Consider the following 121896-nt stretch of genomic DNA (forward strand, 5'->3'; position numbering starts at 1 on the left):
TTTGACTTAGATTTATTAAACTTATCGTAATATCTATTCAAGTCAATATCGCCTAGTTGATCCTAGATCAAATGATCTTAATCCTGTTATGATTAGGCTCAATCTCAAGAGGCTATTCGTGTTCTTTGATTTGTTAGTTAAGCCTACTTTTGGGTCAGGGTGATACGTACATTTTGGGAACACGGTAGTGCAATTGAGTGGGAGCGCTAACATAAATATGGAATCTATAGCTTCTATCTGGCGAATAGTAAGTAAAGGATGATCTCCTTCGAGCTTGACCAAACAAAAATAAATAGTGGAGTACTCATTTCACAAAAGCTGAAATATCATTTATACGGGGTTAAGTGTTTTAAGGATAAAATACATTGTAGGGTGTAACGGTAATCTAATCCCTTTACAGTGTAGATCATTCATATAGAGGATCATTGATCAAATTAGGATTATAACAATGGATAACTAATGATGTGTCTATATGGTGGAACATATAGAGTTTTCTATATACTGAGAGTGCAATTCTAAGTTCTATGCGTGGATTCAACGAAGAATTAATAAGTCAGTGAATTTAGGTTATAAATTCTTGATCTGCTTATTGGAAGCTCGGTTATATAGACCCATGGTCCCCCCACTAGTTGAGATAATATTGCTTGTAAGACTCATTTAATTGGTTTTGATTAATCAATTATAATTCTCAAATTAGACTATGTCTATTTGTGAATTTTTCACTAAGTAAGGGCGAAATTGTAAAGAAAGAGTTTTAGGGGCATATTTGTTAATTATGATACTTTGTATGGTTCAATTAATAAATATGATAAATGACAATATTATTTAATAATTATTTATAGTTATTAAATAATTAGAATTGGCATTTAAATGGTTGAATTTGAAAATTGGTGTTTTGAGAAAATGAGATGCATAAATGATAAAACTGCAAAATCGCAAAAAGTGAGGCCCAAATCCACATTGCCTAGGGCCGGCCACTTTTATAGGGTTTTTCATCTGATATTTTCATTATTTTAATGTCAAATAATTCAAACCTAACCCTAGTGGAATGCTATAAATAGATAGTGAAGGCTTCAGGAAATTTACACTTAACTTTCTACTTTTTCTTTCAGAGAAAAACCTGAGCCTTCTCTCTCTATACCTAGCCTCCACCTTCTTCTCTTTCTTCTTCCTTAAAATTTCGAATCACTTAGTGATTAGAGTAGTGCCCACACACAGCAAGTGATACCTCAATCATAGTGAGGAAGATCGTGAAGAAAGACATTCAACAAGAAGGAGTTTCAGCACTAAAGAAGGAGAGAAAGAGATCCAGGTTCAGATCTTGATAATACTCTGCGACAGAAAGGATACAAGGGTTAGAGATCTGAACGGAAGGAGATATTTAATTCCGCTGCACCCAATGTAAGGTTTCTCATACTTTATATGTGTTTATTTATCGTTTTAGAAAGTTCATATTTAGGGTGTTAAACAACATACTTGTGAGTAGATCTAAGATCATGGTAAAATAAATTTCCAACAGTTCGGCCATGGACCAGAAAAGGAAGGCATCCACTACAACCAGTGGCTCGGGTCAGAATAAGAGGTTCAGAGGGAACCAGGGTCGGGGAAATCGCTAGAGTGGCACCGAAGCCCGATACACTTACCCAGAGTGCCCCAGTTGTAAAAAGCATCATCTAGGGAGTGTAAAGGGCAAGGATGCTTTCAGTGTGGCATGCCAGGGCATTACAAAAGAGATTGTCCCCAGCTCAGAACTGAGGCACCGAAGATTGCAGCAAAACCCACTCCAGCCAGGGTGTTTGCGATAACTCAGGCTGATGCAGAAGCCAGCCCCTCTGTGGTAACAGGTCAGCTCTCGGTCAACAACTCTTATTTCTCTGTGTTGTTTGACTCTGGAGCCACTCATTCTTATGTGGCGGCTAGAGTTTTTGGTAAATTGGGTAGACCGCATGATAGTTATGAATCAGGGTTCGGAACCCTACTGCCTGGCGGGGAGTTAGTTATCTCCAAAAGGTGGATTAGGTCTATGCCAATCAGAATAGAGGATAGAGAGTTGAGCGCTGATTTGATAGAGATGAATTTAGTGGATTTTGATATCATACTGGGAATGGATTTCTTATCCAAATATTCAGCCAGTATTGATTGTAAGAGGAAGATGGTAATCTTCCAACCTGAAGGCGAAGAACCGTTTGTTTTTGTTGGTTCGGTTCAGCGATCTCAGATCCCGGTGATTTCGGCCTTATCAGCTAAAGAATTGTTGTGTGATGGATGTTTAGGGTTTCTGGCCGTGGTAGTAGATACCACTCAGCCAGTTACTGTTCGGCCAGAAGACATCAAGGTAGTTCGAGAATTTTTAGATGTTTTTCCTGAAGAACTACCGGGTTTACCACCTCAGCGGGAAATTGATTTCATAATTGATCTGGAACCTGGAGCAGAACCGGTCTCTAAAGCTCCTTACAGAATGGCTCCAGCAGAACTTAAAGAATTAAAAATTCAACTTCAGGGGTTGCTTGACATAGGGTTTACCCGACCTAGTGTGTCACCCTGGGGAGCTCCGGTACTGTTTGTTAAGAAGAAAGATGGATCTTTATGGATGTGCATTGACTACCGGGAACTGAATAAACTAACAATCAAGAATAAATATCCTTTACCTAGGATCGACGATCTTTTTGATCAACTTCATGGGAAAACTGTCTTTTCAAAGATTAATCTCCGATCAGGCTATCATCAGTTGAGAATCCGAGAGGAGGATATCCCAAAGACAGCTTTCCGCACTAGGTATGGACATTATGAATTTCTGGTTATGTCTTTTGGACTGACCAATGCTCCTGCAGCTTTTATGGACTTGATGAATAGGGTATTTAAGGATTTTCTCGATATTTGCGTTATTGTATTTATCGACAACATCCTTGTGTACTCTCAGTCAGAAGAGGAGCATGAGCAACATCTCCGAATGGTTCTACAGCGACTCCGGGAACATAAGCTTTATGCCAAATGCAAGAAGTGTGAATTTTGGCTGTCTTAGGTGTCCTTTCTTGGACACATTGTTAGCAAGGATGGCATCAAGGTGGATCCGGGAAAGATAGAATCCGTCAGGGATTGGCGAAGACCAAAAACAGTGACAGAAGTTAGAAGTTTCTTGGGTCTGGTGGGCTACTATCGTCGGTTCGTTGAAGGGTTTTCTAAAATTTCAACACCCTTAACCGAGCTCACCAAAAAGAATCAGCGTTTTGTATGGACGGATAAGTGTGAATCAAGCTTTCAGGAGTTAAAACAGAGGTTAATTACAGCTCCAGTATTAGCTCTGCCTTCTAATAAGAGAAATTTGTGGTTTATTGTGATGCATCCAGACAGGGTCTGGGGTGTGTTCTAATGCAAACCGATCGGGTTATTGCCTATGCCTCCCGTCAGTTGAAAGATTATGAACAGCGATACCCGACTCTTGACCTAGAACTTGCCACAGTAGTGTTTGCTTTAAAGATTTGGCGGCATTATCTCTATGGAGAGAGATGTGAAATCTATACCGACCATAAAAGTCTCAAATATTTCTTCACTCAGAAGGATTTGAACATGAGACAGAGGCATTGGTTGGAGTTAGTCAAGGATTACGATTGTGAGATCCTTTATCATCCGGGGAAGGCCAATGTAGTGGCCGATGCCCTGAGCAGGAAGGTGTTGGGTTTTATGCCCTAAATAAAACTCATTACAATCTGATTAGTTATCAATTTATAATTTTGAAGTGATTTATGTTTACATGTATTTTACATGCTTATGGTTTTATATACATATTTAATATATGCACAAAATCAGTTAAGTCCAAAACATATATTCATTCACAATTACAGTATTGTCAATACAGTGGAATGTGATTGTGATTATATGATTCAAAAGACTAAGTCCCTGTTCATCAGTGTTTTGGATTTACACTGATGTGATAATCAGCGATGAAGTATACTTACACTTGGAGTAAGTGTTATGTTCTTTCCAGGACATTAGTAAAGTGTACTGGTTTCGAATGTATGGAGTATACATTGGACTGGACCGATATTGAACTTGGTCAAAGATATCATAAACTTACCGTTGTATCTTTCCAAGTCAATATCAGAAGTTGATCTTAGATTAAAAGAATCTAAATCCTGATATGCTTAGGCTCAATCTCAGGAGTGCTATTCATGTTCTTTGATTTATTAGTTAAGCCTACTTTTGGATCAGGGTGATACGTATATTTTTGGAACATGATAGTATGATTGAGTCGGAGCGCTAAACATAAATATGGAATCTATAGCTTCTACTGGTGTATAGAAGTCAAGTGATGATTCCCTTCGAGCTTAGTTAAATAGAAGTAAATGGATGAGCTCTTGTTTCAGTGACTATATATTAGATCACTAAAACATCATTTACAGGTAACTAAGTGTTTTAAGGGGCCAAATACACTGAGGGGTGGAAACGGTAAATTTATCCCATCTCGATGTAAATCATCTATATAGAGGATCTTTGATCACATTAAGATTATAACAATGGTTAAATGAGATAGCATATCTGTATCGTGAAACATATAATTCGGTTAGGGATTTAATAAGTTCTAAGAGTGGATTCAACAAGGAATTAATAAGTTAGGGATTTACTTGGTAAATTCGGTTCAACTTATTGGAAGCTCATCAATATAGATCCATGGTCCCCATTCTAGTTGAGACCATACTGTTTGTAAGACTCTATAATTGATTTATGATTAATCAATTATAATTCTAAAAGTTAGACTATGTCTAATTTGAGAATTCTCACTAAGTAAGGATAAAATCTTAAAAAAAGGGTTTCTAGGTTTAATTATTAATTAAGAGATTTTTTATGTCTAATTAATAATTATATTAAATGACAATATTATTTAATAGTCTATTTTAGTTATTAAATAATTAGTTTTGGCATTTAAATGGTTAGAATTGGAAAAATGGCATTTTTGGGAAAATAGAAATAAAATTGTGGAAACTGCAAAACCCTAGTGAGGCCCAAGTCACACCTATGGCCGGCCACTATAGTGTGTTTCCCATTATTATTTTCAATTTTTTAATTGCCAACCTAAACCTAGCAGCTATTTATAAATGGGAAGTGGTGGATCACACCAAATAAGGCAGTTAATCAATTACACAGTAATTAAGGAAACTGTTTGATTTGGAAATTTCAGCTCTCCTTTTCCCTATATATAGCAGCCCTTGTTCTCTTCTATTGAATGCATCATACATACACGAAATCAAGGGAGAAAATAGAGAGCATTTTCGAAATTCTTTGTGAGAGAGAAGTGCCCACACACAGCAAACAGTACCTCAATCATAGATTGGAAGACTGTGAAGGATCACATCCATCTGAAGGACATTCGGGCTCAGATCTTGATTATACTCTGCGACAGACAGGAATCAAGGGTTAGAGATCTGAGTGGAAGGAGACACATTATTCCACTGCCATCACTGTAAGGTTTCTTAACTTTTTATGTGTTTTATTTATCGTTTTAGAAGTTCATATTTAGGTTGTTAAATCAACATACTTGTGAGTAGATCTAAGATCCTGGTAAAATTAATTCCAACAGAAGGGTCCCGGGCAAGTAGCTAGTATGGTTCAAATTTCACCTCGGTTGGCTGAAGATATGGTCAGATCAAGCATCGAGTTTGTTGTAGGAAAACTTCATAACTTGACGTTACAGTCTGATCTGTTAGAATTAAAACTGCTCAGTTAACTGATCCCGAGTTAGTTAAAGTCAGAGAGGAAGTTACGGCTGGCCAAGCCAAAGACTTTACAGTCTCAGATAGTGGAATGTTGTTATTTAAGACCAATGTCTGTGTTCCTAATAGTATGGAACTCAGAATGAAATTCTCGAAGAGGCTCATACCACTCCCTATTCTCTGCATCCCGGCACCACCAAGATGTATCAAGATTTGAAACCCTACTTTTTACCAGTTAAAACAACCTTTTCAGTGGATCAATACGCAGATTTGTATGTCAAGGAAAAAGTGAGGTTGCACGGTGTGCCAAAATCCATAGTTTCAGATAGAGATCTGAAGTTCACTTCGAAGTTTTGGCAAAGTTTACAACGGGTTATGGGTACCAAACTGAAGTTCAGTACAACTTTCCATCCTCAGACAGATGGACAATCCGAAAGGACAATCCAGATACTGGAAGATATGTTACGAGCCTGTGTTATGAATTTTGAAGGCTCTTGGAGTAAATACCTACCATTGATAGAATTTTCATACAATAACAGTTACCAAAGTACAATAGGGATGGCTCCCTATGAACTGTTGTATGGCCGAAAGTGTAGACCTCCCATCCATTGGGATGAGACAGGGGAGAGGAAATACTTAGGTCCGAATTCAGTGCAACAGACCAATGAAACAATTGAGAAGATTAAAGCCAGAATGCTTGCTTCTCAAAGTAGACAGAAGAGTTATGCAGATCCAAAACATAGAGATGTGGAATTTCAAGTAGGGGATCATGTGTTCCTACAAGTGTCTCCTATGAAGGGAATCAAGCATTTCGGGAAAAGAGGCAAGTTATGCCCTAGGTTTACCAGACCTTTCGAGATTCTCGAGAAGGTTGGACAAGTGGCATATCGTTTAGCTTTGCCTCCAGCTCTTTCAGAAGTTCACAACGTATTCCATGTCTCGATGTTGAGAAAATACGTTTCAGACCCAGCTCATGTACTTAGTTATGAGAATCTTGAGCTACAACCAGATATGTCCTATGAAGAACAACCAATTCAGATCCTTGACAGAAAGGATAAAGTTCTTCGGAATAAGACCATAGCTTTGGTCAAAGTACTCTGGAGAAACAGCAAGGTGGAGGAAGCCACCTGAGAGTTAGAATCAGATATGAAAGCTCAATATCCAGAGTTGTTCAGGTTAGATTTCGAGGACGAAATCCTTTTAAGGGGGGATAATTGTAAAGACCGCTTAGCTTTAATTTGGAAATTATTAGATAATTAGAGATTTATTATGAAAGTTAATTTTTAATATTGAATTAATTATTTATGATGTTTTATTTGAATTCAGAATGCATTTTTATGTCACATATAGAAATTTCATAATTTTCCATATTTTGGTGCCCGGCAACATTGGAACGCGGTGTATGGCTTTTAGAATCACATCTTAGTATTTTTTTAGTATAGCGGGACAATAGTTAGACATTTGGAATGTCGGGAATAGACGGGATTTTAGAGTTTCCCAAAATACCCCTAAGTACCCCTTTTATGATTTTTAGTGTGGGAGGGGCAAAATGGTCATTTTGTCCCATTTGGCATTTTGTCTTTTGTGAAATTATTAAATTAATTAAATCAGTTTTTTTTTAAGTTATTTTGGCTGAATGTAGTGTAGTAAAATCAAGGTTTTCCTCATTTATTCAAAAAAATAAAAAATTGAAAAGTTTGGAAAATTCTCTCTCTTTCAATCTCTCTCTCTCTCACGAAATCCCTAAGCAGCTAGGGTTCTGGTTTTTTTGTCTTCAATCTTGCCATTTTACAGCAGTTCTTAGTGATTCAATCTAGGGTAAGCTTCTTGACAATTTCCCTTTAGTGTTCTTGAGAGTCAAAGTTATGAATTTTGCATGTTTTGAGAGTTTGAGTTCTTTACTTGCTGTTGATGTTTAAATTAAGTTTCTGCAGTTAAGTTATGTTAAAATATGTTAATTTAAGCATGAATTGTTAGTTGTTTGAAGCTTTAGACAAGCTTTGAGTTTTGGAACTCAAGCTTGAAGCTTTAATGGTGAATTTTGATTCTAAGCTTTGATTGTTGTTTTGTTGCTTGGAAAATGTTTATTGGGGGTATAATATGCAGGTCTGGAAAGTTTGGTTGAGTTTGGAAACGTTTTGGTTGGGGGTTTGATTGTTGTTGGTTTTCTGGGTAAAACCGGCTAACCGGCTTTACACTGCATGTAAAACCGGTTACCCGAATTTTGCAGCAGGGGGTGAAAACTAGTTTTTTTCAGCTGGTCGTTTTGTGTTAATTTCAAGTTTTCAGGCAGTTTATATACCCTGCTAGTTTTGGATATTTTTGTATTAAGTTGCAGTAGGTTAAGTTTTGGTTTTAAACATTTGTCCCGGTTGTGATTTAGTGGATCACTTATATGTTTTGGAATCGATATGATTTAGGAGTCTATAATTCACCGATCGGTTGTTCCACTCAGGTTGACCGGCACACCTGAATTCAGAATTAAGGTAAGATTAGTATAATATCATGCATATGTTATTACATGTTTAGCATACATGTGTTATTGTCTGTTAGATTACATTGGTAGCAATAATAGTATACATAGAGTTGTACTGATTATTGATAAATGTATGTTGGCTAGAATACCGATCGATGTTGTCACATCAATATGGCTAGAGTATGACTAGCATATTAAGTATAGGCTGACATTATGGTCGATAGTATTGTCTTATGAACGTTCTAGACTCAGTACCGTGTGGGACACGGGGATTAGGGTTATGATCGGGTGTATGGTCGCCAGATTATAACCCGGGTTATTTGTATGTTTATATTATGCTTTTCTTACTGAGTCTGTCGACTCACAGTGCTATGTTTATGTGTAGGTAAGGGCAAAGCCAAAGCTGAGGAATCGTGAGAACGAGCAGATGGAGGTTGTACATGTCGGGGAGGTTAGGCCTGAAGCGTACGATCATCGGGACATCAGGGCTTTCGTTGATTAGTCGCTGGGTGACAAACTTTTAATTATATGTATAGCAAACTTTTATAACTGTATTTGGTAAATGGGATCCCGGTATTCTATTAATGTAATATGTTATGTTTTAATTAAAAAGCAAAATTTTAATTATTCACGTTTTTCAATAACCTCGTTGATTAGCAATGAGCTGCACAGTAAGTTTAAAATCACGTTAACACGCCTATGCTAGTTAGGGTGTTACAATATCCAAATCTGTCACAAAATATAAGAAAAGAAAAGAAAAATCAGTCACAGTTAAGAAGAAGAAGAAGAAGAAGAAGGAGAAGAAGAAGAAGAAGATGAAGAAGAAGAAGAAGATGATGATGATGATGATGATGATGATGATGAAGAAGAATAAGAAGAATAAGAAGAAGATAGGATGAATTTATAATATGTACAATTTATAATATGTGTACATATTATATACTAGTTCTGCTACGTTTCATACACTATACATAACAAGTACCATTAATCACAAAAATACTTCAAATTAATAATTAAATATTCATATTTAGATAAAAAAAAATTGACAGAAATAAAAGTTTAAAAGAAAAAGTGAGAAGCCCAATTGCAGGTCTGTGGTGCCGGCAGGGCCGGCCCAAGCATTGGGCAGCTTAGGCCATTGCACAAGGCCCCCATTTTTCTAAGGCCCAATTTATTATTTTTTTTTTTAAAAAAACGCCTATTTTTTTTTCTTTTTTTTTCCTATTATTTATACATAAATAAAAAAAAATTAATTGAAAATTTATGAAGCAATTTAAAAAAACTAATAGAATTGTAGTTTTAATGTACATGACTTTTTTTTTTGTTTTTTTTTTCTAAAGGGCCCAATTTTAAAATTTCGGACAAGGCCCCCAAAATGCTTGGGCCGGCCCTGGGTGCCGGTAAAATCGATAGAGAAGACGCAATATGACAATAACTGTGACTGTACCGATTCCTACTAATGAAATAATCTTCCACAGGCTAAGTGAGAATGAGCTGATTTTCAGAGTTTAGAATCAGTAAATATGGTGATCCAAAAACATGATGAGGTTATAATATATTTGTTTGCAACTAACAATCCAGTAGAAAAATTAACACACAATATAACCCTTCATATAACATTCAACATGAAATCACACAACATACATCGATAGATTCAATAGGAATAAGAAGTCTTACATGCTTTAATACAATTTCTCAACACATATAAATTATATATAATATATACCTATACAGGACACAATTATTACTAGATAAGGACTAGAGTTAAAGTCCTTGACAAATTTAAAAGTATCTAGTGCAACCGAAACCACAAAGGTCACAACGGGAAATATAAAAAGATTAGGGTCATGCCATAGAAAAATATCAATGATACCATAAAATGCTCCTAAAATAAGAGAATGACCAATATTCCGAATTATCAAAAGAGGATAAGGTAATGGGAGGCCCCCAAGAACAATCGCAATCCAAAGAGCTGCGAAAGCAATGGCTATAAACAAACAAAGATGTTTTATCTTTTTCATGTCATATATTTCAGGATGACTAAAGTGTAACATCATAAGACAAATCAAAAGTGTAACAGCAATGCCTAACATAAACTTAGGTAACTCTTGATTTAAAAATGTTAACCTAGCTTATTCTTCTTCTTCTTCCTCCTTCTTTCTATTTCCATCTGAATTTTTTACCATTCATTTCACAATAACATGTCTGTGGTGCCGGCAGGGCCGACCCAAGCATAGGGCAGCTTGGGCCATTGCACAAGGCCTCCATTTTTCTAAGGGCCATTTTTTTTTAAAAAAAAAAAGGCCTATTTTTTTTTCTTCTTTTCCTATTATTTATACATAATAATAGAATTGTAGTTTTAATGTACATGGTTTTTTTTTTTGTTTGTTTTTTTTCTAAAAGGCCTAATTTTAAAATTTTGCACAAGGCTCTTAAAATGCATGGGCCGGCCCTGAATTCGAATAACATGGCTAGTGCAAGAATCCATCCAGCACCGACGAATGAGATTGCCAACAACAATAATGTACAAGTTTAGTTTGGGACAATATGGTCTGGAGTGACAGTCACTTTGAAGATGCGAGTAATATTAACTGCATCTACTCTTGTCTATAATAGGACAATACAAACTAATATTTACTTTATAATTTTAGAATCATTATACTAATCTTTTTAGAAATATTTATGAATATACTGATTATGAGGTATATAATTGAATATATTATTGAGTGTGTGATGCATTTATTATATAGTGTCGACTAAAGGGTGAGGCAGCAAGGGCCACTGCTCTAGGCCCCCCAACCCAAAGAGGCCCAATTAGGCCCTAGAGGCTCGATTAGGCCCAAATCAAATGTATCTTAACAAAATAATCTAATTTAATACTTTTTGTTTCTTATTTATTTTAATAAATATTTATATTTGCCTATTATATATGTATAAATAATTAATTGTATAAATTATTTTTTTAGGCTCCACTTAAAAATTTTATCGTAGGCCCAGCCGGAAGTGTGCTCCATTTACTCTGGCGCTAGCCATTGGGTTAGTTTTGAGCGCATGACAAATAATTGTCAGGACACACAGAATGAGAGTTAGTAGCACCAAAAGTACCACCAAAACGATCAGAACGACATTCACGAAATCCTTCTTCAGAGGGTTCTCACGAACCCATGAAGTGTTAGTGTTGTCCATTTTGAAATCGTGTTAGTGTTGTCTATTTTGAAATCTAAAGAAGAAAAAGAAGAAGAAGAAGAAGAAGAAGAAGAAGATCCCCAAAAAAACATAATGACAAGTATGATTAATTTATATATATATGACCAATTTTGTTGGTGAAATATTTCTTAAATCAAATGTCTCTTTCAACTGAGAGATTAGCCTATAATTGTATCTGTTCAATAATTTTTATAGCAAAAATTCTCCCAGTCGTTATTAAACTGAATCAATGGCCATGATCATAGGCTATAATTATTTATAATAAAAAGTATTTAGATGTAAATTCTCCATTTCTTGAGGCTGCATCCCTTTAGATGGGTTGATTATCTTCATTGGCGATTTCTTCAACAGGTGCAGGGTGTACTCTAGCGCTAGCCATTGGGTTAGTTCTGTGCGCATGGCAAATAATTGTCACGACACACAGAATGAGAGTTAGTAGCACCAAAAGTACCACCAAAACAATCAGAACGACATTCACGGAATCCTTCTTCAAAGATTCTCATGAACCCATGAAGTGTTAGTGTTGTCCATTTTAAAATCTGTCACAATATTAAATTAAAATTAGAACAAGTAAAGAAGAAATAGACGAAGAAGCAATCTTTCTTGTCTATAATAGGACAATACAAACTAATATTTACTTTATAATTTTAGAATCATTATACTAATCTTTTTAGAAATATTTATGAATATACTGATTATGAGGTATATAATTGAATATATTATTGAGTGTGTGATGCATTTATTATACAGTGTCGACTAAAGGGTGAGGCAGCAAGGGCCACTGCTCTAGGCCCCCCAACCCAAAGAGACCCAATTAGGCCCTAGAGGCTCGATTAGGCCCAAATCAAATGTATCTTAAAAAAATAATCCAATTTAATACTTTTTTTTTCTTATTTATTTTAATAAATATTTATATTTGCCTATTATATATGTATATATAATTAATTGTATAAATTATTTTTTTAGGCTCCACTTAAAAATTTTATCGTAGGCCCAGCCGGAAGTGTGCTCCATTTACTCTAGCGCTAGCCATTGGGTTAGTTCTGAGCGCATGACAAATAATTGTCACGACACACAGAATGAGAGTTAGTAGCACCAAAAGTACCACCAAAACGATCAGAACGACATTCACGGAATCCTTCTTCAGAGGGTTCTCACGAACCCATGAAGTGTTAGTGTTGTCCATTTTGAAATCGTGTTAGTGTTGTCCATTTTGAAATCTGAAGAAGAAGAAGAAGAAGATCCCCAAATAAAAAAAAATAATGACAAGTATGATTAATTTATATATATGACCAATTTTGTTGGTGAAATATTTCTTAAATCAAATGTCTCTTTCAACTGAGAGATTAGCCTATAATTGTATCAGTTCAATAATTTTTATAGCAAAAATCCTCCCAGTCGTTATTAAACTGAATCAATGGCCGTGATCATAGGCTATAATTATTTATAATAAAAAGTATTTAGATGTAAATTCTCCATTTCTTGAGGCTGCATCCCTTTAGATGGGTTGATTATCTTCATTGGCGATTTCTTCAACAGGTGCAGGGTGTACTCTAGCGCTAGCCATTGGGTTAGTTCTGTGCGCGTGGCAAATAATTTTCACGACACACAGAATGAGAGTTAGTAGCACCAAAAGTACCACCAAAACAATCAGAACGACATTCACGGAATCCTTCTTCAGAGATTCTCACGAACCCATGAAGTGTTAGTGTTGTCCATTTTGAAATCCGTCACAATATTAAATTAAAATTAGAACAAGTAAAGAAGAAATAGAAGAAGAAGCAATCTTCTCTTGTCTATAATAGGACAATACAAACTAATATTTACTTTATAATTTTAGAATCATTATACTAATCTTTTTAGAAATATTTATGAATATACTGATTATGAGGTATATAATTGAATATATTATTGAGTGTGTGATGCATTTATTATACAATGTCGACTAAAGGGTGAGGCAGCAAGGGCCACTGCTCTAGGCCCCCCAACCCAAAGAGGCCCAATTAGGCCCTAGAGGCTCGATTAGGCCCAAATCAAATGTATCTTAAAAAAATAATCCAATTTAATACTTTTTCTTTCTTATTTATTTTAATAAATATTTATATTTGCCTATTATATATGTATATATAATTAATTGTATAAATTATTTTTTTAGGCTCCACTTAAAAATTTTATCGTAGGCCCAGCCGGAAGTGTGCTCCATTTACTCTAGCGCTAGCCATTGGGTTAGTTCTGAGCGCATGACAAATAATTGTCACGACACACAGAATGAGAGTTAGTAGCACCAAAAGTACCACCAAAACGATCAGAACGACATTTACGGAATCCTTCTTCAGAGGGTTCTCACGAACCCATGAAGTGTTAGTGTTGTCCATTTTGAAATCGTGTTAGTGTTGTCCATTTTGAAATCTGAAGAAGAAGAAGAAGAAGATCCCCAAATAAAAAAAAATAATGACAAGTATGATTAATTTATATATATGACCAATTTTGTTGGTGAAATATTTCTTAAATCAAATGTCTCTTTCAACTGAGAGATTAGCCTATAATTGTATCAGTTCAATAATTTTTATAGCAAAAATCCTCCCAGTCGTTATTAAACTGAATCAATGGCCATAATCATAGGCTATAATTATTTATAATAAAAAGTATTTAGATGTAAATTCTCCATTTCTTGAGGCTGCATCCCTTTAGATGGGTTGATTATCTTCATTGGCGATTTCTTCAACAGGTGCAGAGTGTACTCTAGCGCTAGCCATTGGGTTAGTTCTGTGCGCGTGGCAAATAATTTTCACGACACACAGAATGAGAGTTAGTAGCACCAAAAGAACCACCAAAACAATCAGAACGACATTCACGGAATCCTTCTTCAGAGATTCTCACGAACCCATGAAGTGTTAGTGTTTTCCATTTTGAAATCCGTCACAATATTAAATTAAAATTAGAACAAGTAAAGAAGAAATAGAAGAAGAAGCAATCTTCTCTTGTCTATAATAGGACAATACAAACTAATATTTACTTTATAATTTTAGAATCATTATACTAATCTTTTTAGAAATATTTATGAATATACTGATTATGAGGTATATAATTGAATATATTATTGAGTGTGTGATGCATTTATTATACAGTGTCGACTAAAGGGTGAGGCAGCAAGGGCCACTGCTCTAGGCCCCCCAACCCAAAGAGGCCCAATTAGGCCCTAGAGGCTCGATTAGGCCCAAATCAAATGTATCTTAAAAAAATAATCCAATTTAATACGTTTTTTTTTTATTTATTTTAATAAATATTTATATTTGCCTATTATATATGTATAAATAATTAATTGTATAAATTATTTTTTTAGGCTACACTTAAAAATTTTATCGTAGGCCCAGCCGGAAGTGTGCTCCATTTACTCTGGCGCTAGCCATTGGGTTAGTTCTGAGCGCATGACAAATAATTGTCACGACACACAGAATGAGAGTTAGTAGCACCAAAAGTACCACCAAAACGATCAGAACGACATTCACGGAATCCTTCTTCAGAGGGTTCTCACGAACCCATGAAGTGTTAGTGTTGTCCATTTTGAAATCGTGTTAGTGTTGTCCATTTTGAAATCTGAAGAAGAAGAAGAAAAAGATCCCCAAATAAAAAAAAAAATAATGACAAGTATGATTAATTTATATATATGACCAATTTTGTTGGTGAAATATTTCTTAAATCAAATGTCTCTTTCAACTGAGAGATTAGCCTATAATTGTATCAGTTCAATAATTTTTATAGCAAAAATCCTCCCAGTCGTTATTAAACTGAATCAATGGCCATGATCATAGGCTATAATTATTTATAATAAAAAGTATTTAGATGTAAATTCTCCATTTCTTGAGGCTGCATCCCTTTAGATGGGTTGATTATCTTCATTGGCGATTTCTTCAACAGGTGCAGGGTGTACTCTAGTGCTAGCCATTGGGTTAGTTCTGTGCGCGTGGCAAATAATTTTCACGACACACAGAATGAGAGTTAGTAGCACCAAAAGTACCACCAAAACAATCAGAACGACATTCACGGAATCCTTCTTCAGAGATTCTCACGAACCCATGAAGTGTTAGTGTTGTCCATTTTGAAATCCGTCACAATATTAAATTAAAATTAGAACAAGTAAAGAAGAAATAGAAGAAGAAGCAATCTTCTCTTGTCTATAATAGGACAATACAAACTAATATTTACTTTATAATTTTAGAATCATTATACTAATCTTTTTAGAAATATTTATGAATATACTGATTATGAGGTATATAATTGAATATATTATTGAGTGTGTGATGCATTTATTATACAGTGTCGACTAAAGGGTGAGGCAGCAAGGGCCACTGCTCTAGGCCCCCCAACCCAAAGAGGCCCAATTAGGCCCTAGAGGCTCGATTAGGCCCAAATCAAATGTATCTTAAAAAAATAATCCAATTTAATACGTTTTTTTTATTTATTTTAATAAATATTTATATTTGCCTATTATATATGTATAAATAATTAATTGTATAAATTATTTTTTTAGGCTACACTTAAAAATTTTATCGTAGGCCCAGCCGGAAGTGTGCTCCATTTACTCTGGCGCTAGCCATTGGGTTAGTTCTGAGCGCATGACAAATAATTGTCACGACACACAGAATGAGAGTTAGTAGCACCAAAAGTACCACCAAAACGATTAGAACGACATTCACGGAATCCTTCTTCAGAGGGTTCTCACGAACCCATGAAGTGTTAGTGTTGTCCATTTTGAAATCGTGTTAGTGTTGTCCATTTTGAAATCTGAAGAAGAAGAAGAAGAAGAAGAAGAAGAAGAAGAAGAAGAAAAAGAAGAAGAAGAAGAAGAAGAAGAAGAAGAAGAAGAAGAAGAAGAAGATCCCAAAAAAAAAAATAATGACAAGTATGATTAATTTATATATATATGACCAATTTTGTTGGTGAAATATTTCTTAAATCAAATGTCTCTTTCAACTGAGAGATTAGCCTATAATTGTATCAGTTCAATAATTTTTATAGCAAAAATCCTCCCAGTCGTTATTATACTGAATCAATGGCCATGATCATAGGCTATAATTATTTATAATAAAAAGTATTTAGATGTAAATTCTCCATTTCTTGAGGCTGCATCCCTTTAGATGGGTTGATTATCTTCATTGGCGATTTCTTCAACAGGTGCAGGGTGTACTCTAGCGCTAGCCATTGGGTTAGTTCTGTGCGCGTGGCAAATAATTGTCACGACACACAGAATGAGAGTTAGTAGCACCAAAAGTACCACCAAAACAATCAGAACGACATTCACGGAATCCTTCTTCAAAGATTCTCACGAACCCATGAAGTGTTAGTGTTGTCCATTTTGAAATCTGTCACAATATTAAATTAAAATTAGAACAAGTAAAGAAGAAATAGAAGAAGAAGCAATCTTCTCTTGTCTATAATAGGACAATACAAACTAATATTTACTTTATAATTTTAGAATCATTATACTAATCTTTTTAGAAATATTTATGAATATACTGATTATGAGGTATATAATTAAATATATTATTGAGTGTGTGATGCATTTATTATACAGTGTCGACTAAAGGGTGAGGCAGCAAGGGCCACTGCTCTAGGCCCCCCAACCCAAAGAGGCCCAATTAGGCCCTAGAGGCTCGATTAGGCCCAAATCAAATGTATCTTAAAAAGATAATCCAATTTAATACTTTTTTTTTCTTATTTATTTTAATAAATATTTATATTTGCCTATTATATATGTATAAATAATTAATTGTATAAATTATTTTTTTAGGCTCCACTTAAAAATTTTATCGTAGGTCCAGCCGGAAGTGTGCTCCATTTACTCTGGCGCTAGCCATTGGCTTAGTTCTGAGCGCATGACAAATAATTGTCACGACACACAGAATGAGAGTTAGTAGCACCAAAAGTACCACCAAAACGATCAGAACGACATTCACGGAATCCTTCTTCAGAGGGTTCTCACGAACCCATGAAGTGTTAGTGTTGTCCATTTTGAAATCGTGTTAGTGTTGTCCATTTTGAAATCTGAAGAAGAAGAAGAAGATCCCCAAAAAAAAAATATTGACAAGTATGATTAATTTATATATATATATATATGACCAATTTTGTTGGTGAAATATTTCTTAAATCAAATGTCTCTTTCTACGTGAAAGATTAGCCTATAATTGTATCAGTTCAATAATTTTTATAGCAAAAATCCTCCCAGTCGTTATTAAACTGAATCAATGGCCATGATCATAGCCTATAATTATTTATAATAAAAAGTATTTAGATGTAAATTCTCCATTTCTTGAGGCTGCATCCATTTAGATTGGTTGATTATCTTCATTGGCGATTTCTTCAACAAGTGCAGGGTGTACTCTAGCGCTAGCCATTGGGTTAGTTCTGTGTGCGTGGCAAATAATTGTCACGACACACAGAATGAGAGTTAGTAGCACCAAAAGTACCACCAAAACAATTAGAACAACATTCATGGAATCCTTCTTCAGAGATTCTCACGAACCCATGAAGTGTTAGTGTTGTCCATTTTGAAATCTGTCACAATATTAAATTAAAATTAGAACAAGTAAAGAAGAAATAGAAGAAGAAGCAATCTTCTCTTGTCTATAATAGGACAATACAAACTAATATTTACTTTATAATTTTAGAATCATTATATTAATTTTTTTAGAAATATTTATGAATATACTGATTATGAGGTATATAATTGAATATATTATTGAGTGTGTGATGCATTTATTATACAGTGTCGACTAAACGGTGGGGCAGCAAGGGCCACTGCCCTAGGCCCCCCAACCCAAAGAGGCCCAATTAGGCCCTAGAGACTCGATTAGGCCCAAATCAAATGTAGCTTAAGAAAATAATTCAATTTAATACTTTTTTTCTCATTTATTTTAATAAATATTTATATTTGCCTATTATATATGTATATATAATTAATTGTATAGAGTATTTTTTTAGGCTCCATTTACAAATTTTGTTGTAGGCTCCCTCAATGATTGAGACGACCCTCATTATGCTTACTTCTTAGTCAACAATGAAAAAAATATTAATGGGATTCAAATGCACCTTGTTGATATAGAGAGTACCAATCAATCAATTTAAGCTCTCTTCAACTGTGTAGTACCAATCAATCCATTTAAGCTCTCTTCAACTATGTAGTCCCATACTTACTTGGAGAATAATGGGATTCGAATAAATGTTCATGTGGGCACTGCTTTAATTGATATGTACTGCAAATGTGGTAGCATGGAGAATGCTCGTCTGGTTTTCGATAGTATTCAAGACAAGGATGTTGTGGCTTGGAATTCAATGATTGTTGGGTATGAAATGCATGGTTTTAGCCAAGATGCACTAGAATTGTTCAATGAAATGCTTGAAATCGAATACTACCCTGGCGACATAAGCTTCATCGGTGTATTGAGTGCCTGTGCTTATGCTGGTATTATCGAATTTAATTATATAATATTGGTGCAAGTTGTTATAAATTTGAATATTTTGTCATCGATCCACTTTTAGTGATATCTTTAAGGATTGTAAACAACTTTTGTTTTTTATTAATGATGTCTCTTTACGTTTTGTCAAATAATCTGTCAATTGGATTGTTCACTTTATGGTTAAATCGTCTCGTTTATATGCTGATCTTATTTATTCAGAGTATGATATCTCTTTTGATATTGATGACATTGTTGAGGCCAAATTGGTCTAATTGAATAAAAACTTTTAGTTAAAAAAAAACACATACAACTAAAAGAAAAAGTCATCCCTTTAAAAAGAAAAAAAAAACAAAAAAGATTATAAAAGTTGTGGTCTTACCTAACAAACTTAACTCTTATAAACCTTGACAAATATTAAAACTCTATTCATGGTCTTATTTTATTTGTCCAATAGACTATGCTTGTTAGAAGTTTTTATTTTAATTTTTGTCTTTAGTTATTTTTAAATAAAATAAAATCAGAAAGTATCATATATTTTATATGTATATGACATTGTAGATGAATTATTATTGTCTTACTTGGACCAATTCAATTTATTTTGATATAAATTAGAAAAGAGAAATGCTAAAGGCATCTTAAGGTGCCAAAATGTCATAGTACTTTTAATATCGAAAAAACTACTAACTAATTATAAAGTGTCAAGACTGTAGTGTGAAAGTCCATAGCTTAGCTCTAACAAATCTTCAAGGAAAACCAATTTGAAAGAAAGGTGATGGCTGAGTTTATTCTTACTCCAATTGCTCGATTAATCATTGATCGTTTGGAATCTGCAGCTGTGAAACAAATCTCATCGATTTGGGGTGTGAAAGATGAGGTTGAGCAACTCAAACTAACCATTTCAACAATCCAAGCTGTGCTTATGGATGCAGAGACACAACAATGAAGTTCAACATTGGCTCCAAAGGCTCAGTGGTTCTGTTCATGATGCAGACAACTTAATGGACGAGATCAACACTAGAGCTTTGCAACAACGAATCATGTCTCCAAATGTTTGTTCATTGTTCAAAAAAAATAAACACAAACAGTCAGATAACAATATAGCGACCTCAGCTCCTTACAACAATTACATTTCATTGATAAAATTTAGAGTTGTTGAGTCTTTTTGGAACACCTGTGCCGACAAACTAGGAGGCTCTAAACTTTAATCAATCGATCAATACTATCTATTATCATAGTGTTTTTCTCAAAAATACATAAGTTTTTTTTGTTTATCAAAATACTATAAACCAACTAGACACCCTCTGAAATTGAATGATGAGTCTAGAGAAAATACAATCAAACTATGAACGATGACTATGAACGGCCTGTCAAACTATGAAACAATGCTTAGGAGCCGAAAGTTTGCAACACCATGTTTCCAAGTTAGAGAATAATATCGTTCCCACACCTTCTTAGACAAATCTTAATGGGGTGTTTCTGTCGTTTGATTTCATTATTATCTACAGATAAAGACTTTTTTTTCTGGCTCCAATGCACTTGCTTATCGATTTAAGATGAGTAATAGGATAAAGGACATCAAGAAGAAACTAGCCAAAATCTGTGATGATAGAAAGTTTCATTTGGAAGAAAAACATGAAGAGACACAGATTATTCGAAGAGCAAGAGCTGATACGCACTCGTATGTGCGTCAAGAAGAAGTTATTGGGAGGGAGGAAGATATATCAGCTATTATAAGTATGCTTTTATCGGATCGTTGTGAAGAGAATGTATCAATGATTTTCGTTTGTGGCATAGGAGGATTAGGAAAAACTACACTTGCTAAGAGCGTTTTTAATGAGGAGCGAATCCAGAATCATTTTGAGTTAACAATGTGGGTATGTGTGGCTGATAATTTTGACTTAAAACTAATTTTGAAAAGTATCATTAAGGTTGAGGGAGACATGAGAATGGAAGAACTGCAAAAGAAGCTTCGAGAAGTGCTTGGTGGTAAGCGGTATTTTCTTGTACTAGATGATGTATGGGAGGAAAATCGTGCTAAGTGGTTGGAATTGGAAGAGTTGATAAGAAATGGTGCAAAAGGAAGTAGAGTTTTGGTAACAACTCGGAGTAAAAAGATTGCTAATTTCACATCTAGCAAAGGTCAATTGCATAAATTGGGGATACTTAACCAAGATCAATCTTGGACTTTGTTTAAAAGGATGGCTTTTAAAAATGGACAAGAGCCACAAAACTCTAATATTGTGAAGATTGGAAAGGAGATTGTTGAAAGGTGCAAAGGGGTTCCACTAGCTATAAGAACAACAGGAAATTTGTTGTACAATGAAAATTTAGAATCAAAGTGGTCATCTTTGAATAAAGAATTTTCAAAAATACCTCAAGCAAGTGAAGAGGATATTATGCCTACCCTTAGATTGAACTATGATCATCTACCTTCTCATTTGAGACTTTGTCTTGCCTACTGTAGTCTATTTCCTAAAGACTATAAAATTAAGGTGGGAACATTAGTTAAGCTTTGGATGGCACAAGGATTTCTTAACTTATTGAATACAGTTGAAGATCAATGTTTGGAGGAGGTGGGATATGAATGTTTTATGAATTTAGTGGAAGGATCATTTTTCCAAGATGTTGAAGTAGATGAATGGGGCATTATAACATGTTGCAAGATGCATGATCTCATGCGTGATCTCATGCATGATCTTGCAATACTTGTGTCTGGTGCAAAATGTGCTACTTTTCCTTCAAATTGTCAAGGAAACTTCATCAATGAAAATACTCACCATTTGTCCTTTGAACACCATGTTCACTCTGTAAGTAAAACTTTTCTGGTTCAAGCAAGTAAGGCGCGAACAATTCTTTTGCTCGATGAATGTTGTTTCAAAGGCGAGCTAGATGCAGTGGTATTGCATTTCAAGTTGATACGCGCTTTGAGTTTGAAATGGTTATTTGACGATTCGTTGGATTCAATTTGTAAATTGAAACATTTGAGATATTTGCATATTTTACGAGTAACTATAAAGCTACTTCCAGATTCATTTACTAATTTGGTGAATTTGCAAACACTTAAATTCAGTAATTGCCCAATGCTCAGAGAATTGCCTAGAGACATTGAGAAACTTATCAATCTTAGGCATCTTGAAATTTTTCATTGTATTGATTTGGAGTATATGCCATGTGGAATAGGCCAGCTGACTAATCTTCAGACTTTATCAACGTACGTATTGAGGAACAAGAACAAGAACAAGATACATGTCCCGAAATATGTTGGCGAACTAAAAGATTTGTTGAGATTGAATAATTTGAGAGGTAAATTGGAAGGTTTAAATGTGAGCCATGCCATAGAAGAATATGGGAGTTCGAGCTTAAAGAATAAACAATACCTTAAATCATTGAGTTTGGAGTGGGAAAATACAAATGTTGAAATTGGTGAAATGTCAATGGATGTCCTTCAACCACACCCAAATCTTCAGGAATTGGAGTTAACATGTTATAAGGGTGTCAAGTTGTCAAGTTGGCTCTCATCACTTACAAACTTAGTCAACTTAACAGTATCCTATTGTCAAAAATGTGAGTATCTAGTTCCATTGAATCAATTACACAGTCTCAAATTTTTGAAACTTAAGAGCTTGATGTCTTTAGATTACATATCCAACAATGATTTGAATCAAGACTTACTTGGTTCAACTTCAACAACAACAACAACATTACTTCCATCTCTGCAGAGACTTGAGTTAGATAATTTGCCTAATCTAAAAGGATGGTGGAAAGAAGTTGATCATTTTTCTTGTACTGCAAATGAAGACAAACACATCTCCTTGCCTTATTTCCCTTGTCTTTTTTCTTTATATATAAAAGATTGTCCTAAGCTGAGTTGCATGCCACTTTACCCACATTTGGAAAAAGAGTTGTATCTATCCCATACTAGCTGGAAGCCTTTGGAAGACACATTAAAAATGGTTATATTCCCTACAACATCTTCTTTTTCTCCTCTCTCCAAATTAAAAAGACTAAGTTTATATGGCATTGAGGATTTAAAATGTCTTCCAGTGGAGTTTAAGAGCCTTACAACTCTCAATGAATTGACTTATTTTAGTTGCAGCAAGTTTAAGGATCTGTGTCCTGGTATTCTACATCTCTCATCACTTAGAGATTTGACAGTGTCAATAAGTGGAAATGGTGATAATGATGGTGATGATGATGATGATGATGGTGACCAAATTATGTGGAAAGCCTTAACTGAAAGAATCCACAAATTAGCACTATGGTCATTTTCGAATCTTCCTAAGGGTATCCAACATCTTAAAAGTCTACAACGACTTTATATTAGGTATTGTGATAGTTTGACAACAATTCCAGAATGGATTGGCAACCTCAAATCACTTAAGGAACTTGAGTTAAGAGGATGTCCTAATCTGACATCATTCCCTGAAGGAATTCAAGGCCTCACCTCTTTGAAATACTTGGAGATTGCAAAATGTCCCAATTTGACATCATTTCCGGAAGGAATTCGAATCGAAGCCTCACCTCTTTGAACCATGTTAGGATTAGTGATAGTCCTGTGTTATTGAAGAGATGCAAAAAGGAAGTAGGTGAAGATTGGGATAAGATTTCTCATATACAACTCTTGAACTTATTTCCAGATCCAAACAAAGAAGATTTCGAGGTACAAACATTAATTAAATATCTATTGTTATTTTTTGACTAAATTAAAACAGAATGTGTATCATTTTATTATTTGATATTGCAGCTGTGCATAAAGTGGATGACATAAAGGCATGCATTTTTGTAACATGCCGCTTCAAGTCTTCATTGGGACTTTACAATGACGGAATGATGACTCTTATACAAGAGGGTCACCCATCCTGAAATTAGTTCAGGTCAAACACGCTTAACCGTGAAGTTTTTTCGTGATAGGATACTGAAATTAATCTCATACCTACACAGTCTCAGAATCATCACACTTGACTTTCTTTAAGCGATGTGGAATAGTACAGCTTACTTGGTATTTTTTCTTACAGATCACGGGACTACTGACTGTCACAATCTTCATCAACAAGTTTTGGCTATGCAGTGTTACAAGAAAGAAAGATAGATATGTATTTAACACATTTATAGATTCAAATCAATGGTATGTTAAAGTTAACTTTCATTTCTAGGAGATTTGATATTAATTGCTGCATTGCTTGGATAAATAAATATTTTGAGGCTGATTATTTTACTTCTTGAATGTGGTATTAATTACTACTCAACTTTAATCTAAACACAGTAATATTGTGTGCAGATTGAATTGTCTTTTACCAAACAATCAACTTTTACCAGTTTATTGAAACCAGAATTTACAAAGGGAATCACGAAGACCCGCGTTAATTAATTAACTCGATTTTTCGATTAGAAGCATTTAATTAAGAAGGATTAGCTGCAATAATACTGTATGTATGTGTCATTTACTGGATGTGTAGTGCAGCTTCAATTAGGGGTTTATCAATCATTTTTTATAGATTTTAATGAAGAACATATCTATTTCATAGTACCACATTAGTTGAATAAGTTTTCTCTAATACCAACCTAGCTATAAAGCAAATAGTTTTATATAGTAATAGTATCTATATTATGTGAAAAATAAAATGAAAACAAAATATGTGAATACACTCTCAATCATATTAGAGTACATTATCCAACACGTTCACTTAGTAATGGTGATATAAAAAGTCTGGAAAGAAGACTCTACTTGCCAAACACTGTCTAATAAATATAATGACGGTTTTTTCTAAGGGTATCAAACATCTTACAAGTCTACCTTAAATTTATAGTTAGCAATTGAAATCTTACATACGCGTGTAGGACACGAACAATAGGCAAGATCCTAGATCTTTGATTAGAGTGAAAGCAATAAAACAAGTGAGTAAATTACGGAATATAAACCAGGAGCTCAAAGAGGTATTCAAAGATTACTAATTGCCATATTTTATTGAATCCAATAGTGGAAATTTAACATAACTACACACTATTAACAAAATAATTATAAAAATCTAATGTAAAATATAAATATACTCTAATTATATATACTATTTATAATTATACCTAATTTTCAAAATTGAAGCTTAGAACAAAATAAACACTCATGAAGTTACACACCACATGTCTACAAAAAGCAACTTATATCACTGGCATTTTGAAAGTTAATAAACATATTACCCATGTGAAAGAAACTGAATTGGTTAGTTTTTATTTAGTTAAGAAAACAGAAGACCAAAAATTCCTAGATAAATCTAAATTCAGAGAACATACAAAAGTGTCTGCTCTACTGTTATTCAGATTAAGTTCTCTTTTATATTTACAAATTATGAAACTAAACAATTTAAAGGAATTTTTTTAACTACCCAAAAAGATAGAATAATTATATTTTTAGGAAATTGAAGTTGGCCATCTCCTTATAATGATAGCCAAATGATTATGTTATGACAAACCTTGCTGCTAATTTGTACTGTACTATACCCAGATGTTGAAACAAGGTGTTGAACCGAATTGCTTTACGTTCTCAGCTCTTTTGAAAGATTGCCCACTTGGGCATGGAAAATTGCTTCATGGTCAAGCGATTAAATTTGGGTTTGATTTTGATTTGTATGTTAGGACTGGACTCATTGATGTTTATGCTAGAGCTGGTGATGTTTGTTCTGCACAACAACTGTTTGTTACAATGCCTAAGAGGAGTTTGGTTTCTTTGACTGCCATGATGACTTGTTATGCTAAGCATGGGAAGCTTGATGAAGCTCGGATGTTGTTTGATGAAATGAGGGACAGAGATTTGGTGTGTTGGAATGTGATGATTGATGGGTATACTCAACATGGGATGCCTAATCAAGCTTTGTTGTTATTTAGGATGATGTTGAGAGAGAGAATAAAGCCTAATGAAGTCACTGTGCTTTCTTTGCTATCTGCTTGTGGTCAGCTTGGAGCTTTGGAGTCTGGTAAGTGGCTTCATACTTACATGGAGAGTAATGGGATTCGAATAAATGTTCATGTGGGCACTGCTTTAATTGATATGTACTGCAAATGTGGTAGTGTGGAGAATGCTCGTCTGGTTTTCGATAGTATTCAAGACAAGGATGTTGAGGCTTGGAATTCAATGATTGTTGGGTATGCAATGCATGGTTTTAGCCAAGATGCACTAGAGTTGTTCAATGAAATGCTTGAAATCGGATACTACCCTAGCGACATTAGCTTCATCGGTGTCTTGAGTGCCTGCGCTTATGCTGGTTTGGTCGAAGATTGAGCATTATGGATGTATGGTAAATCTTCTTAGCCGTGCAGGGCATCTAGAGGAAGCTTATGAACTCATCAAGAACATGAAAATCGATCCTGATCCGGTCTTGTGGGGGACTTTACTTGGTGCATGTAGACTCCACAACAATGCTAAGTATCTTGTAAGACATGATCTTGCAAACTCAGGGACATATATTCTTCTTTCAAACATATATTATGCTGCAGTTGGAAATTGGGAAGGGGTTGCAAAAGAGAGTGGGATTCAAAAGGAGCCCGGTTGTAGCTCAATTGAAGTGAATAATAAGGTACATGAATTTCTTGCAGGGGATAAGAAACACCCAAAAAGCAAAGAAATATACAAGATGTTGGAAGAGATGAATGGTTGGCTTAAGGCTCAAGGCTACACCCTACATACAGATATTGTATTACATGATTTGGGTGAGAGACAAATGGAACAATCTCTCCAAGTTCACAGTGATTACTGGTGATTTTGCTATACTTATTTTGTGTATGCTAATGTAAAAAAAAAAAAAAAATCATCTAAATTATAAATGTAACACTAGAAATATGCATTATTGTAACACTAGATCGTGAATATTTCCAGTGTTACAATAATACTATATTTTATTTTTACAAATTTATATTTTAAAATCCGTAAAAATTTGGAAAATTAAAAAATTGGAATATATATATATATATATAAAATAATACTATATTATATAATTTATAAATAAAAGTAGACAACTAATATAATGATATTTAACCTCTCCAAAACATTGATCCCACTACCATAACATTACTTCAAGAGAAAGCAATTTATCAGTTAGGTTTACATGATTTGTTTTGTTAATTTATTTATTTATAAAATTTAGTGATTATTTCTATAATACCATTATCATTATTGTCTAGATTCTATTGTTTTTATAATAATAATAATCATATGAGACAACAACACGTATAGACCCTAAAAAATATTACACATTAGCATCACATGGCCATTCTATGCATTTTTATGAATAAAATAAAAGAAAGAAAAAATAAATATTTCTTTTTCAATAGCCTTATTGCAAAAGCTCAAAAGACTATAAAACAAAAAAAGAAATAAGTATAAAGATAAGGTTCTCACCACAAAAGGGACTTGAATTGAGATAATGTGTTTGATGTTATGGTGTTATTGGGTGAAAGTGTTATTCATAAAAGTAATGGCTCAACAAAAAATTGGTTTTAATTTATACTTAAATAATTATACAATTAAGATAAAAAATTAAAAGTAAAATATTTTTTAAGTTCTAGTAAATTAAGCATCATTTTCTTACACAGTCTAATTACATGTAAAAATAATTTTAATTATTTAATTAAAACAAAAAAAAAAAAAAAAAACATGTCCACTAGCAATTGCAAAAATAATGAAGCACATAATAAAATAATTAAATTAGAGAAAAGAAATGGTAAAATTGGCCCAAATTATGAGTAAACACTTTTATATTCCCATCTTTGAGACAAAATTGATTATTCTAATTATTTTATTAATATTAAAAGAAAAATAAAATAAGAGAAAACATAACATTAAGATAAGGAACGTTTTGATCGGAGAAACGTTGTCTTGTTGGCGAGGAGAATTGGTAGGCCCGTCCTTGGGCATAGGCGGGCTTGGCCTGTGCCTAGTGCCCATCTAACCCAAAGTTCAAATTTTTTTTCTCTAGTTTAAAATTATACATTTTTTTTTTTACTAATTTTAAAAAATACTACATTTTTTTTTAAATAAGGACTTAAAAATATTTTTTGTCTTATGATCTACTAAATTTTAAGGCTGGCCCTAAGAATTAGAAACGCATGGAGGATCGGCAGAGAAGAACCAATACCAAAAAAGAATCAAAGAAAATCCTAAATAACATTTATTTAATTACTAAAATCCTTAACTTACCTATAATAAATCTTTGCCAAGTCCCAAATAGATAGAAATGTATGGACTTCAGCCACTAAAATTAACTTAGTGGTGAAGCTCAAGACCTTTAAGCTATTAATTGATGGTAAAATACTATTATATATATCCTACACTCAAAAAAAAATATTATGAAATTTTAAACAAAAAAAAAAAAACTAAGAATAACCTTTAAAAATTTTAAACTAGAATTAAGTATTAACGCAATACTATTTCCATTACATTCATAATGATTACACTATAAATATTAGTTCTTGGGTTTCATTTATGGGGTCCAAACTTTGGTGCATCAATGCTTGGTTTCAACTCTGAGAGTTTAGGTTTTGTCCCGGGGATAAAATTTCACCTCAATTTTTTTTATATTTTTAAATCATTGAATCTAAAATTTAAAAAATATATCACACATTCTCTTTTGTTTTTTAATTTATAAACATTAAATAGCATTACAAACAATTCTTAAAAATATCTTTTACTTTCAAAATTTAAATTTTAATTTCTAAATCACTAATTAAAAAAATAAAAAAAAAAACACATAATTTTTTAATCACAAACCAATTAACCCTTAACCGACGATATCCTCTCTTCTCACTCTCCCTTTCACCCATTGTTTTCTTCCACTTCCAGCTCTCACATCCTCTCATTTCCTACTTTTTTTTAAGCGTTTATATATTACATTGCATAATTTGGGACTTGAACCCAGGACCTCGAACACACACGCACCCTCCTATGACCACTTGAGCTAGCCTCAAGTGGTTCTCTCATCTCCTACTCAATCTCATAGTTTCTTTCCTTGTTTTTTTTTAAAGGAATATGTCTTATTTTGTGCAAATCATTAATAAACAAATTAATAAAAAAGACTCATTATATATGTATATATTAGAGCGGGTATAGGACGGTGTATAATACCCGCTCTATACCCATATATATATATGTGGTGCGATTATTTTCTGTTCCAATTATTTTTCCCATTTGAACAATTTTTTCCTTCATCATTCAAATTAAATAACTATGAGTATCCGTAAGCATTCATTATATTATTATTATTATTATATATAATACATTTAATTTACTAAAGTCCAATTAATTTTGGCAAACTATGATGACCTAATTGTTTCAATATAAAAGAAAATTTAGACAAACCAAAAAAGTTTTGACAAATTTGATTCATCAATGCTTTGTAGTTTTAAACCGATCTCTAAATCAACCATAAACACCAATGTATACACTTTTCATAGTAATATATTATTGCCCTTTGATTTTGTGTGTTGAATGTTCTTTTTATAAGTATTTTTTATTTTTTATTTTTGAATATAAGATCTTATTTGTGAAAGACCATATCACAAAATTAATATTCTTTATAGTGATATTATTCAATATTATTTTTTTTCTAAAAAAACCATAAACTTATGAACTACCAATTAAGCTCATGTGTTTTGTCCTAATATTGTATTTTACAAAAATCAAATCAAAAAATATATGATTTGTTTTGTGAGTACATATCCCAAATTATTATTATTTTTTTTTCTATAAATATTTATGAAACATATTTTTTTTCTCTTTTCATTGAATTGGGAGTCTTTTATTAAGGAAATAGAAAGATTAAAACACAACTACCATGTTTGCCCCAATGGTAACACAATCAACAAAAAGGTTATAATTTGGCTAAAAAACAATTAATGAGCTAAAATGTTAGCCTCCTAAAACAAAACCTAAGAAATTATTATTATGGCTATGAATCATGTTTTTAATGCCCTAGACAATATCATCAATATCTCCCCAATAGCTATTAAATATTGAAGAAATAATTTTTGTACAAACTCATTCAATATAGAAATTATCAAACTTTTAGATTTTTTTTTTCTTTTCAAAAATCCCCCCTTAATATTTATGCTATGATTATTGGTATGATTTTATATGGAGTAAATGTAATTTCTTTTGTAAGAGGATAAATGAAAATTAAAATATGTAAAAAACAAAACCTACTAACAACCACATGTCCAAGTAAAATATGTACCAAATATTTTAAGATGTGACATATTATTATTAGTATAATTTAATATTAGGTAAATTTAAATTAAAATATGTGAAACTTGATAATTATTAAAGCCAAAATAAATTAATTATTTTTTTTTTTGAAAAAATGTAAACACAAAATACTTTTTAATTGTAATCATATAGTATCTATCAATAGGAGTATAATATATATTTCTTTTTTAGAGAAATCACTAGAATAATATTGACATTAACAAATTTAAACTTCTTTTGAAAAAAAAAATCAACTATTTTTTTAAGGAGATTGTGGTTTAAACTAATACCATAAAAATTTGCTCATAATCTCTACAAACACAGCAATAATAATAATTTATATAATTTATTACACATTTACATAGCACAATATTGGCATTAACAAATTTCAACCTTTATTTAAAAAAAAAAAAAAAACAATTCTTTTTTAAGGAGATTGTGGTTTAAAACTCATACCATAAAAATTTGCACATAATATCCACACAATAACAATAATAGTAATAATAATCTATATAATTTATTACACATTTACATAGCATAATATTGACATTAACAAATCTCAACCAAAAAAATCAATTATTTTTTAAGAAGGTTGTGATTTAAACTCATACCATAAAAATTTTCCCATAATCTCCACAAAACATCAACAACAATAATAATTTATATAATTTATTACACATTCATACCCCCTACTCACACAAAAAGGAAACAATATACAATTTATGATTTTTTTTTTATTTATTTATTATTTAAAAATAAAAAAAAAATTACTTCATATACTATTTTTTAATTTTTTTTTAAATTTATAATTTAAGTTACTTCCGTGATTTCTATGTGGGTTAATATATATATATTTTTTTTTTTTTACATTTTTACGTAAATCTACATAGCAACCTAAATCGCAATCAAATTTCACATAGAAATTACAAGAGTAACCTAAATCATAAAAATAAATTTTAAAAGACACCAGTAGTGCCTAGCAAACTCATACGTATTAATATTGCTATTGATTCAACTAAGTTTGGGTTTTATATATTTATGTAATAACTTTTAGAGAGAATCGTTAGCTAATTGCAAGATGACACATTTAGAAGGTGCTCAACCGTAAATTTAAAAAAAAATTAAAAAAAAATAATATATGGAATTATTAAAAAAATTAATTAAATAAGACAAAAAAAAATATATATATTTTAAGGGTGAAAATTGAAAAATAAGACAAAAAATTAAATAAAAGGTAAAAAAAAAAAAATTAGGCAAAGCCGGCAAGAACAAAGATTTTGTAACGATATAAAACGGCTCCCTGGTTCTCTCTCTTCACCTTCACAACAACTTTCTCTCTCTATAAATATACATATACATATATATATGCACCAGCTTCTCTGTATCTGCTTAACCAAGCTTCTCCAATGGCGGGTCTGCATTCATCGACCAGACCTTCCTCATCATCATCATCATCTTCTTCTTCTTTTTCTTCATTTTCATCTTCTTCCCAATCATTCGCTTCTCGTATTCTCTTGCTCTTAACTGTTCTTCCCTTCACTCTCGCTTGCTTCGCCTTTGTCCTCCAATGGCGTGGAGGCCTCAACGATCCGGTCACCCGATGGTCTCCTGACCAACTCCAGTTTCCCGGTATGGAATCGTCGGAATCAGTGTCTAGGAATTCGCATTCTTCAGGCTCTAATTGTGTTGATCCTTTGAGGCCGAAAGATTCTCCCTCGTTTCCGTACTATAAGGATTGGAAATTCGATTATGGCTCGGATCTGAGGCCTAAGGTTAGTCTTTTTATTTTATTTTATTTTTTCTCCTGTGCTATTGGATTATTGATCGTTTTGATTTGAATTGGGTTTCAGTTTGGGAATTTGGGATCTTGCTGTGTTATTTGTGCTTGTTTGATTGGGATTTATATGAGAATTATCGTCTGAGGAGAAATTTTGCTCAGTTAATCAATTTTGTTTTTTTTTTCGAATTTTGACCAATGAGCCATGTATTGATCTTATCTGCATTGGAGAAGATGATATATTTAATTATGTATCGTCTGTTATTTTACTAAATTGATTATTTGATATCAAACAAGAAAAGAAGTAGATTACCAATAAGTTTAATATCAAATAATCAATTAGTAAAACAATAACAACCAAGAAAAAAGAAGAAACTAGATCATATTATAACATTAAGGATGGTCAAATTAGAGTACTATGACTTGTTAAATTAGAGTTTGGATTTATTGGTGTGATATGCCACACCTTTTTCTTCTTTGAACTTGATAGAATGGTCAAATCTATAAGCCATGCTATGATCTTAATATATGGATGAAGAGCTGTTTAGAAGTTAATGCTATTATGGAGACAATAGTAGAAGATGTTTGTTGTGGATAAATAGAAATGGTAGAACCAATCAAGACTTAAGTAATCTTATTATGAGAGTAAGGTTGAACTTCTATGCCTCTTTGTTTCAAGTAAAGCATTATGAAGTTTTAGCTGGTATATTGGTTTTGAGTGCTTATTTTTTATGTTTTGAAATTGAATCATAGTGTTATCGTTGAAAATAGTTAATGATCTTTTTTCGATGTTTTTTCGTATTTCAGATATGTATTACAACAAGTACATCCGCTGGTTTACAGCAGATATTGCCCTGGATTTTTTATCATAAAGTACTTGGAGTTTCGAATTTTTTACTCTTTGTGGAAGGGAAGGCTGCCTCTCCTAAAGTAACTAAAGTGTTAGAAAGCATTCCGGTGAGTCTACGTATCCAATTTTCTAGAATGTTAATAGCTTTTAGTTTTCATTTTATAAGACGAAGTCTTTTTTAATTAGTTGAAATCGGATCATCCATTTCTTTGCATGGACTAATATCAGGGTGTGAAAGTTATATACAGAACAAGGGAATTAGAGGAGCAGCAAGCGAAAAGGTAGGTTCGATCCCCTTTTAATTTTATGGATTATTTGATGATTTATTTATTGTATTTGTTATCTGAATCGATCTTTGTGTTATTAGTCGGATATGGAATGAGACTTGGCTGGCAAGCTTCTTCTATAAGCCATGTAATTATGAGTTGTTTGTGAAGCAATCACTAAACATGGAGATGGCTATTGTCATGGCAAGGGTATGGACTTAACATTTTATGTATTCTTTCAATAATTTTATTAAAAAGAAAATGTAATATTCTTGTTTACACTTTTAGGAAGCTGGAATGGATTGGATATTCCATCTAGATACTGATGAGCTGATACACCCAGCTGGAACTCGGGAGTACTCATTGAGACAACTGCTGTCTGATGTGCCTGGAAATGTTGATATGGTTATTTTTCCAAATTATGTAAGTGCCCAAACCCTCCAATGGTCTCTTTGCATTTTATCTTTGTTATCGATAATTTATGTTCGAATTAGCTAAAATTGTGATGGGGGTATTGTTTATTGTAGGAGAGTAGTGTGGAGCATGATGATATCAAGGAACCTTTCAGTGAGGTATAATGTTTTTAATTTACACTTTCCGTGTATTTTGTGAAAAATGTATTGTGAATATCTTGGTTTCTGATGGACTTGTGTTAGAAAACAAGAGAAAGAACATTTTAAAATGCTTAAACAAATTTAAAGTCTTCTTATTCTCTTTACTTTCATCTACTTAATTTGAAATCTTCTTAGTCTACTCTACTAATTCAATTTAAAAATCATCATAGGTCATGAAGGGACCAAATATGATACAATTGAAATGTCATGACCAAACTCTCAAACTTAAATATTCAGTTAATGATATTTGCTAAAACTATCAGCAACCAATTCATCAAAACTTAAATAGTCAAAGGACTAAATGTTCTATTTACCCTAAATTTATGATTAACCAATTCTGTTTTATCTGTTTTGCAATAGGTCTCAATGTTCAAGAAGAACTATGACCATCTTCCGAAAGATGTATATTTTGGAAATTATAAAGAAGCAACTCGCGGTAATCCAAACTATTTTTTGACCTATGGAAATGGGAAGTCAGCTGCTCGAATTCAAGATCATCTCCGCCCCAATGGTGCACACAGATGGCACAACTATATGAAGACACCCCAGTATGATAATTTCATCTCTCTCATATTTTTCATTCTTTTCAATTTTAGGCTCATTATTATTGTACAGCCCCTAATAGACAATGCCCATGCTAAATATGAGATACAGCTACCATCTCAAGGCTGATTTGCTGAGTTGAAGTTTCTAATACATGAATTAATCTGTCTTAACTTTCAATAGTGAAATCAAATTGGAAGAGGCTGCTATTTTGCATTATACGTATACCAAATTCTCTGATTTGACTTCTAGACGTGATCGATGTGGCTGCAAGCCTACAAAGGATGATGTCAAAAGATGCTTCATGTTGGAATTTGACAGATCTGTGAGTTCTGCTTTATCTCTTATTTTCAACAAGTTTTCTTCTTGAAGTTGTGTTGTGGCCTTTATTATCAAGTTTACATGATTTCCCCGCTTAGTGTACCTTATTTTCCATCCATTTAGGACTGGTATTACATCTTAAAACCCACATCTATTTGTCATCTACAATATTGTCAAGCTGGATATGTTTGTCATCCTTGATAGCTTTGTCTTGAATATAATCCATTTCACAATCGCTTTTCGATTTTGGTTTGATGTAGAAACTCCAGCTGGGTTTTAATCTCTCTTACATGTGTTTATATTTCTCTGCAGGCATTTATAATTGCTTCTACTGCAACAGATGACGAAATGCTTCGCTGGTAAACATCTTGTAAACTGTACCTTTTTTTTGAAATCCAATATTACACATGCTAATCTAATTGGATGAAAATATTCAATATCGACGAGGTTATTGTTTGTTTCTAACTTTTAACCTTCTAGGTACCGAGAACGCATTGTATGGACCGATAAGGAACTAAACATTAAACTTACAAGGAAAGGAATCTTGACTAGGATTTATGCACCTATGGTTAGTTAAATAAACTTGTTTACAAATCCTTTTCTCATTTCATCTAAGCAAACATGTATCCTAAAGCTCATTCATGTAATTTTTTTACAGGTGATCATTCAAGGTTTGAGGGAGTCTGGTGTTTTCGCGTCTGTAATTGAATCAGCCGAGCAAGCCAGTCTTTCAAAAGATAAGTTCTTATCATCAGCAGAAAGTAGCAATCTCACTCGAACTGCAACTTCCACTGATTCACTCACTTCAAGAAAGATTGGCAAAGTAAATGTTGAATCAATCGCGAGAAGGGTCTTGGAATACACCGAAAATTCTACTCACCACCCCTTGGCAATCCCACCTCTATCTCCTCCTGCCTTTGAAAATTTCCAACTTGTTGCCTAGTCCACAATGCAGACAGGCAAATGACCACCGACCGATCCTTTTATCTCATTGTTTCCAGCTTCCTGCTTTACGAAGCACCTAATGTTTATCGAATTTTCCAGAGAATAGAGAAGCACAGATTGTGGCAGCTTATGTGTTGAGGCAGGCAACACATTGTTTGTTTTCATGGGATTCTTCCCGATCACATTAACCAAGCGCTGGTGTACATTTCAGGTGTAGATTATAGCTTTTTTGTAGTGTTAGAACCGGTGTAGATCGTAGAGGGCGGGATTCATGATTATGTTTCAGGCCAACATAGAGCTTTGGTTGGTTAAATTTGTCTGGTATTTTCAGCTTCTATTCTTTTGGTTACTCATAATTTTTTATGTACACATTAAGAAAAGGGGTAAAGCTGCTATACTCAATCCCCATTCTCAACAGAATAAAGGGAAATATATGTTTCAATAATAATCACTTTGTTTTTACAATGCTTCAGCAAATTTAGTAACAAAAAGTTCATTTTTGGTTCAGCAATTATTTGTTTTTATTTATGCTTTGTTCATTTTTTTACTTGCTTTTTCGGCAATGTTTAGAAGTTAGATTTCGATAGGAAAAGAAAAAAAAAACAAGGAAAATGTAAGAAAAAAAGATTTAAATAAAAAAAATTAAAATTTTATTGGATATGAATTTTTTTTTTTGTTGAACTTGACTTTTTTATACCAAAATTCAACTTCTAAACATAGTTAGCATGTTTTAGAGCATTTTCAATTAACTCCTTCAAATGCATCCTTTCTCTAAATTAAAAATTTGAAGCTTTTGTATATTTCTTAATAATATTTTTCTATTTATTAGAAAAATGGTCTCTTAAAAGTTAACCCAATGAAAAAAAAAAAAGAAAAAAACCTCAAGAGAAAAAATATCATTAATAATGGACATTAGTGACTCACAATTTTGCCCATGAATGTCATTTTCTTTCTTTTTCTCTTTCATTAATTATGTTTTTATTAGTTTTGCTAGTGAGTAATGAGTGTGTTTTCAAGTTTTTAGAGTAGGTTTGGTAAATTTCATGGAAATAATAATGGAGAGAAAGAAGTGCTTAGAATTATTGTGTTTGGAATGAGAAGGAAAGAACCTTTCAAAATAGATAAATTATTATTTGTAGACTAATCACTCTATGTACTTGATTGGCAAATCTCTCCTAAAAACACTTGTTACTTTAACCTAACACCCTTCCTACCAAACAAAGCCCTACTACCCTAACAACCAGGGCCGGCCCTAGGCATAGGCGGGCTAGGCCCGTGCTTAGGGCCCACACTTTCCGGGGGCCCGAAATAAAAAAAATAAAAAAAATTATTAGGCTTTTATTTAAGTAAAATTTAAGTGTATTATAAGCAATAAATATTTATAGCTTAGTTGGTTGAAGTGGATGGCATAAAGTCCAAGATCATGAGTTCAAATCCCATAACACTCTTCTTTTAATTTTTTTTTTATATATTTTTGAGGGCCCCAAAATTTAATTCGTCTTGGGCCCATATATTTTCAGGGCCGGCCCTGCTAACAACTATCAATAGATAATACTCTTTATTTATGATTTTCTCTCTTACCAAACACTCTTTAACATGTGATAAATAAATAGTAACCCCAACATTAAAGTAGGATTCTTTTTATTTATATTCAATAAAAAGACTAAAGTTGGGATTCTTAAAGAGGGTTTGGACTTTGGAGTATTTCAGAAAGGGGACTATCCTATCCTATGAATATGTACTATGTATGTAGTGTTTTGCTTTAAAAGATAAATAGATTCTTTCCAGTTTCCAATGTTTCATTTGTCTTTTTATTTTATTTTTGTCCTATTTACCCTCTTCTCTTTCAAGTTGTAGCTTCCACACTTCTTTTTCTTTATGGTAATTTTTTTCTTTTTGCCAAAAAAAAAAAAAAAAAAAAAAAACTAACATTAAACTTCTATATGGTAATATTTTTGATGTGATAGTTTCTTCTACCTCTATCCACCCACAAATTTGGACCTTCAATTATATCTTTTTTACTTTGTTGGTCAACAATGATAAACACATTAAGAAGAAGAAGAAATATTAACTATATTTTTTTTAGATAGAAAGATAGTTAAAATTGTTGCATAATGCACTTCTTTAAAAATAATTACTGGTACATTCTTTATCTGTTTCATCATATTATATGAGAGAAATTTTTAGTCTAATTTTTTTTATAATCGTTTACGTTGTACTTATTTAAGACATTCTACGAAATTTTGAGAGATTCAAATAAATTTAACACGCAAAAAATATGATTTAAACAATCTGTTGCACGCGAGATTTTTTTGTGTTATACGTGTGTGAAATAGACTGTTTAGACCTTATTTTCAGCGTGTTAAATTTGTTTGAATTTCTCAAAATTTTACAAGATATTCTATATAACTACAACGTAGACGACTAAAAAAAAAACTGGACTGAAAAATTCTCCCAAATACCGAACAAATAAGAGGTGCATCTTTAATCATAAGATTTAAAACATTGACATAGAGTTATTTAACAATCAAAGTATTTAGTTCATAACTAATTTTAGAACATCCATTACAAACTTAGATTTAACCATGGAGTTTAAAATAATAAAAATAGAGAGAATAAAGTGAAGAAAATAACAACCAAAGGAGGGAGAATATCCCCAAGATGAATGATGCAAAGTTCTTGTGCTCCTCTTGTCATTGCTCTTATCTTCTTTTTACTATCTTCTTCTACTGTATTTTTAGCTCTTCTTTTTCCTCTCCAATAGAAAAACTAACTTGAAATGGAGGCTCTCCTTTTCTTTTCCAAAGATGCTAGATATATCTTTATCCCAAAAATGAATTCTACACATGTCATTCATCTAGACTCTTCAAAAACTTGATCCAAATAAACTAGTCTAAAACCAATCCTAAAACGCCAATTCAACTTCAAAATTATCACCTCAATTAATGAACCGTCGCCTCATCTTTTTTTCACCAAAGTAGGAAATCATGCACTTCTACTTTTGTTGTAGCAAAATTTATACAAAACTTCAAAAAAACTAGCATTTTAACAATTAGGCTCTTTTCTTGGTCAAAACTCACTCAAATGCTACCAACTTCTCACTAACCGCTCTAAAACACTCAATCAAGAATAAAACACAAAAAATCACAAATGAAAAGATAATATGACTAAAATTAAACACAAAAGACAACCAAATTACACTAAAAAGAATATCAAATACGTAACTCTTTATTAAGAATTATCAACAACTCAATACGAGAAGCAAAACCAAACAACATAAAAGGATACCAATTATTTTCGCATCTGCCCACAAATCAGAAACACTCCGACCAGAGCCATACTAGAGCCCATAAACAGGTCGGCAAGCTCTGGTCAGAAAATCAATAAAAGACTTAACGGAGGCTAGATTTAAGAAGAAATCCTAGAAGCGTGAAGAGAGAAGAATTATTGTTTTTTCTTCTTAAGAGTGCGTTTGGAAAGCTACATTGTAATTGGAGGTAATTACACAATTTGACATGTTTGTCTGACCATGTAATTACACTATAATTACACTGTGTAATTACTAAAAACTTTCCATATTACACATTAGCTACTAAAAAAAATTATTTTCCCATGTAATTACTAACTATTTTGCCAAACAAGATATTAAGAATTCATATGTAATTACTATCTCATATCCAAACACACCTTGCATTTTAAAATATTGTGTAATTACTAAACTCTGTAATTACCACCCTAGTAATTACCTTGCCTATTAATTACACAATTACTTCCAAACACACCCTTAGTAATTACACAGTGTAATTACATTCAATTCTCATAAGGGACCATGAGAATTGGAGAGTGTAATTAGAACCCCTCAATTACTTTCAATTACATAGTTACAGTGTAATTACATGGTCAGACAAACATGCAAAATTGTGTAATTACCTCCAATTACACACAAATACAATTACATTGTGGCTTTCCAAACGCACCCTTAGTTATATAACACTTTGGAAAGCCACAATGTAATTAGATTTGTGTGTAATTGGAGGTAATTGCACAATTTAACATGTTTGCCTGACCATGTAATTACACTGTAACTGTGTAATTGGAAGTAATTGAGAGGTTCCAATTACACTCTCCAATTCTCATAGCCCCTATGAGAATTGAATGTAATTACACTGTGTAATTGCTAAAAACTTTCCATATTAAACATTAGCTACTAAAAAATATTATTTTCCCATGTAATTACTAACTATTTTACCAAACAAGATATTGAAAATTCATATGTAATTACCATCTCATATCCAAACACACCTTGCATTTTAAAATATAGTGTAATTACTACACTGTGTAATTACCACCCTAGTAATTACTCTAACTAGTAATTACACAGTTACTTCTAAACGCACCCTAAGTGTGTGTTCACAAAATTGTGAACATAATTACAAAAATAGGAATCAATATTAAATGGAAAAATGAATTCCATAAATATGACTACGTCCCATCATATTTTTTTTAGCTTCTTTTTTCTTTCTTTTAGATTCCATATTTTATTTTTTTTTTCTTCAAAATTTTAGTAGGTATTTTTGAATATTTTCCATTTTAATTGGGAATTTTCACACAAGGTTTTATATTTGACTCAATTTTAACATCGATATGTTCTTTTTTTTTTCATTTTAATTTTTTTAATTATAATTTTACAGTACCATTAAAACAACATAAAAATAATTTAAAAATACAACGACACAAAAACAATACCTATTACTTAACAATCGTAGCTTTGTAATTTGTCTTGCCTTTTGGCTAATTATGAAAAGTACCTTTAAACAAGAGATAATTACATGCACTATTTTTATAATTTTTTTTTTTTATATAATTTTATGCTTAAAGATTATTATTTACATTTTTAAGGTGCTCTATAAAAATAACACAAACATAATAAAAAAAATTACATATAAATTATAGAAAAATAACATTCAAATAATATCAAAATAACAATAAAATATAATATACAAATAATAAAAAATTAACAATAGTATGACATAAAAATATATCAAAAACCGTATTTTATGTAAATAAAATCATAAAAATGATTAAAATATATAAAATTCTGTACAATCATATTTTTGTTTTCTTTTATTTTTGAGGAAATTATACTTACTATGGGATTTTCAAAGTTCTTATGATAAATATGGCACATTTAAATTTGACCAATTTATATGGTATTTTTTTTATTTTTAGGTCTTTTTATGGTATTTGATATGCCATATATATGTAATTAGGTTTTCAAATCTCATATTTAATGTTTTTATTTGTTTAGGAAATTTTATTTGTCATTGATGCCGAAAAAGTCACAGGAGTTGCTGTCGGTGCCAGAAAAGTCGCCGGAGTAGCGGTCGGTGCCGAAAAATTCGTCGGGGTTGTTGCCGGCGCCAGAAAATTCGTCAGAATTGGAATTTTTGCCGGAAAAATCACTGAAAAAATCACCAAGAAACCGGTTTCTTTACCTACCAAGAAACCGGTTTCTTGGTGATTTTTCCGTTGACAATGCCAACTCCGGCGACTTTTCCGGCACCGACAACAAACTTCAGAAAAGTCATCAGAATTGGCATAATCGCCGAAAAAGTTACCAAGAAACTGGTTTCTGGTTTCTTGATAAAGAAACCAGTTTTTTGGTGATTTTTTCGGTGATTTTTTCGACGACAATGGCAATTCTGACGATTTTTCTGGCGTTGGTAGCAACTCTGATGACTAATACACCGGCAGCTACTCCAGTGACTTTTTTAGTACCGACAGTAAACTCTTGGAAATTCGTCGGAATTGGCATGTCGCCGGAAAAATCACCAAGAAACTGGTTTTTTTTCTTCATCAAGAAACCAATTTCTTGATGAAGAAACCAGTTTCTTAGTAATTTTTTTTGTATTTTTTTTTTCTCTATTTGGTTGATTGATGAAACTGGTTTCAATTATTTTCAGTGTATATCATTTTTGTTTTGTTTTCACAATCTTTATAATTATTCTGTAACAAAATTAGTTTCTTGATGAAGAAACCACTTTCTTGGTGAAGAAACCGGTTTCTTGATGAAAAAATTACTTTCTTGGTGATTTTTCTAGTGATTTTGCTGGCGACAATGTCAATTCTGACGATTTTTTTTACTCCGGCGATTTTTCCGGCACCGACATCAAACTCTAGAATAGTCGTCGGACTTGGCATTGTCACCGGTAAAATTACCAGAAAAATCACCAAGAAACCAGTTTCTTGGTGACTTTTCCAGCGACAATGCTAATTCTGACGACTTTTTCCGCGCCGACAGCAACTCCGGGGACTTTTTCGGCACCGGCGGCTACTCCGACGACTTTTCCGGTGCCGTAAGTAAACTCCGGTGACTTTTCCAGCACGAGTGACAAGTTCGACGATCACTATAGTTTTATTAAAAAAATAAATAAATATGAAAGGAATTTTAATATTTTTTATGGTAATTTAATTAATTTTTTATTTTTTATGAATTTTAAATTCAGATTTCTTTTTAATGTTTTATATGGTTTTTTTTTAGAAAAAAAACCATATTTTTAGTTTGATTGGTTAGATAATGCCATATTTGGCATTTACTTTTTATGCCATATTTATCATAACCTTAATAATTTTTCCCATATTTTTAAAAATAACCCTTTATTTTTGTGTATTTATGAAATACTCCCTTTAAACAAGTCAGCCCAAAGATATTGATGGGCCTGGAAAGCCCAAGTCTTGACAATTCAGAACTCAGAAGTACGTTATGCTGTGAAGTCCATCTTTCTCGCATGGGAAAGGAACCTTTGTCTTCTTCCTCCTCAACTTCAATGGCGGTTTTTCTCTTTCCAAACCATGCTGATACTCACACTAAACTCCCTATTACTCTTCTGCCATGAACCATATTCAAGCTCTGCAATTTGGGTTCAAGACTTTCCTTAAAGGTTTTATCTTTATCTCTTCTCTCTGTTAATTTCCGCATTTGCTTATGCTTCATTTTGATTTTAGTATTGTACAGTTGTTCCTTGGAATTTGAGACCTGGGTTAGTGATTTCTTTGAGATTAAGTGCGAGTTCAATGGGTTCTAAACGAACCATTTCAAGTTCTTCAAAACCCATTTCGGCAATGGATGAAGACAAGACTGAGAGTAAGAGGTTTAAGCCTGTTGTAAAGGTTGGAACTTTGAACCATCCATATTTAGATTTTGTAGATTTTCTTAAGTTTTTGATAAACATTTTCTGTTTTATTTGGCTTGGTAATGTGGAATTTATTTATTCATGATTGGTTTACAGGAAAATGGTGTGGAAAGTGTTTCAGTTGGATTAGCAAGTTTTAAGAATAACCCTGAAACAATTGAGAAAATGACTGTTCAGGAGCTTAGAACAACATTGAGGTAACATATGACATAACCCCTTTGTGTTTGGAGTTGTAGATTTTATTGTAAATTGTCTTGAAATATTATCAGGAGTAATGGGCTCCCTGCTAAAGGTCTTAAATCGGAACTCGTTTCGGCCTTGAAATCGCTTGTGGAGAAGATGAATGGTATGAAATGTTACAGTAGAGAAATAAAGTTACATGATATTGTGTACTGCATATGATTTTCTCTATGTTTCCATAGGTGAAAGTTCTCAGGCAGAAGAAGAGGAAGACCAGGTTCAAAATGTTGGCACTGTTTCGGAGGTTAGGAAAAGTAAGAGAACTTCAAAACAATCAAGGCTTGAGGTGAACACTGTCCAGGTTGATAGTAAAGCTGTTACAACAAAAAAGAAGCTTTCAGTCGAATCTGTTGAGGTTTCAGGTGCTGATCTATTGTAAAAGTTATTATTTTTATTTATTTGTTTGTGCCTTTATCTAAGGAAAGGAGTTCTATTTCTTCAGAAACTATTTGTGTTAAAGTTGATTCCAAAGTTGAATTGTCCACGCCGCGAAATGAACCATGGACGATTCTTGCACACAAGAAGCCTCAGAAAGATTGGGTTCCTTATAATCCTAGAACCATGAGGCCTGCCATTCTTTCCAGAGATACAAAGTGTGTGAAGCTTCTGTCTTGGAATGTCAATGGATTAAGAGCATTGCTAAAGTTAGATGGGTTTTCAGCATTGGAACTTGCTCAAAGAGAGGATTTCGATATTTTATGCTTGCAAGAGACTAAACTTCAGGCAATTATTCTGATGTATTAAACTTTCTAATTCATAGTCTTTAATTGTTACTCTCTTTAATTTCTTTAAATTCTTATACCCTTTGGAACAGGATAAGGATGTTGAAAAGATTGCTTGTTTGATAGACGGTTATCAAAATAGCTTCTGGACATGCAGTACTTCAAAGCTTGGTTATTCTGGAGCTGCGATTATTTCTCGGGTATACTTATCTTATTATGTGATTGTACTTGTATTCACATATGTTCTTTGACTGAAGTGTTGAGCAACCAATCTGTCTTGTTAATTTGGAGAGGAATTTGGATCATTCTGTTGTTTAACATTGTTTTCAAGAATTATACCGTTTCGCTAGTTTTCTTATTCACTTACATTGCAGATAAAGCCACTTTCTGTCAAATATGGGCTCGGTATAGAAGATCATGATAGTGAAGGCCGGTTAGTGACAGCTGAATTCGATTCATTTTATCTAGTTTGTGGATATGTTCCTAATTCTGGAGATGGCTTGAAAAGACTGGTAATTGATCATCACAAACATGTTGCTTATTGTACTTAAAACTATTTCATTTAGGATTTCACTCTCATTTCCCTTTAACTAATATAGCTTTGTTTGAATTTTAGTCATACCGGACCACAGAATGGGATGTCTCCCTCAGCAATTACTTGAAAGTATGTATTTTCTCTTGTCCTTGCAATTTTTCTTACAAAAAACACATATTAAGTCTGTTAAATCTACTAAAGGTTGGTTTTTGACATAAGAGTTAGTACAACTTAATGAGAACTTTAAAATTGTTCTAGCTCGGTTCATCACCTTGTGAAAATTATACAAATAGCTCCAATTATTAAAGCTCGAAATGTCTACCATTTCTTCTTAAAATTTCAAGGAAAAGAAATCATTTGGATGGTCTCCTCTGCCATCTTAGAAACTAGTGTGTAGAGTTTTAAAATTGGTTTCCTATCTTATTGCTAGCTAGGGCTCTTAGCACACCTCACACGCGTATCAAATTCTCTAGTTTGTATCTGTAAGATATTCCAAAGTAATTTCCAGCACATTTTTAGAAACTAGGATCCCGCTAACCCTACAATATTTGGGGACCAAAAAACTATAGCAATTGTTATGTAGGTACCGAGGAGGAACTCGAACCTCAGACCTTGTGGGAGTAAGCCACATGTTTGACCATTTGAGCTAACCCCTCTTGGGTGAAGTAATTTGCAGCTTTTGTAGTGATGCTTTAGCAATATAAACCATCATCTAATCAAATTACCAAACACAAAACTAAAGTTGTTGAATGTATAGCTACTATGAATGACTACTTGTTATTTGATTTGGTTAGAGTGGAACAGAAGGCTTTTCAAAAATATAGGGACACTATAAAAATTCCATGGGATAAAGTTATATTTCTTGGTAGTTATTTGGTTACACGCTAATGTGTCTAGCTTTCGGGGTTCTTTAGGACTGATCACAAAAAGTGCAGCCACCGAGATTACTTAAAATACAGATGTAATATTACTATAGCGAGGACTGTTCTGCTTATGGCTCTTTTATTTTTTTCTTCATACAGGAGCTGGAAAAGTCGAAGCCTGTAATTTTAACCGGTGATCTAAACTGCGCTCATCAAGAAATAGACATTTATAACCCTGCAGTAAGTGCGGTTTTTTTTTTTTTCTTGTAAGATAATATAACCTTGGGAATGGGAAGTCCACAAGCTGAGAAATTTGAAAACTTGTTAAATAAAGTTAAGGACTTGAGCCTTTGGTTGCCCACACTCACATTGCTCTTTGTTATTTCTGGAGCCTCGTTTCTTCTCGTCGAAGAGAAAAAGATGACTTTTTAGTATCTAAATTTGCATTTCAGACCATCAGTTAATTTGATTTGTGGATCTTTTCTTTTTGTTCTTCTTGATGCAATACATTAGGGAAACAAAAGAAGTGCTGGATTTACTATTGAAGAAAGGGAATCATTTGAGAAAAACTTTTTGTCTAAAGGATTTGTGGATACCTTCAGAAGACAACACCCTGGCGTTGTCGGCTATACTTACTGGGGTTTTAGGCATGGCTTGCGCAAAACTAACAAAGGTATTTGATCCTCACTCTTTCACCATGAATCGCAAATACATAAATGTATCAGGTTTGCTTGTAGACATGTTATTCCCGGTGATTCTATCATCATCGGTATCACATTGGCTTGCCTCGGCTTGACAAGTGTTTCATTTTGTTACTATCTCAACTGGTCTTTCGATTTGATTCTTCGATTCTATGTTGCTTACTTGGGTAAATTAAAACAGGGTGGCGGCTTGACTACTTCCTCGTCTCAGAATCCATTGCTGACCAGGTTCACGATTCATACATTGTACCTGATGTTCATGGTAGCGATCATTGTCCCATTGGTCTTGTACTAAAGTTGTAGCACAGAAATCAGCATCACTGGTAGCTTCAACACCGATACTCGGTGTTATGATTTCATTTTTTTGTCGAAAATTTGATCTTCGGGGCCAAACATCCTTATTTCTTACCCATTTTGCTGCTAATGTAGATTTAAGAAGAATTAAGGCAAAAACGTATTTTCTTTGTTATTTCGAGCTTTTCTAAGTCACCACCTTAGTTTTATACACTTCAAGATCTCCCACAATGAAAAAACACATTTTTGAGTAAACTATGATGATATTTAAACCACCAACAAAAACATAAAATATTACTAAGCAAATATATTAACAGAGCTAATAAATTACTTAATCCATTCTTTATATTTAGGGTCTGTTTGTAACTTAAAAAATAAAAAAAGTGAACAATAATGATTTTGTTTGTTTGGAGCTTTGAAAATCTGCAAGAAAAAATTTTAAATAGAAAAAATTGGGGGAATTTTTTTTTAATTAAAATTGAAATTTTACTTTCCACATTTTTAATTGAGGAAAATTTGAGAAAAGTGGAGAAAGTGTATCAGGCTAAGAGAGCAATAGTAGTAGTGAATCCTCTTCTTCACCATTGCTGCTCGACGCTTTCTCTAACCCAATGTAACTATCAACTCGAATTTAGAACCTTTCAGAGCTTCACTCAATGGCGTTTCTCACTACCCAACTTCCTTGTTCGTAATATTCATATACGATTCGAATTCGATTTGCCATCGGAGGAGATTGGTCTCCATTTCAAACCGCAACTATTTTTTTCACCAACTTCAAAGAAGTCTTCCATGCGAAGAAGCTCTAACTAAGTTTCGGGTCGGATTTCGATTAGTTATCGACTCTCCAACTTAAGAGATCTCTTGTTTGCAACTCACTGACTGATCTTTAATGCCCACTCAAGTTTATGCACAGTGTGCTGGTTATTGGTAAAGACGCTGCAATGTAGGAGAAAGGGTATGTGATTACACTAGACGATAGCAACAATACTAATCATCATAACTCCACCACTACTAATGTTTCTCACTGAGTTAAATTAAAAAATACTTTTTAATAAGCATATTATGTTCTACTTTACAATCATATATTGATATTAAATTGGAAGATAAAAAAAATTAATATGAAAATTTGGATTAAAAATGATTATTTTATAAATAGTTTGTTTAAAAAATAAAATTAAATTAAAATTATATCAACATTTTTTTCCCATATAAATCATAAAGAAAAAAAATATATGGAAATCAAGATGCTATTTGGCTGTATTTTTAATTTTTAGTTTTTAGAATTGTGTTTCAAAAGTAAAAACAGAAAACAGTTTTTCGTCATTTTAAAAATTTAATGGTGTTTGGCTCAAGTTTTTTAAAACTATTTTTAGATTTTTTTACCAAAAAAAATTTAATATTCTACACCATAGCATAACATGAACCCATCCTACCCCAAACCAAGACCCAGACTCAAACTCAGACCCCTGCCCAAACCCAAACCTGGAGCCGGACCCTGACGCTGAACCCGAACCCCAAACTCGAACTCGGACCCAGACTCCAAACCCAGACTCGGACCCATACCAGGACATGGACCCGAACCTGAACCTCGACCCGAACCTAGACTCGGACACGAACTCAAACCCAAACTTGGACCTAAACCCGAACCTTGGATCTAGACTCAGATCCTGAACCCCGACCTCGACTCGAACCCGAAGCCCAGTCTTGGACCCAGACTTGGACCCTAGACCCGAACTCGAACCTCAAATCAAACCCAGACCCTAACCCCAGACTCGGGGCTAGGTCTGAGGTCCTAGGCCGGGTCCGAGTTTGAGGTCCTAGTCTGGGGTTGGGGTCTGCAGTACTGGTCTGGGTTTGGGTCCTGAGTCCAGGTTTGGGTCCCGAGTCTGGGTCGGGGTACGGGTCTAGAGTTTGGGGTCCATGGGCTGGGGTCTGAGGTTAGGGTCCAAGTTCGGGATCAGGGTTTGGGTTCAAGTCTGGGTTCGGGTCTAGGTTTGGGTCAGGGTCAAGGTTCGGGTCCGAGGTTTGGGTCTTGATCCGTCGTTCGAGTCTGGGTCTTGGTCCGAGTTCGGGTCTGAGTCTTGGTCTATGATCGGGTTTGGGGTCTGAGTCCAGGTTCGGGTTTGGGTCTGAGTCCAAGCCTGAGGTTCGGATCTAGGTTGGGGTCTGGGATCGAGGTACCAGTCGAGGTCCAGATTCGAGTTTTAGGTCCGGGTATGTGAGCAAAATGTAAAATATGATATGTTAGACAAAAAAAAATATTTTTAAAAATAGAAAACAACATTTCGATATTCTCTGTTTTCTAGTTTTTAAAAAAAATCAGTTTTTAAGTTATGAAGCCAAACAACCTCAAGTTTTTTTCCTACAATATTTTTTTCCTTACCAAACATGAGAAAATAAGTTTTTTTTTTTTTTCTTAACGTTTCCTCACTTTTTTCTTTTCCCATCAAATTCTCACTTCCAACAACAGCCTTAGTGTATTTTGTGAAAGAATTAGCTTGAAGACCATAAAGAAGAGGAATGATAATGGTTACAAGAATAATGAAGAAAAATTGGAGCTTTTATCTTTGAATGTAGGGAAGAATAAACTTTTTAGAAAAGGCATATTATTTTGGATAAATAGTGGCATAAATATTTAAGTTTTTAAGCGGCATAAACTCAATATTTATTTTTAGCGGTTTAACTACTCAATGTTTATAAAACTGTAATTTTTCTCTAATTTCGTCATTACATACTCTGTTATTATCTTAAACAGGACACATATAACTATAATGCCTATATTATAAGTCATTGAGTCTAGATAAAAACATGTAGTATCAATTACTTTTAAATATTTTTTTAATAACTTTAAAACAGAGTTTGTACTGACGAAACTGGAAGAAAATTACAGCTTTACAAATATTGAATACTTATGCCGCTAAAAATAAACATTAAATTTATGTTGCCTATAAATTTAAAACTTTATGTACCTATGCTGCTATTTACCTTATTTTTTTATACTTGACAAATTATGAACATATTTATCTTAAGGTCTTATTGACAAGTTAAATTGAAAACAAAAAAAACTAGTTTATCTCCTTTTCAAATTGAAGTTATGAGGAAAATGCATGAACAAGTAATTTGTAATTCTCTCTTGTTTCTTCTACTTGAGAAGTGTTATACCTATCACTTCGAGTCTCTGAGTAGAAGGAGAGGTGTAATATTGAGTGAAAAACCAAATGAGCATTATTGAGAAATATATATATATAAAAATATATATAAAAAAAAGTTACTAATATGGAAGAATTAAGGTGGCGTTTGGTTGAAGGTAATGAAATAAAATATATTTTTTTATTTAGTTACATATATTAGAATGTTATTTAAATGAAACGACCTTTCCATTATTTTGGTGGAATGAATATTTATATTAAAATGGAAGGAGAAATCATTTTAAAACAAGATGAGAAAAAAATTAATAATTTTTTTATTAATTTTTTTTATGCATTTTAAATTTTATTTTGTTCTTATTTTTATTTTCATTCTCAATTATATTCTTGTATTTTTATTCATCTTAACTAAACGTCACCTAAGTTTTTATTATGATAAGCTTAAAACTACAGTGAGAATATTAAAAAGAAGAATAAAATTGTCAAATTGTATTGCTTTGTAGAGCAGAGAATTCAGTACATTATTTTGAAAAATTCAATAAAAACTCATATAATTACATATTAATTTTTTTTAAAATAAAAGTAAATTTAGATCATTCTATTATGATTATTAAGAAAATAATTAGTAATTTTGCACTCCAAATTTTTAATATTACTCATTTTATTTGACTTGTTAAAAAATTTGTCTGAATTTTTACATTTATAGAAATTTGGTCATTCTATTAGGTTCTATTCTATTATTCTATTTAAATGCTAACGTGTCTTTGTAAATTAACAATTTTGCCCCTAAACCTTACACTCAAAATAAAAATAAGAAAGATTCAATATATATATATTTTTTTTTTTTTTTGTAAATCTTAAAAAAATCTTTTTGAGTGATTAAAAAAATTAAAAAAGAAAGAGTAAATTACGATATAAATAATTAAATTCATAAGTTTAACTCCGGTTGCAAATAAATACTTAAATTTAATTTTTAGCGATAATAGTACCTAAGTGTTAAGTAAATTATCATATGATAATTTCTGATTGGTCCAGATTATTAAATTTTATTTTAAAAATATAATTTAAAAATATCAATTAAAAATGACATGTGTATAATGACTTGACATTTACATTACCTTATTTTGATTCAAGGCTTTCATATTCATAGTGCTTAATACCACAATAAAGTGTCATCATATAATTGATTAGTCATTTCTTATAATATTTATTAAAGCAAAAATAAATGCTAATTTCGAACTTTGACATGTAATAAATCGTGCCCCCTAAACTTTTTTGGCTGTTAAAAATTCCCCCCAAACTATTGAGATTGTTAAATTTAAGGACTTTTGTCTAATTTTAGTAAAAAATTCTAACATGGATGAAAGTTCAAGAGGCATGATTTAGTACATATTAAAGTTTGAGGGGCATGATTTGGTAGATATCAAAGTCTGGGGAGCATGGTTTAGTACATAAAAAATTACTGAAACAGTACATGTCAAAGTTCGAGCAAAAATTACTAATTAGCCTAAAATAAATTAAACTCGATATTGAAGTCCACTAATAATAATATTACACATCAGAAAGATGCTAAGCACCAAATGTGTCTTTTAACAATTCTTTTTTCATAGTATGGAGACGTGGACGGTTAATAATATCATGGTGGTAGGAGAACGGGCTTGGGATTTAGAGGTGGTTTCGGATATATTCAATGACCGAGATAAAGAGATTATCATTCGAACCAACATTGATCAGGAGACTCCTATTGACACTTGGTATTGGCATAAGGATCTTTATGGGTTCTATACTGTGAGGGAGGCATATCGGTTGCTGCACCATTCAGAGATCACTAATACTAGTGAGTTTGAGATTAAGATATGGAAAATTGCATGGAAGCTTCATGTCCCTCCCAAAGTGCACCAACTCATGTGGCGTGCTTTATCTGGTTGTTTGGCTACTAAGGTTCAACTTACTACCAAACATATTCCTCTAGACCAAGTTTGTCCTATGTGTAACCAGGTGCCTGAGACCATTTACCATTTGTTGGTGCAATGTTCTTTTGCACGGTCTTGTTGGCATCTTTCGGTTCTAAATTGGAGTCATACGCCTATGGAGTCTTTTTGGGATTGGTTTAGCCACATTCTGCTACAACACTCATCCACGGCCCAGGAAGAATTGCTCATGGTTCTTTGGGCGATTTGGTATGCCCGAAATGAGGTGGTTTGGCGGGACAAATCAATGTCAGCGGCGGAGGTTATTCTATTGGCAAGAGTAGTCCTTAATCAATGGAGAAATGCTCAACAAAGGAGAATGGGGTCTTTACTTGTTCCTACGGGTTCAAGAGTGGACTTAGAGCATTGGGTGAAATCAGTTATGGGAAAGATTAAGGTTAATGTCGATGGTGCAATCTTTGCAAGTGATGGTCGATTTGGAGCGGCAGGGGTGGCCCGGGATTCTCAGGGTCGATTCATTGAAGGCTTCACAGTTTTACGAGTGGGGTGTGTGGATTCGGTTATGGCTGAATTGGTAGGGGTTAAGGAGGCCTTGAGTTGGATAAAGAGGAAACATTGGGGACCGGTTGAGATTGAAACCGATTCTTTGGTTGTTGTCCAGGCAGTCCAAAGCACGGTGGAGATACCTTCTCCTTTTGGCCTTCAGGTGGCGGTTTGTCGTTCTCTTTTGGCCGATTTGCCGTTAGTCTCAATTAATTTTGTTAAATGTTCTGTAAACAAAGCTGCACATTGTCTTGCTCGTAGCTCTTATTTGTATCCAGATCGTATTTTTAGTGAGGATGATGTTCCTGCTGATTTTCTTTCTATTGTAATGGTTGAATCTTCTTATTAATAAAGTTATCATTTTCCTTCCAAAAAAAAAAAAAAACAATTCTCTTTTCAAAATTTCCAGCCACGTGTAAATTATGATTACGTGGCAAACTGTACAGGCTTCAACCCATTTTGCTGAGTTGTCACTATCTAATTGGTTCAACTAACGAAACAAACGAAAATCACACGCCAAAAAAAATTACTACAAAAAAATCATTTCATTACAAAAAAAAAAAAATCAAAAGTTTTGAGAAAAAAAAAAAACAAGGGAGAGACGAAGACCCGCCATGGCAACTCGGAAGAGAGCTTCACAAAGCTCAACCACAGAGCCACCACAGCCAAAAGAGAACACACAGAAGAAATCCACTTCAGATGAGTTTCAAATTTCACCACCCAAATCAGCTGTAATTCTCGTTCTTTCACTTTTCTTCTTTCTCCCTTACTTTTACCTGATCTTCCATCATTACAAGATCGAGCAAGAGTTGAAGAATTCCATTTTGATCAATGCGGCTCTTAGCCTTATTGGGTATTTCATCACCGTTAAATTGATCCCTGTGGCTTCGAGATACGTTTTGAGAGCTAATCTCTTTGGTCGTGATATCAATAAGAGGGGTACTCCTCAAGGCGAAGTTAAAGTGTGAGTTTTTATCTTAAATAATTTTGATTTGTTTTTTATGGTTTTGTGATCCAAATTGTGTATTGGGTCTTTTTAAATTTTGGATTTTTAGTGAGTAATGTAGGCTAGATTTGGTTTTTGAATTAACTTAGGTGTAAGTTTCAGTTCCCTGATCTTATTTTCTACCTAATATTTCTAATCATGTTTTTTTTTTTTTTTTTTTTTTCAATCTAATTATATTCTTGGAATGTGCTAAAAATTTCATCTTTATTGGCATTTTACCATAATTTCAATTCACTTTCTTTTAAGAAAAATCTAGGTGAATTCAAAGTTTCATGTCAATTTGAAACTTACTGTTGTTGTTTGTTTATTTTCCTTTCTTTCTTTATTTTCATATACCAAAGAGGCTTAATTTTATGATAGAATTTCAGAGTAGTATAGATTTAACTGCTCACTCCTACGATATTTCTTACATATGAAAATGATTTTGTGTTTTATTTATTTGATTTAATAGACTATAAAGCATTAAGACAGTTATAAGGTTATTGTCCTAAATTAGTTGCAACTAGTTTGTTTGTAGTTCAAATGTGAAACAGTTAATCATTTGGATGATGTGTCATGTCATCAACTCAATCAAGCTCTAAAAGTGATCAATATTAAGTTCATCTATGTATGACATTTCATTTGCTTTACTGTTTTTCATGGCCAATTAACAGAATGTTTTGTTGGTGGCTATTGATCTTCACCGTTATATTGCTACGAACCCAACATTTATTATCTTGTGTGTGATTCTTTCATGTTGCTTAACAGTGTCACTTGTGCTTATCAGGCCAGAGTCATTGGGTGTTGTTGTTGGAACTGTGTTCTTGGTATTGGCAGTCGCGTTTCAGTATTTTTTCACCGTAGATTCTAATGTAAGTAAATTTTTTACACAGCTCACAGACATTTATTTTGTTTTATACTTCATAATTGGATGAAATGCTTGCATTAGGCTGAAAATTGAAATATAAAGGTGTTTGCCTAAGATGACACATTTTGTGCAATGAGTGAAGAAACTATTGCTAATAGTAGTAATGAAGCTCACTTTTGGGGAAGACTTGGGGTAAAAAAATGTAGTCAATTATGTGTATGATGTTAAGGTGTGCATTCACTTTCACGTGTGAGACGATTCTTCTCGTCCTGTAAGGGAGAAAATGAGGTTTTGGTGACCTCTCACAAGGATGAGCGGTAACCTAATGGCATTGCCATGCAGAAGTTGGATATTATAGGTTTCAAAATGTGATGAAGAATGTGATCAACATGAAATGTATAACAGATAGATAGATAGATAGATATAGAAAAGAGGATGACTGAACAATTTTTTTTCTTTCTATCTTCTTTGCTGATAAAATCTTCCATGGCTCATGCAGTGGGTGGTTGAGTACAATGCAGCATTAGCGTCCATTTGTTTTATGCTCTTTCTTGGATTTCTCGATGATGTTCTCGATCTACCTTGGAGGGTGTGAGTATTTATTATAATTAATAATAAAAAAATTACCTTTTCGTATGCTCATTTCATTTTGCGGGACATGTCTTGTTTCGGTTTATATTTTGGTATTAATGTAAGATTCTCCTGGAAATTGTGAAGAGCAGGAAACTAATACTACCATCATTTGCTGCTCTTGTTCTGCTTATGGCCTATGCTGGACATACAACTATTGTTATTCCGAAGCCTTTTATTCCATATATCGGTCTGGAGGTTATGCATCTAGGTATGTTTCTTGATGTGGAAGTAAACATATTCCATTATTTTCAACTTTCTTTCTAATACATGATGATTAACATCTCAAACTATCTTCCATCTTTGTATTTGGATTGTTAGTTACTGGTTTGGTAATTAATTTACCTACTTAATCCTTACGAGCAAGTTTTGATGTGTAGGGTGGATATATAAACTATACATGTTCCTTTTGGCGGTCTTTTGTACAAACTCGATCAATATTCATGCTGGTATAAATGGTCTTGAAGTCGGGCAGACAGTCGTCATCTCAGCTGCTGTAAGTACAGCCGATTTTTAAAACATTTGCGGTTTACAAAATACAACTGTTGCTTACCGAGCAATTTATGATGCAGATTGTGATTCATAATATCATGCAAATCGGGGCTTCTACAGATTTTGACTATAAGCAGGCTCATGTATTCTCTATTTACCTTGTTCAACCGTTACTGGCAACCTCGTTGGGTTTGCTCGCTTACAACTGGTAAACTGCTACGATATTCTGCTTGGAATTTTGTTTGTTCTTCTTGCATGGATGTGTACTTAAAGATGACATTTTTCATGGTTTTAGGTATCCTTCTTCGGTTTTTGTTGGAGATACTTATACTTACTTTGCTGGAATGACTATGGCTGTAGCTGGGATTTTAGGACATTTCAGGTAATCCTTACCTTTCATATTCTTATGTTCAAGGTTTCATGTTACGGCTTGTCTTACCGATATAGTTTTGTACGAACATACTTATCAACGCTTTTACTTGATAGATTTTTTCTCCGATTTTTGTTTATGACAGTGAGACGCTCCTAATTTTCTTTCTTCCTCAAGTTGTGAACTTCCTCTTATCACTTCCTCAGGTTTTTCATCCCCGTCTCTCTATCTTTCTCGCCCCCTCAACCACCCTATCTTGTTCTCCCTCTCTCGGTTTAATCAGAATTCTCTGTATGTAAGCATTTTAATTTTGCTGCTATAAACATCTTTTGTCAGCTTGCCGGCTACATTCCATGCCCACGACACCGCTTGCCTCGGTAATTTTCAGTCAAGACTATGTTTGGAACCATATCATTATGCAATGTCTTTTTTTAAAATCCTCCATTTCCTTTTTTACTTTTCAGGTATGATCCTATAACCGATAAACTAACTGGTACAAAAGACGGAACACTGGTTAACTTCTTTCTTAGAGTGTTCGGAAGCATGTCAGAGAAGTCACTTTGCATCTATCTTCTTATTCTCCAGGTGTGTTACTTTCTCCTATAACCATATAACCCGAAATACTAATTGGGTTCATTTGTGGCCAAGTTTTTTCGATGATTTATGTGTTCTTTATTTCATTCAAACAGGCGCTCGCATGCTGCTTTTGCTTCTTCCTGAGATACATTCTCGCGGGTTGGTACAAATAAGAGAGCTGAGAACAAAACCGAAAGCGATTTTATATATCTTCGATTCAGGAAAACAGAACAAAGAAGCTTAACAAGCCAAGATCATTTGCTTATTGGGTTGGTGTTTTCTTCTTTACACAATTTCCTGGTTCAGAAAGTGGAGCTTAATGCCAGGAAAATAGAAATGATGATTTTTTTTTAGAGGTTGAGATTATTTAAAAATTTCAGAAGAAATATGATACATTGAGATTTTATTTTGACTATTTAAGTTGAGAAAAGTTGATGACCATTTTACCATTGTGGAATCTAGGAGAGGATATGTCAAAACTTGAAATCAAAATCAAATCTACCATGTACTTTGTCTACTCTTAAGAACAATGTAGTTATGAAATGATTATATAGATGATTTTGCTTGTACCATCTTTATTAGTGTCTTTGGTTTTTCTTTTTTTTTTTTTACTAATAATTGTTTTTCAAGCTTGGTAAGGAGTTGAATTTGGTTGGAACATTTTGGCTAAAATTGCTTATAAAATCCATACCAAACAAACCAAATATAATCTTAAAAAGGGGTTTTTAACAGTGTCTTCTATAGGCTTTCTTTGTGCAATTTGTTTCTTAATATATTATACAAATTTATATTTGATCAATTTTAATAAGACGAGTAATTAAGTCAATGTTTCGGCAAAATATTGAATTTTAACAGATGGTAAACAATTCAAGAACTGTAAAAAAATAGAGGAAACAAACACTTAAAAATATAACCAAAAATTTCAATTCATCATAATATTGTTGTGGTTGCTTGTCACTTTCAATTTAGGAGCTTCTTTAGTTTCAATAATGCATTAAAAAGTTATAGAAAAAAACACTGCCAAATATAAGAAAATGTGAACTAACAAATTTGTATATGCTGAAATTATAATATAAGAGAATGTATATTAAGAAGAACAAAACATACCTATAGAGATCAGATCATTGCAGCCCTCTTAGGCCAATTTTCTCCTCTTTACTTAGCAAATGACATTCATAGATGACTAAGCATTGCAGGTTTTCGCAATATGAGAAGATGACCAAGTAAGGGAGGTGAGTTTTCGAAAGGCATTGCCATTTTGAGTTTTCAGGCTCTTAAAATTCCAAATTTCAAGTCTAGTTAGTGTGGTTGGAGGAAGAGACTCCTTTCCGAATTCCTCCATATTTTTGATAATTAATCAATTTGTACATTTTAAGTGTCGAAGCCTGACACTAAAAAAAACAAGCGTAATTATGTTCTAAAAACTAGTATTTAAGAAGAAAATAGATATTAAACCTACTCCGAACATTAGACTAAAAATAGCCTAATAAGTGCCTATCACGTAATTATACGATACTTCATTGTTTTTCCAAATTGCATATTCATGAACATCCACTTCTCCTATCACAGTGCAGTGCAGTGATTTCTTAGTTCACATTTTTTTCTTCACAATCCTTAGCGTGTTAAAAGTCTTTCTATCACATTGTCTGTTTCTTTAATTAGATTGAATATTTTTTCTCATTTTCTTCTTTAAAGAAATAAATTGTGAAATTAATGAATAAAATAAAACAGATAGAAAATAAAATACATTAAACTTTTTATTTTTGAAATACACAGTGAGAAACTGTAACACCTTACTAACTTAGGCGTGCTACATTATTTTTCTTAATTACTCTGCTAATCTTTGCTAGCCAATGAGTTTAGTGTAAAATCGTGTTTAATTAATTTTTTTAAAAATAATATTAACTTCACTAAATAAACATAAATATTACTGAAAGTTTACAAATTTTATGATTTTGAATTTATTTTTCAAATACAACAAAATACAACATATACAAAATTTGAGCACATGTCGTCCTGAAGGTCTGAACACTCTAAGTCTAACCATCCAAATATGTTCAATCTTCATCGAGCTCTAAATTCACTGTTGCTCAACCTTTGTCTTGCTTTTACCTACACATGAAAATATATTGGTAAGTCGACAGGCTCAGCAAGAAAATCATAACACATAAACATACTACCGACTTGTAATTAGGTTGCCCATACACCTAATTACCATGAGTCTAAAAATCTGCGTTCAACGCGTATAACTGAGTCTCGAATGTTCTTAACTTAGTACAACTAACCATAATACCTCATCCACTCTGTACTTCTAGGCGTTCTAGTGTTGGTAGCATTAGTTCATACTTTCTGTAAGCCTAGCATATATATGTTGGTATATCAGTGCAACTCTAAGTACACATTACCAATACCCTAATATGTTAATTTGATGGCAACTCAAACATGCATGCTAACACATGTACATATGTGCATCTATTATATTAATCTTACCTCAACTTCGCAATTAGGTGTGCCAGTTAACCTGAGCGAAAACTGTCGCTCGACGATTAGTGGCTCTAAGTCACAATTACATAAAAATGGTAAGTGTCTCGCTAAAACACTTTTGGAGATTTAAACTCAAAACTAAAAGTTTTCCTATCGATAAATAGTGTAACAATACCCTATGTTGGGTTTTATGCCCTAAATAAAACTCATTTCAATATAATCAGATTTACTAATTAATATAGATCAGAAATAACATTTAATGTTGCATGGTTCACATGATTTATTTCATGATTATATGTACATAATGTATAAATTCATCTAAAACCCTTTTCACATACTTGATCTTGTTTATTGTGCCGTCAACACATTGGAAAGTAAACATGACTATGTGAATAAAGTTTCCTAGATTTATCAGACATAGGGTTTTACTGATATGATAATCTACAACAGAGTTTACTTGCATTTGGAGAAATGCTATGTTCTTTCCAGAGCATTGGTTAAAGTAAAGCTCAGGTTGGATGCATGGAGTATGCATCGGAAGGGACCGATATTGAACTTTGACTTAGATTTATTAAACTTACCGTAATATCTATTCAAGTCAATATCGCCTAGTTGATCCTAGATCAAATGATCTTAATCCTGATATGATTAGGCTCAATCTTGAAAGGCTATTCGTGTTCTTTGATTTGTTAGTTAAGCCTACTTTTAGGTCAGGGTGATACGTACATTTTGGGAACACGGTAGTGCAATTGAGTGGGAGCGCTATCATAAACATGATATCTATAGCTTCTATCTGGCGAATAGTAAGCAAAGGATGATCTCCTTCGAGCTTGACCAAACGAACATAAATGGTGGAGTACTCATTTCACATAAGCTGAAATATCATTTATACGGGGTCAAGTGTTTTAAGGAATAAATACATTGTAGGGTGTAACGGTAATCTAATCCCTTTACAGTGTAGATCATTCATATAGAGGATCATTGATCAAATTAGGATTATAACAATGGATAACTAATGATGTGTCTATATGGTGGAACATATAGAGCATTCTATATACTGAGAGTGCAATTCTAAGTTCTATGCGTGGATTCAACGAAGAATTAATAAGTTAGTGAATTTTAGTGTTAAATTCTTGATCTACTTATTGGAAGCTCGGTTATATAGACCCATGGTCCCCGCACTAGTTGAGATAATATTGCTTGTAAGACTCATGTAATTGGTTTTGATTAATCAATTATAATTCACAAATTAGACTATGTCTATTTGTGAATTTTTCACTAAGTAAGGGCGAAATTGTAAAAAAAAAGTTTTAGGGGCATATTTGTTAATTATGATACTTTGTATGGTTCAATTAATAAATATGATAAATGACAATATTATTTAATAATTATTTATAGTTATTAAATAGTTAGAATTGGCATTTAAATGGTTGAATTAGAAAATTGACGTTTTTGAGAAAATCAGATGCAGAAAAGGTAAAACTGCAAAATTGCAAAAAGTGAGGTCCAAATCCACTAGTATAGGGCCAGCCACTTTTGTAGGAAATTTAAACTGATTTTTTCATTATTTTAATGCCAAATAATTCAAACCTAACCCTAGTGGAATGCTATAAATAGATAGTGAAGGCTTCAGGAAATTTACACTTAAATTTTCTACTTTTTCATTCAGAAAAAACTGAGCCTTCTCTTTCCCTATCTGGCTGACCACTCCCTCTCTTCTTTTCTTCCTTAAATTTCGAAAATCCTTAGTGTATGAGTAGTGCCCACACACAGCAAGTGATACCTCAATCATAGTGAGGAAGATCGTGAAGAAAGACTTTCAGCAAGAAGGAGGTTTCAACATCAAAGATTCAGAGAAAGAGATCCAGGTTCAGATATTGATAATGCTCTGCTACAGAAAGGAATCAAGGGCTAGATATCTGAACGGAAGGAGTCATTTAATTCCGCTGCACCCAATGTAAGGTTTCTTAAACTTTATATGTGTTTAATTTATCGTTAATAAACATACTTGTGAGTAGATCTAAGATCCTGGTAAAATAATTCCAACACCCTAAATATTGAGAAAACGTGAAAATCAGAGTACTCAAAAATCGCCCTAATCGATTACCCAGATCCTCAAACGGTTCACCATTTCTTGGGGTCCTGTCTGGGGAAACGGTGGACCATTTCATAGTAGAAAACACAAACTTTGAGTTTTCTCCTTCAATTCTACCCCAAACTTTACCAAACCTTCCAAAACACCTAATTAAGACATAACAAACATATTTCAACTAATAGCAATACCAAAAATCCACTGAAGTGAAAATCACAATGGTTAAGCAAGCTTTGAATTCTAAAACTTAAGCTTGCTCAAAACAAGCTACAACTGCTACAAATTTCTCAAAACCAACACGAACAATCATAACTCATACCCCAAAACTCAATTCTAACAGCCTCAAATCCTAACAGAACCGAAATCTCAAACTTAGGCATCAAAACCAAGCCTTTCTTACAAAATCAAAGAGAATAGAGAGCTAAGGTTTACTTTGGATTAGCTAACACTTCTTCCTCAAAACCTAGATGAAACCTTGCTTGAAAAATGGAGGAATTTGACTTGAAGTTTCTGATTTTCTTAGTTCTTTTTTTGTGGTCGAACAAGAAAGAAAAAGAGAGGGTCAGACCTAGACTAAGGCGGGCTAGGCCCTGATTTACTAATAAAAGTTTTGGAGAACATAACTTTGAAAAACTATTTTTAAGCATTAAGATCAATAAAACTATAAGTTGATTGGCCCATTACGACTGAAAAATAATGAAACACTACAAAAATTGGTTGTTCACCATTGCTAACTTTCCTTCTACAAATCGGTTTATTTAAGTCAATATTTATTTGAGTTCATCTTGCTCATTTACGATATTCTTAGACCAGTTAATGAAAAACCGCGACAACACCTTAGTAAGTCTATTAGTTGGTTTTTCTCTATGTTATCTTCTTGTAATGCACTTTGTCCAATTGATATATTATTAATGAATATTTTCTGTTACTTTCTAAAACACAAATAAACTTAGTAAAAAAAAAAAAAAGGGTCCAGGCAATAATGTAAATATACCAAATAAATATTCAGAACTATCAAAACTAGACTACCATAAACTTAGGGTAGATAAAGGCAATATACTAGGAAATTATTTCCATTTAAATCAGAAATGTTTCATTAGTTCTTCTTTGATTACCAAATCAATTAGAGATACACATAATAATCAGTACATAAATTAAATTTATAAGAAAAGATACCAACAAATTGCACAGCTTTTTTCTTTTTTACTTCACAATCTCTTGATCTAAAACAGAGGAACTACTTGTACTTGTTTGTCACCATAGAAAAATTGGTGTTAAAATCCATTTGGTCTGTATTAGTAGCTAAAATGAGAAGAGTAACTCACTAACTCAACATCAGATAGAGATAAGAATCGTCCTACCAGGCACGATCGATTTTCACGTCTCTAAAATGTTGTTCTTGAGTCAAAACTCCACTCTTCAATGCTTTGGACTAACCCGAAATTTCATAACTAGTTCAAAATATTTGATATCTAGTCAAGCTCCATTTCATGGCGATTTTCCTCTTCGGTACCACTGCTCGACCAAAGCTTGATTGTTCGGTCATGTGACACGGTAGCAATGCAATTTCCATCTGCCATCAAAAGATATATTCCTTTTATTATAACCAACTCAGCTAAATACGAAGCAATTGAAGAAGCTTGAAAGCTTTTTAAACAAAACCAAAGATAGGTAAACAAAAAAATCAAAGAAAATAAATGAAATTATGGAAAGTATGAAGAAATCGTTCTAAGCAATAAATTACGGTTTAGACAAATAAACTTACACTCCTAACCAGGATAATGAACTTACCTCCTGATACATCTAACGAAGTAACCTTAGCTTCGTGTCCAGAAAGTGTTTTCACAGGCTTAAAATCTCGTGCTGACCAAATCTGGAAAATGTGGATGCAATATATAATAGTTTAGAAGAAACAATATATGAAATAAAACCACATAATTTTTCAATCTTTGTAACTTAGAAAGGAAAAGGTACCTTGGCTGTCGTATCATATGAGGCCGTTACCAGAAAGTATCCTTCTTGAGGCTCGAATTTGACCTGAGAAATGAGGTTCGAGTGGGCTGGAATGGTGTACAATGATTTTTTCTTTCTTAAATCCCATATGCGACATGTGTTATCTTCTCCCCCTGATGCTAAATAATAGCCATTTCCTGAGAAACTTAAGGCAAGAACCTGAAATGATAAGAGAAGAATGAAAATGAGAGGCCAGCGATTTAGATAAACTAAATCTATTATCGTAACTATTAAACCAAGAAAAAGAATATGAAAAGTTTAAGTTCCGAATCTCACTGGCTTAACATGGCCTTCCAAGGCAAGAATACTTCGGCCAGTTCTGAGATCCCAAACACGTGCAAGGGAATCCAGACCACAAGAAGCAGCTAATGATCCATCTTGATTAAAGGCTAGTCCGTAGACACTTCTGCTATGGCCTTCTTGAAGAAGCAATTCCACACCAGTATCGACATCCCACAATCTCCACGTCTTATCAAAGCTAGTTGTGCCCAAGTACTTTCCAGATGGATGGAAATTGATACGTGCAAGACGGTCTAGATGGCCCTTGAATGTTTTCAAGAGAGTTCCGTCAGTGTTCCACAGCTTTGCAGTCCGGTCAGCAGAAGCAGTTGCTAGAATATTGTCCGTTGGAGAAAATGTGACATCGGTTAGTCGCTCTGTGTGTCCCTTTAAGGTGGCAACCTTTTTCACTTGAGGCATGCTCCACAGCTTAGCAACTCCACTTAAAGCACTATTTAAAAGCAAATGGAAATAAAAAAGATACTTTTAAAGAATGAAATTGGGAACACCAAACACTAGTAAATTCAAATCTCACACCCATCAAACCGAAAACTTAGTTAACAGTTCAACTAGGAAAAGGTTTCTCCGAAATTTCCATTTCAACAAGCATCTAAAAGAAAAGACATCTATCAACTTATTAAACAAATAGAATTAATAACCTTAAAACACAGATTTTTCATGATCAGTTCCTTCACCAAGCAACATAGCATGTTATACTAGCAAAAGACAACAGAATTAGTGAAGAGTTTAAATCGTTTTACACTATGGATGGGACTAAGAGTTGACCAAACAATTAAAATAAAATTGGATGGCAGTTAAAACTAATTTTGTTAACAAAGTGTGTCCTTACCAGGTGGCAAGTAGTTTTCCATCTTGTGAGAAGGAGCAACCAGAAAGTGGACGGTCATCCCCAATCTCACTGCAATCAAGGGCTAAGGTCCTTGCCTGATTTAAAACCCAATCCATCTCTGCATCCACGTCCTCATCAGGATCTTCTCTTCTCCTCCGTGCACGTTGAAGACGTGAGGCTGCTCTTACTATTGAATACTTTGCAATATCAATTCTAGCATCCAAAAGTGCTTTGGATCCTTCAGTGTAAAAAGGGTACTGAAGCATTTCTTCTTCAGTATCTTCCGTTGCAGCTGAAGCTGCAGCCTCCTCTTCCTCGTGAGCTTTCATCAGCTTCTCCAGCTGCCCTTCAGCATCTAACTTTGCCATTATCATTCTCAGCCTATCCCGTCTTTCCATTTCTCTTTCTCCAAAAAGTGTAATGGGCTCGCCAAGCCGACGTAGACGTGCACGAACAGATGCATCATTGGTAGGAACTGCAAGGGCAGAAGCACGCCGCTTCATCATCAGTTCTTGCATTGCTTTTTCGTGTCGTTCTCTTATTTGTCTACTCTCCTCCGATATCTCATACTCCAGAGTTGAACCAGGAGCAGAGCGGGAAGGGCCTGATTCATCATCTGAATCTGAGTCACTCGTTACAACCTCACCATTTTGTGGTACTGGGGGCCTAATAACAGGAGGGCGGGCTGGTAAAGGTGCTAATGGGCGAAGAATGGAGGGAGCTGGAACCGTAGGAATTGGAGCCATTGCAGGAACCATGGGAAGAACAACTGGAGGCACAATTGGGGGTGGGATTCCTGGTGGAATAATAGGGAGGACTGGCTGAAATGGAATGGTATTTGCAGCAGATATTAGAGACTGATCATCAAGAATTGGAGAAGATGATTCCATTGGAGTTGGTAAAGGGTTATTTTCCTCTTCTGCTGCCATGATATCTAACCCTGAGAATTTTAACAGGCCAACAAAGTTATAACAAGAGCATAAAATGATAATGTTACACACCAAAGTAACAATATTAAACATAATATTGAATAGGCAAAAAAAAAAAACAATGCAACAGTCATAACTCTCCAATTCGTAAGATTGAAATAAATAATGCAACGACTATTTTACTATCCAAAAAAAAAATTATATTGGGATGTTGTCAACCATCTGATTTGATGAACCATACTTCTCTGGTACACAATCTTGATGGACCAATAATCAATTTAAAATTTGGAATGAACTAAATATATACAGAGAAACATATAGATGACTATATATAGTTTTTCATTATTACAATGCTTTCAGATTTGATGAACAAGAACAATGAACACTTGGGGGATAATGTCGTGTCGACCATAAGTGAATACTACAAGTAAATTATAACACTACTACTAATCAACACATAACAGAGATGTACCAAGTGTGCATATAATTCCTTACAAGTCATAAATTATAACCCTTTTTTCTTTCCCCTTTCTAAAAATTCTCTGTGGCATTTCTTCAAACACTTGTTGTGCATAATTTAGAAAAAAAAAAATTATGGTTATTACGGACTAAGTTCACTTTATCACATCAGATTATCTACACACAAATTATCAAGATTTGGCTCACTAAAAATCAGTTTCCAAAATTCTATTCTCATCACAAATCAAACCAACAAGAATCAATCAATCAGTAAAGTTTAAACCATGGCAACTTACGGGTTATCAACTCACATTACTAATAGCGTTCTGCTCCAAATTCTAATCTAAATTACCATTCTCACTAGTAATTAAGCTTTACATTAAAAAAAATCATAAGCCATTTTTGGGTGAAATAGAAACATTGAAACATTTATGGAGTTGGCAATGGCAACTACAAGAAGAAGAAGAAGAGAAATATAAAAAGGGCACCTTGTAAGTGATGGGAAGGAGCAGAATAGGGCGGCGAGTGGACTGAGTCCGGCGAGTCAGAGAAGGAGAGAGATTGTCGAGAAGGAAGTGTGGATTCTTTCACAGCGGAGGAAGAAGAAGAAGAAGTTTTTACAAATATTGGTTTTTAGGGATTTTCCGATTTTAAAAAGAAAAACATATTAATTATTTTTGCCACATAAATACTTAAGTTTAACGGCTTTGACTAGAGATCACTTTGGGACGGTTTTGGATGCGCTTGTTTGTTAACTATGAAGACAGTTATTTATTTCATTGAAGCATCTTTTTGTGTTAATAGAGAGTGATTTTCTCCGAGAGAATTGATAATTATGTACATAGACTACTCTCTAAACTTTTGATTAGTTGTAATTTTTCTTTTATTTCGAGAATTCATAACTTTGGTTCATAATGTGGCTAATTGGGTTTTTGTCAAAAATGTTAGTGGCATAATTGATTTGTCTTCTATACCCGGCAACATTTTATGTAATGACTATGAGGTATAACATTTATGTATTTTTTTTTTTATCTATGAACGCTTTATTTTCAAAAAAAAAAAAAAATCGATTGCAAATAAATACTTAAGTTTAATTTTTGACAGTAATAATACCTAATTTATAATTTTGAAACTTCTGTAGGTAATAAGTATTAAGTAAATTGTCACGTGACAAACTCTGATTGGTCCACGTCATGAACTTTTATATTTTTTTAAAATAATAATTTAAATATACCAATAAAAAAATAACACGTGGATTATGACTTGACACTTAATGCTTAGGTACCTATAAAAGTTCCAAAAATATAATTTAAGTATTATTGCAATGCCGTAAAAAACTAAACTTAAATATTTATCTACATCCAAGAGTTAAACTCATATATTTACGTCGCAAATTACTCATAACTAAAATATGTATTTTAATTTGGGGAATTTTCAAAAATACTATTTTTTTTTTATGTTTTATTTACAATTTTACGATTTAAGATTGATATTCACAAAAATATGCTTGTAATATTTTGAAATTGCAAAAATATATTTTGTTCAGCAAAAAGTAAGAAAATAACTGAAAAGACAACAATAAATCAACCTTACGGTAATTATAAATCAACTATAAATAAGTTTATAAACAACTAAGAAAGTAATATCATGGCAACTATAAATAAACTATAAAACAACTAAACAAATAGTGTTTTGTTTTTTATGAAGATGTATTTTTATAAATAAAAAAGTAGCGTAAAAAAAATCAGTATTGATGTATTTTTGTAAAAAAAAATTCAATATTTTAGTTTATTCTGTAAATTTTTCTTTTAATTTCAGTCATTTTATTAAAAAAAATATGCATTTTAAAATCTTTAATCTTTTTATTTTTTAAAAAATTATGTACCATATAAGAAAAAAAATTACTTAAAAAATATTATATAGAATTTTTACCCCGTACTATTACAAATTACAACTACAAAATTAAACTTCCTAAACTTTTTTGTTGATTAAAATTTTTTATTGAACTATTCATAATGTTGAAATACATGAGTTTTGTAAGGTTTAGTTTCATGTGTTTAACAAAATATCCATATGATTGATGTGTAATTAGCATATTTAAAATTTAGTTCAAGAGGATATTTTCATGTTTTAGTTAAATAAATAAATAAATAAAAAGAGTGTTACTATTAAGTATCATGATGCTTCACACTACTTAAAGTGATACTTTATAAATAGCTAACAATTTTTTATAATCATTATTAAAATAAAACATGTGGGATTCGACATTCAATTATATATCAATAATGTTACAACACTTAATAGTAGTGTGTTAGGCACCATTGAGCATTTTTTGCAAAGTATATGGAGTGTTAAATCCAACCAAATGTACACTTGAAGTAGCTTGTATGATTTTTACCACGTTAAGGTGACACTCTATCATTAAGTTATATTTCTTTCTTTGTCCCCATCGAAAAATAGACAATTCAGAAAATCAACAAAGAATGATTGCTTTGAGTAGGTTTAAACTCTACACTAACACATTACCACTCCAAGATATATATATATTTAAGAGCATTTCCAATAATAACATTTTTCAGAAGTGCCAAGACTATCCACATCATCTAATAATTTATTATTTATTTTATATTTCTTCCACATTATTTTTTACACTCTTATCTTTAAAAGTACTTCAATGAGTATGACACACATTATCATTTAATATATTATTTATTTTTGACTCCGGTTACAGATAGATACCTAAATTTAATTTTTAGTATTAATAATATCTAAGTTATATTTCTAGAACTTTTGTAAATACCTGTCATTAAGTGTCAAGTTAATATCCACATGTTATTTTTTTTATTCGTATACTTCAATAAATTTTTAAATAAAAAATAAAATTTAATGACATGGATCAATTAGGCTACCATGTGGTCATTAACTTAACATTTAATGGTTAAGTACTTAGTTCCATAAATATAATTCATATATTATAACCAAAGATAAACTAAGTATTTATTTATAACCAAAATTAAACTTAAATATTTACACTGTACTTATTATAATTTTATTTACAAAATAAGTATGACATCAATGCTAAATTTTAGTAACATTTCCTATGATTAGCTTCTTCAAAGCATTCTGTCACATCATCAAGCACTTTGTTCAAGCATAATGCTCTAATGTCCACCACACTATGAATGCCCTTAAAGATCTTGTAGATATACACAAATGTGGGACTGTTCCTTAAAATTAGAACATAGATACCTAATTGATAATTAATATGTTTGTCATTAAGGCTGATAATTATAACAAACTTGATTAACACATGCCTATAAAATAGAAATAATTACATAAAATACTATTTTTTTTTAATAAATTTTTTATATTTGTATGTTTAATTTTTTTTTTGTTTTTTTTTATATTTTTACAGTATTTTCTAAAACAATAAAAAAATGAGTTTTTTTTCCTTTTTATACATAAAATAGTATTTTTGTGTTTTTACGAAATTCTATATAGAAATCCCTATTGCAACTAGCGCTGCAACTTAAATTGCAACAAAAAATTAGATAGAAACCCCTATTGCAACTAGCGCTGCAATTACTTTAGAAACACGTAAATTTGAAAAAAAAAATTAAAAAAAAAGTATATAGGATAATTTTCCTAAAAAAAACTACATAAAAGTAATAAAAAAAAATAGCATACAAACAACATCAAAACAACAACAGAAAATAACATACAAATAACAAAAAATCAACAAATTAACAAGAACATTAAAATACATCAAAATGCCATATTTTTTGTAAATCAAATTATAAAAATCGTAAAATTATTTAAAATTCTCTACAACTGTATTTTTATAATTTTTTTTTTAAATTTGTGTGTATTTTTTAAAATTATCCCTATAAAATACAAGATACATCACCATCTCATGTAAACTCACCCCACCTTTGATTTTCTCTTCTTTCAATAGCAATTGTACTTTAGTTTAGTATGTATGTATATATATATATAGTCTTGACTTTTCTCTTAGGTCCTCTTTTGGTAGCTAATAAAAGTTTCTTAAAACTAAAATAGACATTAAATAATCACAATTTGATGATAACTTTGACAAATTAGGATTCAAATATTTTTGTTATAAAAAGAAGAACTTTTCCAAGATTCCCTTCAAAATATAGAATAGCAAAAGCTCAAAAAACAAAAGTAAATGTCTTACTCAACCAATGTGAAATTGGAACCAAAACTGCCTTCAATTCATAGTTCATACCTACCAAAAGGCTTTATCTATATAACCTTCATATATGTATATATATATATTTCTCTTTCTTTTTATATACTTGAACAAAAAATATAGTTAAACTCTTATTATAGCTATATAATACTCTCAAATTGCTTGCCAAAGAATATGAATGAAATTAACTCTTGATGACTCTATTTACCAAATTTGTTTCTCCAAACCCCAAGCATTTCCTCCTCGGCCCGAACCACTTTGGTTGTTATTAACCGGTGCGCAGTTCCACTGCCTCCTCCTTCCTCTATATCCATATTCTCTCTGCTGATAGTGATTGCCCGAAAATCTTGTTTTTCGATAGCCAGAGTTCTGCCAAGCATAGTCATCGTTGTTCTTCCAACCGTTCGTATTCCATGTCTGTCTCCGTTCCCTAGAAGAAGTATCGGCTTTGAAATCTTCTTCAGCATCACCCCATCCAGTTGGGGCAATGTGGTCAAGGCTTAGGTTGATCTGGTTGAGGTTATGAGAATTGTCAAGGTTAAGAACCTTCTCATCGTGATTAGTGTAATCAGACGGTTCTGGTTTTCTCTCCAAATCAAGAAGTAGCTCGGGATCAATCTCCGAGTTCCAATCAACTTCATCAATGTAGATATCTGGATCAGGTAATACTACTTCAGATGCAAGGCCATTAATGTGTGCCCAAAATCTGTTTTTTGCTTGTCTGAACGCCTCTTCTGAGGCCGAATCGTTCCATTTTACAATATTCTCATGTAAATGAATGTACTTTTTCGTGTCCAATACTTTCCTCCATGGAACTGAACCAACTGTGTAACAGAAATCCTTTTCCCATTTCGGAACAGTTGACTGCCAAATCTCTACAAAACATAACCGAAAATCAGACAAAAAATGCTGCAACTTAGTACTAAAGCAAACAACAAGCACACTCAGAAGACATTTAGACAGATTATAGATATCAATATCGAAATTAAACAACTTAAGGTTGACTGCCAAATCTCTACAAAACAAAACCGAAAATCAGACAAAAACCTCTGCAACTTAGTACTAAAGCAAGCAACAAGCACACTCACAACACATTTAGGCAGATAATAGACATCAAAACCGAAATTAAACAACTTAAGGTTGACTGCCAAATCTCTACAAAACAAAACCGAAAATCAGACAAAAACCTCTGCAACTTAGTACTAAAGCAAGCAACAAGCACACTCACAACACATTTAGACAGATAATAGATATCAATATCGAAATTAAACAACTTAAGGTTGTTTAGCCAAAAAGAAAGTGCAGACAACAAAACACAACATAACCGAATCAAGCGAAAACCCGATCAACAGAGTACTAAAGCAACCAACAAGCATACTCACAAGGCAATTATGCAGATAATAGATATCGATATCGAAAATCAACAACTTAAGGTTGTTTAGCCAAAAAGAAAGTGCAGACAAACCAGTTGCATATACACCTAACTTCATACTGATTCAGACAATTAGATAACTCTTCCTTACCACATTCCTATTTGGGCAAAATTCAGGCCTAATTAGCTAGCATTGGCTTTTCCCAAATATAGACATTCCTAAATAAGATTCAGTGCTATTCTTAGTTAAAAAACCAATCTCATCAAATTTCTCCTCCAACATAGATTCTTCTTCAGGAGTGAAATTTGACAATAACTTTGATTCAATTCAAACACTTATACACATGATCAGTCACAATTCACAAATTACAATATCCTTAAAAGAAACATAATCTGATTTTAAGCAATTCTCAATATCTGTAAAAACATTCAATAAAGGACTTAACTTTTTACCAACCCCACAACCCTTTTAACATGGGATTGATTGAATTCCTTCAAAAACTCAAATCTCAAAAAGGAAAAAGAGAAAAAAAAAATAATAATCCCAGCAAAAGGGATAACTCAAGATATGAAAAATTACAATAAAAATTCAATCTTTAAGAGAATCAAATATGAAAACAACAAAAGGGTTAACAAATAATACATACCAGTAGGTTGATTTCTGGTCTGTGATCTCATTCCATGATTAAAACTTTCTACATGTTCTTTTCTTCTCCAACTACCCATAATAATAACAAAGATTTTGGTCTCAGAAAAACTTGGGTGAAAACTGAAAAGATCGGACTTTGATTATATGGGAAGATGTGATTTTTAAATATAAGAAATGAAAAAAGAAAGTAGGAGGCGTTAGAAAGAAAGAGAAAGATGAAATTTTTGTATGATTTGATTATGATTTTTTGTTATTGTTTGGGGGAGAAGTGTGTGGTTTTGTTGTTGGTATTTATAGTCAAAGACAGAGTCGCCGCCCCTTGTTTTTGTTTCTTTCTTAAAACATATTTTCACATTCTACTTCGACACGTGTTGAATTAGAGATAAGGAAAATTTAAGGTATCCGACGGCTGAGATTAATCAAGAGGTAATTAGGGTTAAAAAATAGTAACGTACCCTGACACTCATACCGTGAGATCTATCTAATATACTACTAAATACATTCCGTGAAAGTACATCACTGGACAAAATCGTGTCCCTATATATATATTTTGTGTTTTACACCATGAAATTTCTAACTTTTTATTTTTTATTATGGGGTAGTTTTTTTTTTCAAAAATAGTGTGTAAGTTTTATACTGTATAGTGTATACTGTGTTAAGTTTACATTGTTGTTCCACAGTTATTTTTTAAGTTGTTCCAGTATTGTTTTAATTGTTTTATTTTGTTGTTTTATAAAAAGACAGTATTTTTGTAAAAAAAATTGTGTGACAATAAAATTGTAAACTTTTATCCAAAATTTAGTATTTTTGTAAAAGCTCATATTTTTTTTAGCATTACTATTGGGCACTAGTGGTCAGCACATTCTATAGATAGCGTCCTACGATTGGTTAATAATATTTCTTAAAAGTTATCTTTTTTAACTTATATAAGACTTAATACTTAATTACACCAATAGCAGTATGACACCGATGAAGGTACTAGAGACTAGTAATGCCTTTTAGCAATTCTATTTTTGTTAGCATTGGCACTATTAGTGTCCAACAACTTCTATAAGTCATGTCCTACAGATACAGTCAGCCCTAAAATTTAGTGGGTCATAGAAAAAAAAAATATTTTTAGGCTCTTATTTAAAAAAAAAAAATATGGTATTTTTCAAAATTTATATAAAAAATAATGTAAATTAAAAAGGAGAATATTTTTTCAGGCCCTAGGTTAGGTGGGCACTAAGCACAGGCCTAGCCAACCTATGCATAAGTTATTGTCTTAAATTATATGAGATTCGATACTTAATTACACTAATAGACACCAAGGATCGTGTTAGACATTAGTGGTGTCTTTTATTATTTCTCTTTTATTTTTTCAAAAAATTAGATAGGGTGTGTTTGAAAATAACTCTGTAATTACTAAGGTCGTAACACTAAAAACATGTTTGGAAAGCCAACTGTGTAATTAGAGGTAATTGCACGATTCTGCATGTTTGTCTGACCATGTAATTACATTATAACTGTGTAATTGGTGGAGGTGATCGAGGGGTTCTAATTACACTTACTATAACTTTTCCTTTTTAAATATTAACTAATAAAAAGTATTATTTTCTTGTGTAAAAACTAACTTTTTTGTCAAACAATATATTAGAAATTCATATATAATTACCACTTCATATCTAATTTTAAAATATAATGTAATTACTAGACTGTGTAATTATCACCCTAATAATTACAAGTTACTTCCAAACACACCCTAATATTTTAAAATATAAAGTGTGTTTGGATACACGGTGGTATGAATTCTTTAATTTCTTGTTCAACAAAATAGTTAGTAATTACAAAAAAATATATATTAATAATTAAGATCTAAAATGGAACATTTTCAGTAATTACATTCAATTCTCATGGGACTAAGAAAATTGGTGGAGAATATAATTAAAATTCCTTAATTACCTCCAATTATACTGTTATAGTGTAATTGCATAGTCAAATAAATATGCTAAATTGTGTAATTATCTCTAATTACATTGTGACTTTTCAAACGAGCTCATAATGATTTTTAGTTAGGGACAATAGAGTATCTAATGATATTAATCAAAAATATAATATTTTATTTTATCTTTTTTTTATATTATTTTTTATTTTTTGTTTTAAAATATTCAATCTAAAATTATTAAAATAATATTAAATTATTATTTAATGTATATTAAATAATTAAATTTTACAAAATAATAATAAAAGAAGATAGTAAGGATGCTATTTTTGGGCATTGCATTCTTTTTAACTTCAATTGTAAGCATCTATTATATCAAAAAATATGTTCATGTCATCTATTAAACATTCTCTAATCCTTTATATGAGTATGATTGTAATTTTTGTCCACTTTCATCATTATAATCCTTTATATGAGTATGATTGTAATTTTTGTCCACTTTCATCATTATAAACTTTGTTAGTATCTTAAATGTGTTAAAAGAAAATTTAAAAATAACTGATATTACACATTTTTATTTAAACCTAATAATTTAAAATTTACTTAGAACCTTGAAGATCTTCAAAGATTTTGTTTTCGATATCCCTAGAGGATAATTATGGAAGTTTTGAATTTTTGTTTTTCTCAAAGGTTCTATATTAATTAGTGCATAATTAGAAAGAAAAAAAAAAAGTAAATTACATAATGAACTTTTTTATTATCATTTTGAAAAAAATGACTAAATGCATCCTTTTTCCATATCTAAATAATTTTTTTTTTGAGATAATATCTAAATAATTTTAATATTAGTTTTTTACATGATATATAAATTGTAATACTTTAACTCATCCTATAAATTTTTGACAATATTCCATTTTTTATATTGCAATATACATTGTAATTTTTTAAAATTTCTTATAAATTTTTGAAAATTTTAAAATAATTTAATGTATTGAATGAGTATGTAAAACAATTCATTAATTTTAATATAGGAATACTTTATAAATGAATATCATATACAATAAGTAATAAATGAAAACATAAAACTTCTTTTAAAACAATAAAAAGGCAAAACTATAAAATCATAAAACATACCTTGTAAAAACAATTAAATAATAATTAATGAAGAAACCAAAAAGTAAACAAGTTCTGGCCTACAAATTTTCATTTAACATATTAAAATTAATTTAAATTAATATCCTAATTAATTAATATTGAATAAAAAACCTAAAAAAAAATTATTACCGACATTAATCACATGTCAATTCCTTTTCAAAAAAAAAAAAAAAAATCACATGTCGAACTTGACATTTAACTTGGCTTTAAGGATTTCTCTGATCTGAATTGTCTGTTCGGTTATCGAATAAGTTATCGAAGCCAATATCGACAGCAAGATCTGATTGGACAGTAAGAGCGGCGTATGATCGAAAGAGCAGAGAGTGTTCGATTCCATCAAAATAGTGAAAGACTCCTAATTTAAAAATTAATAAGTAAATAAAATTAAACATCACAATATATAGCCACTTATAAAGAATAACCAAAGAAAGAGGTGATTCTTCAAAAAAAAAAAAATGTATAATAGTAGTGATTCATGATCTTAGACATCTTTATCCACATAAAATTTGACAACTTTTCATGCAAAAATTACTTTAATAGTTTACAATTTTAAAAGTTATCCACCATGATCTTACATGTCACCATTTAAATAATTAAATTTTATTAAATATTATAAAATAATACCATAAAATAATTTTGTTAAATAAAAAGATAAATAATACTTACATGGCTGTTGCCAAATATAAATAATGGTATTAATAAATTCCATTAACAATAATATCCATATTGCATATGGCTAAAACAACTTGAGGCAATCTCATTAAAGGTACTCTTATTATATTTTGGTCTTTTTTTTTTCTCAATTGTGTCATTCTTAAATGACTTGTACTACTTTGTATCTACCAATTACTACCTCCGAAATAGGGCAATTAAGAACCTGTTTTGCCGGAGATATTATAATTAAATTATTTTCATTCTATTTATTTATTTGGTTGTAGTTCAAAGTATTAAAATGCTATTTCAATAAAAAGTAAAAGTGAAAAACAAATTAACAAAATATTAATTTTTTATCACATTAAATTTTATTTTATTTCATTTTGTTCCTCTATTTTCGTTACTCCAACCAAACGTATTTTAACAGTATTTATGACACAAAATTCTTAGAGTGAAAAGTGGGGTCAAATTAGTTTGTAAAATCTCCAACTAAGCAATGGTGAATGTGTCGAGGAAGAGTTTTTAGCTACCTATGTCCATTGCTTACATACAAGTACATGTAAGATCTTAACTAAGGGTACTTTTTTTATGTTATTACAGGCAGTATTTGTTGGTCATAACCATGGTCTAGATTGGTGCTGCCCACACAACCAACTTTGGCTTTGCTTTGCCCGACACACCGGTTATGGCGGCTATGGAAGCTGGGCTAGAGGATCTAGGATTGTAGAAATCACTCAGCATCCTTTCTCTATTAGATCTTGGATAAGAATGGAAGATGGTCATGTACATAGTGAAGTTGTCCTTGAATGAAGTGTTTCCACTTGATTATTTTGTAACATGAATTGGTATTGTCCCACATAGTGATGTTTGTATGATTGTATCTGTTATTGGATACTATTTATATTCGTTTTGGGTCTAAGCTTTCAACCAAACTAAAAATATTAATATTTTTTTTTAAAGAGGGATTTAATTTGGGATTAGGATTAGAAAACAAATATGTATTTTTTTTTTAAAAAAACGAGGGATTTAAATTTTTATTTCCTTATTAGAATAATAATATTATATATGATAATTATTATTATCTTGTTTTTTTCTTTTAACAATTTTTTCTTGTTGAATAATTAAATAAATTATTATTATATTTAAATATAATAGATTTTTTATTTACGAGATAACAATCCTAATTCTAATAGAATGATAGTTCTCTATATTTAACGTGTAAAATTGAAAAGTTGTTATATTTAAATGTTAAATTGTTTTAGTTGTACAAATATATTCTATCTTAAAATTTTTGTTGATTTTTTTTTATTATTATTATCTATCTTTAATTTTTTTGTCATTTGCACGTGATTAAATTTATTAGCAAAAATTAAAAAAATGTATTATAAGAATTCTATTTTTTTTCCAAAAAAAAATGTATAATTAGGATTAAAAAAATTATGCATTTTATGAAAAGCAATTATAGAGTTATTTTAATTTAACTTTTCAAAAAATATTTTGTAAGAGAAGTTACGACAAAAAAAAAATGAATCATTACATAAAATATTAATTTTTGTAAAATTTTTCCATTTCTACGTTCAATTTTTTTTTCTCACATATTTATGGTATTTTATAAAAATACAAGACAACAAGAAAATTATATAAAAATGACGAGAAAATAACATAAAAATAACATAAAAAATAATACATAAATAACAAAAAATTAACAACAAAATAACAAGAGTACAACATAAAAATATACCAAAAGTCCGTATATTCCGTAAATAAAATCTAAAAAACCGTAAAAATGTTAAAAACTCCGTACAAACCATATTTTTATAATTTTTTTGTTGTCTTTATGTTTTTTATTTTTGAAATTATGTAAAAAAATTCATAAATTAAAAAAATAATAAAAAAATGTTGTATGTTGAATAAGAAAGAGTCATGGTTAAATGGCGAGTTAATTACATTATATACCTCTTTTAAATTGTTGTCTTTAATTTTTTATTCATTTTTTAAAATTTATTATGTTTATCACTTTTTTCAATCATTCTACTAATTTTACTCTTATCATTTCACGATAGTCTTAATTCTTCTCTAACACAAATTTTGCTCTAACTTTCCCACAAACATGCACATTTGTCTCTAAATAAAACAATCTATTATGTTTGAAATTGTGTTTTAGTTATGTGAGGGTGTGAAAGTAATTTAGGTACAATATGCGATATATTTGAATTAAATTTTATTTGGATATAAATTTAATTAATGTATATCACAAAGAGGTATTCTTCAATGGCAATCCCTCAACCCAACCATCAGAATAAATGGGCCGAATAACACCTGATTTATAATATTTTGGGCCGATATTGGAGTTGGCTGCACATTAAGATCATTTTCCAACCTCAAAATATATACAGAATTATCATTTTTATGATTTTTAAGATAACTTTGTAAAAATATGGCTTTTTCTCTACAAAGTTATTAGGAAAGTTATTTACAAGAAAATTAATAAAAAGTTAAAAAAAATAGAAAACAGTAAAAGTAGGGGTAGTAATTTAGACCAGATACGATAATACGTTTTAAAATCCGCACGAAATAAACTGGATAATCTTCATAGCACCACAACTACAAACAGGTTGTTGTCTATATTCCCTAATTTGATCCCATAGTGACTTGAGTCGAGTGAAGTAGGTTGTCATTGTGTGTGATCCTTGAGTAAGGCTCTGCATCGTTTTCTTAGCTTCGAAAATCCTTGGAGCATTTTTTTCATTGAATCTTTCATGTAATTCTTCCCAAATCTCTGCAGGATTATCATGATACATTATACTGTCAGCTATCTATCCTGAAATAGCATGAAGAATCCACGAAATGACTGTGCTATTGCACCTACACCAGCTGCCATAATCCTCATGCTCTTCATCAGGTTGTGGAAGCTTTCCATTAACAAATTTCATATTATTTCGAGTAACAAGAGCTATCAACATAGATCTTCTCCAGGTGCTATAAATCTCACTTCCTGTGAGAATTTTGGGAACTAGGACAATACCTGGATTATCTCCATTAGAGAGAAAATAAGGATTAGAGAGATCATTGAAACTCGTTGACCTCGAATTCTCACCAAGAACAGAAAATCGATTAGAATCGTTTGAGTTATCATCAAGATCACGATTGCTTCGAGTTCGCACTCCTCCTCCTCTGGCCATGAATGCAAAACATAAGCGAAAGCAAGAAGAATCGAAAACAGGGAAGGAGTATGCTTACTCGAACCTGAGCTCTGATAACATATCAGCAAAGCATAACCAGAAAACGAAGAAGAGAGAACAGAGGAAGAAGAAAGAACAATGAATCTTTATTATTGAGATTGAATCAATCAATACAAGCTACAGAATTACAAGAGAGAAAAGCTTTATATAGCTGATTAACAAGAAAGGTTACATAAATAACAACCATAACCGAATATAACAAACATGACAGCTAGGACAGCTAGGACCAACTAACTCCTAACTAACTATTTCTTTGATATGAAGAGAAATAAAATAAAATATTATATTTTTAGATGATACTACCATTAAAGATGCTCTTATACTCTATAGCAATTCTATAAGGATTTAGTTGGTTGGGCTTTTAAAAGTTATTTCCTAGTTTATAGAAACTCCAAAAACACTTATGCTGCTCTTTTGATAATTAGTTAGTTTAAGTTTTCAGCTCTAAAAGTTCTTTTAACATAAACCAATTTTAGTAACTTTTTCACTAGAGCTTCCAAAGAAGCTAAAGTCAAAAGCAATAGTCAAATGAGATCTCAATAAAAATTGTAACTGAAACTTAAACAAAGACTTGCCGTACATTGACTAAAGATAGTTATTTTTTTAAGTTATATGGAACCCGATACTTAATTCCACCAAGGAAGGTGCTAAGCACCAGTAATGCCTTTTTAGCAATTCTTTAAATAAAATTGTAACTGAAACTTAAACAAAGAGTCGCCTCACTTTGACTAAAGATGTATTTTTCTCATTTAAATGTTGGTTACTCTTCCTTGTAAATGATTAGTTTCTTATTGTTGGAATTGGTAAAATGCTGTTTGGACTCAAAGGGCTACTTTGGGACACATAACAGAAATAACAACTTTTAAGTTTTTCCTGTTATGACAGTTGGACTAAGCTTAGAGTTAAGAGAGGATTTTGTCCACTATTGAGAGTTGATTCATGGAGCAAGACTCCATTGTTGTACAAATTTGAAACAAGTTTTGAATAAAGAGATTACAAGGACCCTTAAGGCTGGTTTGGTCACTTGAACCGCGTATGTGTTTGTGCTCTTTATTTTCATTTTTGTTTTGGTTATTGATTCCTTGATCGAACCAGTTCTGTTTTGAGATTGAATGTGATATATATAGTAAAGTAAATTTATTTATTTATGTTTAATTATGTAAATGCAAATTTTGTAATTTACTTGGGAGATGTTATAACAACAAACAACATAGGAATAAGAAATACAAGCTTGTATTGGGATCAAGCAATTTCCCCAACAAGAGAGAGGGGAATACCGTTTGCTACTGTGTTTGGGAACCATGATGATGCACCATTTCAATGGTCTATTCAATGGTTTTCAACACTTGGGATTCCCCAAATTCTTTGCCCTCTTCCCAATTCTACTACTTCTCCAGGTGACCATATATTATATATATCTTCCTTACTAAAGTTTATATCATACAAATGCGAGAAATTTTTTGTCAAGCACCACAAAAAGTAGCATATTAATACCAATTATAAGATGTTATGTTAGTGCATTGAACATCTTAATGTGACAAATAGTAATTTTCTACAAATAATTGTCGTAAAAAAAGTTTCATAACGACTAAAATCTTTAATTCTTGAGAGGACAATTCAATGTTGGTCTTTTGGTTTGGCTGAACTAGGATAAATCTTTAATAGTTTCCTTGAAAAGGGATTATTTGATATGACAATGTATATTGTAATTATTTTATAATATTAGTTTCCAATAAGTCCTCAAATTAGAGTAATATAGTCTATCACAAACGCGGTTTAAGTTTTATTTTTGTTTCGGTATAGGGGAAGAAAAGTGTAGCTTTAAGGGCACAACTCGTATGGAGTTGATGAAAAATGAGGTTAAGCATAATAATATGTTATCACAATCTAAAAGTGGCCCTAAAGAGCTTTGGCCAAGTGTGTCAAATTATGTTCTCAAACTCTCATCACCAGAAGATCTAGACTCACCAGTGGCTTTTCTCTATTTCTTGGACTCTGGTGGTGGATCCTATCCCCAACTTATTTCAAGTGCTCAAGTAGAATGGTTCAACTCCACATCACTAAACATCAACCCTAATTCAAGGTAAATATAGTTATTTTTCTTTCTTTCTTTCTTCTAGCAATAATAACTTCGTTGAAATTAATCGAAGTGTAATAATTCTTGCGGAAAGAAGAAAAGTCTTCAAACAAGACAAGTTCTTTATCCACTTGAAAAGCATACTCAACTAGTTTATAAATTCGTAATTAGGAATATTTCTCAAGAAGACTGGATAACAAACTTGCAATATGTTAAAGTAGTCTTCCCAAACAACACATTGTGAGTGTCCCATATTAATAAAAGAATAGAAAGTTGATCACTTTATAAGGCCAATGAGGTATTTCCCTCGTTGCCATATGGTTTTAGGATCGGACCTCCTTGGACTTGTAAAGTGGATTCTCTTTTCATGATGAGCGGCCCAGGCTCGTATTTAACATAATATTCAGTTATCACCATTTGGTGAAGTTGAATATACTAGTTTTACATTAGTAAGTATACTAATTAATGTTTCACCAAGTTTTTTTTGGCTAAATTTAACACAGGGTGCCTGAGGTAATTTTCTGGCATATACCAAGCAAAGCATACAAGAAACTGGCTCCAATATTTGGTATACACAAACCTTGGGTGGGTTCAATTTATAAAGAGAGAGTTGCTACTCAAGAAGTTGAAAATGGTATCATGGAACTTCTTGTTCAAAGGCCTTCTGTCAAGTAGGAGTGTCAATGGGTCGGGTCGGATCTGATCTGACTATGATCTGACCTGATCCAGATCATGTAAGGATCTGTCTCGCCCTGCCCCGCTAGATCAGATACTCGGATCGGATCAGATCCGACCCAACTATTTTTTTTTTAAGAATTTTAATATTAACTTATAATTTTATATCCATTTTAATTTTGTATTATTATTAAGTACAATACTATATTTGGTATTGACATGTATTAATAGATTGTGTAAAGATCCGGGTCCGGGTCCGTGTCCGGGTCTTAGGTCCCAGGTCTTGGGTCTCGAGTCTCGGGTCTCGGGTCCCAGGTCCGGGTCTAGATCTGAGTTCGGGTTCGGGTCCGGGTTCGGGTTATGGTCCGGGTCTGGGTTCAGGTCCCAGTCCGGGTTTCGATCCCTTATCCAAGTCCAGGTCCGTGTCCGGTCCGAATTTTGGGTTTCGGGGTCTCGGTCCAGGTCCGGGTCCGAGTCTGAGTCCTGTGTACCGGGTCTCGGGTCTGGTTTTATTCGGGTCCAGGTTCGGGTTGTTGGAAGTTATTTTACCAGGAACTTAGATCTACTCACAAGTATGTTGATTTAACAACCTAAATATGAACTTCTAAAACGATGGTAAATTAAACACATAAAAGTATCAGAAATCTTACATTAGGTGTAGCGGAATATATGTCTCCTGCCACTCAGATCTCTAACCCTTGATTCTTTTCTGTCGCAGAGTATAATCAAGATCTGAGCCCGATAGTCCTTCTTTGTTGTTTCTGAATTCTACACAGCCTTCCTCACTATGATTGAGGTATTACTATGTGTGTGGGCACTACTCTATCACTCATAGATTTCGAAACAGAGAAGGTAGAGAGAGAGAGAGAGGGTGGCGGCTCAGAGAGTTTTTGAGTGAGAAAATTCTGTCAGAATAATGTGTGTTCAAAAACTGAAGCCTTTGCCTTCTATTTATAGAAGACCACCTAGGGCTATGGTTGAATTAATTGACATTTAAAAATTGAAAAATCAATGTGAAAAGGGAAGCTTAGTGGCTGGCCTAGGCATTGTGGAAACAAGGCTTGCCACTTTTCCAACTTTCCTTTTCTTACATTGATAGTTTCCTATTTTGTCAAAAACTGTCAATTCCTTTGTTCAACCACATAAATGTCAAATCTAATTATTTAATAATTAAAATTAATTATCAAATAATATATTGTCATTTATTTATTAATAATAAAACTAATTAAAGTTTCCTAATTAATAAATATGCCCTTCAAAATCTCTATTTACTGTTTTGCCCTTAATAAGTGATAAATTCTCAAATAGACACAGTCTAACTTGAGAATTATAATTGATTAATTAAAATCAATTAAATGAGTCTTACAAGTAATATTATCTCAACTAGTGGGGGGACCATGGGTCTATATATCCGAGCTTCCAATAAGCAGATCTAGAATTTACTACTTAAATTCACTGACTTATTAATTGTTCATTAAATCCACGCATAGAACTTAGAATTGCACTCTCAGTATATAGAATGCTCTATATGTTCCACCATATAGACACATCATTAGTTATCCATTGTTATAATCCTAATGTGATCAATGATCCTCTATATGGATAATTTACATTGTAAAGGGACTTAATTACCGTAACACCCTACAATTTATTTTATCCTTAAAACACTTAACCCTGTATAAATGATATTTCAGCTAAGTGAAATGAGTACTCCACCATTTATCTCGTTTGGTTAAGCTCGAAGGAAATCACCCTTTGCTTACTATTCGCCAGATAGAAGCTATAGATTCCATATTTATGTTAGCGCTCCCACTCAATCGCACTACCGTGTTCCCAAAATGTACGTATCACCCTGACCCAAAAGTAGGCTTAACTAACAAATCAAAGAACACGAATAACACTCTTGAGATTGAGCCTAACCATATCAGGATTTCGATCATGTGATCTAGGATCAACTTAGTGATATTGAATTGAATAGACATTACGGTAAGTTTTATAAATCTATTTCAAAGTTCAATATCGGTCCATTCCAATGCATACTCCATGCATCCAACCTGAGCTTTACTTTAACCAATGTTCTGGAAAGAACATAGCATTTCTCCAAATGCAAGTAAACTCTGTTGTAGATTGTCATATCAGTAAAACCCAGTGTTCTGATAAATCTAGGAATCCTTTATTCACATAGTCATGTTTACTTTCCACTGTGTTGATATTGGAAATTATTTTACCAGGATCTTAGATCTACTCACAAGTATGTTTATTAACATCCTAAATATGAACTTTCTAAAACGATAAATTAAACACATATAAAGTTTAGGAAACCTTACATTGGGTGCAGCGGAATATAATGACTCCTTCCGTTCAGATATCTAGCCCTTGATTCCTTTCTGTAGCAGAGCATTATCAATATCTGAACCTGGATCTCTTTCTCTGAATCTTTGATGCTGAAACTCCTTTGCTGATGATCTTTCTTCACGATCTTCCTCACTATGATTGAGGTATCACTTGATGTGTGTGGGCACTACTCATACACTAAGGATTTCGAAATTATCAAGGAAGAAGAGAGAGAGTGGTCAGCTAAAGATAGGGAGAGAGAAGGCTCAGTTTTTCTGAATAGAAAAAGTCAGAAGAAAAGTGTAATTTTTCTGAAGCCTTCACTATCTATTTATAGCATTCCACTAGGGTTAGATTTGAATTATATGGCATTAAAATAATGAAAAAATCAATTTAAAAAAGCTACAAAGGTGGCTGGCCATACACTTAATGGATTGGGCCTTGGGCTTTGCAATTTTGCAATTTTAACACCTTTTGTATCTGATTTTCTCAAAAATGCCAATTTCCTAATTCAATCATTTAAATGTCAATTCTAACTATTTAATAACTATAAATAATTATTAAATAATATTGTCATTTATCATATTTATTAATTGAACCATACAAAGTATCATAATTAACAAATATGCCCCTATAAACTCTTTCTTTACAATTTCGCCCTTACTTAGTGAAAATTTCACAAATAGACATAGTCTAATTTGTGAATTATAATTGATTAGTCAAAACCAATTACATGAGTCTTACAAGCAATATTATCTCAACTAGTGGGGGGACCATGGGTCTATATAACCGAGCTTCCAATAAGTAGATCAAGAATTTAGCACTAAAATTCACTAACTTATTAATTCTTCGTTGAATCCACGCATAGAACTTAGAATTGCACTCTCAGTTATATAGAATGCTCTATATGTTCCACCATATAGACACATCATTAGTTATCCATTGTTATAATCCTAATGTGATCAATGATCCTCTATATGAATGATCTACACTGTAAAGGGATTAAATTACCGTTACACCCTACAATGTATTTATTCCTTAAAACACTTGACCCCGTATAAATGATATTTCAACTTATGTGAAATGAGTACTCCACCATTTATATTCGTTTGGTCAAGCTCGAAGGAGATCATCCTTTGCTTACTATTCGCCAGATAGAAGCTATAGATTCCATGTTTATGATAGCGCTCCCACTCAATTGCACTACCGTGTTCCCAAAATGTACGTATCACCCTGACCTAAAAGTAGGCTTAACTAACAAATCAAAGAACACGAATAGCCTTTCAAGATTGAGCCTAATCATATCAGGATTAAGATCATTTGATCTAGGATCAACTAGGCGATATTGACTTGAATAGATATTACGGTAAGTTTAATAAATCTAAGTCAAAGTTCAATATCGGTCCCTTCCGATGCATACTCCATGCATCCAACCTGAGCTTTACTTTAACCAATGCTCGGAAAGAACATAGTATTTCTCCAAATACAAGTAAACTCTTGTTGTAGATTATCATATCAGTAAAACCCTGTGTCTGATAAATCTAGGAAACTTTATTCACATAGTCATGTTTACTTTCCAATGTGTTGACGACACAATAAACAAGGATCAAGTATGTGAAAAGGGTTTCGTATGAATTTATACATTATGTACATATAATCATGAAATAAATCATGTGAACCATGCAACATTAAATGTTATTTCGATCTATATTAATAAGTAAATCGATTATATTGAAATGAGTTTTATTTAGGGCATAAAACCCAACAAACTCCCACTTGCACTAATATAAAACAAAAAGTGCGTTTCAAATAATCTCAACACCTTGATATACAAATCAAGTGTAGTAGTAGTAAACTCCTCGTAATAGGATCCGAAAGGTTGAATTAACCACAACCTTTTCTCCACCATTACTCTTCCTTTAATCACAAAATCATTGATAATGTGAAATTCCTCTCTATATGTTTACTCTCTTGGGATACTGGATTCTATACCTTTGGCAACTACTTTTGGTTAATCAGGAAATTAACACTAGTAGTTTAAGGCAATTTGGAATGGTGCCATAGATGTATAGAACTTTCCTTAGACTGAATAAGTAACTTTCCTGCAGCTTTAACATTCAGTCCCTTTCTGGTAGACCTAGAGACTTCGTATAGGTTTTTACACTTCTCCAAAATCACTATTCCACCCCCAGAGTAACCACCATCTTATCAGAAAGATTTACTAGCACATAGGCAAATTTCGAAATCTGATATGGTGTAGTCTAAGAGTTTTAAACACACCCTTATAGACTAACATATAGTTCCTCTTCTTTATCTTAAGATTTACTTGATTGTCTTCCAATGTTCTTCTCCTGGATTAATCTGATACCTACTCATTACTCCCACTCAACAGCATATCTAAGACCTCTCACTGTTGATATAAGAAATTCTTTCATGGCTTTATCTTTTCTGGAATAGTTAAGACTTTTCCTTAGATAAATAAAATCTATACCTAAGAAGTTGTGAAGCTTCTATAGATTGCCATTAGAAAGAAAATGCTTCAGCATCTTACTAAAGTAAGTTGCTTGCATTAGAGTAAGTAATTACTGTATACCACAAGCCATAGGTTTAGATAAACTCAAACCTATAATACTAGGAACAGAAGTTTGTTAAGTCCATAGAATAGACTTATTAACTAAAATTTCCTTTTATGTCCTTGTAATAGAAAACTTTAGGTTATTCCATGTGAATGGATTAAACCATAGTTCTATTGGCTTTCTTCTTAGTTTCTTATCTTGACAATCCATTACTTGTTTAAACTCACAATGGATTTTAATCACTAGTGTCTCCCAAGTCATAAGAAGGTGAGTTCCTAGAAACTCTCCCACTACGACAAGGTACCGTGAATTATGTCGAAGAAAACTAAATGGTATTAACCTCTTTGGTTGTGACAAGACAACAGAGGCAGTGGGATCATCGTATGTCATATAAGATGATAGAACACTTTTGGAATCAAGAATTAAGTATCTCCTTTATTTGCTACTTGTTTTTCAGACTTAGTCATTTTCTTAGAAAAGTAGTATTTGTTTGAACAAACACTTTCTTATCTATTGACAATGGGATGGTCCACCCCTAATCACTTAGAATAGCTAAGAAACCATGGTTAACAGTTCTAGCCTTTCTTAAGATTTTGATTAGGTCATCAATGAATCTAGTAATGATTTACATTAAGTAGCCAACCATTACATCATTCTGAAATTGTATTACCATAGAAGGAATTAGGCAACGACTAGTAACTAATCATCAATATGCAACTCGAAATTTCTGGGGAGGTAAGTTTGGATATAATTCAAAAATCAATGTAATGATCTTTGAACTGCATATCTACTAACTATTTCTCCACCCCTATCGCTCGCAAGATCTTTAACCACATACCTTAATGGTGTTTAACCATTGCTAGAAATTAATGAAATTTTTCAAACATTTCAAATTTCTTTGCATAAGGTATAATCTAGAGTTATCGTTTTAAGAATACAACGAAAAACTCATATCCACCCCTGAATGTACATTCATCTCGCGAATGAGATGAACTACTTTCGGTGGATATAGGCATATTAACTCTTTGCAGAGATTGATCTTGTCAAATCCACTATGAACAAGATACAAATGCCATAGATTAAGAAAATGTGGTAGTGTCTATGATGACATAGGTTTAGTTACATCAAAGAGTTCTTAGAATACTTCAAGTGGATCCTGGTCACGTAATACCTAACTCACATTCCATACGCTTTTAATCCATTAATAAAAGATGGATATTAAACACTTGAGAAAGTGTAACCGTATTGTATTCTGGAATTTGAAATTTAAGAAAATTTCTATTTGGAATCTAAAATTAAAGTCAAAGACTTAAATTCAACCAAATTTAATGAGTAATTCTTTCTTGGACCACCACTACTAATACAAACTCTAAGTCAGATTTGCTTATACAAGTAGGAGATTTCTAAGATTGAGGATTTTTATCAATTGGGAATAGAATTTCGGGATTATAATCATATGCGTCATTTAATTTCTTAAGAGAAAATATAATGACATGAAATGATTTATAGACCATTCATCCAATGATATATTATGGAGCTAATTCGAAATGAATAAGCTAAGAGGAATTAGGATAATTTCGTTTATAAATAAGAATCCAACGATGCTTCGATTAGCGAAAGACAAAGTAATCTTATTCATGTAATCTTCTTGTTTCATATTGTAAAAATACTAGTCTAAGGTGTCATCAATTGATGAACAGCTAGATGTCGCATATACAATATTTATCTTTCGAGATCTAACACTATTATGAATGTCTAATGGTGAAAATCCACTAGGGATTTATCTCATTAGATAAACAAGCCAAGTTAGACCAACAATGAAGATTCGAAATTAAACTACAACTTAATAACGAGAAAATAACATGGTTCAATATAAATTCATACACAATTCGTAAATTATAAGCATATAGCAAGTAGGAATGACAAGTGAAAATACTAAAACTTACAATCCTAAAGAATTTCCAAGGTTTTCAACAAACTGATATCAGTGTCCCGTTTAGGCGAGAGTCAAAGCTACCATTCATTGAATAGAGTTGTCAGCTCGTCTAAAATGTTAAACATTCTAGCAACCTTTTATTCGATCAAGATTGGAATTCAGCGTTGTCCCGTTTAGGCGAGAGTCAAGGCAATTCTATCTTATGAGCTTCCACCATTGTTTCATAATTTGCAAGTCAAGTATGGTCGCCACCATTAGGGTGATCCATACCATACAAAACACTTACAAACTACTTATCATGCGAGGTTAAACGGTGCGAAATTGCTAATGAACGTTCCTCCATTAGGGAGGATTACTCACTAAAACAAACGCGGTGTAAAACCCACAATGGAGATCGAATGTCTCTATAATAAAGCTCATTATTTGAAAAGAGTTGTATTTTCTATTATTCTCTTTATTTATTCTATTTATTTTAAATATATATTTATTTAATTAAAATTTCCAATTTAGAATGAAAAATTCTAAATATAAATTTTAATTTAATATTTATAAATTTTACTTAGATGGATATGAAAATAATATGAATTATTTCCATCTTAGTAATAATTTCCAATAAATATTTAGAAAAAATATTTAAGTTGTTACAAAATTAATTTAAATTAATTTACAACTAAAATTTAATTTTCTATAAATATATATTGCATTTCGAAAAATTAAAGTATATAAGAATACAATTTTCGAAAAATGCATATTAAAATAAAAATAAATCCTGGAAAAATTATTCTAATTTAATGTTGGCCCAAAATTAATTAATAAAATTAATTTACAACAAAAAATATAATTTTCCTATTTAATTAAATATATAAGAAAAATTACAAATATTTAAGTATGATGATGAAAATCAACTTAAATATTAATTTTCTATTTAATTAAATACACTAGAAAAATACTTCAAGCAAAAATATCACCTATCTAGATTTTCCTTTGACTAATTAATTCTATTTCTAATAATATACTTTAATTCAATTTATTTTAAATTAATCAATAAATGAAAAAATCATTGATTTAAGTTGATCCACGAATTAATTAAAATAATTAATTTACAACTTAATCTATTTTTCAAGATAAATTCGAAATTCTAGCATTTAAGAAATGCAATTTCGAAAATTGATTAATAAAATAAAGAAAAATATATTTTGAAAATTATTTAAATTTAGTTGAAAAAATAAATTTCAACTAAAAATAATTTTCTATTTAATTAAATGTCATGAAAAAGAAATATTTAAGTATGATGATAAAAATCAACTTAGATATTTAATTTTCAAATTAATTAAATGTATTAAATTCAAGAAATAAATAATTAAGTGTAGAGAAGGCTTAATTATTAATCTCTAGTTTAATACTAGGAAAAAAAATATACTTAAAATAAATTGTACCAAAATTAATTATTTAAATAATTAATTTCACAATGTATAATATTTTCCTATTTAATATTAGAAATAATAAGTAGTCTATAAATAACTATCTAGAAAATATCTTATTTGACTAAGTATCTTTTCCACAAAATTTGAAAAAATATCTAATTTAAGTTGTATTAGAAAAAAAATCTAGAACTTAAATATTTTTCAAATTTAAATTTAATTAAATATCAAAAATTAAGTTGTAACCACTTAATTTGAAAATATTCCATTTTAAGTTAATATTCGAAAAGATATTAACTTAAAAAATATCTAAAGAATCTTAATAACCAATGCCTAAAATTCCTCAACTTAATTTTGAAATTTTGAATTCAAAAGATATTCGTATTTAAGTTGGTTAGTTGAAGATAACTAAATATCAACTTAAATAGGAATATTTAATGAAAAATTTAAATTAAGTTCCGTAAAGAATCTAGATGGTTATAATTCTATATTTAATTAAATACAAGAAAATACATATAGTTTAGCTTAGAATAAAAAATAATTCTTTAAACTATATTTTTCTTAAATTAATTTCAAAATAAATGAAATTAATTATGTTGCTAATCAATTTTAATTAGGTTAAACTAGTGTAATTAACCTAGTACAGTCATTCAAATCGTGCAAATGGGCCTTCACAATTGGGGTGGTTTGTGTGAGTGGGTGTCAGGTTCAGTATGTCGTACCCACTTCTATGGCTCCCAACTCTCACACAAGGCCCAAAAGAGAGGAATTTAACCTTAATAAGAACAACTGTTATTAATTGAATAAGCCCAATAACTAAATGGGCCTAAATAAATTCTATCAAGAACTATGATAATTTATTTTAGCAACAACAACCTATATGCATCTATAATGAAATTAAACACATAGGCTCACACAGGCACACTTTGGATGGGTCCTATCATGTTGCTAGGTTATACACAGATGAAAGAAGATTGTAAATATACCTGTTACAAATTATTATCTTGACCAAGGGAGCCATCAGATCATTAGATCTGGCAAAAAGTAACCATGGCTATTTGCAATCAAGTAATAATAGGTTTTAAAAACTTACACATAAGCTAAAACACATACTCCTGCAACAAGGTTAGTTGGATAGTTGGATGTAGGATTTATTTAATTTTAAATTAAATATTTAATTTCGAAAATAATTAATTAAATAAAAAAAATAATTTTTCGAAAAATTTAAAAAAAAATTGAAAAATTCGAAAATTTTTTAAAAAATTTAAATTTAAAATTAAACCTACAATTTTTGAAAAATTAGGTTTCAACCAACCTAAATATCATTTCAAAAAAAAAAATTTGCTAACTACTTTTAAATTTTAAATGTTATTTTATAAATAAAAATTAAATAAAAAATTAGAAAAGATAAATAAATATCTTTTTCAAATTTTAAATGTAATTTAAATAAATAAAATAACAAAATTTAAAAAAAATTAGCAAAATATCTTATATCATTTAAAAATTACATGATTATAAATATCTTATTTTAAATTTAAATATGGTCAAAATATCTAAAAAGATTTAATTAAAAAATCTTAAAAGATAAGATATTTTTAAAATATCTTAAAAGATATTATAAATATCTTAAAAGATATTATAAATATCTTAAAATATCTGACCTTAAATTTAAAAAAAATATAATCAAATTTAAAAATAAGATAGATTTTTAAGCAAAAGGATAAATACTAATTCTATTCAAATTCAAATTACACTAATATCTTGAATTAAATTAAAAAAAATTTAAATTAATTCAAAATGATAATTAGAATTGAATTAGGAATAGTAATAGTATATATACAAAACCATACAAAAAATTGGAAGTTAATTCCATGAAAAAGTATGAAAAATTGAAGAAAATTGAAAAAATTCGAAACTGTACGGACAGTTCTGCGATCGCGCGAAACTATCAAGACAAATTTCCGATTTTGTCAAATCTTCAAAAAATCATAACTAATTCAAATAAAATCCAAATTGAGTTCTGTAAAAGGCTAACTTGCTTAATTTTTTCCATACTATCCAATAAAAATAATGCCAGAACCGAAATAACAATTATTTTTCACGAAAATTTCACAATCATCAATCAATCATCAAATAACACTCAATACAACATGATACCATCCAAAGAACATACAAACAATCGTTTTAAAGTCCAAATTACATGTAAGTAAATCAATTACCATGGCTCTGAGGCCAGTTATTGGAAATTATTTTACCAGGATCTTAGATCTACTCACAAGTATGTTTATTAACATCCTAAATATGAACTTTCTAAAACGATAAATTAAACACATATAAAGTTTAGGAAACCTTACATTGGGTGCAGCGGAATATAATGACTCCTTCCGTTCAGATATCTAGCCCTTGATTCCTTTCTGTAGCAGAGCATTATCAATATCCGAACTCGGATCTCTTTCTCTCGAATCTTTGATGCTGAAACTCCTTTGCTGATGATCTTTCTTCACGATCTTCCTCACTATGATTGAGGTATCACTTGATGTGTGTGGGCACTACTCATACACTAAGGATTTCGAAATTATCAAGGAAGAAGAGAGAGAGTGGTCAGCTAAAGATAGGGAGAGAGAAGGCTCAGTTTTTCTGAATAGAAAAAGTCAGAAGAAAAGTGTAATTTTTCTGAAGCCTTCACTATCTATTTATAGCATTCCACTAGGGTTAGATTTGAATTATATGGCATTAAAATAATGAAAAAATCAATTTAAAAAAGCTACAAAGGTGGCTGGCCATACACTTAATGGATTGGGCCTTGGGCTTTGCAATTTTGCAATTTTAACACCTTTTGTATCTGATTTTCTCAAAAATGCCAATTTCCTAATTCAATCATTTAAATGTCAATTCTAACTATTTAATAACTATAAATAATTATTAAATAATATTGTCATTTATCATATTTATTAATTGAACCATACAAAGTATCATAATTAACAAATATGCCCCTATAAACTCTTTCTTTACAATTTCGCCCTTACTTAGTGAAAATTTCACAAATAGACATAGTCTAATTTGTGAATTATAATTGATTAGTCAAAACCAATTACATGAGTCTTACAAGCAATATTATCTCAACTAGTGGGGGGACCATGGGTCTATATAACCGAGCTTCCAATAAGTAGATCAAGAATTTAGCACTAAAATTCACTAACTTATTAATTCTTCGTTGAATCCACGCATAGAACTTAGAATTGCACTCTCAGTTATATAGAATGCTCTATATGTTCCACCATATAGACACATCATTAGTTATCCATTGTTATAATCCTAATGTGATCAATGATCCTCTATATGAATGATCTACACTGTAAAGGGATTAAATTACCGTTACACCCTACAATGTATTTATTCCTTAAAACACTTGACCCCGTATAAATGATATTTCAACTTATGTGAAATGAGTACTCCACCATTTATATTCGTTTGGTCAAGCTCGAAGGAGATCATCCTTTGCTTACTATTCGCCAGATAGAAGCTATAGATTCCATGTTTATGATAGCGCTCCCACTCAATTGCACTACCGTGTTCCCAAAATGTACGTATCACCCTGACCTAAAAGTAGGCTTAACTAACAAATCAAAGAACACGAATAGCCTTTCAAGATTGAGCCTAATCATATCAGGATTAAGATCATTTGATCTAGGATCAACTAGGCGATATTGACTTGAATAGATATTACGGTAAGTTTAATAAATCTAAGTCAAAGTTCAATATCGGTCCCTTCCGATGCATACTCCATGCATCCAACCTGAGCTTTACTTTAACCAATGCTCTGGAAAGAACATAGTATTTCTCCAAATACAAGTAAACTCTTGTTGTAGATTATCATATCAGTAAAACCCTATGTCTGATAAATCTAGGAAACTTTATTCACATAGTCATGTTTACTTTCCAATGTGTTGACGACACAATAAACAGGATCAAGTATGTGAAAAGGGTTTCAGATGAATTTATACATTATGTACATATAATCATGAAATAAATCATGTGAACCATGCAACATTAAATGTTATTTCTGATCTATATTAATAAGTAAATCTGATTATATTGAAATGAGTTTTATTTAGGGCATAAAACCCAACAGTTGACAACACAATAAACATGATCAAGTATGTGAAAGGGGTTTGGATGAATTTATAAATCAAACAGACAAACAATTGATTAAGTGAACCAAAACATACACAAATGAATGAAAAATACTTCTGTTACTATATTGATATTGAATAATCTGGATTACATTGAAATAGATTTTTTTTAGGGCATAAAACCCAACACGGGTCTGGGTCCCGGGTCCTAGTCCCGGTTTGGGGTCCGGGTCCGGGTTTGGATCTCAGTCCGAGTCCGTGTCCGTGTCCGTGTTCGGGTCCGTGTTTGGGTCCAAGTCCGGGTTCGGGTCCAGGTCCAGGTCTGGGTCTGGGTTCGGGTCCCAGGTCTCGGGTCTCGGTTCGGGTCCGGGTACGGGTCCAGGTCCGGGCCCCACGGGTCCAAGGTCCGGGTCTGGGTCCCGGGTCCCGGTTTGGGTCTGGGTCCGAGTCCGGGTCCGGGTCCGGGTCCGGGTCCAGGTCCCAAGGGATCCGAGTCTTGAATTAAGTTTTTTTTTTTTAAAAAAAAATAAATTGAAATTGGGTCGGATCAGATTCGATTCAGAAAAAAATTAGGCGGGGCGGAGCAGATCTGATCCAAGATCCAATAAGTATCCGAATGTTTCAGATCAGAGGTGATCCGTCGGGTCGGAGCTCCAATCCGCTCCAACTAAATGGATCTTTTTGACATGCCTACTATCAAAGTAAGACTAAAATTATTCATTTCTCTCAACCAATGGTATAGTGTAGAGTAGTATATGCATGATTTCAATAAATTGGTTTAATGGAAATTTGGACCTTTTTATTCATAAATCATTTACTATGTCCATATGTTTTCACAAAGCAGTAATTTTAATTAATTCGGAATATTCATTAAGAGAAAATAGCGACATAAATACTCAAAGTTTTAAGTTTGTAAGTGATATAAACTCAATATTTATTTTTAGTGGCATAAGTACCTAATGTTTATAAAACTATAATTTTCCTCTAATTTCGTTAGTACATATTCCGTTTTGAATTTATTAAAAGAAAAGTTGAAAGTAACCGATGCTACATGTTTTTATCTAGACTCAATGATCAAAAATTTGAGCATTATATGTGCCATGTTTAAGACAATAATAGAGATTGTACTGACGAAATTAGAGAAAAATTACAGTCTTACAAACATTGGGTACTTATACCCCTAAAAATAAATATTGAATTTATGCCACTTATAAACTTAAAACTTTGAGTAGTTATGCCGTTATTTACCCTATTCGTACGTGAAAACATCTTGTTTTGTCAATAACCAATATCTTATCCCTTGTAGTTTGTTTTTGTAGTCTCCCTACTTTGATTTTTTCTGTTTTGTTCTATTTTTTTACTCAATTGTGTCATTCTTAAATGACTTGTACTACTTTGTATCTACCAATTACTACCTCCGAAGTAGGGCAATTAAGAACCTGTTTTGTCGGGGATATTGTAATTAAATTATTTTCATTCTATTTTTTTGTTTGGTTGTAGTTCAATGTATTAAAATGTTATTTCAATAAAAAATAAAAGTGAAAAACAATATAACAAAATATTAATTTTTTTAATCACATTAAATTTTATTTTGTTCCTCTATCTAAAGTTTATGACACAAAATTCTTAAAGTGAAAAAGTGGGGTCAAATTAGTTTGTAAAATCTCCAACTAAGCAATGGTGGATGTGTCAAGGAAGAGTTGTTAGCTACCTATGTCCATTGCTTACATACAAGTACATGGAAGACCTTAACAAAGGGTACTTTTTTTATGTTATTACAGGCAGTATTTGTTGGTCATAACCATGGTCTAGATTGGTGTTGCGCACACAACCAACTCTGGCTTTGCTTTGCCCGACACACCGATTATGGAGGCTATGGAAGCTGGGCTAGAGGATCTAGGATTGTAGAAATCACTCTGCATTCTTTTTCTATCAGATCTTGGATAAGAATGGAAGATGGTCATGTACATAGTGAAATTGTCCTTGAATGAAGTGTTTCCACTTGATTATTTTGTAACATGAATTGGTATTGTCCCACATAGTGGTGTTTGTATGATTGTATTTGTTATTAGATACTATTTATATTCGTTTTGGGTCTAAGCTCTTACACTAACATACTTTTTTCCTATACAATTTAGACCAAAAATGAAAACTAGAAATGTAATCTTCAACCAAACCAAAAATGAAAAAACAAAACTGCCCTATAGACTTACATACTTTTTCCCTATACAATCAAATTGAATATTAATGGCTTAATTTTGTGTTACTTAGACATTCTTTCATATTCTTACTTATATATTTTTTTATTACTAATAATTAGTCAAAACACTTACAAATAAAATTTACAAATTCAAAAAATAATAATGTAACTTATATATATTTAAAAAAAAAATTAGACAACCGCGCTGGGCGCGGTTTAGTAGCCTAGTTATAATCATAATTGTGCTGCCGACCATGTTGACCATCATTTCTTGGATTCATACTAGGCGTGGAAGTTTCTCGGGCAACATCTTCTTCAGCATCACCCCATCCAGTTGGGGTAATCTTGTCAATGCTACCAAATTCAACATTGTACCAACCATGTTGACCATCATCTAGTAACATCTTCTTCAACATCACCCCATCTAGTCAGGATAATCTTGTCAATGCCACCAAGTGCAACATTATTGTTCCAGCCATTACCGTCAGCTCCTTTAAAATCTTCTTCATCATCACCTCATCCAGACGAGATAATCTTGTCAATGCCACCAAGTTCAGCATTGTTGTTCCAGCCATTACCGTCAGCTCCTTTAAAATCTTCTTCAGCATCACCCCATCCAGACGGGACAATCATGTCAATGCCAAGGCCAAGTTCAACATTGTTCTTCCAGCCATTACCGTTAGCATCTTTAAAATCTCTTTCTTCATCATCGCTTTGTTCTGGTTGCCTTTCCAAATCAAGATACAGCTCAGGATCGATTTCAGCATCCCAATCAACTTCATCAATGTAGATATCTGGACCAGGTAATACTATTTCAGATTCAAAGCCATTAATTTTAGCCCAAAATTTTTTCTTCGCTTGTTTGAACGCTTCTTCACATGCAGAATCGTTCCATTCCATGACTTTATCGTACAAATGAATGTACTTCTTGGTTTCTAGTATCTTTCTCCATGAAACTAAACCCACTTTAGCACAGAAATCCTTTTCCCATTTAGGAACAGTTGGTTGCCAAATCTCTGTAAAAATAAAATGAGTGTTGTTTCAGTAAGAATGAATCTAAATGAAGTATGCAAAACAGAACCGAATTAGTGAAAACTCGAAAAGTCTAGCAACAACTGAGTAAAGCTAGTAACAAGAATATTCTAACAAGAACACAAATCAACAGCGAAAATAAACAGCTAAATATCCCTAATTCAGATAAAAAAAGATCAACTCTTCTCAATCACATTGCAACTCCATGAAGAAAGCAAAACAGAACCGAATCAGAGAAAAACCGAAAACACAACTGAGTAAAGCTAGTAACAAGGGTATTCAAACAAGAACACAAATTGAAAAACAAAAATAAAAAGCTAAACATCCCTAATTCAGATATAAAAAAAAAAGAACCTAATCTTTCCAACCATATTCTTGTTTAAGCATGTTTTTCCTAAATCAAAATGACTACAACTTTATCATCAGACAAAAATGTCAATTTTCAGCTCTTCTTCAAGAGTTTGTTAACTCTAATCTAATCAAATGATCAATCTCAAATACTTAAATTTCCTAAAAAAAAAAACAAAGTTCATTTATGATTACAAACAACTCTCTACAACTATTGAAGCATTACATAAAATTCTCTTATGATGTTGAAAGTACATTCAAATAAATTTTCCAAAACAACAACATTAACATCAACAAACAAACTAAGCAGAAGTGATCATATCAATACTCAAAATTGTTAAAACAAGAAACTTTAATTACAAACCAAATAAACTCAGAATCAAAACTTCAAACCAATAAAACAATTATTAAATTTATGTATGATATTATACCATGAGGTTGATTTTTGGAAAATGATCTCATTGTGTGGTAATCTTGCTTATTATAAGCACCGTTAGCTCTTCTTCTCCAAAATCCCATTGAAAAGCTTTGACTGAAGAAATTGAAAAATGGGTAAGATTGATGGTATCGTGGGAGTTGGGACTATTATGGAAGCTCCGAGGTCTATTAATGTTTGTTGGTCTTATGATTTTGTGTTTTGGGTTTATGGGTATTTATAGAGATTATTAGTTTCCTTTTTTGATTAGGATTAGATAAAAATATATAATATAATATATTTAAATATTAAATTGTTTTGAAAATGAGATTTAAATTTATTTAATATTATAAAAATGATAATTATTACTATCATTAGAAAATAACGGCATAAGTACGGATTTAAACTACGGATAATTGTTTTGAAAATGATAATTATTATTATTATTATTATTGTTTTGAAAATGATTATTATTATTATTATTATTATTATTATTATTATTATCTTTTTTTTAAATGTTTTTTTTCTACTTTTACGCTTTCTATTTTTATAGTTTGTCTTTTTTATTTTTACTTTAAAATTAATTTTTTGAATTTATTTTTACTGAATCACACTCTTTTGTTGCCATTTTCTCACCAAACTTCTCCTTGTTCATCTTAGTCTTCCATCTTCTTACTGTAATGGTTGTTCTCTTCGTCAATCATCCCAGCACTATAATTTTGTTTGTCTTCCCTCTCTCTTCTATATGTGTTCTTTTTTTGTTTTTGTTTCTGTTCTTCAAAATCACAAATCATAACCCAAATCACAAAATTGCAATCCAAATCCTTTAATTGCATTTATATAGAAACCCACATTGCAATATGTGCCAATGTTTTTTTTTACATGTATTATGTGCCATTGTAATTTATTGTGAATGTGTTTATTATGGACTTGACCGAGTTTATTCTGTATTATACGGTCATTTAATTTAGATTTTACAAGATCAATATATTAATGATCCTAGTATGTTGGTTTGTTTGATATTATAGATCGACCACCAGGTGTTTGGTGTATTGTCTTAGTGGATGATGTTGTGTGTTTGAGTTTTTTATACCACTATTGGCTTTTGCATAGTATTATTGTTTTTGGTTTATGGTCTTTAGTGGATAATGTTAGTGTTTTGTCTTGCATACACAAATTTAGACTGTATAACAAGTTGGTTGGATGGCTTATGATTAATATCTTTAACCATTGATCCAAGTTGAAAATTTCTCTGCATTAATGTCTCAATGTCTATGTATATATATATATAAAATGACCCAAAAGAATATGGAACCACTTCTGTAAGTGAATACAATGTTCAAAATCATTGCAATATACTTTTTCAATTGTTATTGTTTTACAGGTTCTTTATATCTTATGCAAATTTGAAGTTTGTTTGCACTGTTTGTTGTTATTTCAGGAAGGAAAATTTAATTGATAGTTTGCTAGTGGTTAATTTTGACTATCATTATCTTCTTTCTCCATTCAACCATTCATTAATATTGGCAATAGTTTGACTATTTTCATCATCATTTTTCCTTTGATCAACTCTTTAAGCTTGAAAACTAATTCAAGGGAAATTAAATCTAAAAAGATTATATCCTATAGTCTTTAAGAAGTTTCCATTTCATATTTACTATTACATATACTTAGTTTAATTAGAGACAAATTGTGTATTGAAATGTTTGGTTTTTTTGTTGGCTTTTAATTTCACAAGCTAATAATTTTTGCCTAATATATATTTATGTTATATATACACAAATAGAATTGTGTAAATTCTAGGGTTCATTGTGGTTATAAAGGTGTTGTATCATGTTGGAGATCTTCCAACTCTTATTTGGTTAGAGGCTGTCTTTTTATCTTGTGTAATTTTGAATTTTCAATATATTTTGCTTGCATTTAATTAATATTAGACTGTATTTTTATAATTTTTTTGTTATCTTTATGTTTTTTATTTTTGAAATTATGTAAAAAAATAATAAAAAAATGTTGTATGTTGAATAAGAAAGAGTCATGGTTAAATGGCGAGAAAATTACATTATATACCTCTTTTAAATTGATGTCTTTAATTTTTTATTCATTTTTTAAAGTTTATTATGTTTATCATTTTTTTCAATCATTCTACTAATTTTACTATTATCATTTCACGATAGTCTCAATTCTTCTTTAACAAAAATTTTGCTCTAACTTTCCCACAAACATCCACATTTGTCTCTAAATAAAACAATCTATTACGTTTGAAATTGTATTTTAGTTATGTGAGGGTGTGAAAGTAATTTAGGTACGTACAATACGAGATATATTTGAATTAAATTTTATTTGGATATAAATTTAGTTAATGTATAACACAAAAAGGTATTCTTCAATGGCAATCCCTCAACCCAACCATCAGAATAAATGGGCCGAATAACACCTTATTTATAATATTTTGGGCCAATATTGGAGTTGGTTGCACATTATAAGATCATTTTCCAACCTCAAAATATATACAGAATTATCATTTTCCTGATTTTTAAGATAACTTTGTAAAAATATGGCTTTTTCTCTACAAAGTTATTTACAAGAAAATTAATAAAAAGTTAAAAAAAAAATGAGAAAACAGTAAAAGTAGGGGTAGTAATTTAGACTAGATAGGATAAAACGATTTAAAATCCGCACGAAATAAACGGGTTAGGGTTTGCCTTAAATGGGTTTGGGTTATTTTTGGGTCGACGCAACTAACTCTTTTACTAAACAGGTCATTTTTCGAGTTGACACGCTTAATTCAAAAATGATATGTAATAATCTATGTAAGAGTATACACTTTTAAATTTATTATATTTATGTCATGTAAATTACATTCTTTAGTTAAATAAGACATAAACATATTAAATTGCTCATGAATGTGTCATAACAGGATTATAATCATGTTAAGCTTGTTATAAATATGTTAATAAATTGATAAGTTAATCAAAATTAAGTATGATTCCCTATATAAACGGGTCAAGTCAGGTCAATCCGTTTGTAAATAGGTTGGGTTTGAGTTTCAGTTTTTCACACGATTTATAAATGGGCCAGGTTTGGATTAAATAGTAAAATTAAGCACAAAAAACTCTAATTTTTCTTTTATTATCAGTCATTGGATTATAATCTTATTTTTAAAATTGACATTTAATCATAGTTATTTTTAAAAATTCTGATCAATGGGCCCATTACAAAATTATCTATATATAATATAGGGTATTTGTGTCATAAATACACTTAAAGTTACATTGATGTTTCTACCATCACAAAATCAATCATAAACATAGCATTTGTTATTAAATTATTATGGTGTATTATTAATTGGACACCATCTAATATGACATTTTTCAAACCAATTATAATTAATAAAGTTGGAAAATTTTCAAAACAAATTATGAGTTCAACAACTTGTCACCACACGCCATAACTTATCATAAACACACAAGGGGCAAAATGGTCATTTCACTCCCATTACCACCAAAAAAATAAAATAAAAATGGTTCAACAAACTTAAAAAACAGTTCCAAAATAACACTAATAAAAGCCAAAGTGTTGTTTCTTTGGTCTTTTTCTCTCACAATGAGAGATGGCCAAGTTAAGAAATCTTCCAATCATCACATTCTTCCTTTATACATGTCTCTCCATCGTTCGATTCAACGATGGAGCGAGCGATCGCCATCGTCTGCAACCGCAGACAGTGGCGAGTAGTGGTGTTGGGACAAAAAGAGAGAAGAATTTGGTTTTGAATGGTGATGGAATTTTTAAGATTGCTATGTTTGCAGATCTTCATTTTGGAGAGAACTCATGGAGTGATTGGGCCCCACTTCAAGATGTGGGCTCAATTGGAGTCATGTCTAATGTTATTGATCATGAAAATCCAGGTAAATAAATATTATTGTTATCAATTTTAATTGATAATTTGCCTCAATTAATTTAATTTTTTTTTTTGTGAATTTATTTTAGTACATAGTGCATGTGAATTTATAATGTAAATTAAACTGATTATGGTTTGTAAAATTGGATGGGTGATGATTCCAACTTTAGTTGTTTTTTTTTGGCTTATGTAAAACATTGTTGGATATAAAATAATCTTCTTAGGCGATTCATTTTGTTCATCCAAAAATTCGAGGAATTTTTAGTTTTCTGATTTTTTTTAAGCAAAGTTTAGAAATATATATAAAATATTATATGGAAAAAATTAAAAAAAAATATATATGGAAAAAATAATTTAGGTAACCAGTTACTCTTGCCTTAAAGTGATAACCAATTACCTTCTTAGAATAACCAGTACCTTATACTTATTTTTTTTTTTCAATTTTTATTATAATATAACTCTTTTTTTTTTTTTAAAAAAAGTATATATATATTTGAAAACTTGTAGTTTTTACTTAAACTAAACAAAATGGTGACATGCAATATGTTATTTTTGAAAGAACGTTACTATTAGATATTTTAAGTAGGGATAATTAAAAAAAAAAAAAACACAAAAATAGCAAAAGAAATTACAAAAATAGAATACGGTATGTACGGAGTTTTCAATATATTTACCGTTTTTTAGATTTTTTTTAGTGAAAATTACATGAAATATGGGATTTCATAACAAAGTTAGAAAAATATGGCATTTTTAAGTTTGCCACTCTTCTATGGCATTTTTTTACATTTAAGATTTTTTATGGTATTTGATATGCCATATTTTTATAAACTTATTATCCAATCCCATATTTTATGTTTTTATTTTTAGCTTAATTAGTTTTATTTACTTTTTAATTTATTTTACACTTACATTTTAGGGTTTCTTTTTATTTGAAAAATTTACACCAAATATTACATTTTTTTTCCAAACATTACATTTTTAATTTGACAAGAACATTTTATTTTTATACTTTTATTAATTTTTTTTTTCTTTTTTACTTATTGAAACTTCAAAAAGTTTTTTTTTTTGTCTTTTTTATATATTTTTTAGTCAATTTTGGCTCTCTTTTTTCTTTTCAACTTTTAAGTCAGTTGCTACTTTTTTTTTTCTTTCTTTCGCTTATCTCTCTCTATTGTTTTTTTTTTTAATTTCTTTTTGTGTCTCTCTTTTTTTTTTTAATTTTTTTTCTCAACCTAATTTTTTTTCTCTTAATATATATAATAAGTGTACATTTTTTTATTTCATTTTTTTTTTACAAAAATTAAACTTGTTTTTTATTTAAACTACTATTTGTTTTTTTTTTTTGTTAAAAACTAATTATTCCATTAAAAACAGCAGAAAAAAAAAACCAGTTTCATCAACATCATCCTGAAAAAAAAAACAATATAAAAAATCATAATCTAAAAAGAATCCAAACTTTGAAAACTAGTTTCATCAACATTGAAAGAAACTAATAATTTCATTTAAAGAATACAAAAAATAGTTTCATCAACAAGATAATAAAAAAATTACAATCTAAAGACGATACTAACTTTAAAAACCAGTTTCATCAATATTAAAAGAAACGAATTATTTCATTAAAAGAGGCAAAAAAAAAAATAGTTTCATCAATAACATAATAAAAAATACACAATGCCTAATAACTAAACTTTTACAAATTAACGATACTAAATTTAAAAACCAGTTTCGAACATATAAATTTTATATCAATACCTAATAATCAAACTTTTAACTTCATTCTTTATTTTGGCATTTAATTTTTTATTTGCTTGCTCAAAAATTAGAGTTAATTTAAACATACAATATGCAGCAAATATAATAAAGAGAATCATAAATTAAAATGAAAGAGAAAAAAAAAAGAAACAAAGAAAATTAAAGAGACAAAAGTGCAATAAAAACCATAAAAGAATAACAAAAAAAAAACAGTGGAATGTGAGAAACCAGTTAGTAAAACAACCAAAATAAAAACAAACAAATAAAAACCAGTTTCTTGAAATAAATTAATAAAAAATTGAATAAAATTCAATTATGAACAACAATAAAAAAAATTAGTTATAAAAACTAGTTACTTAAAAAAACCAGTTATGAAAATAATAAAATAATATGTGTGTCAGAAACTGTTTAATCAAAATAAAATAAAAATTGTTCAAATATCATACAATAAGAAAATTGGTTTTATACAAACTAAAAAATATATAATAATATCATAAAAATTGAGCAACCCTATTAAAGAACAGTTAAAATCTGTGAAACCAGTTTCGACATCTGAAACCAGTTTTGACGTTATAAAAAATCATAACAAAATACAAATGTTAATAATAAAGTTAATTGAAACCAGTTTCATCAGACAATCAAATAAAACCATACACACACAAATATACAAAAAAAAAAAAAATACTAATTACAAATATAATCAAAACAACACATAATGCCTACCAATAATTTAATAACAAAATATAAATGTAAGTTTCCAACCTAGAAAAAAAATAATAAAAAAGTAACTTGAAAAAAATTCTAATAACATAATGAAACTATTTTTTATATTCTTTTAATGAAATTAATAGTTTCTTTTAATGTTGATGAAACTGATTTTTAAAGTTTATATTATCTTTATATTATAATTTTTTATATTGTTTTTTCTTCAGGATGATGTTGATGAAACTGGTTTTTTTTTTTTCTACTTTTAATGAAATAATTAGTTTTTAACAAAAAAAACAAAGAAAAAAAATAGTAGTTTAAATAAAAAAAAAAACAAGTTTAATTTCTGTAAAAAAAAATAATATCTATAGTTGAGATCATTTTTTATTTATTTTAGTATTTTATTTTTTTAAAAAAGAAATAATAAATAAAAAGAAACACAAATTTAAAGTTTTTTATGGCATTCCTCAAGACTTTTTCCCATATTTGTAAGTTTTTTAAAAAAATGTCATATTTAGTGTAATTAAGTTTTTATGCCATATATATCAAAACTTATCTTTATTTTCCCATATTTTTGTAAATAGCCCCCCCTTTTTTTTTTATATAAAATAAGGTATTTTGGTCTATTTTAATGTTGTATTCTTGTTATTTTGTCATTTGTATATTATGTTTTATGTTATTTTGATGTTATTTTCTTGTTATTTTTTTTTTTTTTTGTATTTTTATAGAATACCGTAAAAATGTAAAAAAAGAAACTTTGAACGTAAAAATAGGGGTGTTCATATAATCCTCAATATGTGGTTTCAAACCCCAACTAATCCAGACCAACTATTTGAGATCGGACCAAATAAATTTGGCGTGAATCATTTGACCAATTCAGACCGTTTTAAATTCTCTAAATTGGTCATGGTTTTAGAAATCTCAGTGGCAGTTTAAACCAAACAAATCTGTATAATTATATACATATACGTAGTATATTTTTTTAAAATAAAATGTTGATATTTGAGAACAACTTTAAGTAGAATATTGATATTGAGCTTATATTGTTACGATAATAAATTTTTATTGTTATTTATGTATTATAAACCTATTAAAAGTAAAAAAAAAAATACTAAAAAAGTAAACAATTATTGTAAAAAAAATTAGAATAACTACGAAATACAAACCATGGTTCGAACCAAACCAATCTATTTTTTAGTGGTTTGATTTCATTTGGTTTGATCATTTTATTGGTCTGGTTTGGTTTTGAATTTTTAAAATCATAATAGTAGTTTAGTTTCAAAAAATTGAAAATTTGGACCAAACCAATCCATAAACACGCCTACGTAAAAATATAAAAATTTGACAAAAATTAATATTTTATGTAATTATTCCTAAGACATGTTCTATATGATTTAATGATTGTATAGTACTCCAAGTACTAGTAGGAGTCAAATATGTTATGAGTAAATATCATCACATAATATAAGATTAGTAGATTATTATTATACATGGATTCTAGAGTTAATGATTTTTATTTTATATTTTTGTGCTTAAAATTTTGTGGTGAATCAATCTACATATGATATGGTTGGAAACTATTAATGAAAGATGTAAGTATTTATGGCAGATTTTGTAGTGTACTTGGGAGATGTGATAACAGCAAACAACATAGGAATACAAAATGCAAGTTTGTATTGGGAGCAAGCAATTTCACCAGCAAGAGCCAAAGGAATTCCATGGGCTACTGTGTTTGGTAACCATGATGATGCTCACTTTGAATGGCCTATTGAGTGGTTTTCACCCCCTGGTGTTCCCCAACTTCTATGCCCTCTTACCAATTCTACCACTTTATCATCATGTTCAGGTGAGGTCACATATTTATAGACATATCGTCTTTGTCAAGTAGGGTCGGTTTTGAGATTTGTTTGTGTTGGATCTTTACTTAAAAAGGAAAAACAAAATTGGATCTCTCGACTAGGAGAGCCCTAGGTGCAGGACCTAGCTCACGTTAATCATAAACTTCTGTTACTAAATAAGGTAAGAAATCAGTTAGTACAAATTTCAAACCGAAACTACAATCAGGATGCAATATAAAAGTTTTAGTAAAACTATATTAACTGATCGTTTAACAAATAACAAAGAGACATTTCTCAACTCAACAAGCAAGAATTTAAAACATGACTAGTGTTACATTATGAAATTAGTGTAAGGACTTATTAGTAATTTGAAAGTGGTGTGAAATCCTATAAATATGTAATTGTGTAGTTATTATGAGATATGAATTCAGAAAATAAAATTTTAGTTTAATTAGTAGATTAACACTGTCTAGAAAAGTGCATCTAGAGATTTATCCTGTCTCAAAGAGGACTTATTACTCTATCATTGATGCTTTCATTGAGAAGATCAATATCAAGTAATAGGTTCTCTTCGAGACAAGATAAATCTCTGAAATGCATTGAGACAGTGTTAATCTCCCAATTAAACTGAAATTCTATTTTCTCATCTATATCTCGTAATAGTTACACAATTACATATTTATAGACTTTCATACCATTTACATATTACTAATAAATTTTTAGTGTAACAACCACACAATGAAATTATCTTTAAACTACTTATAAAGTTATAAGATACATCTTTTTAGTATATCAACATAACGCAACTTTATTTTTAGTACGAGTTAAGATATCAATTTTGTTTTCTTTCTTTCCTCTACTTAAAGTTGTTCATCCAACATTGAATAATTTATTATGTTGAAAGTAGAATTTTTAATATGATTAAAAATTTCATATGATAATCTTATTTTTAGTACAATAAATTATTTCGAAAAAAAAACAGGTAAAGAAGAGTGTAGTTTTAAGGGGACATCTAGGTTGGAATTGATGAAAAATGAGATTGAGAAGAATGAGTTGTTGTCACATTCAAAAATTGGTCCAAAAGAGCTTTGGCCAAGTGTATCCAACTATGTCCTCAAACTCTCATCATCAGAAGATCCAAATACAACTCTTGCATTTTTCTATGTCTTGGATTCTGGGGGTGGTACCTATCCACAAATTATTTCAACTGCTCAAATAGAATGGTTCAACTCCACCACCCAAAATCTTAATCCAGATTCAAGGTACATATAATTAAAATATATGAAAACATCACCTACTTTTCACTATATGATGTTATGTTTTTTATTTTTAAAAATTATTTTGTATTCTCCTCCAATTTTAATCCTGTGCCACGTGGTAGAATGTGATTGCTTCAAAATTGTTGTTCGACAATTTGACCAATCATGTACTACCATATGGCTCTGGATAAAATTTGTGGTCTAAGATGTGTAGATCGTCTACAATATCACGACCAATTTGAAAATGTTTATGTTTCTCAATCTCGAGTTAAGGTCGAATCTGCACTAAGATAGGCTACCCTAAGGCCCACCCAACTAAATCAGGGGCCAAAAAATAAAAATAAAAATATCATTTTAAAATTGCACATTTTTTTAGTAATTATAAAAAAACTATATTTTCTTTCAAAAGTTATCCAATAACTTTGTTGCTATAAAAGATCTAATAAATCTCAAGACCGACCTTCTCTCGAGTCACGTGGCAGTACAAAATTAGTTGGGATTGTTACAAAGTTGTTGTTTGACAATTTTGCAACAATTCTGACTAATTTTGTGTTATTATTACGAGTCTCGAGATGGGGCTCGTGATATGTAACAATGCTCTTTTGTAATAGAAAGAAATCATGATTTTTTTTTTTATATATATATAACAGAGTACCAGAGATTGTTTTTTGGCATATACCAAGTGAAGCATACGAGAAAGTAGCTCCAATAGGTGTGATACAAAAACCTTGTGTGGGTTCAATTAATGAAGAGAAAGTGGCTCCTCAACAAGTTGAAACTGGTATCATGAAACTTCTTCTTCAAAGGCCATCTGTCAAGGTCACATTAAACTTTCTCAATTATTATATGATTTTTTATTTTATATTTTTGTCATTAAACTATTTTTTTTCAAAAAATATAAATTTAATGACGTAGACCAATCAAGAATTGTTACATAAGTTTCAGAAATATAAGTATTTATGCCTCAAATTACTCTTTACAGAAAAATAAACTCTAAAATGTCTAGGTATATTTTCAATAATTTTTTTTAGATTCCATATTAATATGTTGTTGTTTATACATGATGACAGGCAATATTTTCAGGACACAACCATGGTTTGGATTGGTGTTGTCCCTATAGCAAACTATGGCTTTGTTTTGGTAGGCATAGTGGTTATGGTGGGTATGGAGGTGAGTGGGAAAAAGGGTCAAGAATACTACAAATCACTCAACATCCTTTCTCTATAAAATCTTGGATTAGAATGGAAGATGGTCATGTCCATAGTCAACTTCTTCTCTTTAATGTCTCTTCTACTTAGATCAATCTAATGAGATGTACAACTACATAGTGTATTATTTATCATAATGTGTTACACTATGGGCTTATTATTTGTAATTTATAATTTGTGTGTAAAGCTTATAAATTAGGTCAAGTAGAAGAAAAACCACGTGTAGGGGCTTAATTGTCACATTTCCAAATCTATGGACCAATTTGCTAAACCAAGTATAATGCAGGGGTTCAAATGTTAAAAACTCAATTGTCAAGAAGGAATATATTATATATGTACTATTTATTATTCAAATATTAATAAAGAAGTCATCGATATTTTCAATATTTCACTCAAGTCCAAAAATTTGGACCAATCTGCAATTACACAAATTCAAGTGAACAACACCAACAACAACAGAGCCCTCATTTCTTCTTGTTCTACTTCGATGAAGAAGTTGAGAAATCTTTCACCAATAGTAATAATTTTATTACATTACACGTGTCTCTGTCTTAACATTCAGTTAATCTCCGCCGTTGAAATAGATGACGGAACTAACAAGATCGAGAGTCACCATTATGAACGGTCAGGATGGACGGTGAGTCTCCGGATGAAAGAGGAGAAATGGGAAGAGTTAGGGCGGCGGAGTGCAGCGTTTAAGATTGCTTTGTTTGCAGATCTTCATTTTGGTGAGAACGCGTGGAGCGATTGGGGCCCTAAACAAGATGAGAACTCAGTTAGAGTCATGTCTAATGTGCTTGACTATGAAACCCCAGGTGATTTTATCAAACTTCTTTTCTTTTATGTCTTCTGGTTATGGTGATTTATGAGCTTCATGAAATATTTTCAAAATAACATACTAGCACCAACTAGAATTTTGTTTGTGCTATTTATTTTCTTAAATAAAATATTGAAGTTAAAAATAGCTAAAAATTAGAATATATATTAAATAATAACGAGTAGGATCATAATTATAATATTTTTAAAGAGTGTTATACGTATTCTAAAAAGTAAGAGTTAAAAATAATGTTGCAGATAAATAAAATAAAATATTATATTTTTAGATGATACTACCATTAGAGATGCTCTTATACTTTATAGCAATTATATAAGGATCTAGTTTTTAAAAGTTGTTTCCTAGTTTATCGAAACTCCAAAAACACTTATGCTGCTGTTTTGATAAGTAGTTAGTTTAAGTTTTCAGCTCTAAAAGTTCTTTTAACATAAACAATTTTAGTAACATTTTCACTAGAGCTTCCAAAGAAGATTAAGTCAAAAGCAATAGTCAAATGAGATCTCAATAAAAATTGTAACTGAAACTTAAACAAAGACTTGCTGTACATTGACTAAAGATATTATTTTCTTAAGTTATATGGGACCCGATACTTAATTTTACTAAAGAATGTGCTAAGCACTAGTAATACTTTTTTAGCAATTCTCTAAATAAAATTGTAACTGAAACTTAAACAAAAAGTCGCCTCACTTTGACTAAAGATGTATTTTTCTCAAATGATTAGTTTCTTATTGTTGGAATTGGTAAAATGCTGTTTGGACTCAAAGGGCTACTTTGGGACACATAACAGAAATAACAGCTTTTAAGTTTTTGCTGTTATGACAGTTGGACTAGGCTTAGAGTTAAGAGAGGATTTTGTCCACTATTGAGAGTTGATTCATGGAGCAAGACTCCATTGTTGTACAGATTTGAAACAAGTTTTGAATAAAGAGATTACAAGGGCCCTTGAGGCTGGTTTCGTCACTTGAACCGCGTATGTGTTTGTGCTCTTTAATTTCATTTCTGTTTTGGTTATTGATTCCTTGATCGAACCAGTTCTGTTTTGAGATTGAATGTGATATATATAGTAAAGTAAATTTATTTATTTATGTTTGATTATGTAAATGCAGATTTTGTAATTTACTTGGGAGATGTTATAACAGCAAACAACATAGCAATAAAAAATGCAAGCTTGTATTGGAATCAAGCAATTTCCCCAACAAGAGAGAGGGGAATACCATTTGCTACTGTGTTTGGGAACCATGATGATGCAACATTTCAATGGCCTATTCAATGGTTTTCAACACCTGGGATTCCCCAAATTCTTTGCCCTCTTCCCAATTCTACTACTTCTCCAGGTATCTTCCTAACTAAAGTTTATATCATACGAATACGAAAAATCTTCTGTTAAGCATTACAAAAAGTAGCATATTATAATTAGTCCATATCAAATCATTATCGTACTTCACATATTTTGATTTAATACCAATTATGGGGCGTTATGTTAGTGTATTGAACATCTTAATGTGACAAATAGCAATTCTCTACAAATAATTTTCGTACAAAAGTTTCTTAATAGCTAAAATCTTTAATTCTTGAGGGGACAACTCAATGTTGGTCTTTCGGTTTATTTGATATGACAATGTATATTGTAATTATTTTATATGACCAGTTTTCGATAAATCCCCAAATTAGAGTAATATATAGTAACGCGGTGTAAGTTTTATTTCCGTTTCGGTATTTTGTTTCTATAATATCAGGGGAAGAAGAGTGTAGCTTTAAGGGTACAACTCGCTTGGAGTTGATGAAAAATGAGGTTAAGCATAATAATATGCTATCACATTCTAAAAGTGGCCCTAAAGAGCTTTGGCCAAGTGTGTCAAATTATGTTCTCAAACTCTCATCACCAGAAGATCCAGACTCACCAGTGGCTTTTCTCTATTTCTTGGACTCTGGTGGTGGATCCTATCCCCAACTTATTTCAAGTGCTCAAGTAGAATGGTTCAACTCCACATCTCAAAACATCAACCCTAATTCAAGGTAACAATAGTTATTTTTCTTTCTTTCTTTCTTTCTTTTTTTCTTCTAGCAATAATAATTTCGTTGAAAATAATCGAAGTGTATTAATCCTTGCGGAAAGAAGAAAAGTCTTCAAACAAGACAAGTTTTTTATCCACTCGAAAAACATACTCAACTAGTCTATAAGTTCGTAATTAGGAATATGTCTCGAGAAGACTGGATAACAAACTTGCAATATGTTAAAGTAGTCTTCCCAAACAACACATTGTGAGTGTCCCATATTAATAAAAGAATAGAAAGTTGATCACTTTATAAGGCCAATGAAGTATTCCCCTCGTTGCCATATGGTTTTAAGATCGGACCTCCTTGGACTTGTAAAGTGGATTCTCTCTTCATGATGAGCTGCCCAGGCTCGTATTTAACATAATATTCAGTTACCACCATTTGGTGAAGTTGAATATACTAGTTTTACATTGGTAAGTATACTAATTAATGTTTCACCAAGTTTTTTTTTTTTTGGCTAAAATTAACACAGGGTGCCTGAGGTAATTTTCTGGCATATACCTAGCAAAGCATACAAGAAAGTGGCTCCAATATTTGGTATACACAAACCTTGTGTGGGTTCAATTAATAAAGAGAGAGTTGATACTCAAGAAGTTGAAAATGGTATCATGGAACTTCTTGTTGAAAGGCCTTCTGTCAAGGTAAGACTAAAATTATTCAATTCTCTCAACCAAATGGTATAGTGTAGAGTAGTATATGCATGATTTTAATAAATTGGTTTAATGGAAATTTGGACCTTTTTATTCATAAATCATAAACTATGCCCATATGTTTTTACAAAGCATCTAATTTGAATTAATTCGGAATATTCATTAACAGAAAATTGCGATATAAATACTCAAAATTTTAAGTTTCTAAGCGCTATAAACTCAATATTTATTTTTAGTGGCGTAAGTACTTAATGTTTATAAAACTATAATTTTCCTCTAATTTTGTTAGTACAGATTCCGTTTTGAATTTATTAAAAGAAAAGTTAAAAGTAACTGATACTACATATTTTTATCTAGACTCAATGATTTAGAATCTGAGCATTATATGTGCCCTATTTAAGACAATAATAGAGGTTGTATTGACGAAATTAGAGAAAAATACAATCTTACAAACATTGGGTACTTATACCGGTAAAAATAAATATTGAATTTATGCCACTTATAAACTTGAAACTTTGAGTAGTTATGCCGTTATTTACCCCATTTGTACGTAAAAACATCTTGTTTTGTCAATAACTAATATCTTATCCCTTGTAGTTTGTTTTTTAGTCTCTCCACTTTGATTTTTTCTGTTTTGTTCTATTTTTTTTCTTCATTGTGTCATACTTGTACTACTTTGTATCTACCAATTACTACCTCCGAAATAGGGCAATTAAGAACATGTTTTGTCGGGGATATTGTAATTGAATTATTTTCATTCTATTTATTTGTTTGGTTGTAGTTCAAAGTATTAAAAGATTTCAATAAAAAGTAAAAGTGAAAAACAAATTAACTGAATATTAATTTTTTAATCACATTAAATTTTATTTTATTTTATTTTGTTCCTCTATCTAAAGTTTATGACACAAAATTCTTAGAGTGAAAAGTGGGGTCAAATTAGTTTGTAAAATCTCCAACTAAGCAATGGTGAATGTGTCAAGGAAGAGTTTTTAGCTACCTATGTCCATTGCTTACATACAAGTACATGTAAGACCTTAACTAAGGGTACTTTTTTTTATGTTATTACAGGCAGTATTTGTTGGTCATAACCATGGTCTAGATTGGTGCTGCCCACACAACCAACTTTGGCTTTGCTTTGCCCGACACACCGGTTATGGCGGCTATGGAAGCTGGGCTAGAGGATCTAGGATTGTAGAAATCACTCAGCATCCTTTCTCTATTAGATCTTGGATAAGAATGGAAGATGGTCATGTACATAGTGAAGTTGTCCTTGAATGAAGTGTTTCCCACTTGATTATTTTGTAACATGAATTGGTATTGTCCCACATAGTGATGTTTGTATGATTGTATCTATTATTAGATACTATTTATATTGGTTTGGGTTTAAGCTCTTATAATTTTGCCTCATTCTAAAGGATATATTGTTTATGGGTATCATATAAGAGATTATATATTCAAAGTAATTTTAAATATAGAATGATTGAATATAACAAATAAAAAGTCGAAATGAAGAAGTTTTAATTTAAAAAAAAAAAAATAAAGAGAAATTATTTTTATCTAGAAGTTTATGGCCTAGGGAAAGAATATTTGAATCTCTTAAACTTTCAACTCTCTAATGCATTTCTTATTAAGTTTTTTGTTAAGTGCCTAGATAGGTATATACTGTAGTTTTTCTGGTTTTATCATCTCTTCTATTTTTATTTATTTTTTTTAGAGAGTCCCCTCCTTTAATTTTAGCTTGTAAATTACCTTATTAGTGGTTTCCAAAAGGAAGAGCTCAAATTGGTATTCAATATTTGATGACTCTATATTAAAATAATGTATATAGCTTGTGTATGTTGACAACAAATTAAAAGATTAACAAATGTTATTATATTTATTTGGACATATTTTAATAAAAATCAATTATTATAATCAAGTGATTCAATGCATTAATGTTAGCAACAAGTGCAATGCTTTCTATGATTATAAGCTTATGGCACTTTGTCCCCATTTAGAAAGGAAAATATAGGCTCATTACCATTGGTTGTACATAATCAAATCAATCACATGCATTTCATTATAAAATTATCATATTGCTTAGCCAGTCAACTTCTTTTCATTTAACAATGATTATTTTCTAAAATCCCCCTTGAATAAAATTTAAAAATACTAATCTAAAAAAACACTAGAAAAATCTATGCAAAGATCACTTTCATTATTCCTTAACTTATTATAACTTTGAAGAAGATAGATATAATTTTTTTTTTTCTTTTTAAATTATCTTAATAGAAACTTATGTCACAATATTATGGGCTACTTGTCTATTCATTGCATCTAATAATAATATTAGGTACTCCTATTTTTCATGATTGGCAAATCTTTTTTATTAAATTATTTCATATAACCTTACAAATGAATCAAAATAAAATATATTAGTATTTTTGTTTTCAAAACAAGGTTCTCTTAATATTACAATATTCAGAACCGATCAGACCTTAAAACAAACTATATACTAAACTATTTAAGTAGTAAAGAGGGAATCAAATCTCGGACCTTATATGAAAACAAAATCGAGTTATTAATCAATCCTACTAAAATCTTCAACCTTTTAAATTGAATTCATGAAGTGAGTTTATTCCTATATGATCATTATAGGGGTTGTCTAAGATTTATAAGAAAAATTTAACAAAATTATGAGTGATTAGTAAAAGAAGGATCATCAATCAACACAGCTCAAAAGCCACTTTGTCTATTTCTTATTAGGACAACTCATGCAGCCCAAATATTTTTTGGACTAAAGTTTCACTGAATTCTATGCATTTTGGTGCTTTTATCTCATGGACATTAACACAGCTCAAAAGCTACTTTGCTCTCACTTTTATGCTGGGCCAGATTATACATATTTTAGGCCTCAAAACTTGTAACATGCATGGCTGGGGACCAATTCTGTTAGGGCTCGGCTTAATCTACAAATTATGGACCCATTAGATTATTTATTTATTTATTTTATTTTTTTAAAAGAAAATTATAGATGTCCTCCAAGTTCCAACCCTACAATATTTAGAGATTAGAAAACTATAATAATTTCTATATATAAGGATATGAATCTCAAACTTTGTGGGAGTAAACTATTAGATAAGTTGGAGTTTGATTCAATGTAATAGAATGTATTAGAAATAGTCATACGTTACTGAAAAATAATACTATATATAAGATTTATGGACTACTCCTCTTATAATTATCAATTAGTTTTGAGATGGAACTACATGCACCTTCATCCTAAATTCTAATATGGTATCAGAGTCAAACAAAAACTTCTATTGTCTCTGCTTTTAATCTCTATTTGAAACTTTTCGACCAATGTGTATCAATTTTTTTTTTTCCTTTTGAATAGTGTTGGAATCTTTGACATGTTTTGAAAAATTCACAAATTTCGTGTACACACAAATTTCTTGATTTGGCTTTGTGTAGAATTCTTTGAAATATCACGTTTGACCTGTAGTCTCGTAAAGATAATTTATAATATATACCCACACTTCTAAACCCAAATGTGAGAAGAGTGTATTAAAAATAAGTAGTGGTATATGAACACATAATTTACACACAAATTTGACGCACTTATATGACAAGTAATGTTAACCAATTACCTTTATTGAAGATGAGTTTCACATATCAAAAATAATTTGTCATATATGTGTGCGTCATGTTTGTGAATGATTTATGTATGTACATATTATTACTTGTTAAAAATAGTCTTGTATTGCTAATATGTACCGTATATAAGATCTATAGACTCTCATAGTCAATTAGTTTTCAGATAGATCTTATATGACCTTAAACCACTATAATCCCAAATTCTCTCAAAATGAGAATTGTAAAAAAATGTAATAATAAGAATAGCATAAGAATGATATTATAATGTTTAGTTTATTTTTGTAATGGCAATAAAATGAATGGTGTTTCCATACTTTAAATTAATTCGATAAATAATAGTACGAAATAAAATGTATAAAGGATAACTTTAATACTAAACATTGTAAAAGCATTACAAAATTTTTCAAACCGAATCAGTAGAATTATAATAACAATTTCATTAGGATTACCATTACACCAAATTAAGAGTATAACTTAGCTTTGTATATAAGAGCATTTGCTCTAACATTATTAATACATAATAAAATTCCAAATTCACACCAACACTCTCTTAATTCTCACATCCCTTAGATTATATTAAAGTTTAATACTTTAATTTTTTTTTAAAAAAAAATCCATATAAAAGAATTCACACATAAAAGTCCAAAATAAATTTTATAATTTTGCTTTTTTGAAAAATCAGTAATTTCTTGACTGATTCTAATTAGCTTTTTTGGTAGGGTCTAATTATAATGGACCAAATAACTTTATATACTTTCAAAATTTTCATGCATGCTTTCATTAACTACTCCCTCTATGCATTTTGTGATATATATTATTTTTATTATTAAAGTAGCACACCTTTAAAATAAAATTCTTCTCAAAGTTACAAATTTAGATTTGAAAAAGTTTAAGGAAATCAATGATTTTAATTTAAGTAATATTTAACATCAACAAATTCTTAATTTATTGGTTTCCAATCCTTGGTACTAAGATTGGAATTTTAAGTGTTAATTACTTAACATCATGTCTTCATGTTCATTAATAATAGTTTTATTCTATACTACCGACACTAAGAAAAGTCAAAAATAGAAAAGATAATTTAAATTAAAAGAAAAAAAAAATGAGAATTAAAAAAGTCAAAGAAGCTGAATTGTTGGTCTTACCAGTCAACAAAAATTGAAAGGTACATTCCAACCACCATAACCAAATGAGCTATGAGTCATGTTATATACATTTCATTTTTAAGAATTTCTCATTCATTGAGTCTCTCATATTTAAATTCAAAACAAAATATTTTCCAAATAAAAAAGAACACAAATAAAATATATAAATTTCGATATAAAATTTTATTATTCATTGCATTGACGGATCCACATTAAGCCTAAATTAGGCAATTGTCCATCCTCGCAATTTTCTACTTTATGTAACGAGCACGATCTTTTAATAATGAACCATATTGCTCATCTTGATGGAATCAATAATCTTGAGCCGCTAGTTGGCTAAGAATTATTGGTTCCATTAAGATGAGTGACTTTTTCGATTTATAATGTAATCGTTATAGTGTAATTTGTTTTATATTTACGCTCTTACTATTCAATGATTTGATCATTTTGTACAAAATATTTATATTTTACTTCCTATATAGTATATTATACTTTTAATAATTCATTTAAAAAATAATAAACAACTAAATATTATGTTAAACATTACTTTTAAGGGAAAAACCTTTTGAGTCCGTCGGTCGCTGATTTATTATATGTCGCATCTTATAGTATTAGCCCTAATAACTCCTATGGCATTAAATATTTAAAAACAAATTTCTAATTTCAAAGTAAAAGACTCCTCATAATAAGGCTTAACAACTACTCAATAATCTAATAAGATGATGAAACTCAATATTATTTTTTAATTATAAAATACTATTAATAACAATATCCCTTAAAATATGAAAAAAGCATTTACATGATTAAAGGTAGAAAAATACATACATATATATATATTTAAGAAATAATAAAATGTACAAGTATTCCTTCCTCCTAATAATTATGGAAATTGATTAAAGTCTTTCCTCATGGTGGGAACCAAAAATGGACCCTTTTCTACAAAATTATATTTATATAAATATTTTGATTGAAAATTGAAATTTATTATGATGAGATTGAAGAGGCAAGCCAAGTGTAAGCAAAATCAACCTCATTCTTCTCCTTTGTAGACATGTCACAAAGGTCATATCAGTAAAATCATCTGAAAAAAACCAGACATTTGAACTTATTGTTTGTGACAGTTGGAACTTTGAAGAAATATCAAAAGGGTATAGAGAAGAAAGAAACAACATTTCATCTCAATTGTTGTAAGTTTTGGGTTTTTATTATCATTTTCTTTTGCTTTCAGTTTGGTTTGTGTAACAGAGAATCTTTCAGTTTGGTTTTTAAAGTACTAATTTATGATGTTTTTTTTTTTTTTTAAATATCTGCATGTTTTATATATCTTGACATTGAATAAGTTCTTTTTGGGTAATTGAATGTTTTATGATAATGTTTATTTTGATATGGGCTTTTTGTTTAAGAGAAGAAAAATTATTATTAAGATAAATTAATCTGAATTGTTGGATCAAAATAAGTTCATATATATTCTCTGAATTGTCTTTAAGTTTTGGATTTAATTAGATTCTTTCTTTTGAAAATTTTCTTATTGTCAAGATGACTTGGAAATTTTATGTTTATTTTAATGTTTTTTTTTTTATATATATTTATATAATAATAAATGCAGATGTTTGAGCATTAATTTTAATATGAGGTTCTTTAATATGATAACAATAATAATGGGTTTTATTTTATCAACATTTTCTCTTTGTACTAACCTTGGTTTAATTTAAAGTACTAATTCATATTCTCTTAGTTGCTGTAAGTTTTGGATTTAATATCTGAATAAGTTCAAGATATGAGTTTTGTTTTTTTTTTATTATATATAATAATAATTTCAGCTGTGTGAGCATTAATTCTGATATGGGCATTTTGTTTTGATTAATGAAAAAATCATTATTAAGATAATATTTCCTCCTCTAATAATTTCTTAATCTCTTTCTCATATTTATTGCAGAAATTGAATTGAAGCAAGAGAATGGTGTTTGAAGTGTGGAACTAAATTCAATGGCAAAGAAGAGAAGCTGGTTTGGTTGGATAAAAAGCCTATTTTCTTGTTCTCAAACAACAAAGGTTAGTAATTTGGAAATTTCTGTAGTAGACTCGGATCGTTCTGGTAGATCTCCTTATCTATTTCGGTATTCAAAAAAAAATTTAGTCTATTTTTTTCTTTTTTATGGTCGTGTATGTTGTAGTTATTTAGAATTACTTGTAAATTTTTAAGAAAATTCCAAATAGTTTACAGTGCTGAAAATTAGATTTAAACAGTTACTTACAATGCGTATAAGAAAAAATAATTGTCCATGCAACAAAATATGTAAATCTTATTTTCGGCATTGTAAACTACTCGAATTTATTTTAAAATTTACAAATAATCTTAAATAACTCTAACGGACACGATCATGAAAATTAATTTGATTAAAAAAACTCTTTTGTTTGCTGAAACAGATAAGAAGTTTACCGAAACATTCTGGATACAGTTTAGACTTACCCTATTATTTTTAACCATAATTTAATATTAAAATTAAAAAAACAAAATTCAGGTAGCAAAGGAGTGGAGATGGGATTTGGGAAGGCTTGAATTTAAGCAACAATATCCTATACTAATGGCATCACAATCACAAAGGACACTTAGTGATGCAACAGAAGAGCAGAGAAATCTTGCTCTAAATGTTGCCGTGGCAACAGCAGCCGCAGCCGAGGCTGCGGTTGCTGCTGCACAGGCTGCTGCCGAGGTTGTGCGGCTCACTAGTGGTGGCGGTGGTGCTTCGGAAAGGGTTCATCTTTACAGGAAATTAGACCCTAACTTGGCTGCTATAAAGATTCAAAGTGTTTACAGAGCACATCTAGTGAGCAATTCTTCTCTCATATTTTTTTTTCTTTTGTTTAAGGGTATTAATTTGTTGCTTTTGATGATTAAAAATACTTTGATAATTGTCATAATCTGATTTCTAGCCATTAATTTGGTTGACTAGTACATGTCCCAACACATTACATACTTCCAAAAATTCATGTGGGTTGGGCTCAGTTCTTCTATCTTATTGGGTCGTCACTTTATTTTAATTTTTACGTTAAGAAATTACAAATTTCATGATTTTTTATAAATTTTGTGTAAAAATATAATTTTTTTTCAAAAAAGTTATTATATGGGAAAATTTAAAGAAAAAATTAAAAAAAAAATATATGGGAAAATTAGATAAGAGTAATCGGTACTCTTAGAGTAACCATATAGGTAACCAGTTATTGCTGTTTTTTTTTTCTTCATATTTTTGCAAACTTATACCTTAAAAACTATAAAAATAATATTTTTACATTTTTACTGTGTTTTTTTATAAGTTTCATACTGCAGTATACTGTGCTAAGTTTTCATTGGTGTTCTACTGGTGTTTTACTGGTGTTTTGAGTTGTTCTACTTTGTGTTTTACTGGTGTTTTATAAAAACACAGTATTTTTGAAAAGATTTTCGTGTGACAGTATTTTTATAAAAGTTAACCCGAATTCCTGTATTTTTGTAAGTTTCCCTATTTATATTAATATGATATTGTACGGTTTAGGTCTAACTTACCGTTTTAGTTTGCTTCCCAAAAGGCCTAAAACTAGTAGAGTTAGTCGAACAATGTGTAATTGAATAATTACAAAAGATGATTTGAATTTAAAATTAAGTATTAATATCAAAAATGACAGAAATTCCAATACATTTAGCTAGCAAATCTCAAATATTTGTTTGAAGATAACAAAATTCTTAAGACTTTGTTTGAATCTTAGATTTTACCAGAGAAAAATAGTAGAGAAAAGGTGGTGGAAAACATGTATTTGTAATTGTTTTAAGTTTCATAAATTTATACTATGCTCAAGTTTTAGTTCTTTTTAAAGTAGAATTCTTAGTTTATTGACTCAATCCAAACATGAAAAAAAAAAATCTTTTTTATTTCCTTGTCCAAACAAGGCCTTAATGAAACTATAATTGAAAAAAGGAAAAGAAAAGAAAAGAAGAATGGAAAGATTTTGAGTTTATCTCTTTAATTGTTAACTTCTTTGTGTTTGTTTCATCTTGTTTGTAATAAGACATAATGTTTTTGAGAAATAAGCATGTCTTTATAAACTCTACACAAAAAATAGGCAAGGAAAGCATTAAGAGCATTGAAAGGATTAGTGAGACTTCAAGCCATTGTTCGCGGCCGAGCTGTGAGACGGCGCCAAACAATTTCGGCCTTGAAGAATGTACATTGCAATAGGAAGAGGCGGCCCGAGGTCCCCGAAAGGATCATTCTTGCTGCAGACAAATGTGTCAATAATGATGGTTTTAACACAACATCTTTGAAACCAAAAGACTTAGAAGAAAAAGAACTTGAGGTAAAATACAAGATTTTTTTAACTTACAAAATGTTATCATTTTTTTGTTCTTGATCACTTATGATTTTAATTTTCACAGCATCATGATCATGAAGATATGATTCAAGGAGAGTGGAATTGCAGTGTACTTTCGAAAAATGACATAGAAACTATCATTTTAAGAAGACAAGAAGCGCGAATGAAGAGAGATCGAATAAAGAAATACTCATACTCACATAGGGTAACTTTTAATTTTTTACCCAAAACATCGAAATCACATTTTTTTTTTACTTTTTTACGGATTTAATTTTTGACTGTTTTACAAATGTTTTTCAAATTTTTTATTTACTTATATTTTTTGAGAAAAGAATGTTATTTTTACATGGTGGATACATAGTATAATGTAGCAGTAACGTAAAAATAATATTAAAACAACCGTCCATGTTTCTGTAAAAAAAAAATACATGATTCGTAAAAAATATTAAAAATACTGTAGATTCGTATTTTTATATTTTTTTTTTGTCATTTTTGGGTAATTGTGAATAATCCCAAAAAATCTAATCTTTCTAGCTATATTTCTTTGTTAACATTTTGAGAGATGGTTCATTTTTGTTATTTATTAGGAGAGAAGGAATAGTTTCATGCTGCAAGATTCATTAGAACCTTGGGAAAAACAGGTGATTTTTCGTCGAAGAGATAATGATTTGAATGGAATGGTTCATATTAAATCGAAAAATTCAAAACAAAGAGAGTTTGGATTGAGTACGGAGTTACCGCTTTCGATGAGGAATTCATTTTGCCAAGATAGAAGGAATTCATTTGGTGATGATGGAAGTTGTATTATGATGTTGAATTCTTCTCCATCTTTTCCAACTTATATGGCTACAACCGAATCTGCAAAGGCGAAGACAAGATCGATGAGCATACCAAAACAACGAGTTGGATTTTGGGACGGTTGCTTAGATCATGAAAACCGTCAACACAAGAACAAGCTCTCTCTTTGTTCATCTTATGATGGCGAATCAATTTGGCGCAATTGAATGAAACCATTTTTATCAAAAAGACAGCCTTAAGACTACAAAGTTGGTTTGTTGTTTTGTTTTTATTTGTTCTAATTCTTGAGGCTGAAGTTTAATCATCAAGTGATTCTGAAAAGTCATTTTCTTTCATTACTTTGATTAAAAAAATTGTGAGTTGTTTTTTTGAGTCAATAATTTCTACAAATTTGAGTAATGTAAATAGTTGGGTTTGCTCTTTTCATAGTTGTAATTATTTGTATAATGAAACAACACATAATTATATTTAGTTATTTAAGTAAAGTTTGTTTGGTAATATTTTTTTAATTAATTTTCTGTTTTTAAAATTGAAAAAGTGAAAATGCAACTCCGAAAATGATCAAATTTATTAATATAATAAGCATAATGATATGTGCACACAAAATAATACATGCACCGACATGACAAAATGAAAGTTTAAAGTAACCTCTCAATATTAACAAAATTGCTAAGTAATACCAATTTAATTGTTACTATCCTTCTCTCTCTTAATTTCAAGAAGACACAGAATAAAATTTCTTTTAACTCTTAACTCTACAATAATTGAAAACTATGATTTGAATCATAACATGGGATCTTTGAGTTACAAGGAGCATCATATAGGTTA

General features: G+C 31.1%; 11 protein-coding genes and 1 pseudogene across 12 annotated transcripts; 9 read left to right on the forward strand and 3 right to left on the reverse strand.

The window, feature by feature from the left end:
* The first annotated feature begins 19620 nt into the window (after positions 1-19620).
* On the forward strand, positions 19621-23377 carry LOC133035861 (putative disease resistance protein RGA4). Its single transcript, XM_061112290.1, has 3 exons — positions 19621-19722; positions 19778-19897; positions 20354-23377. Exons 1-3 carry the CDS (start codon positions 19621-19623, stop codon positions 23375-23377), a joined length of 3246 nt encoding a protein of 1081 aa, XP_060968273.1.
* Positions 23378-24477: 1100 nt separating this feature from the next.
* Positions 24478-26655, forward strand: LOC115709127 (pentatricopeptide repeat-containing protein ELI1, chloroplastic-like; annotated as a pseudogene).
* Positions 26656-31344: 4689 nt separating this feature from the next.
* On the forward strand, positions 31345-35898 carry LOC115709678 (glycosyltransferase-like At2g41451). Its single transcript, XM_030637841.2, has 11 exons — positions 31345-31847; positions 32660-32809; positions 32931-32983; positions 33070-33178; positions 33257-33391; positions 33496-33540; positions 33943-34130; positions 34309-34450; positions 34759-34805; positions 34927-35014; positions 35105-35898. Exons 1-11 carry the CDS (start codon positions 31482-31484, stop codon positions 35387-35389), a joined length of 1608 nt encoding a protein of 535 aa, XP_030493701.2. The 5' UTR covers positions 31345-31481; the 3' UTR covers positions 35390-35898.
* A 6227-nt stretch (positions 35899-42125) lies between these two features.
* On the forward strand, positions 42126-46114 carry LOC115711515 (DNA-(apurinic or apyrimidinic site) endonuclease, chloroplastic). 2 transcript variants are annotated; one of them, XM_030639868.2, is made up of 12 exons: positions 42126-42332; positions 42407-42561; positions 42681-42781; positions 42854-42930; positions 43007-43186; positions 43267-43547; positions 43639-43746; positions 43921-44058; positions 44163-44210; positions 45104-45184; positions 45458-45617; positions 45827-46114. In XM_030639868.2, exons 1-12 carry the CDS (start codon positions 42284-42286, stop codon positions 45946-45948), a joined length of 1500 nt encoding a protein of 499 aa, XP_030495728.2. In that variant the 5' UTR covers positions 42126-42283; the 3' UTR covers positions 45949-46114. The 2 variants fall into 2 exon arrangements, with proteins under 2 accessions (XP_030495728.2, XP_030495729.2); XM_030639869.2 differs by having other exon boundaries at positions 42180-42332; positions 42397-42561.
* Positions 46115-52069: 5955 nt separating this feature from the next.
* LOC115711528 (uncharacterized) lies at positions 52070-56052 on the forward strand. The gene is made up of 11 exons (XM_030639880.2): positions 52070-52523; positions 53332-53416; positions 53912-54003; positions 54135-54253; positions 54423-54538; positions 54615-54742; positions 54830-54916; positions 55050-55110; positions 55241-55281; positions 55369-55489; positions 55594-56052. The coding sequence occupies exons 1-11, from the start codon at positions 52174-52176 to the stop codon at positions 55651-55653; spliced, it is 1260 nt and encodes a 419-aa protein (XP_030495740.2). The 5' UTR covers positions 52070-52173; the 3' UTR covers positions 55654-56052.
* Positions 56053-61113: 5061 nt separating this feature from the next.
* LOC115711124 (U4/U6 small nuclear ribonucleoprotein PRP4-like protein) lies at positions 61114-65232 on the reverse strand. Its single transcript, XM_030639461.2, has 6 exons — positions 65075-65232; positions 63199-64138; positions 62346-62799; positions 62031-62228; positions 61848-61929; positions 61114-61629 (listed from the first exon to the last, which is right to left on the reverse strand). Exons 2-6 carry the CDS (start codon positions 64125-64127, stop codon positions 61529-61531), a joined length of 1764 nt encoding a protein of 587 aa, XP_030495321.2. The 5' UTR covers positions 64128-64138; positions 65075-65232; the 3' UTR covers positions 61114-61528.
* Positions 65233-68758: 3526 nt separating this feature from the next.
* Positions 68759-71099, reverse strand: LOC115711390 (uncharacterized). The gene is made up of 2 exons (XM_030639720.2): positions 70819-71099; positions 68759-69674 (listed from the first exon to the last, which is right to left on the reverse strand). The coding sequence occupies exons 1-2, from the start codon at positions 70895-70897 to the stop codon at positions 69004-69006; spliced, it is 750 nt and encodes a 249-aa protein (XP_030495580.2). The 5' UTR covers positions 70898-71099; the 3' UTR covers positions 68759-69003.
* An 8502-nt stretch (positions 71100-79601) lies between these two features.
* LOC133035580 (probable inactive purple acid phosphatase 16) lies at positions 79602-80688 on the forward strand. Its single transcript, XM_061111510.1, has 2 exons — positions 79602-79875; positions 80373-80688. The coding sequence occupies exons 1-2, from the start codon at positions 79631-79633 to the stop codon at positions 80542-80544; spliced, it is 417 nt and encodes a 138-aa protein (XP_060967493.1). The 5' UTR covers positions 79602-79630; the 3' UTR covers positions 80545-80688.
* Positions 80689-94857: 14169 nt separating this feature from the next.
* LOC115711123 (uncharacterized) lies at positions 94858-96934 on the reverse strand. The gene has a single exon (XM_061111511.1). It carries the CDS (start codon positions 96042-96044, stop codon positions 95661-95663), a length of 384 nt encoding a protein of 127 aa, XP_060967494.1. The 5' UTR covers positions 96045-96934; the 3' UTR covers positions 94858-95660.
* Positions 96935-100466: 3532 nt separating this feature from the next.
* On the forward strand, positions 100467-107985 carry LOC133035583 (probable inactive purple acid phosphatase 16). The gene is made up of 5 exons (XM_061111514.1): positions 100467-100844; positions 104904-105140; positions 106115-106394; positions 107042-107210; positions 107462-107985. Exons 1-5 carry the CDS (start codon positions 100550-100552, stop codon positions 107687-107689), a joined length of 1209 nt encoding a protein of 402 aa, XP_060967497.1. The 5' UTR covers positions 100467-100549; the 3' UTR covers positions 107690-107985.
* Positions 107986-108074: 89 nt separating this feature from the next.
* Positions 108075-112549, forward strand: LOC133035582 (probable inactive purple acid phosphatase 16). Its single transcript, XM_061111513.1, has 5 exons — positions 108075-108414; positions 109541-109768; positions 110171-110450; positions 110965-111133; positions 112211-112549. The coding sequence occupies exons 1-5, from the start codon at positions 108087-108089 to the stop codon at positions 112418-112420; spliced, it is 1215 nt and encodes a 404-aa protein (XP_060967496.1). The 5' UTR covers positions 108075-108086; the 3' UTR covers positions 112421-112549.
* A 4194-nt stretch (positions 112550-116743) lies between these two features.
* On the forward strand, positions 116744-121548 carry LOC133035581 (protein IQ-DOMAIN 12). The gene is made up of 6 exons (XM_061111512.1): positions 116744-117110; positions 117860-117975; positions 118446-118751; positions 120022-120255; positions 120335-120475; positions 120858-121548. Exons 2-6 carry the CDS (start codon positions 117910-117912, stop codon positions 121272-121274), a joined length of 1164 nt encoding a protein of 387 aa, XP_060967495.1. The 5' UTR covers positions 116744-117110; positions 117860-117909; the 3' UTR covers positions 121275-121548.
* The last annotated feature ends 348 nt before the right edge of the window (positions 121549-121896 follow it).

This window comes from Cannabis sativa, chromosome 3 (genome assembly GCF_029168945.1).
Source record: "Cannabis sativa cultivar Pink pepper isolate KNU-18-1 chromosome 3, ASM2916894v1, whole genome shotgun sequence".
In the NCBI taxonomy this organism is placed as follows: domain Eukaryota; kingdom Viridiplantae; phylum Streptophyta; class Magnoliopsida; order Rosales; family Cannabaceae; genus Cannabis; species Cannabis sativa.

What these genes read in the sequence shown, in the direction of transcription:
- LOC133035861 (XM_061112290.1), top strand. Translation starts at nt 19,621, where the DNA reads ATGGCTGAGTTTATTCTTACTCCAATTGCTCGATTAATCATTGATCGT. An exon ending in TTTGGGGTGTGAAAGATGAG is followed by an intron (nt 19,723 to 19,777) that starts GTTGAGCAACTC and finishes TTATGGATGCAG; the next exon opens with AGACACAACAATGAAGTTCA. An exon ending in AACGAATCATGTCTCCAAAT is followed by an intron (nt 19,898 to 20,353) that starts GTTTGTTCATTG and finishes TATTATCTACAG; the next exon opens with ATAAAGACTTTTTTTTCTGG.
- LOC115709678 (XM_030637841.2), top strand. Translation starts at nt 31,482, where the DNA reads ATGGCGGGTCTGCATTCATCGACCAGACCTTCCTCATCATCATCATCA. An exon ending in TGGTTATTTTTCCAAATTAT is followed by an intron (nt 33,392 to 33,495) that starts GTAAGTGCCCAA and finishes TGTTTATTGTAG; the next exon opens with GAGAGTAGTGTGGAGCATGA. An exon ending in CTAGGATTTATGCACCTATG is followed by an intron (nt 35,015 to 35,104) that starts GTTAGTTAAATA and finishes ATTTTTTTACAG; the next exon opens with GTGATCATTCAAGGTTTGAG.
- LOC115711515 (XM_030639868.2), top strand. Translation starts at nt 42,284, where the DNA reads ATGAACCATATTCAAGCTCTGCAATTTGGGTTCAAGACTTTCCTTAAA. An exon ending in GTTCAAGACTTTCCTTAAAG is followed by an intron (nt 42,333 to 42,406) that starts GTTTTATCTTTA and finishes AGTATTGTACAG; the next exon opens with TTGTTCCTTGGAATTTGAGA. An exon ending in GAGCTTAGAACAACATTGAG is followed by an intron (nt 42,782 to 42,853) that starts GTAACATATGAC and finishes AAATATTATCAG; the next exon opens with GAGTAATGGGCTCCCTGCTA.
- LOC115711528 (XM_030639880.2), top strand. Translation starts at nt 52,174, where the DNA reads ATGGCAACTCGGAAGAGAGCTTCACAAAGCTCAACCACAGAGCCACCA. An exon ending in CAGTCGTCATCTCAGCTGCT is followed by an intron (nt 54,539 to 54,614) that starts GTAAGTACAGCC and finishes TTTATGATGCAG; the next exon opens with ATTGTGATTCATAATATCAT. An exon ending in CCACGACACCGCTTGCCTCG is followed by an intron (nt 55,282 to 55,368) that starts GTAATTTTCAGT and finishes TTTACTTTTCAG; the next exon opens with GTATGATCCTATAACCGATA.
- LOC115711124 (XM_030639461.2), bottom strand. Translation starts at nt 64,127, where the DNA reads ATGGCAGCAGAAGAGGAAAATAACCCTTTACCAACTCCAATGGAATCA. An exon ending in GGAAAACTACTTGCCACCTG is followed by an intron (nt 62,800 to 63,198) that starts GTAAGGACACAC and finishes GCTTTTAAATAG; the next exon opens with TGCTTTAAGTGGAGTTGCTA. An exon ending in TTCGTTAGATGTATCAGGAG is followed by an intron (nt 61,630 to 61,847) that starts GTAAGTTCATTA and finishes TTTTGATGGCAG; the next exon opens with ATGGAAATTGCATTGCTACC.
- LOC115711390 (XM_030639720.2), bottom strand. Translation starts at nt 70,897, where the DNA reads ATGGGTAGTTGGAGAAGAAAAGAACATGTAGAAAGTTTTAATCATGGA. An exon ending in GACCAGAAATCAACCTACTG is followed by an intron (nt 69,675 to 70,818) that starts GTATGTATTATT and finishes TATGTTTTGTAG; the next exon opens with AGATTTGGCAGTCAACTGTT.
- LOC133035580 (XM_061111510.1), top strand. Translation starts at nt 79,631, where the DNA reads ATGGAGTTGATGAAAAATGAGGTTAAGCATAATAATATGTTATCACAA. An exon ending in AACATCAACCCTAATTCAAG is followed by an intron (nt 79,876 to 80,372) that starts GTAAATATAGTT and finishes AATTTAACACAG; the next exon opens with GGTGCCTGAGGTAATTTTCT.
- LOC115711123 (XM_061111511.1), bottom strand. Translation starts at nt 96,044, where the DNA reads ATGGAATGGAACGATTCTGCATGTGAAGAAGCGTTCAAACAAGCGAAG.
- LOC133035583 (XM_061111514.1), top strand. Translation starts at nt 100,550, where the DNA reads ATGGCCAAGTTAAGAAATCTTCCAATCATCACATTCTTCCTTTATACA. An exon ending in CACTTTATCATCATGTTCAG is followed by an intron (nt 105,141 to 106,114) that starts GTGAGGTCACAT and finishes AAAAAAAAACAG; the next exon opens with GTAAAGAAGAGTGTAGTTTT. An exon ending in AATCTTAATCCAGATTCAAG is followed by an intron (nt 106,395 to 107,041) that starts GTACATATAATT and finishes TATATATAACAG; the next exon opens with AGTACCAGAGATTGTTTTTT.
- LOC133035582 (XM_061111513.1), top strand. Translation starts at nt 108,087, where the DNA reads ATGAAGAAGTTGAGAAATCTTTCACCAATAGTAATAATTTTATTACAT. An exon ending in GCTTGACTATGAAACCCCAG is followed by an intron (nt 108,415 to 109,540) that starts GTGATTTTATCA and finishes ATGTAAATGCAG; the next exon opens with ATTTTGTAATTTACTTGGGA. An exon ending in TTGAAAGGCCTTCTGTCAAG is followed by an intron (nt 111,134 to 112,210) that starts GTAAGACTAAAA and finishes ATGTTATTACAG; the next exon opens with GCAGTATTTGTTGGTCATAA.
- LOC133035581 (XM_061111512.1), top strand. Translation starts at nt 117,910, where the DNA reads ATGGCAAAGAAGAGAAGCTGGTTTGGTTGGATAAAAAGCCTATTTTCT. An exon ending in CTTGTTCTCAAACAACAAAG is followed by an intron (nt 117,976 to 118,445) that starts GTTAGTAATTTG and finishes AACAAAATTCAG; the next exon opens with GTAGCAAAGGAGTGGAGATG. An exon ending in TAGAAGAAAAAGAACTTGAG is followed by an intron (nt 120,256 to 120,334) that starts GTAAAATACAAG and finishes TAATTTTCACAG; the next exon opens with CATCATGATCATGAAGATAT.